This window comes from Plectropomus leopardus, chromosome 2 (assembly GCF_026936395.1).
Source record: "Plectropomus leopardus strain MGB_pleo_1.0 chromosome 2, ASM2693639v1, whole genome shotgun sequence".
In the NCBI taxonomy this organism is placed as follows: domain Eukaryota; kingdom Metazoa; phylum Chordata; class Actinopteri; order Perciformes; family Serranidae; genus Plectropomus; species Plectropomus leopardus.
In genome coordinates, this window is record NC_142177.1 from 1,468,107 (window position 1) to 1,612,285 (window position 144,179).

At 41.0% G+C, this 144,179-nt stretch overlaps 6 protein-coding genes and 1 long non-coding RNA gene across 11 annotated transcripts; 4 read left to right on the forward strand and 3 right to left on the reverse strand.

Annotated features, from left to right (window-relative positions):
- The first annotated feature begins 246 nt into the window (after positions 1 to 246).
- cfap57 (cilia and flagella associated protein 57) lies at positions 247 to 19,666 on the forward strand. 4 transcript variants are annotated; one of them, XM_042508255.2, is made up of 21 exons: positions 247 to 544; positions 2,071 to 2,384; positions 2,477 to 2,724; positions 4,156 to 4,345; positions 4,420 to 4,572; positions 5,456 to 5,595; positions 7,721 to 7,886; positions 8,009 to 8,122; positions 8,280 to 8,492; positions 9,080 to 9,253; positions 9,428 to 9,589; positions 10,094 to 10,249; positions 11,728 to 11,821; positions 12,621 to 12,811; positions 13,018 to 13,191; positions 13,290 to 13,448; positions 14,463 to 14,606; positions 15,840 to 15,956; positions 16,618 to 16,752; positions 18,109 to 18,252; positions 18,422 to 19,666. In XM_042508255.2, exons 1-21 carry the CDS (start codon positions 388 to 390, stop codon positions 18,584 to 18,586), a joined length of 3,510 nt encoding a protein of 1,169 aa, XP_042364189.1. In that variant the 5' UTR covers positions 247 to 387; the 3' UTR covers positions 18,587 to 19,666. The 4 variants fall into 4 exon arrangements, with proteins under 4 accessions (XP_042364189.1, XP_087938797.1, XP_087938795.1 ...); XM_088082671.1 differs by having other exon boundaries at positions 14,535 to 14,606; XM_088082669.1 differs by having other exon boundaries at positions 4,171 to 4,345.
- A 114-nt stretch (positions 19,667 to 19,780) lies between these two features.
- Positions 19,781 to 29,322, reverse strand: nuf2 (UF2 component of NDC80 kinetochore complex). Its single transcript, XM_042499434.2, has 13 exons — positions 29,093 to 29,322; positions 27,964 to 28,038; positions 27,186 to 27,262; positions 26,842 to 26,903; positions 26,188 to 26,285; positions 23,627 to 23,700; positions 22,389 to 22,482; positions 22,247 to 22,309; positions 22,002 to 22,139; positions 21,756 to 21,896; positions 20,366 to 20,541; positions 20,132 to 20,267; positions 19,781 to 20,044 (listed from the first exon to the last, which is right to left on the reverse strand). The coding sequence occupies exons 1-13, from the start codon at positions 29,213 to 29,215 to the stop codon at positions 19,937 to 19,939; spliced, it is 1,365 nt and encodes a 454-aa protein (XP_042355368.1). The 5' UTR covers positions 29,216 to 29,322; the 3' UTR covers positions 19,781 to 19,936.
- A 1,830-nt stretch (positions 29,323 to 31,152) lies between these two features.
- Positions 31,153 to 41,061, forward strand: ap5b1 (adaptor related protein complex 5 subunit beta 1). Its single transcript, XM_042511298.2, has 3 exons — positions 31,153 to 31,465; positions 33,614 to 34,408; positions 38,259 to 41,061. The coding sequence occupies exons 1-3, from the start codon at positions 31,328 to 31,330 to the stop codon at positions 40,182 to 40,184; spliced, it is 2,859 nt and encodes a 952-aa protein (XP_042367232.2). The 5' UTR covers positions 31,153 to 31,327; the 3' UTR covers positions 40,185 to 41,061.
- Positions 41,062 to 41,791: 730 nt separating this feature from the next.
- Positions 41,792 to 45,064, reverse strand: c2h1orf50 (chromosome 2 C1orf50 homolog). The gene is made up of 5 exons (XM_042498190.2): positions 44,904 to 45,064; positions 44,064 to 44,179; positions 43,865 to 43,951; positions 43,070 to 43,201; positions 41,792 to 42,342 (listed from the first exon to the last, which is right to left on the reverse strand). The coding sequence occupies exons 1-5, from the start codon at positions 44,950 to 44,952 to the stop codon at positions 42,157 to 42,159; spliced, it is 570 nt and encodes a 189-aa protein (XP_042354124.1). The 5' UTR covers positions 44,953 to 45,064; the 3' UTR covers positions 41,792 to 42,156.
- Positions 45,065 to 49,281: 4,217 nt separating this feature from the next.
- p3h1 (prolyl 3-hydroxylase 1) lies at positions 49,282 to 68,955 on the forward strand. Its single transcript, XM_042498179.2, has 15 exons — positions 49,282 to 49,874; positions 52,269 to 52,421; positions 52,839 to 53,028; positions 53,121 to 53,252; positions 57,067 to 57,206; positions 58,803 to 58,892; positions 58,995 to 59,047; positions 59,179 to 59,306; positions 59,511 to 59,638; positions 61,570 to 61,665; positions 62,959 to 63,109; positions 66,104 to 66,221; positions 66,322 to 66,397; positions 66,520 to 66,660; positions 68,118 to 68,955. Exons 1-15 carry the CDS (start codon positions 49,413 to 49,415, stop codon positions 68,607 to 68,609), a joined length of 2,550 nt encoding a protein of 849 aa, XP_042354113.2. The 5' UTR covers positions 49,282 to 49,412; the 3' UTR covers positions 68,610 to 68,955.
- Positions 68,956 to 69,115: 160 nt separating this feature from the next.
- On the reverse strand, positions 69,116 to 94,509 carry LOC148190116 (uncharacterized). Its single transcript, XR_015777578.1, has 4 exons — positions 94,352 to 94,509; positions 93,939 to 94,102; positions 75,234 to 75,398; positions 69,116 to 72,259 (listed from the first exon to the last, which is right to left on the reverse strand). It is a non-coding gene; the product is annotated as an uncharacterized LOC148190116 (long non-coding RNA).
- A 1,931-nt stretch (positions 94,510 to 96,440) lies between these two features.
- cldn19 (claudin 19) lies at positions 96,441 to 116,410 on the forward strand. Of its 2 annotated transcripts, none has more exons than XM_042498221.2 (5): positions 96,441 to 97,205; positions 105,079 to 105,243; positions 105,574 to 105,658; positions 109,917 to 110,063; positions 114,932 to 116,410. In XM_042498221.2, the coding sequence occupies exons 1-5, from the start codon at positions 96,983 to 96,985 to the stop codon at positions 114,966 to 114,968; spliced, it is 657 nt and encodes a 218-aa protein (XP_042354155.1). In that variant the 5' UTR covers positions 96,441 to 96,982; the 3' UTR covers positions 114,969 to 116,410. The 2 variants fall into 2 exon arrangements, with proteins under 2 accessions (XP_042354155.1, XP_042354146.1); XM_042498212.2 differs by having other exon boundaries at positions 96,445 to 97,205; positions 115,463 to 116,410.
- The last annotated feature ends 27,769 nt before the right edge of the window (positions 116,411 to 144,179 follow it).

Below are 144,179 nucleotides of genomic sequence, written 5' to 3' on the forward strand. Positions count from 1 at the left end.
AGACAACGCGTGTCATTAAGAACGAAGTGGATATCATAAAGCAGGCAAAGTAAACAAAAGTTAGCCGAGTCATTAGTAAACTAGTGTGGTTTAGATGAAGAGATGCAGAGAACAAGTATAGGTTTTATGATATGGTGGATGGAGAGAGTGGGAATGGAGGAAGCCGAGAGAGAACGAGTTCTCAGATTCTCGCGGGATATCCTGGGTTGCCTAGCGACGGGACTCTAATCACATTGGCTACCTGTCCCAGTGGTTTTACTCAGTCGTGTGAGCTCCTTACTACATTTGGGAACTAAATGAATGTGTGTTGGTGGAAGTGTGGAGAATTTTTGTAGATTTAAATGATCTCAGAGTCTGTTTGCGACTTGAAAAAAATTAAAGTTGAAAATGGCCACTGTTGTCGCACAGGCTCATTTCATCTTTGGGCTGCGGACCAGTGTGAGGAACAACTTGTGTTTCGTCGATGAGCAGACAGTGGTGTTCCCCAGCGGAAACAGCTGTGTGTGCTACAATACCGTCCAAAGATGTCAGAGGTTCATCCCAGGTAGGCTGCTCAGATTGTTTTAAAGTGGGGTTGCCTGAGGTAGCCTACGTTTCCATTGTTACTGTGTTACTATAGTAGCCTAAACCTAGCTGTGTGTCATTGTAGCACTGACACAAAAGCTAAGCAATGCACTGCTGTGGACAGGGTCAGCAAGAGAACATATTTTTGCAGCCTAAAAAAGTCCCACTTAAAACAATCATTATCAGTTTAAATGTACGCTATATTTAGAGTATTTTCACATTTTTACTTATCTGTCAGACAACAAGTTCTGATGGGGACCTGCCCTTATATCACTTTCTTCAAAGCCAGATTCCACTGAGAAAACTCTGATTTAAAGGAGTATTTCACTGATGTAAAAAAAGTTCTCACATAAAACCAGTCTGTTCCTGCAGCAGAAAGACGCAAATACTTTTGAAATTGGTGCTATATGACCAGAGAAAACTGAGAAAAAGGATGCTTTTGCTCAAGAGGTAGAAAACAACTACCGGAATGCTGTGCACGTGACGTAATGTTGAACGGTACGTGTGAAACAATGGCAACCGAATGTTTCTGAAAACACTTGAAGTGAGAAATATGCAACTCAGTAACAACATCTTGTCTCTTTTAACAGCTTAGTTTTACTGTTTGATCAGATTTTGGTCAGAGTTTGAGAGACAGAGAAAGGGGCCGGTCTATCTCTTGATCAGCAGTACTCTCTTCGATCATGTGGGGGCGGCAGCAGGGTTGGTGGTGGTTGGCAGGCAATATGAAAATGCAGAAGTACAGCCTGTAGTTCCAGCAACAGCCCCAAGAGCCAGTGAGGGAAAGGAGGGATATCTAGGCACTGGTTAGAGTGAAGAAAGTTTACCACAGTTACTCTACACATACTACCCACATTGCGTTGATACAAAGTGAGATGTAAATCAGTATCCCTTAACTCTCGAACTGTGGGCCTACCACTGCCTCCATCAGTTCTGTGTGTGTTTGTGTGTGTGTGTAATTGTGTGACTGGCATTTAAAAGAGTTAGGTCAGATTTGCCAAAGTAACACAATACACAAACAAATCAACTGACTGAAGCAGCGGTAGATCAGCAGCTGCCGTGTTCAGGGAGCTAAAATGAGTGTTTTTGTTAATGGAGCCTGGTGGCTTTGAAGAGAGCATAGATAAGGAACTGGGGCCATTAACAGCCTCCAAGGAACTGGCTGTCTGACGGACAGGTAAAGCGGTGAAAATGCTCTCAATATATTTTGCATTTAATTAGTTACAGAATTTTTTAAGTGGGACTTCTTACATTGGCTTAAATACAGTTTACTGCTCAACCTTCATGCATAGCAGTACACTGCTTGGCTTCCAAAACCCCACTTCTGCTGCTTCTCCAAACTGGCAGTGTACTGACAGATATCTATTGTAGGTAATACATAAAGGACAAGTTATCCTATATCAAATAATTCAGCTTTAGGTTATATCCTGTGGTGTAAGTCCAATGGAATTCCTTCAATATTTTTCATGCTGGCTGTTTGTCATGACATTTCTGATGCCTCCACAGGCTCGGAGAAGAGCCAAGGCATGTGTGCTCTGGCCATCAGTGCCAACCGGCGTTACCTGGCAGTGTCAGAGTGTGGTGAGAGGGCCACCATCACAGTGTTCGACCTGCAGCATGAGCAGGGAAGAAAGAGAAAAGTTCTGAACACAGGAGACATGCCTGTTCAAGAGTTTGTATGCATGGCTTTCTCAATGGATTCCAAGTACCTGATAGGCCAAACCGGTGGCCCAGAGTGGATGCTGATCCTGTGGCTTTGGGAAAAACAGAAAGTCTTGGCAACAGTGAAAACCAGTAATTCAAACAGTTCTGTCACCCAGGTGAGTCACGTATGTTGTATCAGTGAGACCAGCTCTTGTACATAAAGGCATGCATGCTGTCATGTTTCACCATTTTACTGATGTCCCATCAGGTCAGCTTCAACCCTTACAACAACATGCAGCTCTGCGTGAGTGGAACTGGTGTGTTCAAGCTGTTCCGCTACTCAGAGGGGCTGCTGAAACAGACCAGCTGTCCAAAGGTGGAGTCCATTAACTTCCTGTGTCATACCTGGATGATGACGGAGCGGGTGATCGCTGGAACGGACACAGGCAGGCTGCTGGTGTTTGAGTCCGGAGACCTGCGAAGAGAGATTAACATCTCTTCTAAGCAGTGTGACAGGTGAGGAGTTTGGCCACATTGATACTGTGCACAATAAAACATGCTGCTAATCATTTTATTGCTATTTACATCAGCAACAGAGTATGTAAGCACCTTGAGAAACCCAGTTCCCATGCACAAATCTTGTTTGCTGATTTTTCCTCAGCTTTCAGTAAGATGCAGCCTCATATTTTAATTGAGCGACTTGCTTCTCATTTTAAATGACCTGATCAGATTTTACTACTGCTTCTGAATTTCTAAACAAATCAAATTCAGCAGGTTTTTGTGAATGGTCACACATCCAACATCATCACCTCAGGCACATGTGTCCTTCAGGGCTGTGTCCTTTCCCCTCTGCTTTTTATTATGTACACAGAGAGCTGCAGGTCTGTCCAAGAGGGCAGCCATCTTGTAAAAATTTCTGATGACACTGCATTACTGTCACTTCTTCAGGGGACAGAATCTGGTCATGGCTGTGCCTTATCATCATTTTTGCAACGGTGCGATGACAATTACCTGGACCTTAATGTGACAAAAACAAAGGAGTTAATGATTGATTTTAGGAAGAATGTTTTTGATCCAAAAGCCAGCATCATTCATGGGGAAAATGTTGAAATTGTGGATACATACAAGAACTTAGGTACACTGTTTGACTCCAACCTAAAGTTCGATAAAAACAAAGAGTTAAATGCTAAGCGGGGTCAACAAAGAATCCATTTGATACGGAAGCTTAACTCTTTTAACGTGTCTGTGAATATTTTATGTAACTTTTATCATTCTCTTATAGAACGTCTTTTAACGTTTTCTTTTGTGTGCTGGTTTAATGGGCTGTCTGTGAGGGACAAGAACAGGTATCTCAGGTATCTCCTCTATGAGAAGACAATGGATCTTACTTAACTAACTTTTAAAACATCTGACAATGTCTTCATTGCAAACCCACAGATTATGATTAGGGGATCCTCTATCAGATGTCCTGTTTTAAAGGAGGGCCAGAACAAAAAAGTTTTAAAACCATAGCTTTAACTCATTTTATCCCTTTTTCTTGAGTACGTTTAACACCCCGTGGTGATTTATTTCATAATAAGGCAAAGTTAGCATCACTTCACAAAGTGTAATAAATTCCCAATAATATAATAAGGTATACATTATTGGAAAAAATGTTATTACAATATCAGTCAGGATTATGATTGCATTATTGGTCTAGTTATTACATTTTCACATTTTATGACATTTCTAGGTCTTTTTTTTTTTTTTAGGAATTTCTGACATTATGGGGTTTTACATGGTCTATCTGGCACATTCACTGTGACCTATGAGTTTATAAAAACAATCTGTGGATAAACAGTGGGTGTAATGGGATACAGTAGAAAGACTTTTTATCATACCAACGTATCAATATGGTTTAGGTGCCTCCTTTACTGATGTGTTTGTTTTTGCTGTTGTAACTTTCAGTAATTCACTGCACAGGCAGGTGGAGATGAAGAGGCTCAAAGACACAGATGTGGATGAAGGTCCTAGCTTGCCCCGCATCACAGCCATCCTGTCCTACTCCAAAGGCTTTGCATGCTCTTTAGGGTCCGGCACCGTTTGTCTTTTTGAAATGAACGAGGAGGATGGCTATAGAAAAAGCTGGGAGATGCGGGTAAATGTTCATGCAGGTTACTACAGACTGTGTGTGTGTTTCAGAGTGATCATATGTGTGTTCTTTTCTGTCAGATCCCACCAGACCCATACAGCAATGAGCTCACCCCGGCTGAATGCCAGGAGATTGACACCATGTGCATCAGTCCAGCCGAGGAGACTCTGGCCATCAGCACAGACAGAGGACAGCTGTACAGCTGCAGCCTGTCCTCTGTGGACGTCAACAAGGTACAGTCAACTCCACCAGCACTGCCACTGACAGTGTTTCAACCAACAGTAACATGAAGTAGCGCTTCATTCATTTCAATGAGACCGCTGACAGCAGTGAATCTCAATGCTATAAAGCATGCCTTGTGTGTCAGTATCAGGCGCTGAGGGGGCATGGCAAAGCTTCTGTATTGTATGACCTGGGAATGAGACCGGGCTGGAACATAGTATTTCTACTGTTAACCTGGCGGTTGTCAATAGGACAAAAGGTTTTTTCTAAACTGGTTTATAGTAAATTATGCCTATGTTGTGTATTTTAGTGGCAGACAAACTGTCAAACTTTTGGATGTATTACTCTAACCGGCCTTCCTGGGTGGTAATTCCTTTTCCATTTTCTGAGGCTTCATTTCAACACCAATGGAGATGCTGCATTTTTTTTAATGGAAGGCTGTTTTACCTCCTGGAATCCATCTGCTGTGACCTCCTCCTCCCAAAATACCAACCACCACTATACTAACCAATCAAAACATGTAATTAGATGTCATCATTTAGACTTTTTGACGCTTTCTGTACATTTCTTTCACTTTCTCTACATCTTCATTAAGTGATCTTGCTTTTTTATGTCTTTCTGATATCTCTGCAGCAGAACATTACACCTGCTTTACATCAGCAACTTAGCATTGTCATTACAAGCATGTTGTTAACACCAACAGCTCAAAGCACTGCTTTACTTAAGTGTAGCCTTTTATAATGGCTATACGTCTCCCTCTTCCATTCCATGGCACGCTCTTCCCCCGCTTTTCCTCTGCTGTTCTTCCCTCCCTCATGTTTTACACAATGAAGCAACTTCCCATGGACTCAAGATCCATAGGTTAACCCCCAGTTTTGTAACTCTATCCATCAGGAGGAAAAAATCCATTTTGAGTTCCTGTCGCAGGCCTTTCACTCTAAGTCCATCACTGGTTTGTCTGTCTGCATTCGAAAGCCGCTGGTGGCCACCAGCTCTCTGGACCACTCTGTCCGCATCTGGAACTACGAAACAAAGTAAGAGAAGAAATCTCCCCCTGGCCCTCTGCGATTTTATTTATGTCAGGTGATGTATTTGCTAGAGCTGTCAGATTATTATTATTTGTAATTGTGATTAATCATTGAAGTTTAATAGTTAATCACAATTTTTTTTTTAATCGCATGTTTACTCTTCTTATGCATTTCAAAATAGTTATGAAGCCCATACTGACAAGGTCAAAAAATTCTCACCAGATTGTCTTGATTGGGAATCAGATGATGGCATTGTCACTTTTTGGGAGTTCCATTTAGTGTTTTTCTCTGATTCATTCAGGTCCTATATGTGTGCAACTGTTGTTCCCTGCAACCTGTGTGCTCAGCTCTTAGGTCGTAGCAATTTCAAGACTGTGTAGGACCCCAAATTCAGAAGTATTTAATGTATCAGGTAATAGTAATACGTTTATAAACTGCATGATTTTTGCCTGAGACTGGATGGGACCAGCGCAAAGGCCCTGACTCATCAAGCTGATGGTCAACCAACAGTCAAAGTTGAGCCGCTGGTTCACGGCCCTCGTCACTGTGGTGTGTCCCGCACTGGCTCTGGTCAACCCTTGTTGGCTTTTTTTCCACCAGTTCACTATGTTGAATTGGTGTGAGCAACAGTGTAACACATCTGTGAATAAAATCACTCTGATTGGTCATTTATATTTATATTTTATATTTGTATCTTCTATTTTATCTGTTTTTTTTCTATATTTATGTTGCACCAACCCACCAGAACAAATTCCTCGTATTGTGTTAACTATACCTGGCAATAAATCTTTTTCTGATTCTGATCTTTTTCTGATTCTGATTCTGATTCTGATTCAGGTCAGCCCATAAGAAGAGAAACAGAAGAGAGGCATGCAAACAAATTGCTACAGTTAAAAGAGAGTGAGCTCAAAACAAACCAGAAATGTGAGGTCAGGTGGTTTTTCTTAAGCCACTGAGCTCATTATCAGAAACATTTCCTGATGTCTTGTGTTGTTGGTAAATATGTTTTGTTCTTTCAACATTAGATTGTGTTTTTAATGTGCCTAGCTAAGTGTGCCTAAGTGTCTAGCTAGTTTTATGGCGGTCTTCCTGTTTCCCTTTTTAAATGACGATTACAGATGACCGTCGTCTGCTGGTATGGAGGGGTATTTCCTCTCACGTAGGCACAGAATGTATGTGCTGGTTCTTCAAGTGCTACTTTTTGGCCTGGACATGGTAATGCAAGGTGACACACCAGTGTGGTTTCTTCACCACTAGATCTCAGATGGCAGCTTGGTGTGTCTGGGCCCTAAAGTAGACATGCCTGTAAAGCTTAGAATCATGGGGACCCATAGAGCCCATTTTTATTCAGATAAGTTTAGGTCAGAGGTCAAGGGAACCCTGGGAAATGGCCATGCCTTTTTTCTTGCCAAAATTTAGCGTGAATATGGACCATTATTTATCCTCCTAGCATGACATGGGTGGTATCACTATTCCTCAGGTCTTCTAGTTTTCTATGTTACCAGTATCAGCTTTAAAACTCAGCCCAGTCTAGCATCTTAAAGGTAGGCTGGGATCACCTGTTATCAACACGATTTTAAAAAACCCCACATTATGCGTGGACCTTAATGGCAACACAGTAGTATTTACTTTTTTGTCCACGCGTTTTTTTATGTCACACACATATAAATAAGGTGGGATATGTTGCATTACACCGCAAAGTAACTGTATACTGAGCAGGGAGGTTCTGCTTTTAGAGGTCCAGCAGTCAACCTCTGCTGCTATTAAAATATGATTTAGAAAAGTGATTAATCAAGCCCTGTGATCAGTATAATGTAGTCAAGTCAAGTCAAGTCAAGTCAGTTTTATTTATAGAGCCCATTTTCACAAAACATGGTTTGCCTCAGAGGGCTTTACAGCATACAACATCCCTCTTCCCTTAGACCCTCACATCACCTATGGAAAAACTCCTGAAAAAAGAACCCCTGTAATGGGGAAAAAAAAGGAAGAAACCTCAGGCAAAGGATGATGAGAGATCCCTCTTCCAGGACGGACAGACGTGCAATAGATGTCGTAAATACCATAGAATCCATATGTGAGAGTGACATGCTATCAACATGCCCTGTGTGTCCTCATTATGACTTGTCCTCAGAGTGTTGGAGCTGTATAAGGAGTTCCAGGAGGAGGCCTACAGCGTGGCACTGCACCCCACTGGCCTCTTCATCCTGGTGGGCTTTTCAGACAAACTCAGACTGATGAACCTGCTCATCGATGACATCTGCACCTTCAAGGAGTTCACTGTGCGCGGCTGCAGAGAGGTGGGTTACATGCGTGTGTGTGCTGATTGCACGTTCACACACTGTCTCAATTGCTGCTGTCACAACCACATGATGCACTTTGAGCTTTTCCCATGTTTTCACCTTCTCTGTCATCCCTGTAGTGTGCTTTTAGTCACGGGGGCCACATGTTTGCAGCTGTCAATGGGAATGTCATCCACATCTACTCTGTCACCTCTTTTGAGAACATCCTCAGTCTGAAGGGCCACAACGGAAAGGTGAGTCAGGAGGAGAGTGGATCACACAGCATGTGGAATGAGTATCCATGAGTCCCTGTGGAGGGCAGTGTCACAGAGTGGTCAGATCTGTCAAACAAACAGGCAGCTCACCACACTTCTCCTAAACACTACAGTACAGTACTAATGTTTTTTTCAGGTGCGAGGCATTGAATGGAGCCTGGACGACAGCCGGCTGGTCTCATGTGGGATGGATGGCGCAGTGTATGAGTGGAACACTCAGACTGGCAAGCGTGAGTCTGAGAGCGTCCTGAAGTCCTGCAGCTACACAAATGTTGCCTTCTCTTCAGACTGCAAGACCATCCTGGCTGTGGGAACAGACCTCACACTGAAGGAGATCCAGGACTGTCAGGTCAGTCACAACAATGCACCACTGGATCTACTTTGACTGGCTCAGGGAACCACATTATTGCAAAATAACGAAGGTTTGAGGGGGCTGCGACAAAATGATTGAAGGTGCATTTCTATGAAGAGAGACTTTTTTTAGAGTGAACAATAATCTATTCCATAGTGTACAATGAAGAAAAATAGTGAAAAGTTCTTTGGCAATTAGACCCCATGGTGACGTTATATATTTACTCTTTTATTGTAAATCTGTATCCTTTAATATGTTTTTATGATTTATCGCTCTGTAATGCACTTCGAAATGAAATGTGGTATACAAATGAAGCTGCCTATTCTATTCTATTCTATCCTATTCTATTCTATTCATTAACATCACATATTACATTAAAAATGACTGACCAAATGATCCAACTGTTTAAATGTGTTTATTCTATAAAGCAGGGAAAAACAATTTATGACATAACTCCCTCAGTTAAAGGCCATAACCTTCTTTTTGCACATTCCTCAGCATGAAATATTAAATCTGTGCCCAGTCAAGAAAAAGTAAATTCCTTATTGTTGCCCTCTCATTAGAGTGTTTGGTTGGTTCCACAGGTGCTGACGGAGGTTCCTGCTGACGAGGTAGCTCACACCGCCGTGGCAGTGTCTCACTCTGGCAGGGTAGTCTTCACCGGGACCTCCAGCGGAGCCATCAGAGCCATCAAATACCCGTTACCTATCCAGAAGGAATGGATCATGTACCAGGCTCACAGTGGCCCCGTCACCAAGGTTGGGCTTTATGTTGATGCACACTGTGCACACACTGAACTGACAGAAACACAAATCCATCACCTCTTAATATGTTTTAAAATACTGCAATATTTAGAGAGGGCAGAATGAGCTCTCCTGTCAACTGTTAAATAATCAGGAAAAAAGTCTGGCTGAGTGACTATGTGTCCTCAGATGGTGATCACGTACGACGATCAGTTCCTGCTGACGGTGTCTGAGGATGGCTGTCTGCTGATGTGGAAGGTCATCGATAAGGAGGGCAGAGGACTGAAGAGCAACAGGCAGATCATCCACACTGAGGAGATCCTGGTCACCAAGTCAGACCTGGAGGAGAAGGTCTGTGTTTGTGTGTGTGTGTGTGTGTGTGTGTGTGTGTGTGTGCGTGTGTGTGTGTGTGTATGTGTGTGTGTGTGTGCGTGTGCGTGTGTGTGTGTGTGTGTGTGCCATTTTACTTGTACTTTCATATGTCAATTCAATTCAGTTCAATTCAAAGTGTTTTACTGGCATGTAAGCTCCAACAACAAAGTTTCCAAAGCATCCAAACACAACTACAACAACAGACATATGAACAATAATCTTCAATCAGTTTTAAAATAAAAAGGGAAAAAGAGAAAAATCCTCTGATGACACAAGATGCCAGCTCATGCACACATGTGTAAAATGTTATCATTTAGTTTATGTGCCACTGTGTGTGTTTTGTGAAGATATATTCTGTACAGTACACATACATACAAATGGTTTTTCTACATCTGTGTGTGTGTGTGTGTGTGTGTGTGTGTGTGTGTGTGTGTGTGTGCGCGCGTGCACACGTGCGTGTGTGCGTGTGTGCGTGTGCTGAAGACCCAGAACATGCTGGAGCTAAAGATGCGTCTGGAGGAGCTGCAGATGGAGAACGAGTACCAGCTTCGACTGAAGGACATGAACTACAATGAGAAGATGAAGGAAGTGTCTGACAAGTTCACCCAGCAAATAGAATCTCTGAAAACAATGCAGCAGGTCTGCTGGTTGTCCACCACACAGCTCTATACTAAATATACTCAGTACTGTTTATTATCTCACAGTTTCAGGTCAGAATGTTTACCACAAACCAACCTTTGGAGAAGCAGGAGAATCTGTTAAAGAGGTCTGAAGGCTGTGAACAGAGCTTACAGCAAGACGTATTCTCCAGCCTCCTAAAAAATTAATATCAATACAAATGTATACTATATTTAGAGTATTTTCACGGCTTTACCCCGCTGTCAGACGGCCCATTCTGACAGGTAACTGATGTCTTTATATCTCCATTCTTAAAGCCACCACACTCCATTTCACACCATGGCGTACAGGAGTTGCTGGTCTTGTGTTGCCTCAATTGTTTAGTTTATTATTGTGTTACTTTTGGAAGTGAACTAACGTGACGCAACAGAACATGGCTTAATATGTAGCAGCGTCATCATTCATAAACCTCTGCCAGGTAACATGCGGAAATGGTTTTAGAAGGTTTTTGGGAAAACATCATTTTGATGCTAAAACATACATTTTTTGACCAAAATTGAATTTTAGGATTTGAATACATAAGGAACAATGCTGGAAATATAAAGAGGGATATGAAAGGACTTTCCCAAACAAGCCCCTACACCCTCTCCTTTCCCATTTCCACTTTGTTTCTGCATTCACGCAGTGTCCGCCAAATTGAAAGCTGTCCCAGACCAACCAGCAGGGAGTGGAAGTGGGTTATAAAACTCCCCTACAGCGAGCTGTGCCAGTGCCAACTTACTGACCACATTCAATGCTGTATTGTGTTCATCAAGAAGACACACAAATAAAGTTCCATGCAACTGCCTTTTGGAATGTAAACTGCTCAGACGAAGAAAGACTTTAACATTGTCATAGCGACATTAGCATCTTTATAGGTACACTGTATTTAGGATCAAATATATAATTCTACAGTCTTTAAAAACGATAGTTGTGTTTATTTTAAAGTGTTATGGAAACTTGTAAAAACTGAGCAGAGTGAAAAACAAGAAGATGTTTAAAGATGTTTTAAATGTCACCAATGAATCTCAAGCCTAAGTGTTATTCCTATTTATTTATTATTTAGTTATTTGTAGAATTATTTATTTACTTATTTATTGATACAAATACATATGAAGAACAATATATGGGAATAACTTAAGCATGTTACAAAATATTATGACAGCTCCTTTTTCTGCTGCAGAGAGGAAAATTTGTCCCAAAGCTTGTTGCCATAGTTATACTTTACTATACTTTACTGATGAAGACAGATTCATTCAGTTGTGAAGGTAAACAGATGAAGTGACAGATGAGATGGGTGGGTAGGGACCACTTTGAGAAAGAAACATAGAAACAAAGAAACACACAATAGCGCCACCCTTTAATTAGTATGACTTTTGCCATAACTTCATTACTTTTTATTGGTACGTTTGTCAGCTCATGAGTTTAATTTCTTTTCATTACATGTACTGTTCCTGTAGGCCATGAAGACAGACATGGAGAGGCAGGAACGTGAGCACCAGCAGAGTTCTGCAGAAGTCACTGTGAAACACTCCAAAGAGTTGAAGGATCTAGGTAAGAAGACAGAATCAGTGTAAATTGGTGGGTTTCCATTACAGATTTATGCAAATTTTAAGTGATATTTTTAATAAAATTGTCAATAAAACATAATTGTGAGATAACTGCATTTCCACTGAGTGATGTTCTGCGACTTCTCCTCTGGTGATAACCTTCCAAGAAGCATGGTGATGGATGTTAAAACATTAGCAGCTTTATTTCTATTGCAGCCACCGCACTAGCCGTCATTATTTCCAATCCAAGGCCACGTAGGCGTGTTATGGAGCAATAATGGAAAGGTGAGCCCCTTTTACGTGGGAGCGGCCAGTTACGAGGGATTTCTGGGAGCTGATGGTCCACAATTTCACAGAGGAATTGTGGATTCAAAACTTCCTCTCAACTTTATGTAGCGCAATAACACCTCTTGTAGCATCTGCTGCATGAAAGGCCAAAAAGGGCTTTCCATTGCAGTTATGCAAAACATGGCTTTTTTAAAATCGATATACCATCTTATGCGAGTTTAAAACTTTTTTTTTTTTGGTGATAAATGAAACTTTTTTCAAAATTGACGTGTTTCCATTAGTTGTATTTTATATTTGTAATTTCATTTGCGCAATTTGAAGGTTAATGGAAACCCACTTAGTGTAACATTGTTTCTACAAGGTTAAATCAATCTGTCTGTCTTTCCGTCTAACACACACACACACACACACACACACACACACACACACACACACACACACACACACACACACACACACACACACACACACACACACACACACACACACACACACACACACACACACACACACAGAGTTATCCTACAGCCAGAAGCTAATAGTGGAGCACGAGAGATACCAGGATCTTCAGCGGAAATATCAAAGAATGCAGGAGGACTACGAGAAGCAGCTGAAGACTGCAGAGGAGAGCAAAGTCCAGTTGCTGGAGGAGCTGACGCAACAGTATGAGGCCAAGCTGCAGGAGAAGACTCAGCTCCTAGTTCAGGTCAGTCGAGAGCAGCAGAGCTTTTCTCTTTCCTTTTTGTCATAATTGCAATTCAATTGTTATTTAATGTTATTAAAAATTAATAACATTGACCTGACTTGACTTGACTTGACCTTATTGTGTCGTATGGACCAGAAAGGACACCAGATGAAAGCAGTGAAGTTCTTGTGTCCACTTTGTGTTTGTCCTTCTCTTATTTTGTGCAGTGTCAGGAGGATGCACAGCAGCAGATTCGTGAGTTTAAAGAGATGGTCAGGCAAGTAGAGGAGGAAGAGGAGAGGACAATCCATGATATCCAATTCAAGTATGAGAGGAAACTGCACGCTGAGAAAGAGACCAACACCAATCTGAAAGGAGAAACTGGTCTGATGACACAAAAGGTGACCACAGCTCCTCTTACTGCATCTGCAGAGAACTTCTATTTCTGCTTTCTTTTTCTCCCTGTCTGTAACTTCCTGCTGGTTGTGTTTGGACAAAGGTCTACAGTCTACAGAGACAGGTGGATGACAGGTGCACAGATATAAACAGGCTGAAGCAGGAGCGGCAGAGCATGCTGGGGTTGATCCGCTCCCTGGAGAGCGACATCGAGGACCTGAAGCGGCAGATCTCTGGACACGAGAAGACCAGCCAGGACAAGGTGGCGTCAACATTTTACATTCATATAGATTTGATTATGACCCTTGACTTTTTCCACATTTCACATTTTATATTGGGATTTTCTGAAATGGTAGTGTAGACACATGAATAACTACTTTATTAATCTATGTAGTTCTATATAATTTGAAAATAGAATATATTCTAGCAGAAATTAATGAATGGACCACAGAGTAAGAAAAACTAGATATGAACAATAGCAGAAGAAGAAGAAGAAGAAGGAGAATTCTTTAATGTCACATGTTGTACAGCGAAATTGTTCTCTGCATTTAACCCATCCTCTGCGGAGCAGTGAGCAGCCGCATGCAGCACCTTGGTCAGTAGCACCGACAGGTGTATTGACCAAATGTTCTTCTTCTTCTTTTTCTTCTTCTTCTTCTTCCTCAAACACAAGCATTCCTCAAATATAAAACGTATTTTTCCTTGTGCTGGACAACAATTTGTGGACTTTGAAAACAAGATGTTTTTCTCTTATGAGTGCTCTCAACCACTCGTAAAATTTTCTCTCACCAAGGAGAGAAGCAAAAATAAGAAAACACTGGTGAATCCCGAAAGTCAGGGGGTACAAACAAAATAAGAATGAAACCTGGATATGAGCAAAAATTGGAGGAAATTAGTTCATATATCATTTGTTGCATGAGGCCTAATGTGTATACTGTAAATATGCATGATAACTGCACTCTAAAGGTCGAAACCCTCGGCTTGAGTGCTGTGAGAAAGTGCTTCAACATGCATGACACAGCAGCGCCTCCTCAACCTTTTAGAAACATGACTAGTTCTCAGTCTGGAGATTCCATGTCCTACTGTGAAGTCAAGATAACATTCAATATTGTTCATCATAAAAAAGTAAGTCAACACAGCCAAATAACCTGCTTTCTTCCTCCATGCCCTTCACACACACACACACACACACACACACACACACACACACACACACACACACACACACACACACACACACACACACACACACACACACACACACGCACGCACACAGGATAAGACCATCTCCAGCTTAAAGAAGAAGAACCAGGAACTGGAGAAGCTGAAGTTTGTTCTCGATTTCCAGTTGGATGCATTGAAGAAACAGACTGAGCCTCAACAAGATGACATCAATTTGAAGAAGAAGCAGCTCATTCAGGTCTCTCTCTCTGTGTGTGTGTGTGTGTGTGTATGTGTGTGTAAAAGGTTATTGGGCACTACAAATAAGTGTTGTGTGTTGCTATTTTGTTCTTTGAGCAGGTGGTATCCAAACTTTTGTATGTGGGTGGGACTAGATCGTGAAAATACCTGGGGGCCAGCTGCTTCTCGCATCATGTGGGTTATTTTAAAATTTAAAAAAACAAAAGAAAATCCTGTAAAAACACAACTGTTTGATCTTGCGGTGAAAACAGTTTGCTGTAGGGTTTATGTATCGGCAGTAAATGTGTTGCCACAACACAGATTACCATGAAATATATTAGGACTTATTAAAATCTAGTTTTAAGGAAAACTGTCATAAAGAGCTCTCCGCTATATGCATAACATTTCAGTTCAGTCCCTATCTGTGAACATGACATCTCAAAGCCAGAAGCCAGGGAAGGAAGTCTCAAACTTGTCATGTCATTAACTGTCAAGCCTAGAGCAGTTCCATAGTGAGCGAATGGAGTCTGATTTTGTAGACCCAGAGGAGGTTTGTTTTCCTTTTTATACACAAATGAGCTTTATGCTGTTGTAGTGTTCTCAGCTGTGAAGCAGAAAATGTTCCCATCTCCTCAGAACATTCCCCTGGCTGCTCTCAGTGTCATCTACAACGTTTTCACCATTCATTGTCTATGAAGCAGCTCCGCAATTTACACCCTGTCACATCACTAATTTCAGTTTTAGAGCTCTAGTTTTTAGATTTGGGAGAAAATTGTGCATTTTGACTAATATTTTCAGACTGTCTTTGACCATAGGAATATAATGTATGAATTTTAGCAATGGGAGAAGTTCCCCTTTAAAATTGCTTTACCTGACTGATGCTTATAAATAACATTCTTACTAATCCAGGTCACTCCACTTGGTCAGTAACTAATGCCTAACACCATATTAAGAATTACATGTGAGCAATATGTGTATTAATAGTAAATTGATGCCCAATAACTAAACACTTACTTTCTCCCATGTTGTCTCTACATTCATGACGTCAACTTGGGTTCCAAAGATTTCAACGACTTTCCAAGCTATTGTTTCCAGTTGGAACCCATTTTCCCAGTTATCCTGACAGTGCATGGATTCAGGCTTAGCATCACACTGCGCTCACTCTGGTGAAGTGTTTAGGAACAGTTTATCTGACAGGTCGAGATGAAGCGTTGTCAGTGAAGCCAGTGATATGTTGTTTTCCTGTTTACAGCTGGAGGAGGAGCTGGTGCAAATGGACAAGAGCAACACTCACCTGAAGCTCACCGTCTCTGAGCTGAGGCAGCGATTGAGGACCACTGACAGGGAGATGCATAAGGAGATGCAGAGAGTGAGTATTTGCCTAAACCTGCTCTGCTCTCTGTTCTGTGATGACATACGTGCTCAACACTACATGCCACTTCTATAGCCTTCATACTCTATCACTAACTACTACTGACAGATATTTGATATGATACTGTCAAATGTTGCCCGCACTCATGTTGATCTTTCTCCTCTCAGAGAGCTGAGAGCACATTAATCCTTTCAAACCTGGTTTAACATCAGGAGAATTATTAGAAAATTATCTAAATAAAACTAGGGAAAATGTCCAGAAAACTATATTTATATTTATATATATTTTTTTTTTTTTACTTTTTTGTTCTTTGCTTTTTTCAGGTAATTTTCTTGTTTACTAATTATTTTATTTATTTATTTTACAAATTTCTTATTAGTATGCTTTTGTAAGAAATCAAACCAATAAGCTTGGGTTTCAAAGGATTAAACTCTGATTGTTGTTTCATCTGAATTTGTACACTTAATTTAAATACCAACGTTGTCTTGCTAAAGCATGAGAACAGAGCCTTTTGACGATAGACATTTGCACGTCAAACCAGGAAAAGCACAGAATAAGACATCTCTTTATTTTCCATATGGAAGCAAGAACACTTACAGCAACCAGTTTCCCTGTTGACGTACGAATGAGCATAAGATGACATGTTTTGCATGTCCAGGTGAAAGATTTGGAGACACATCTTCAGCGGCTCAAGTCAGACCTCCACAAATGTGTTAGCTTCATCCAGGAGCCGAAGAAGCTGAAGGACAGCGTGCAGAGGATCTACGCCCACTATGTGCTGCACACTGATGGAGTGAGCACTTCACCCACATGGAATCAGTCCTCTCCCTGTCCTTTCACAGGAGTTTGAACTGCTCATAGCATTTCCACCAAAAATATATTGGCTCAGAACCCCAAAAGTTGGTTCCCAGCTGGAATAAAAAGTATCCGTTTTTCCTTGAGCTTAAGTGTGAACTGTGATGACAGTCAGCCAGTCATATTGTACAGGTTGGAAAGAGGAAATCATCAGCCAAAAAAAGAGCATACAGTGGTCTCTAGCTGGTTCAAACAAATATCTGAAATACCTGAATTTTTTTCTCAATTTTTCCTACAACTGTTTGCTTCTGCTGTGCATTGTGCAAAGCCCTCCAGTGATGACACATCCTTAACCCTTAGGGCCCGCTTTAATATTACACACACACTCGTATCTCTGCGCACAGAATGCGCTTTTCAAATGTCAAGCTTTAAAACTTATTATACATTAGTGTTATTTTTTACTTTCACCAAGTTAATTTTTTTAACCTCCTAATCATAAATATCAAATATGAATTAGTGTTCAGAATTTTAACCCTTTAAATGCCAGGTTTTGTCATGATGCCACTGTGTTTCTGTATATTCAATATAGTACATGCTAAGATTTTTTCTTTTGATGATCACAGTCTGGGATATGTCAATTATTAGCAGCAAAATTGATTGTGACAGGTCACCTAGTGGAAATAGCATGGAATTTCTCCATATGCCAAATATGGTAAAAATGACGTGATCAGGTGGAAAATAGTCAAAATGACAAACTCCAAGTCAAAAGCCCAGAATGACACCCAGAAATAATACGATGCATGTTTTCATGCTTTGATGGCTGTGGGATCAAAAATGTCAGTTTGAATGGGTTTCAGTGTAGCATTTTTGGACCTTAACAGTCTGAATGTAATAATTTAGTTTCCACAGTGTATTTTAGACTTATTGTAGGAGCTGAGCTAGAAATTCACAGACTAAACAAAAATACACCATCTTGCCAACATTTATGCCGTATGCATGAACACAGCCACAATAATCCCAAAATGCAAAATGAAAAGTGTGTAAATTGCTGGTGGTAACTGGTGGAAACGCCAGCTGGTTCACTAGAAAGCATCAAGGTTCTAAGAATCCTGAAGGGAACCAGTTCAAGAACCTGAGCTGATTTGGTGGAAAGTAGGTAACAGTGTCGTTACTACAGTATCAAGTTGACATTAAGGGATCTACTACACTGCAGTAGATCCTTTAGACCTGACTGAATACTATGAGTTCATTGCACCAATAATCTCACACTGGCAGAGTGCATGCTTTGATTCCATACATGTTTTATTCCAGAAATGTGAGCAACATTCAAACCTACATGTGTGCTTTTTCCCAGGTGGAAAGAAACAGTGTAGATGAAGATTTTCAGACGGCATTCTGCCGCCAGCGTGAGCACCTGGAGAAGACTGTTAGCGGTCTGAGGACGAGGCTGGCCAAGTCTGCTGAGGAACATGACAAAGCCTATGTCAAGATCATGAAGGTACATTTTCAAACAGAGAACACTGCATGGACAGTTGCTCTGAGCAGTCAACAGGGATACAAGTCTGATCTGTCTTATTGGAGTTATTGAAACAAGCCTCCAGTATTTCCTCTTCCAGTGATGTCAGCTTGAAGATATTTTAACCATAATTGCCTCTCTGACTCTGCAGGAGAACATGACTCTGATCACTGAAATCAACCAGCTGCGGAAGGAGCTACGGTTAGTGAGGACTCAAGTCAAAGATTTCAAAGCTCAGCTGGCCACGTTCAAGAAGCCCAGCAAGTCCCGTCCCAAGTCCGAGCCACAGGAGCCCAAACATGAAGACATCAACTGAGAACCCAAAGAATTCGAGAGAGCACCCCACCCTCTCACCAGGAGCCATGTTAGCCCTGCAGCCAGGAACTATCACACACATTCTCCATGAAGACATTATTAATATGGAATTAAATATATTTCTTTTCAAAACATCATTGTTTGGTTTTCTGCTGTCGTAATCTGAGACTCAGAAAGACCGCAAACTCACGTGCATTTTAACTCATTCATTAATATAGTGGATATAAAGCTCTCTGACAAAGACTGATTCAGTTAGAATGGACAAAGTCAACATAAGCATGTCAGACTAATAATATAGATAAATTTACATCATACACAGGTACAAGCTTCCCCGAGTGGAGTGACCACTATGGGATTGACCCTTTAAGCTACAGTTGGTAACTTTTATATTAAAATTAACTGTTATATTTGCTGCAGCTGTCCCTTCACATAGTACATGATACAGATAATCTGTGAAAAAAAAGCTTGTGTTGCTCCTTACACTCATACTACTTCTAACAGCATTTGCCAGAACCAATCACAGCTCACATAAAACAACCAATCAGAACCAAGGACACAGCTGTCAATCATGTCAATCACTACTCATCAGCTGCTGTCAAACATTAGCAGCTTTTCTATTGCAACCACCGCACTAGCCGTCATTATTACCAATCCAAAGTCACATAGGCGTGTTATGGAGCCATAATGGAAAGGTTAGCCTCTCATACGTGGGAGCGGCCACATATGAGGCATTTCTGGGAGGTGACACTCCACGATTTTACAGAGGAATTGTGGATTCAAAACTTCTGGATGATCCGCTCAACTTTTGAAGAGTTATGTGATGCAATAACAGCTCTTGTAGCTCCTGCTGCATCATGAGGGAGCCAGTTCCTACTGACAAGCATATAGCCATAGCATCATGTGACCAAGAAAAGAAAGTGTTTCCATTGCAGTTTTGTGAAACATAGCTTTTTTGAATCACCTGTAATACCACCTCATGAGAACATAAAAACTTTTTTGCGATTAATGGGGGTTGTTCCGTTTTTTTTAATCGATGTGTTTCCATTAGTTGTATTTTATATTGGCAATTTCAATTTGCACAATTAGAGGGTTAATGAAAACCCGCCTACTGTTTATATATGGCTTCTGTTTTTTTCAGTCTGGATGTAAAACCACATTTGCTCCTCCTGAAGCAGGAAACAGGAAGCATGAAAGCTTTTGAGCTGATCAGATTTATTAACTGATACACGTCTTTGCCTCTAACATTTTAAATAACAAAAGTTAAAAAGGCAACAAAAGGTTAAATGAGTAAAAACACAGAACAGAGAAGTAACACCACACAGTCATATGATGATAAACATGCAAAATGATCTCAAAAGTTGGCGGCCATCTTGGTGACATCTTGTTTCAGGTCCACCACGTGCATCTCAATCCTCCTGTGCAGCTCGTCCATTGAAGTTGACAGGGTGTCATACAGAGCCTGGACACAGGGAGGTCACAAATGTTGCTCTCAAACCTTCAATCAAACAATGAAAAGTGTGTGCAGAGGTGTGGAGGACACTCTTACCTGAGCTTTCTCTGTCTCTTTGCTGCAGACGTCTCTCAGGCTCTGGATCTTGACCTTCAGCTGCTGCGTCTCTCTGGAGATCTCCTGGATCTTGTCTGCCATCTCCTCACGCTTCTGATGGATTTGGTTACACTGCCTGGAGAACAGCTCAATGTTGATGTCTGAACTTTGACTTTACAGAGCAGGATTGTCACATTCTTTGCATGTATCACTGTATGTTATGGCCTGAAATACCCCAGCACGTCCTGAACATGCTGCTCCTTCATCTCTCTCTTCTTCTGCCTGCGGATGTTCTGTTTGGACTCTTTGTCCAGCTTCATGCCCAGAGCTCGCTTCAGCTGGCCCTCCTCGATGCACAGGTTCTTCAGCTCCTTCTGCTTCTTCTCATACTGAGCCATCAGCTCCTGGTGCTACGCACGCACGTACGCACGCACGCACGCACGCACGCACACGCACACACACACACACGCACACGCACACGCACACGCACACACACACACACACACACAAATATAAGCTGCAAAGAAAGGATTTCAGAGATTCCACAGATTTACCAGCAGGCACTGCTGAGATGAGAATTACCGTACCTTCACTCAGTGGGGCTGGGCGATATGGCTTTAAAATCATACAGTGATATTTTAAGGATGCATTGCATTGCACAATACATATCTTGATATTTTTAAATGTCCTTGATTCTAATAATAACTACAACAATAAAAAACATTATTGAATAAACTGCACTTACAATAAAGTCAAATAAAGTAGCTACTATCAAATAATAAAGTTGAATGTACTAATGTTATAACAGTTAATAAATAAGGTTATAAAGAATTTGAATTCAGTACTTCTATAATATTGTTATATTGTTATAATTAAATAAATCAAAGCAGGATCCATGGTGCTTTTATGTTGAAGGACCTGGCTCGTCTCAGGTAGGAAATGTTGATGTTTTTGCAGAGGACTCGAACCTTCCGGTCAACAGTTGGATGTTAGCAGACAGTTTAACAGATAACCATGAGGATTCATTCACTGTGAGCGGGCAACAAACTAACAGCTCTTCAGTTCTGCTCACACTACCACCACTACCAGTCATTACATTAGCCTGTTAGCGCAGCGCTGATACACATGATGATTTATTCTCTGTAAGCTGGAAACAAACTAACAGCTCTGCAGTTCAGATATTCATAAGATTTACAAATTGAAGTAGTGCTCTACGGTTGCAAAATGTGACTAAATAGTCACAGTCTGGAGCTCTGCAAAAGCCCTGCTCTGTGTGTGCGTGTGTGTGTGTGTGTCTGTGAGAGGCAGAGAACTGTAGAAGAGAGCGAGAAAACCAAACTGCCGTCACAACGTGACATTTTACACTTGATGTTCACAATAGTCATTTTATATGATGTACGTGAAAGAGGCTGCTTTTTTTTTTTAAACAATTCTGTAACTGTTTTTGATCAATGTTAAGAGACTCTATGTACTGATTGATAGTTTTGTAGGGAACCTCACTTGTCAAGCCCCTTGAGGATTTTCTGGGTTTCCTCTGCATGTCTCCTTTTATTAAAATGTATAACTGTCATTTTTAACATGTGCTAAATAAATCTAATCAAAAATGCAGAGCACTTGTTCCTACCTCCTCCTGTCTCTGGTTGGTGGTGTTCATGCTGCTCTCCAGGTCCTGCAGCAGGTTGTACATCTGCTGGATCTCAGCCTCAGTGTGAGTCATGCTCTGCACCATGTTCTGCAGCTCCACCACACGCTCATCTGCTTCTTCCTGAAATCACACCATCAGCAACTCATCATACAGCTGACTGACAAAAATGACTGCATATCAGTCTAATCTCCAAGCTGCCAGCGTTCCGTATTCCGTTGTACTCACGATGGAGTTCTTGATGTTCTTGACATTCTCCCTCATCTTCTCCATCTGACTCTTCAGCTCCTCTGGAGACTCCACAATCTGAGACTTGAGTCTTCCGATGTCTTCCTTTAGGTTGCTGACGTCCACCTTCACCTGGGCCTGACACACACACCCAAACTCTTACTATCTGACTGTCTTTGTGGTGGATTTTTCCCACACAGTACGGTTCACAAATAGAAGGTTCTATTCTCACTACAGTCACATACCAGTTTCTGAGTCTTCTCTGCTATTTTGGTTTTCCACTCTGCGATGGTTTCATTCATTGCATTCTGAAAGGAGATTTTATTTCACATGAGAGCACACACACAGCAGGCTCTATCATCTGGACTGTGTTTCAGCAGCACTCACCACTTCCTGGTACTCATGCATGGTGGTGGTGTGCAGCTCAGAGAGAGCAGCTGCCAGCTCGTCAGCCTCAGCCTGCTGCTCTGGTGGGATAGTCCTGAACAACAACAATTAAAAAGCCTGCAGTTGAATTTGAGTTCAATTTTTGTCTTTTATGTCTGTGGAGAGGATGTGTATCTAATTGTGTGTATCATATCTAATGTTCTGATTTCTTGTGACCATAAAATGCTTTATTATTTATGGAATAATTACACTGTGATCTTGGCATAACATTTGTTTTCACAGTTATAGAATGGATGATCATTCAATTATTTTGTTTAGAAAGAAAAAACACCTGTTAGTAAACCTGTCCACTATGTCAATTTAATGAAGCAATTAAGCTGTAGTCAATAAAGTGCCCAAGGAATGATGTTTTTCTGTTGGCCAACATGGAAGTTAGCATCGTCCGTCCTGTAAGATTTTTCCATTGGATTTTAGATTATTGCAGCAAAAAAGCTCTGTGGTAAACAAATGTTTATGATACTTACAAAATTGTTCAACAAGATAATGTAAAGAATGTAAAAAAACCAAAAGCTAACTAAGCTATAAATTAACAAATTAAGTTGTGTTCAGTTTGATGACAATTTGTAGTTTTGTTTAGCCACTTGTTAGCAACCGCCGACACATAAAAGCTTCGAGGTTCACAGTGGGGTATAAAAAACTGACGTATTTTATGTTGTAGAACACAACATGAAAGTCAGCTTGTGTTACCCACAGACCTTATTTCAGGCGTTGAACCAAAAACACATTTACTGGGGCACCCAGCGGCTAAGTTGGTAGAGCGGGCGCCCCATGTACAGAATTCATGTCCTTGGTGCAGCAGCTGTGGGTTCAATTGCAACCTCGGCCCTTTGCTGCATGTCATCTGCTCTCTCTCTCCCCCTTTCACACTTAAGCTTTCCTGTAAAATAAAGGCAAAAAGCTGTCCCCCCCCCCCAAAAAAAAAATCTTAAAAATCCATCAACTTTTAGATGAGGGACTGGAGCTGGAAAAATGCAAAGTAATTGCAGGTTTTAGGACTCATTCTTGGGGCACGCTATAAAATGTCCATTACATATTCCCAGGTTGGTGTCTTCAAATGGGTCCAAAACCCAGAAATATTACTTTTTAAAAGATACAACAAATTGCAAAAAGGGCATAAACACATCACATCAAAGAAGCTGAAAGCAACAAAAAGCACACTCATTTAACTAAAGACTTACGTCAGTATCTCAATCTTCTTCTCTGCTTCTACATTGCCTCTGGTGTACGCCTGCAGCCTGTCCATGTCTGCCCTCTGTAAACACACAATAACTGTTAGAATAACTGCACGCGCTCACACACACACACACATGCAAACACATGCAAACACGCATGCAAACATGCAAACACGCACACACATGGTAACAGTCATAGCAGTCAGAAAATCAGGCGACCTTGCCTGGTCCTAAAAGTACAAGGTACAAGGTACAAGGTAGATTTATTGTCATTTTTCTTAATCATGGTTTAAGAAGAAGTGAAACTAAAGTTGATCCTAAATCATACTACAACTTTTTGGTGTTGAAGGAGAATTGGGGAGTTGAGGAGTTTCAGAAGCTGCTCTATAGTCTGTGTGTCTTTGCCTCCTTCTTTCTAAATTCAACAATCAGCTCCTTGATTTTACAGACATTGAGCAGTAGGTTGTTCTCTGTTCACCACTCTGCAAGATTGTTGATTTTATGAACTGTCGTCATTGCTTGTAATACGGCCGATGATAGTGATGTCGTCCGCATACTTCACAATAGAGTTCTCCTGATGTCTGGGAGTGCAGTCATGGGTGGACAGTGTGAACAGGAGGGGGCTGAGCACACAGCCCTGAGGGGCTCCGGTGTTGAGCACTAATGTAGAGGAGGTTTGACTGCCAACTGGAACTCTCTGGGGTCTGCATGTAGGGAAGACCAGTATCAAGTTGCAGAGTGTTGTACTAATGCACAGAGTGTTCAATCCTCTGTATGTGCTGTAAATATGGCAGATTTGACAATAAAGCAGACTCTGACTTTGACTGAAGTTTTCCAATCAGCTTCATGGGAGAGACTGTGTTGAATGCTGAGCTGAAGTCAACAAACAGCATCCTGATGTAGTTGTTCTTATTCTCCAGGTGAGTGAAGAGCAGTAGAGATGGTATCCTCTGTGGATCTGTTGGTTCTGAGAGCGTTCTGATGAGGGTCCAAGCTGGCAGGGATGTTGTCTTTGATGTGCTGGAGAACCAGTTTCTCAAAGCACTTCATCAGGATGGGGGTAAGAGCCACAGGGCGGTAGTCATAAAGACTAGACACAGCAGACTATTTAGGTACAGGAACTATGATGGATGTCATACACTGTAAAGCCCTCTGAGGCAAACCATGTTTTGTGATAATGGGCTCTATAAATAAAATTGACTTGACTCTTGAGGCAGGAGGGAACTGTCTCTTGTGAGAGTGAGATGTTAAAATGTCAGTTTTTACATTAACAAGCTGATCAACACAAGTTTTTAGTACGCGTCCAGGAATGTTGTCGAGGCCAGCGGACTTGTTTATTTTCACTCTCAGCAGGATTTTTCTAACATCTGCCGTGGTTACTGAGGGTGGCCGGTCCTCTGGAGGCGGAGTAGTCTTCACAGCTGAGTCGTAGCGAGCGTAGAATGTGTTCAGCTCTTCCAGCAGTGTGGCCTCATATATGATGGGGGCGCTCCTGCTTTTATAGCCTGTGACATTTTGAATCGCCTGCTGTTGCTGTTGAGATCTCTCTCCAGTCTCTGCTGATGTCTCCTTTTAGCCTTCTTGATGCCAGCTCTCAGTCGTGCTCTGGCGATGATGTATGCCTCCTTGTCCCCTGACTGAAAGGCAATTTTTTTAGCTCTGAAAAGAGCTTTCAGCTCTCCATTCATCCAAGCTTCCTGGCTGGGGAATGATCTCACCATTTTTTGGATCACTATATCATCAACACATTTGCTGATATATGATGTCACAGAAGATGCACATTCTTCAAGATTGACCTTGTTATCTTGAGTGGCAGCATCTAAAAGTATGCAATACCTTTAGAAATTAAGGTTGATCACTGTCCCATTATAAGCCCGACCCCCACCCTCACTAAGCGGATTAATTAGCCAACATAGTGGCCAAATTTGATTTATCCGGACATCTATATGTCTTTAAGACTAGGCGATACAATATATTTTCAAAATCTTCTGAAAACATTCTATTACTCTATGAACAGTTTTCTAATTTCATAACTTTTCCAGAAATTTCATGACAGTTTGAACTCTGTACAACAGTAATCCCTATCAGTCTGGTATTGAGCTGTCTATTTATGTGCAGAAACTCTACTCACTGCCTGGATGTTCTGATTTTGTTTGTATTGTGGGCACAGCACACAGGTTGCAACTGTATGAAAAGTAGAGACCAGGTGCCACACTGTACGCAGCACTCAGAGGAAGCTATGAAAACAGCAGTTTGCAGAATATAGCAAGTATAGTGAGGCCAAATGGCAGGCGGACAAAGCTGAAGTTGGCTTTCACATTAACTCATGATTCTGTTTACCAACAGTAGTTGACAATTCCTGCATAATATACCTTTAAAAAATCACAATTGTAACACTATATCAAGTGCAAAATGTCCTAGCTCTATTGAAGATCTGCATTAAAACTGATCAAGATACTTCTAATTAAAGTAGCCCTATGTTAGATGTTAGACCTTTCTTTAATTGGGGTTAAAATGTCTTGTGCAACCTGCAGAATTCCTGAAGACCCCCCCACCCCTCCACATACAAATCTGGTCTGCTTGTCCAAGATCATGTCCATCCTCTGCTTCCTGAAGTGCAGAAAGTTCATTATCGCACTGAGAACAGTCAGAGTCTTCTGTTTTTCTGGAAAGGAAGAACAATGTTATCATCCAGGGTTATCCCACATCTAGTTATCACTGTTTCAGTCCCTCTAGAATTTTAAGGGCTGTTTTTGTAACTGTGGCAGTCTGGAATGCCTGATTTTGCAGCAGCTTTAAAAAAAAAGTGATGCATGTTGTTTTTTTTAAAGTTATATTTAGATAAGATGCACATCTTAATATGATACATTTTAGGGCTATTTTGACTCAGTAAATTAAGTCATTAATAACTGTTGGGTAACATAAGCCTTGCAATGCTGACAGTAATTCCTGTCACTGTGTAAGTGACAGGCGCAGCAGCAGTATCATAATAAACATAGACAGAAACTGAACGGATCAATACGCTGCGCGCAGCCGCACAATGAAATGAGTTAAATTTGCAGTGAAGCTGCAAGGCTGTGCAGAATCAACAGATATTTCCTGAATTTGTGTGAATTGTTGCGATTGCTACATTGTCCATCCTGGAGGGACTCCTGTATGTATGTGATATAGTAGTTTCAGAAAAAAACGTACAGACAGATAAAAATGAAAAACATACTTACTTGGAGCTAGAAGGTCATTCAGTGAAAAATCGTACACCAAGCACATCGGCAAAAACTGCCGCCTGAGAAAGATCACACAGTGCTGTTGTAAATATATAGAGTGTGGATACAAATCTCACTGTAACCACCTGTCAGAGCTGTGGCCATTGAAGTACTGAACCACGGATGGCAAAAACAGCCATGTGCTCTATTCTTTTCAGTCTGTTTGGTTTGCTTACATCTATTTAAATACAGTACATCCTAAACCCGTCATCAGCAATCAGCAATCATCCTCTCCTTCACTCTGTGGCAGTTGCAACAGAGAATATTGTGTTATATCCAGGAGAGAAAGCAAGGAAACATACATGCGCATGTAGACGCTCATGATAGCAGTCGACCCCTCATGATACACTGGATTCTGAATGTTCTCCAAAAGTGGAACCTGTGAGAAAACAAAAAAGGAAATTATGCTTTCAAATATAGAAAAGATAACAACTAGGTGTATGGTGATGGCTCCCTCTATGACGAATATCCCCACATCACTCCCTATTGAAACATGATGTTTGTAAAGTGACATTAACCCTTTGAAATCTGGGCTTGATTTCTTTCAAAAACATGGGAATTACACAATGACCAATTGAAGAAGTGAAACAGAAAGTAACATGAAATTAGTAAGAAGTACAAGAAAATGATTTCAAAATTGGTAAAAATCATTAAACAATCAAACAAAAAACAAATGGTAAAGTTTAAAAAACAAACAAACAAGGAAATAATAAGTCATAATAAGTAGTATAATAAGTTTAAATATATTAAAAAAAAATATTAGAAATTAGCTATCCAAAAATGTTCCCTTCTAGAAAATATTTTTCTATATCTACAAATTTCTTGCAATTTGCGGGACATATCTTGCCAGGTTGCTCATTGCCTTTTTTCATGATGTTTTCGAAAAAAAAAATAAAATCAATTTGCTTAGGGTTCAAAAGTTTAAATATTGAAAGGCATCTGAATGCAGCACAAGAAAAATTATGTCAATCAATAATTAATGATACTTAATATACTGAGAAAAAAAGGGAATGCAGCAGACAGCTCAGTGTGACATGGACTGTTGAGTGAAAGCATCATAAAGTAGTTAGCTGTTCTTACCATGGAGTGACACTCGGGGCGGAAACGATACAGGAGATGCAACACTCTCATGTACAATGTTTGGACGGCCTCTGGCTGGAGGAGAGAATACACGAGCGCTATGTTATTGATCTGGAATTAATGTGACCACAGAGGACTGCTAGCTGACACTCTAACAGCATCAGGCTGTTATATGCATATGTGTATGTGTGTGTGTATGTATGTGTGTGTGTGTGTGTGTGTGTCTGCACAAAGTGAACAAGTACAAAACATCAACCCTAAGTTTAACTATTTTTCTTATTTTGCAGTCAATTAATATTACGTACTTTATAAAGCATTGTTTTATGTCTCCATCTGCTGGTGAGCTATCACAATAAGAATACACATTTTATGGGTGGGGATAAAAAATAAAAAATATTGGATATCTGCAAAAAATCGAATACTGTGCATCCCTGGGTACAATATACAATATATATGACATATTAGCATGTGAGTATTGTATGGTGGTATTTTATCTTTGGCACAGTCTTCTCAACAGTTTCAATTTGAAAATCTCATACTGTAAATGGTTCAAGTGGCTTGCACAATACAAAATTCACTTACAAAGTGCAAAACCATAATCACAGACTGTCTTCAGAATAAAGACGCATAAAGATATTAAATAAATTTACCTTTACCAACGTCTTCACCATAAATGCAATACTTTACTGTCACTGTTACTGTTGATGAAGTGATTGAGGTTTACTGTGTTAAGATTTTCATCATCACAGTATAAATACTCTGTACCTTTTCATAACTGATTCGTATGTTAACTTAACTGTGTAACTGTCAGAACATCTTTGAGGAAAGGACTTTTGTATTCAGGAGAAGTGATTATTGTCTGACAGCATTCAACAAGTGATGACCTTTTTTTAAAAAAAAATGCATTATACATTTAATGATAAAAATATAGCAACAGTGTTGTAATTCTCTAATAAACTAACGTTAATTTGGATAACGTTAGACGGATAAAATCCTCCGTTCGGTCTCTCGCAGCACTGCCAATAATTTAGCTATCAATTCCGTTATATAACGTCACTTTGCTAATTTCTAAATGAAGCTGTCAGATATTTAATGTCCGACATAAGCTCCAGAGAGGAGTGGGCTTTACCTTGGGAGCAGGAGTCAGGTCGCTCTTGGCGAAATGTTTAGCCTCTTGACCGGTCAGAACTTCTGTCCGGTAAAAGTTAACTATCGCGTCCACAGCGTAGACAGGGAACGTATTTTCTGTCATTGTCGCGATTTTAACGGCAACTAAAAACAGACAACACAAAAACTGCTTCAGCGACGACACAAAATTGGCGCCTTAACACAACTTCCTTGTTGATTTCTAGACGAAGCATGTGATTGGTCATTTCATACTTCTTCTGTGATGAGACGCATGATACAGATACTCACTCGCGCCATCTATCGCACCAACTGTGTAGAACTCCTGAACTCCCCTCCTGGATGTTTGATGGGAGAAATATTGAACTAATTTTAACCCTTAACGCCCGCTTTAATATTACACACACTCGTATCGCTTTGTGCACAAAGATTTTCAAAATCAGGCAATACAAATTATTATTATTTATTTTATGATTTCGTACTTTCACTGAGTTTATTTTTTAATCAATATTAATCCCAATCATTGTTATCGAATACTCATTAATTTTCACTATTCTAACCCTTTAAATGCCAGGTTTTTTTTCGTGATGATAGTAGACACACACACACACACACACACACACACACACACACACACACACACACACACAAATGAATTATTTTCAATATACTACATGCAAAGTAGGTTATTATTTTTTTGGTGATCACAGCCTTTTTTCTTTTTTAGGTAAAGTAAATAAAACGTGTGAAAAATGTGCCTAACAGTCCCTATGGATTAACCTTGTGCTATTGTTTGGATTTCATTTATACCTAAATGTATATTTTATGGTGGTCATACCAAACAAAATGTATTTATGAGCGCAGAACCAAAGGGAAAAAAATAATAAAAAAAAAAAGCTTACAGCAACATAAAGTTCAGAACATAAAACAACTGAAATAAAATGTAGCCAGGGGCAGGTGACACTAGGCACAGATTAAATAAATACCCCAAATGACACACCTTTCTGCTGCTTTTTGTATTACATTGTAAGCATTAAGAGAAATATGATATTTCATTAATGGGACCATGGGAACTGCTTTTTTTCAGTAGTTAAATTTATGTATATCAAATTTGGACATGATAATAAAAAAAAATGTCAGCCACACTATCATCTCATCTGTAGCACAGACATCTGTAGTCAAAGAAACCAAGCAACACGTTCCCATTTAGATAATAAAAAAAAAAAGGATCTTCCTTCAGAGTCATTTGAACTCTTCCACACAATTAAAATCTATGGTCTTAAAACATTTTGTAAGATAGTGGCTAGATATAGCTTAAGGGATAGGTTCCAATTCCCGTTGGAAGAGTGCACAGATTGCTCTGGTTTGTGGGGTGTAGCATAGCATTTTTTTTTTCTATGAATTACAGCCCAGGCTATTATTTGCTTAAGCCACTGAACTCAACAGTTTTAAATTTGGGAAGGGCGTCTCTATAGAACACAGGGTTTTGGTTCTTTTCTCATTAAAATTTTGCTCAGCAAAGATGGAAATACAATCAATTTGTTTCATTAAACCTCTTTTTTGTGTGTCTCTCTTGTTTGCTCTGCCGGTATTACTGTCATCTTTGGTGGGTTTGGTTTCAGTCAAATCAACTGAATAGGTGAATTGGAGGAAATTACCAAGCTGTGTGCAACACATCCATATTGACAAAAGTTTAAACATTTATATTTCTATGTGAGATCTAAGCAGCTAACTAACATTATTTCCAGTAGGTAGCCAACATCCATGGTTTTATATATCCAAAGAACTTCTTTAAAAATGAACTGCATGGTAACGGGGCGTCTAATAGAGACGGGCCTTTATTTGTCATTATGTGTAGCCACACTGGGCTGGTAAAAGGGACTGGGTGTCTGATTTGGACAACATCTTTGTTTTCAAAAGCTTATGAAAACCAATCAAGTCTTTCTTGTGCCAATTGTTTTGAACGTTTTTTGCCCCCCCGTTTTTCTTGTATTACCTTTTTTTTTTTGTTTTGTTTTCTTCATATTCCCGGTCCACAGGGGGCGTTAATGCAAGACAGTGTTAGAGTGCACGTGACACAACACGGAAGTAACTGGTGTGTTGTCTGGATGTTTCATGTCGGTGACGGTGGAGATTGAGTGTTTCATTTCGTAGTCCGAGCTGACAGTGTGACATGACTTGATTCGGTGCCGGTGAGGCGGTAGTGTGCAGGTCGCCACAGTCCGGGTTTTGAGCGGTAATGGCGGTGAACTGGGCCGAGAGGATCTCTGCTTTCTTCCGCAGTCCGTCCCGCTTCCTCTCCGGGACCACAGCCGAGGCTTTCCTCGCGGAGCTGCTGCGCGAGCTCCGAGATGACAGAGCCACGTACAGTGTCAAGGTAAACGACAGTAATAAAGATAATAATAATAGTAATACAATGAAATATAATATATAACGTCAGTCTTCTGCCACGCTTCATAAACGTGTTGCTCCATTTGCCTACCTACGAAAATATTAGGCATTAGGTGTTTAATTAGCCAGCTCATAAACGTGAAATTGTCACATTCACCGAATGATAGCCTCCGATAACCGCCTTTACTTTTTTCAGACACCTTTTACAAGTATTTCGACCTTCGAACCCTCAGCGAACTGCTGCGGCTGCTTTCGAAAACATTAAAAAGTAAATTATCAACTTGGTAGTAAATAGCAAGAAATTTATGTCATAGTTATTATCATCGAGTGTTTTTTCCTAGGTAATTGTTTGTTTTAAGTTGTAATTTCTATTTCGTTTTTTAATGTTTGTTCATTTTGTCGTTTTGGGTTTTTTTTCTTCTTTTAAATAATAATTTTCAGTTAATTTTCTTGTATGTTTTAATAATATCTTTTGCGCATTTCTTCTTTTGTTGCTCATTGCCTTCTTCCCATGTTTTTTTTTAATTTTCATTTTTTGTAATTCTCTTATCAGTTTATGTGACATAATTACATGACCAAATGAACATGAAGACCTTTCAGTCATGTAAAAAGGAAAAAAAAGATATGCAAAAATATAGAATAAACAAATAAATTGGGGGGAAAGAATAAGAAGAATAAGGGGGTGTAATTAAAGAAATCAAAACAATAAAATAAAATAGATAGAAAAGTAGACAGTAGAGACTAACAAACTCTCTCTCTCTCTCTCTCTCTCTCTCTCTCTCTCTCTATATATATATATATATATATATATATATATATATATAACGTGTGTGTACTGTAGACAAGAGTATTGGGTCAAAACATACATGTAGATAAGTGGGTAGTGAGTATTAGTTACACTATAATATGTTTCTGATACATTCTTACACCTTCTCTTCTCTCAAATTAAACGTCCTTCCCATATTTTTTTACAGATATCAAGCTAAACTGGTCGGGTTTGAAAGGGTCATTTGCTCGATTTTTAAAGAGAGTTTGGCCTGTTTCAGTCTCAACATAATGTCCAACCATGTCAAACTACCCCAAAAACACAGGTTCCAGCTTCTGTAGTCAAATAAAATTGGATGGTTTTCTTGGTCATTTAAACATGGTGTCCAAGCTTTAGCCCTGATATAAACCAGGATTTATTGGCTACATACAGCCTGATTTTAGACTGTATTTTAAAATAATCATTTAATATATAAAAAAAATACATAGAAACACTGCATACCCCCATGTTTACATCATGAATGTTAATTTTTTTTCAAATACACAGATTCTGTTTACTCTTTCATCGAGGCTAAGACTAGACCAGATTACTAAACTTTCACTTTTCAGCCTTGAATAACCGAAATCTAAACATCCAACAAGAAATAGACATATAATTGACATTTATTAAACATCTTTTCATTGTTAAATTGCTGAGTGGTTTATTTTTGACTCCCGGTTGGACTAAAATAAACAATTTGAAGTTGTCATCTTGGGTGTGAATTACGGTATTTATAGCACTAACACACATGAACACATCTGCTTCTAAATTTTTCGAAAATAAGAATAATACTGGATACATCATTGAGACACCCTCATAATGGGTTGAATGGGGTGATTTCATTTACATGTTTCCTTTAAATTGTATTTATTTACTTTTCTATTTTTATTTACTTTTTCATCCAGTATACATAGTATGTTGGCTCCTCCTGCTGGGATGCACTGTTTATATTTTGAGGTGGTGATGTATAATTAACCCCGCCTGTAGGCTTCTTCTGTAACATTGCCAAATCTACACACTGAAGAGATGTGCCTGGCCTGAAATGTCCATGTGGCAATAAGAAAATTATAACTGGAGTACTGTCCTGAAATTTACAATATTGACAACTGAAGTTTTTCAACAAAGAAGCTAGTTTTTTTTATTGTTTTATCGATTGCTGTTTTGTGTGTGTGTGTGTGTGTGTGTGTGTGTGTGTGTGTGTGCGCGTGCGTGCGCGTGTGTACTTAAGTGCTTGGTATTATCTTGATGTTTTCCTTTTTACAATTGTATATTGAATCTAAGTCTCTGAACTCTAACAGGTCCATAATTCTTGTGTGTGTCCCTCTTCAGGTCCTCCTGTTGTCCCCTCTGTGTGAGTACCCGACCCTGCTGTGTCCCTCAGACTCGGTGGGTGAGGAGACAGCCCTGGAGCTCATGTCAGTGTTGGACCAGTGTCCTCCTAAGTCTGTTCAGTTCCGCTGTCACCTCCTCCTAGCCCTCACCTCTGTGCTGGTCTGCACCTCCTGCGTGAGCAGCCGTTCCCGTGCGTCTCAGGACTTCCTGGAGCTGCTCCTTCAGATAGCCCAGGACACCAGTGACCTTCACGGTGATGGTGCTCTTCGCTCTGTGCGGGCCACAGTTTGTAGCTGCCTGCAGGAGCTGGAGGCTAGCTCTCCTGGCCTCCTCTCACAGCGCCTCGAGCTCTTAGGTGGGCTCCGGCAGCGAGAGACATCCCGGCTGCACCAGGCCTACGCAGGACTCCACAGTCTGGTGTTAAGAAATGCTGTGTATCAGCTGACCCAGGATGCAGGAGCTGGAGCAGAGGATCTGAAGGCTCTACTGGGAGGAAACACAACATTTGCATGGGAGGCAGAGCTGGACTCCGGCCCGATGGATAACACAGACTCAGCCGTACTGTGCTCTGTCATCCTGGGCCCCATGAGCACCGTGCCCACCCTGCAGACCGGGCCTGACTGTAAGGAACTGCGATCAGTCCTGTCCTCCCTCCTGGAGGAGTCCTACCTCCTCACTCCTGTGTGTCAGGCTGCTCTGCTCCACAGACTGACAGAAGTGGTTGCCATGGTTCCCGGTGTCCCTCCAGCCCTATTCAGAGCTCAGCTGCTGCGACTGCTGGGCACCAGCGAGGTTTGTGTCTGATGGAGTTAATGAGTCCATGTTTCTCTCACTTGTTTGTCTCACTGGTTGTTGTTTATGAGCATTTTCCTTGATGCAGTATTAAAGTTGTAATCCTTAAAATTTTCCTCCAGGCTGACCTGGTAACTAATGGAGTGGGCGATATGGCCCTTAAAGAATATCATGATATTTCAAGGTAATTTCATGAAAACAATATTCTTGACGATATGACAAAATACTGAAAAATATATAGAAAATATGATTTAAAAAAACATAATTTAGTGTTATTGTTTTATATGTCAGCAATGTAACAACTTGTCTTAAAATATATAGTGAAAACTAAACAAAAACGAGTTTCAGATTCTGTACAAATAAAAATCGTACAGCAAAATAAAAATCAACTTTTTAACGAGCCGTTTGAAGCCTTCCCTCGCGATAGTTTGAATTGGCTTCATATCTTTAGCCAAACAAAATGTGATGGCTTCTGTGAGGAGTGCAACTTACGAAAGATGCTGGGCTGAGCCAGTGTATGCTGTCTGCTTGAGCTCGTTGCATTTGTTGTTGTTGTTGCCGTGCTCTCCTCGCAGGATTTTTGGCTCTCCTCATACTTCTTCGAGTGCTTCTGTTTGAAGTGGTGAAATAAGTTTGATGTGCTGCCCCCCTTTGTTGTGACAGTCTTGTTGCAATTCTTACATATTGCCATAGTCTGTACATCTGATCTTTTGTAACCAAACCATTCCACACTACTGAAGTCGATATGATATGGCACACTCCTACTGTTAACACCCCGACGCAGCCACATTAGAACGGTTTCCTTTAACCCTGAAATTAGGTAAATTGAAATTCTAAACGTAAAACATACCTAATGGAAACACATCAATTAAAAAAACCCTCCTGTTTATTGCAATAAAGTTTGTCACTCACATGAGGGGGTATTCAAGGAGATTCTAAAAAGCCATATTTGTACAAACTGCAATGGAAGTACTTTTTTGTCTTTTCTTGGTCACGTGATGCTATGGCTATATGCTTGTCAGTAGGAACTGGCTCCCTAATGATGCAGCAGGTGCTACAGGAGATGTTATTGCATCACATAACTCTTCCAAAGTTGAGTGGATCATCTACAGTTTTGAATCCACAATTCCTCTGTGAAAATGTGTACTTTCAGCTCCCAGAAATCCCTCATATGTAGCCGCTCCCATGTATAAGGGGCTCGCCTTTCCATTATGGCTCTATAACACACCTACGTGGCCTTGGATTGGAAATAATAACGGCTAGTGTGGTGGCTGCAATAGAAATAAAGCTGCTAATGTTTTAACATCCATCACCATGCTTCTTGGAATGTTATCGCTAGAATCTTGGTTTATGTGTGATCAGCGCTTTTCAAGTTAAGTCAAGTCAATTTTATTTATAAAGCATATAACAAATGAAATACAATCCTGGCTCAAAGGAAAGAGAAAGAGAGAGGGGAGAGAGGGAAAGAGAGGCACAGCAATAGTGGAAACAGACGCATGTCATATTACAATAACGATAGGTGTGAAATTATTAAATGCACTCTAATGATATTGTGGGTGTTGATGAGTCTCATGCGTGTTTAGTTTTTCCAATTGATTTCAGTTATTTCAGCCTCCATTTTCACTGTAGCAAACTCTTACCATTACTGTGAAACAGCATTAAAATATGTTTTTTGGAAAAAAATTAGGAGAGAAATAGGCAGTGCTGTAACATAATTTTGATATATATTCAATCAGCATTGCCTAGTTTTACCATTTGATTGGATTTCAGTCCAAAATTGAGAGACAGAGGGGTGGGTGTGTCTCTGGATCAGCCGTATACTCTTTGTGTCTGCTGTGGCAGCATGGGTGGTGTGCAATACAAAGTACAGCCTGTAGTTCGAGCAACAGCCTGAAAGCCAGAGAAACTCTGCCATATAGGAAGTTTACCACAATTCATCTGCACATCACACCCACATTGTTTTGATAAAAAAATGGTTGAAAATTGAAGCGTCCTTTAAGATGTTGGTCAATAATTAGCCTTTTCCCATCATGCCAAGACAGCCACCACCACCTGGAACACATTCAGTCTCAAAACGGTTTTCTTACACTTTCCGGGTTGAATGACATGTTTCCTGGAAACAGTGTGCCACGGGCTTTGAGTTGCATTTGCTCTCATTTGGTGGGTGTGTCAAAAGTGCATCCAATTAGCAATGATGTGTATTTAAACCACATTCTGATAGATGTTTACCATTTTTTATTTAACATTTGCTTTTTTGCCTTGTTTCCCATGCCAATGAATCCCATTTCACCTGAATAGAATCAAACCCTGCCTTCTTAAAAAGCAGTGTTCTTACATAATGCAGCAGGGTTGCCAACACACCACCATTTACCATTTTGCAATATGTCGTCGTGGCTGGACAGCCCTAATTTCATGTTGAGGGTGGCACATAGTGTTTTTACAAACGACAGCAGGGAGCGGTAAAGCTGTTTACCTTGCTGAGGGGTCAGAGGTGAGGAACCTGTCACCTTCGCCCAACAGCTCACTGTGGCTGCTCCTCCTGTCTTATTACTTTAGGCAAAATCTTAACATGATCTGATGTAAAGTGTGGGAATGACTGTGGGAATGTTTTTGTTGAAGCATTTTTAGCGATGAAAAGCAGGTGATGATAACTTTGGTGACATACATAGGGTTTCCTGCAGCTGCTTCATAGTAAAAAGACCTCATTTGGTTCATCAGTTAAACGCTTTTTATTTAAAGCACATTGCTTTAAGGATATATAAATACTGGGTTTACATTAAAGGGATACTTTGCTGATTTTTAACCAGCTTTATATTAAAACAATGTGGGTAGTCCTTCCATCTAGCCAGTGCCTACATTGAATTTTTCAAATTGTCACTCCCTCTTATCACGCTGCCAGCTTGGTGTGCCTTGCAGGTATCCCAGCATGCTCTATGCTGTGAAACAGTTGCTTATAATATACAATGAATGGGAGTGAATTTCTGGCAGCATACTGAGACGACTGACACCATTTACATATCTGTATGCTAAATATAAAGCTCCAGCCAGCAGATGACCTTTGGAAATGCTTTTAGGCAGATAGTGTTACCTTTAGTCACAGCCAGGCTTCCAGTTTCTTCTTTTTATGCCTCCAACGCCAGAGACGTTATGTTGTCCGTCCATCCCATTGTAACAAACCCAGTACCTCAAGAACATCTCTAAGGAATTTCTTCAAATTTGACCCAAACGCTCACTTGGACTCAGTGATGAACTGATTAGATTTTTGTGGTCACAGGCCACTATGACCTCATGAAACATGTTTTTGGCTATAACGCGAGAATTCATACACTCAAATTTCAAAGGCCAACTTTATTGTGACGACATATTATTCGATATAAGACAAGTTTCTGGCCTTTAGTCAACATCATAACTCAGGAACATAAGGGGAGATATTTGGTCAGATACTTGACTAAACTTGATAATTGACTGATCTGTAAACTGTTGATTGTAGAGCTCCTTTATGCTGTGGGGGGAAGATGTGAGTGAAGCATTCGTGTTTTCACAGACATGGATATAAACAGTAAGTGTAACTTGACTGGTGTGTGGAGGCATACAACCACGCAGCAGTAAATCAGAAAGCAGAAATCAAACAGCAGAAATACAGAACTTATAGCAGCAGGCAGCCCTGCAGAAGCGTCACAGCAACAACACTGCCAGTGTGAACACTGAGCTTGCAACACGCTGCAGTTCGGTGGGGTTGCCGTCACGCTCTGCTCACATATGCAGTGTGTTCAGGTGTAAAGGGTTAATATGTACAGATTTGACATACTGAGACTTCCTGACTGACAGTGACTCTGTCTCCTCCTTCCAGGTGTGCCTCCTCCACAGCACTTTGCTGATGAAGTGTGCGTTCACAGACAGTCTGTTCAGCGCAGAGGATGAAGCCTTCATCCTCCAGCGGCTGGTGATGCTCTCCCAGCACCCACTGCTCAGTACACCTGAGAAGCTTTTCTACATGGACTGCATCCTGCACTTTCCTGAGAACCGGCCAATCAGCTGTGGCGACGGAGACGAGACCCTCCCTGTGTTGCTGACCCCGCGGCTGGCCTCGGCTCTGGTGCCCACCGTGTTCAACGACAGCGCCACCATGCTGGCTCGCCTCAACCTGCTGGCTCTGGTCTACCTGGAGGAGGGCGAGGAGGGGGAAGAGGGGGGCAGAGGGCTGGCCTACCTCTCCGCACACCTCAGCTCGCTGCTGCACATTGTGGAAAATGGAGGCAGCCGAGAGATTGTCGTCACCTTCTTCAGAGCCGCCTTCCTCTTCCTGTTGTACTTCTGCCACGTGGAGTGCTACTTTCACAGCCTGACAGAGCAGCTGAGTCAGCTCTACCTCCGCCACACCCACCTGGCTCCACACCTCATCAACTTGGCAGACCAGACCCAGGACAGGCTCCCTGAGTCCGGCTGGGCTGTGGGGTTCCTGAAGGCCCTGCAGGGGGTCATCACAGAGGCCCCGCTCACCCAGCTCACCCTACAGGACCTGAGCCGGCACCTCAAGGTGCTGGCTCGGGTGGCGGAGGAGAGAGAAATCCCACAGCGCAGCACACTCTCCTTCTTGTCCAGCGTCATCACTCCGTCTTCTTCCTCTCTGTGCGTAAGCGGTGACTGGCGTCTGGGGAACAGCCTGCTGGGGGTCTGCCGCCGTCTCCTGGTCCACCCCAGCCTGGACTCGCTGCTTGTCCCTCTGGCTGACATCCTGCAGCATCTCAGCTGCCGCTATGGAGACACAGACATCCAAGACCACGCCCGCCTCTACTACACCCTCCTGACCACACTATCCAGGGAGAAGCTGGCCGGGGTTTTGGCGCAGGGCTCAACAGAGGGAGGACGGCAGGTCAAGAAGCACTCGCTGTCCAACATCATGGCAGAGAGCGAGGGGCTGACGGGCCTGCTGAACATTCACCACACAGAGAAGACAATCATCAGGCTGACGGAGGCGCATTCTGAGCTGCAACAACACACACTAACTGATGAAGAAAGTGACCTTAACCAGAACGGGACGGACGCCTGCCAAGGAGAGGTGGACGCAGCTCTGGAACAATACAGAGCTCAGTTTGATGTCCCTAACTTCACCTCAGAAATCACCTTAAACTACCAGCTGACTCACACTGACGCCGCTGATTCCCGCTTTGATCAGCTCTTCAGCATCCGCCTCCACTTCAGCCTCACAGACGACCATTATGAAGAACTGAGGGACATCAGTGTCCCGTGTCTGTTCAGAGAGAGGCCATCACCCAAGGTCCAGCTGAGACTGAAGCCCAGACAGCCCTACCCCACCACCCTCCGCGCCAGCGCCATTTTCACCACCCAGGACGGCCTGTCCTGGCTCACCGTCCTGCCACACATCCATGTGGCGTTCCAGCAGGCCTTCATGCCTCTGCCCGCCCCCTCAACATGGGGACGAGGCGCCAAGCTGAACCTGTTCCAGGCTTTATGGGACAGAATTAGCTCTGAAAGCGGGGAGGACTGTGCGACCAGCCTGTTCTGCTGCCAGATGGAGGAGGTAGCTCTGACTGCCCTGCTGCGGACACACTTCCTCCCTCACCTCCTGTCAGAGCCGTCTGATGAAGAAGAGTTCAAAGTGCTGTTATTCCTCCCACCACAGTCTCACATCCTGCTGAGGATCAGGGCGGAGGAAGATGCCGTGCACTTCAACATCGCCACAGATAACTGGCAGCTTCTGCCTCACATCAGTTCTTATCTTCTGACAGTCACATCCTCACAGAAAAAACACTGACTGATGCATCTATCTGGATAGTTTTTAACTTTTAAAAAGGCTGATTTTTAACTAAATCATCCAACTTTTGTCAGCCCTTTAAAACTCTAATTGTACTTCTAAATAAATTACTGAAGACATTTGATATAAAATAAAGTTATTTGACTTCAATTGTCTTGAGCTGAAATGAAACAAATGTGTCAAATATTTTGTCATCTAAAAGGTACAATCAAAACAACATTACTGGTACAGTCAATTAACAAAAGACAAAACCCATAATCTACCTGATGAGTTGCACAAGATCTGATTGTACTCCTTAATAAAAATCAGGCCATACAAAATCATGATCAGAACACACAAACAGAACCACCTGTAGGACATGAAAGGATCCCTATGAACTTTTGCCTGTGAATGAAAGGCCAAAAAGGCTGAACAAAAGTTCAGTGTTTCATGCAAAAACCATTGGCATGTAAACGGCCCCTCGGTTGGTTGCGGTCTGCAGCTTCACCACTGGTTGCCACTAAATTCTACACACTTGACCTTTAAAAAACCAAACTTCGCTCAGTCAGATCTTGTGTGTTTTGGGGGCCTGAAAACGCAAACTTTTTTAACTGGGTTCCAGAGTTTAATTTTTTTTGAAAAGAGCCAGAGTTTGGTTTGTCCGTTCTGGGATACGACAGAAGCAACATGGTGACTGTGGAAAAGGACCTGCTGTCTATGTACATATAAAGCACTCTTTAAGGTAACAAAAATGCAACAAGTCAAGTCAGTTTTATTTATAGAGCCCATTATCACAAAACATGTTTTGCCTCAGAGGGCTTTACAGTGTACGACATCCCTCTGCCCTTAGACCCTCACATCACCCAAGAAAAAACTCCCAAAAAGAACCCCTGTAACGGGGGAAAAAAAGAGGAAGAAACCTCAGGAAGAGCGGTAGAGGATAATGAGGGATCCCTCTTCCAGGACGGACAGACGAGCAATAGATGTCGTAAATAGCAAATGAAATACAATCATGGCAAAAAAGAAAGAGAAAGAGAGAGGGAGAGAGGGTGGGGTGGGGGGGCACAGCAATAATAGAAACAGATGCATGTCATATTACAATAATGGTAGGTGTGAAATTAGTAATTGCTCTCTATGATGATGTTGAGAGAGATGATAACAGTCTCATGCATATGTTGGTAGGGAGTTGTCCAAAGGCAAGATCACAGCATCAGCGCAACCTGGACCAGACCACAATCAGGGCGAGCGACAGTTGTTGGTTTCAGGTAATTGTGCAGTAATGAAAACATAGTATGAGTATTAGGTTATATTCTGTTTCTGCCACTAGATGTCACTAAATCCAGAACACTGGACCTTTAATCGTACACACCTTTCACATCCTGCTCCTCTCACATTATTCTGGTCTACAGTTGGTGGTAACATGCCAACAAAAGCAGTGAAGAAGAAAACTGCTAGATAGCAAACAGGGATGTAAAGAATAAACAATTTACTTTTTTAAAAGCTTTACACAAATGATTTTATCATCCTTAAGCCTCCACGTTTACAGGGCATTTTGGTAAGAAACCCTGAATAAGCTGTTACAGCTCATTCTGATGATGAGTGTCAGTGAAGCAGCTTTGACAAAGGCCGAGAAGTAAACATTTCAAAACTTTATTTATGAAGTGTCCATGCACAGGCTTGCCATTGAAGCCTGCTTTGATATTTTCAGTTTGAGAATCATTCATAATGTTTCACATTTATAAATTCAACAGCAGCAGCTGATGAGTATACAAATAAAAATGTGCAGTGATGCGTTGTGCACAAACGTCAATCAAAGTTACCAAAACAGTGTGAGGTGATTTGATAACAGCAATCCCAATCTATGTATGGATTTGCAAATTAGCCTGCTGTGGGGCTAATAATAAAGGGTTATTTATTTTGGCCTGTCCATTAAGACTATAGTGTCCAACGTGTCCTTTTAATAGTCCAGTCCTTTCTGCAGTTGAGCAGTCCTTCAGTCAGAGAGGCCCTTGAAGTTGGGCTCTGTGTAGGGTGGTAAGGCAGTCTGCTGGCTCAGCAGTTTGTCCATGATGGCGATCTCTGAGTCCCTCTTCTCCACCTCGTCCATGGGCGTCCAGGACATGTCGTGTTGAAGTTTGAATGCACCAACAAATGTGTGAGGGCAACTTGGACCCCATTCCTTCAGACAAAGGAAGCAAACTATGGTGAGATGTGCAGCACTTAATTTCAGTTTACAAAACTACAAGTCCCTTTTTAAAGTCCCTGTTAAAGAGCTTTGTGATTAGGAGAGTGTTGACAGAAACTTTTTGATGGACATTTCTAAATCATTTTTCAAGCAGATTTCAACTCGTTGTAGCTTCTGAAGTTTGATGATTTTTTTTGTGTCTTTGTCAAAATGAACGACAACTTTGGGTTTTGAACTGTTGGCCAGAGGAATAGGAATAGGAATATCAGAGTTTCTAACATTTTTAGGACTACTCAAAATAAGATCATCTGTAATAAATATGAGTCTGCGTGCTGGGTTTAGCTCTGGAGCTCCCTGACTTGATCTTGATCTATCTAAATTCCCTGCCATCTCATAAATCCCATGACCACTAGAGACCCTGTCATACCTGAAAAACACGCTTAGATAAAACTGCAGCCAGTCTAATCCGGCCTGAGCGGCCTGTGTTTTGGCTGCCTGCTCACCATCAGCTCCCTTCTGGCTTAAATGAACTTTGAACACCAAACACCTCTAACTGTCACCGTTACATACAAGCTCACAGGTGTTTGGTCACCATTCACGTGTGGAACTTGTCCTCAGGGCGTGTTAAGTAACAGCTTCTGTGCCTGCATGTTGTAACACTTTGTGTCCATGCAGAGGGACACAGCAATAGAAGCAGCTTATAAGTGTGTGTCATACAGACCTTAGGAGAGATGATGGAGAAGTATTTCTGTCCAGATGGCCGCTGGTAGAGGTAATACATGTTGCCTGGTTTCTTCACTATGTTACAGGCGGCATGGTGGAGGTCAGAATCTCTTTTAGCATCTTCTAAAACCTGAAAAAGAAAAAGATGCGTCTTGGACTCAAAGTGTGCCTCATTTTTTAGTTATCCAACATACTCAGACATGATATGTTTTCCTTTTTACTAGTGTCCTTTTTTCAAAGATTTGAGTTGCTGACAGTCAGACCAGAATTCTGTAGTTGTAAACTCCAGCTGAGGAGAAAACCATGGAGGAAGTGAAACCTGTGAACAGAACAGTCACTCTTATGACTCTGACTCACTCTGAGATCACCTCTACACTCACTCACAAGGGGAAAATAAACTATTTGCCATTGTTTGGGGGGGTCCAGTTGAGAATCACTGGTTTAACAGTCCACAAAAAATAGAAAAAATAAACATTTTGGAAATGTTCAGCAATTTAGAAGAATTAAGTAGATATAGACAATTATTTTTGAAAAGTTAGGGGAAATGTCTAGCGAAAAATTAAATGTATATGTTTTGTGATTTTATATTTAAAATTATGTTACAACATTATTGTTATTTTAGTTAGGCTCCTATGGTAAAAGCTGTGGCCAGGGTGTTGTAACTTGTCCAGTCAGCAGAAGGAGCTGCAGAGCTGCTGGTCCCAGCTGTAAAACCTAGAGTACACTCAGCATTTGTGTATCACTGCTACATCTATTACTGTCCATTCATTGTGTGTTGGTTTTTGCTTCTTACCTTTCTGGCCTGCTCCTGTAAGTATCTGATCTGGTCAGCAATGACTGTCAGCCTGTTGCAGGCGTTGGCTTTAATGAAGTCATCTCCCTAAAAACAAAGAAAACACCTTTCCAAGACTGTTCTGTCCATCCCCAACAAGAGATGTTGCCCTGTTTAACGTGACAGTTTGTTATTTGAAAACATGAATCTCAGTGTGAACCTTCTGTACTTGTGATGCCAGGGCCACCAAGTCCATGGGGTCTCCCACTCTGTTGGTCTGGTAGGAACTGACCAGTTCCAGACCGCTGGGGGAGCTGCTGCTCTCAACCAGAGTCACTGCAAGAACCACGCAGTTCAGGTTACATCACAGTTTTATAATGCAGGGAGTCACTAGGAGAATCCTTAATATCCTTGTGAAGGCACCCAAAACTGATGCTTTACTGGCAGGGCTCAAACTACTGCGACTACTCTAGCTGATATTAACGTTACACTAATACTGTCCCAGTATGAACATTACTTTACTATCACAGCAGCTGCTGCTACCATTGCTTCTAAAAACATCATTATTCATGTTAAGCATAGTAATGCAAAGCAGTGACTGCATTTTTTCATTTATTAACACGAAACCTTTGAGCAGTTTTCAGTCAACATCTCCACACCAACACTCTTGTCTCCTAATTTTTTATTTTTGTTACAGTATTTCAGCATCGACGCAGTCTACAACAAAACTGATGGTGAACCAACTTCTCTGAACATTTACTGTATAATAATTGGTGTCAGTTAAATGCAGATCACATTATCTACTATCGGATAACAGTGAACAGCAATACTAGACCACAGCTGTTACAACAGTCACGTTGTCCCACTGTTTAACCGGCCGGCTGCTGGCTAACTTAAGCTAACTGCACCTCATATGGACAAAAAAATATATATAAACAAATAGGTAATGTTGGCAGGGTGCTCTGACACGTTGAGACACCTTTAACTAGTTCTGCTCGGGACAGTGGACATGTTTGACATGGTATTCATTAAGTCTCTCAGTAAGTCTATGATAGCCTACCTGTGGTGGTTTTGTCGGGCTGGTTGGGAAGACTGACCGTCCTGTCCATGCTGTCTTCTCTCCGTTTTAATACAAATTTGTCCGTTGACAGGTTTTCACTCTTTCTGACTAGCTGGTGCTTTCATAACCAGCTAATGTTAGACTAAAAATACAAATACCATAAAGTACCGGAGGTATGACAGGGTCCTAAATCTCCTCCCCTTTTTTTCTATAATGGTCGTCCTGCTTTGTGCCTGTATAAAAGTCTTTAAAATAAAAAGCTTTATCGGAGCTATTTATAATTATGAAATAAATTTTTAATTTTTCAACATTCATTGAAATGAAAATAAAATCAAATTATATTACATATAATTTATTTTATTTTCAATATTACTTGGATTTCTTTTCAGGCGTGTTAACAAAAATCCCGGCCTCGCGACAGAACATCTAAAGAGGCGAAGATGTGTCACTGTTGAGAAACCAAAGAAAAAAGAAGTCCAGGAAACTATATCTTATTGTAGAATATTTTTCCCTGGCACTGGGCAGGATATGAACAGCTGCTGGGTTGTATCTGTCACATCATAGCCCGCAGAAACCCACAGAGGGATAGACCAGAGTACACCTAAAGTGGTATCCTGGATTTTGTGCTTCCTTGGGCTACGTGTTTCTCCCATGATCCATTGCGTGCACACTTACACAAGTTTTATTTCTAACAAACGTGGTGAAAGCTGTGTCCCATGTATTAATTATTGTAATGTGTTGGTAAGAAAACGCATCTGCTCAGGAACCTAGTATAAGAGCATACACAAAAACATTTATTTTCTTAATAACAAGATACTTCCAAAACTAATGCCAGGGGTCAGCACGCCTGGGTCCCTGCCCCAGCCTGCAGCCTGGCACACAATATACCCGATTTTGATGCTTGTCCCGGATGGTGGCAGCTCCACGTGGTCTCTTGGGGCTGAGCTCAGTAAGGCCCCATTTTCCACGGCTCGACCACCAAATGCTTGCCAGCGAGCTCCCCACCCAGGTCTGGCTCCAGAGGGAGCCCCGGTATCTCCATACCAGGCGAGGTAGTCAAGGTCTGAAGTTCTCAAATACCTCTGCTTTGAACGTGGTTTCAGTGTAAATAATACTGATGCCAAAAAGTACCTTCTGTGTCCGCATGATACGCCCCTGGGTGGCATTTGCTGAAAAGACAGCTGAACAGAACTGCTTGACTTGTTACTATATGGCGTTGGACAGCCAGACAGCTGGATGTGGCAGCATGTGCGTTTGTTGACGTACTGGCATTGGTTGCCGTGTGCTTGTCTTATCTAAACATAATGTGCATGTCATCACAACATGTGCGTTTGTTGACATCACAATAGCGCCTTCCCTGAACATCAACAGCAGACGCAGAAGGATACCCAGAGCGTCATATGTAGACACAGAAGTCCACTACAAAACGGCAACATATGATGAGTTGGGATGAGACCATGTTGTGCTGAGACAAAACAGTGTTACAACCATACCTGGGGGGTATTCCAGAAAGTAGGTTATGTGAAAACTCTGAGTGTGTTAACCCTGAGATGAGGGAAACTCTTTGTTGTCTCTGTGTGGGACTGCACCAAAATGAAAATCAAAATGTGTTTAATTGAATATTGAATATTGAATATTCCTTTATTGATCCCCCATTGGGGGAAATTCCAAATGTTACAGCAGCATGAAAAAAGAAAAGTGAAATGTAACAAAGAAAATAACAATAACAAATAACAATAAATAAGTAATAAAATAAGTATGTACATAGAGGAAATAAGGTATGTACACATAATAATAATTAAGTAATAGAATAGTATGTACACAAAAGATGGATTAGAGAATAGTACAAAAATTTGTTGTGCAAATTACTCTGGGATGAATTTTGGATGAAGCCAGTTTTGTTCCCATCAGCCAGTGATGCTGATGTTATAGAGTCTTATTGCAGATGGGATGAATGACCTGCGGTAGCACTCCTTCTTGCAGGGTGGATGTCTCAGTCTGTTGCTGAAGGAGCTGCTTAAAGCCCCCACAGTCTCATGCAGTGGGTGAGAGGGGTTGTCCATGATGGATGTGAGCTTTGCTAACATCCTCCTCTCACCCACCTCCTCAATGGAGTCCAGGGAGCAGTCCAGGACAGAACCGGCCCTCCTGACCAGTCTGTTCAGTCTCTTTCTGTCCCGATCTGTGCTCCCTGCTCCCCAGCAGACCACTGCATAGAAAAGAGCAGATGCTACCACAGTGTCATAGAATGTCCGGAGCAGAGTCTTGCACACTCCAAAGGACCTCAGTCTTCTCAGCAGGTGGAGACGACTTTGGCCCTTCTTGTACAGGACATCTGTGTTATTAGACCAGTCCAGTTTATTGTTAAGGTGAACACCCAGGTATCGATAGGTCTCCACCATCTCAATGTCCAGACCCTGGATGTTCACCTGTGTAGTCTGGGGTGTCTTCCTCCTGCGGAAGTCAATAACCATCTCCTTTGTCTTACTGGCGTTGAGCTGGAGATGGTTCTGCTCACACCAGTTGACAAAGTCCGTGATGACGGTCCTGTACTCCCGCTCGTCCCCCTCAGATATGCATCCAACGATGGCTGTATCATCGGAGAACTTCTGGAGGTGACAGCTCCCAGAGTTGTAGTGGTAGTCTGAAGTGTACAGGGTGAAGAGAAAGGGGGAGAGCACTGTCCCCTGAGGGGCCCCGGTGCTGCAGACTACCATATCCGACACACAGTCCTGAAGCCTCACGAACTGTGGTCTGTCGGTGAGGTAATCGATGGTCCATGCAGCCAGGTGACAGTCTACTCCCGCTCTTTCAAGCTTCCCCCTGAGCAGTGAAGGCTGGATTGTGTTGAATGCACTGGAGAAGTCAAAGAACATGACTCTCACAGTGCTGCCGGTGTCCTCCAGGTGAGTCAGGGATCTGTGCAGCAGGTAGAGGACTGCGTCATCCACTCCAATGCCCGGTTGGTATGCAAACTGCAGTGGATCCAGATGTGAGCTCACCAGGGGGCGGAGGTTTCTGAGAACAATCCTCTCCATGGTTTTCATCAGGTGAGAAGTGAGGGCCACAGGTCTGAAGTGGTTGGGCTCCCTGGGGTGCGCTGTCTTCGGGACAGGAACCACACAGGAGGTCTTCCACCGTTTTTTTTCACCTGTATGCTACAATTTTAATAAAGTGTGGTTAATGTTAAGTCAATGGACATGTACATTCAAACTTACACATTGGCACAAATGATGCAGGCAGCAATTTTCTCCCATGCCGCTTTTCTCTCCTTAGTTGCTGCAACTGTGGTACTTTTCTTTCTAAACATGGGCTCATAGTCAGCATGAGGACCTCTAGTTCCAATGGGGTAAAGTAGCCTTCTTTTTCTCAGCCGTTGCCATGGTGAATCAAGGTATCAGGGCTCCATTGATGATGCCTTTTTATTGAGGTCGTGCACGCTGAACTCAGGGTGAACATACTCAGAGTTGATTGAACTAATTCACATTAGCTGTTCTGGAACCAAATACTCAGAGTTTCCCCTCTTGGAGTAAATCAACTCAGAGTTCAGGGGTCTCCCCTCCACAAACAGCTGGCCCCATTAATTAATTCTAGCTTAGTCCACTGCAAAGCAGCAACATGTTACAACTTGTGATGAGAACATGTTGGAATTTGCTGTGTCATCATGGTCTTTTTGATGGACAGGCGGTTTTGACGTGGTGTCTGTAGTGATGCAGACACTGTGTTGGGAACCAGAACTTTGCACCCAATCATTGTGTATTGGAAGTGACTGATTTGCTGTGCAAAGCACGCTGGGATAACTACGGTGTTGAAAAAAAAACCCTATTTGTAACAACGTATAATTCATAAAAACAGTAGCCTTGAATTTTCCTGTAAGATGAATGTTATCATTATGACACATTTTTACACTGCTTACAAGAGAAAAAGATCCAGTCAGTAAAGTTTGGTATGAAAAGTATGAGACCACAAGTGAGGACTTGTGTCATACCTGAGTCACAAATTTAATGACTGTAGAACTGACTTTGACAAAATCAAAAAAGACTTGCAACTCAACTTGGACTTTAACACCACTTACTTCACTTTCTTTTGAAATGAATTATTATTACGTAATTTCCTAAATTGCTTAATGTGAATAGTTAATTTCTTTTGCCATAAAACATGAAGCATGCAACAACATGACCTACAATGTCCCCTTAAAGATAGAATGGCGTTGTAGAAGATGCTTTACAAAAACCCTAAGGGTTTAAGTGATTTTTATCTAAGCTGAGTTCAGTCTTAACTTCTGTTGCATTTTGCCTTCACACAGGGTCACATTGGACTGTGCTTTGTGGCATTATTGTAATGAGATCTACATATGGGGGCAGAGGGGGTGTTACCGGGGCTCCTGTGCTCAGATCCCACCTCCACACAAGTTAATGTGGGAGAGAGAAGTTCCAGCTCCTCCTCTGTCCCCGGCCCTCAGCTCTGCTCCCGGCCGCTGCTCGCCGCTCAGCCCGGACCCTCAGCACCATGAAGCTTCGGTATGTTTTCCTGTTTCTCTGCAGCATTTTCCCGCTGTGCTCCTCGGAAACAGACCAGGGCAGCCGCTTCGTCCTGGAGCCGTATGACTTCCTTTTCGACACGGCGGTGGAAGCCTACTATAAGGGGGACTGGCTCACTGTGATCCTCAACATGGAGAAGGCGCTCCGGAACAAAGCCACAGTCCGCAATGTGAAGGCTCAGTGTCGGCTCGGCTGCGCCAACCAGACCGCCTTCGGTGAGCGGCGGTCCGGCCTGGGGGCTTCTATCCCGGGGACCGGCTCTGTGGAGGACCTGGGCTTCTTCCAGAGAATCCTGAAACGGGCGGACTGTGTCAACTCCTGCGAGACGGAGAAGCTGGGCTCTCCGACTCTGCACCAAGTCAGTGAAGAAGTGGAGCTGGAATTCACAAAGAGGACTCCCTACAACTACCTGCAAGTGGCTTATTTCAAGGTAAACAGCGGAGTGCAGCAGCTGATGGAGGCTAACTGCATGTGTGGAGCCTCCGGCTGCAATCAGTGCTGCCCTCATGTCTCATGCAACATGTAGAACATAGACAGGCTTTCCAGTCCAACTTTATACTAACTAACGTACTCCGTACAGAGTAAAACTTTGTTACAAACACATTTTAGTTTTAGATCTTATTCAAGTCTGGACTCAGTGCTGATGTGGATCTGCATACTATAAATGCCCCAACCCCCCCAAATTCAAGACAGCCATGCCACGTCTTAAGGTGGAGTCAGCCTTACGTTAGGACGCAGAGTTTTGGGATCCAGCACTTTAAAGGCCACGGTGCTGCTTTCAAATGCTTACTGAGATAAAGTGTAAATAGGGCCGAATGCTGTGTTGGCATATTGGATTCTGCTGTAAAGTAAGATGGGCAAAGATAGTTAGGTTATATGATATATATATTGATTGTAGTAATATGTAGTTATATTCAAAATTGGCAAATTACTTTCAGACAGAACCAGGTAGCAGCAACACACTGAAAAAGCATGTGCTGAATTTTAATCTGCTACTAAAATCTGCAGAAGAAATGATCTCAAGTATTTGTGTATTTTTATAATAATTCATATTAGGGATTCACAATAATGTCAGCATATCATTGGTATCAACAGACATTGACTGTAAAATTAAATGATGGAATTGGCCAACATGCTATTTTTTGCCGATTTGACAGATTTTTTTTATTGACAAAATGAACATGAACAAAACATCGACCCAAAGCTGAAGTATTTTTTATTATTTTGCACAATGAATGAATATTGCATACATGTAGAAGCATTGCATCTGCTGGTAAACCAGAATAATGTGTATGCATAATATTATGTTAATTCCACGACAGAAGAATTGATGCTCATTTAAATCAGGTGGGGAAAAAAAGTAAATATATCGATATTGGTGTTGGTTACTGGCCAAATGAGTTGTTATATATTGGCGTATCGGATATCTGTATCCCTAGGTTCAACATTCCAACCAAGCTGGTTGCTCAGATTCTGACTTTCCAAACTATGATAATAACATGTAATAATAATATGGAATGAAGCCAAAACTCCTGCGACTGAATAGTCTTTTTCAGTTACAGGTCACTGATATCAGAGAGACATGTGGTGTTGCTGCTGTGGATTATATTGAAGGAAACAACACCACACAACGTGCTAATCTCAGCTCCATGCAATGATGCACCACCACCAAATACTGTCCATCTCCACCTAAGCAGCACCCAAACATGGATGGTTACAACTCCCACTGGTCGCTGTTAGAGGTGGAAATAACCTACAATTGACTTAATGCCTGTTAAACATTATCTCTGTGCATCCAGTCTCATTATTTTGAAGTATGAAACCGGTTCACTAAACTTATAGTTAAATTAATACTGTCTTTCATGTCAGGTTGACGAAGTTTGGTCAGTTTAAATAAGTACAAGTGAGAAATAAGATACACATTTTTTTATGAACAATTGGCCAAAAGACAGTGCAATGTGTTAAAGAAGCATTGTTAGTTCATTGTTTGGATTTTATCCTCGGCTTAACTATCTTAAACCTCATACTCAAAAACCTGTGAACACCAGGTAACATCTGGCTTTTTAATGCGATGGGAACGCGAACAATCAGAGTTCAAACCCAGGTCAAATGACTGCAATAGAAACAGGTTTTCATATCCTCCGGCTTCGATCGGCATAGATGGAAATACAACACCACACAACCTGCTAATCTTAGCTCCATGCAATGATGCATCACCACCAAATACTGTCCATCTCCATCGAAGCAACACCCAAACCAAATTAGTCTGCACCGAGTTTAAAAGAGAGACAGAATAAGTAGATATTTGAAGAGAAGAAACCACTGAAAAGTTTTCACAGGTGTCTGTCCATGTTGCTCTCTACTGTTTACCTGTTATAATCCTATCCTATCCATGACATCACATGGATACACCAAAACAACACACACATGCTTGCCGTGTACACAGCTCTGCTCTACTGGCAATGGGAAAACAGTCTATTGACTATTTTTAGCAGGTTTAACTGTTCTTAAACACTGCAATCACTCTTTAATTTGGGGGGGGGGGTCAGCAACAGTTTGCTAACATGTAAACCATAAAAATGATATTGTGATAATATATTAATTTTGTTTTTATAGTTCTAATATAATGTAGTTATATTATATGTTGCCCTACCACAGAGGGTTGGACAGACTGACCCTGCTTGGGAGGCACATGGTAGCAGAGCAGACTCTTGCAGGGCAGCAGTGATCAGTGCTGTTATTAAGCTCTGTAGGTATTTTGAGGTGTTTTACTGAAAAACACATCTTCAATAAGAGAGGCCGAGCTGAACCTGTGTGTTTTCAGATCAATAAGCTGGACAAGGCTGTGGCAGCTGCCAACACATTCTTCCTGGCCAACCCGGACCACATGGAGATGAGACAGAACCTGGACTACTACAGGATGATGGCAGGAGTACAGCCGGAGGACTTCAAAGATTTGGAGGCCAGGCCACATATGGTGAGTGTTAACTCCTTTTCTGATCACTGCTCTGGCCTTTTTGTCCTGTTAGCCTCAAGGCCAGTCTTCAGAGGGGGCTGAGTGTCTGTAATGTTTGTTTTGCTCACATTTCAGATTCTTTTTTTTTTTTTTTAATTTTTGCCTCATGGATCTTTTCTCCACAGTTAAACTGTCACAGATTTTTTTACATGTCTATGATAGCTGCAACTGCCCAACTTTAAAGTTCTCAAATTGTTATATAAATGTTTAAATGAAGAGATGTGTGAAATATGATGGGAAATAAAGGTAAAAGTAAACCCAGACAAGATGTTTTAATAACCTTGCATTCATTTTGTTATTATCTTGCTATTATTTAGAAAAATGAAACTTTTATGAGAGAGATTACACTGGTAATATCACACAACCTGCCCCCCTCAGGCTGACTTCCTGCTGGGGAAGAGTTACTACAGCGACGACTCCTTCGGGCTGGCGGCTGATCACTTTGAATTGGCCGTGGATGAGTACTTAACTGCTGATAAGGAGTGTCGAGCACTGTGTGAGGGAGCCTACAACTACGACGGCTACAACTACATGGAGTACAGTGCCGACCTGTTCCAGACCATGACAGGTGAAAGAGTGCATTGTTGGCTTTTTGTGCAGAAAAGATTGATATGAAAGTTGAAATCTGCTGACCATGTTCCTTTTGTGTGTGTGTGTCAGACCACTACATGCAGGTACTGAACTGTAAGCAGCACTGCGCAGTAGAGTTGGCCTCGACTGCTGGTAAAAACAAGCCCTTTGAGGACTTCCTCCCCTCACATTTCAACTACCTGCAGTTCTCCTACTACAATAGTGAGTCCAGCACCTTCATCAATGCCCAATGTCATGGAAGTGGAATTAAACTCTCTACAGAGATTAACACATGGTCAGATATATTGGTTCAAACTCATCAGACAGATCTTCTGGTTTTATTTAAAACAAGATGTGATGGCTCCCTGCAGAGCAGGGATACTTAACACGCTTTGCTTGGAGGCAACTTTTGCATAATGACAGGACGCAAGCGGTCAGTTTCCAGGATTTTAGGCCATTTATTCATTTTTTGCATGTTTCTAGGACTTCAGGACATTTCTAGGATTTTATGACATTTCTAGGACATTGGAGTATTTCTAGGATTTTAGGACAATTCCAGGATTTAGGGACATTTCTTGGATTTTTAAGACATTTCTGGGATATTAGAGCATTTCTAGGATTTTAGCACATTTCTAGGATTTCAGGACATTTCTAGAACTTAAGGATGTTTTCAGGACTTTTGGGACATTTCTAAAATTTAAGGACATTTCTAGGTCTTTAGGACATTTTTAGAGTTTTAGGGCATTTCTAGGATTTTAGAACATTTTCGGGATTTTAGAATATTTACAGGATTTTGGGATGTTTCTAGGATTTAATGACATTTTTAGGACTTTAGGACATTTCAAGATTTTTAGGACATCTGTAGGATTTAAGATGTTTCTAGGATTTTTGGACATTTGTAGGATTTTAGAACATTAGGATCTTAGATAGGACCTCTGTCAGTGCAGAGGATCCTCCATTGGCACTTTTTTTGATAAACAAGCTCTATTTTGATGCTGTTTTATCCACTCTAAGTACAATATTTCCAGTGCAATTCACGTTATTTTCATTGTGAATTATAAAATGGTTAGGGGGCCACCTGGCACTCTATCAGGAGGCCAGATTTAGCCCATGGGCCATAAGTTGAGTGTCACTGCTATAGAGTTTCCTGCGTATTGAGAAAACCTGGTGTGTTGTTTTTATTGTATAGACTAATAGTGATGGTTGATGGTCACGCTCAATGACGACAATTCACTTTACTCACAGTTGACCAACAGCCATCTGGCCTCCATTAGAGCCTCTTAAAAAGCAGACTGATGGGTGTTTCCATACCATTATTAAATTCTTCAAACCCACTAACAGAAGGAAGATCCCATCCACTGTTCAGCATCCTGCAGCTCATGGGACATTTTTAATACGTTACTATTTATTAAGGTGATTAATGTTGCACTTCCATAAAGTTAGAGGACTCCCAAGACGTGAATTTTAAAAAGAGTCACAACTAAAGCAGCAGAGGCTGAGATATATTGACTTTTAGTCCCAAATATGGGTCAAGTGTAGGGCATTTGAGAGCATTTTATCAAAACTTTATCAGATCAAATTTCCTTAAGTCACTAACATAACTCAACTCAAAGTTAAAAAATCACCTTTCGTTGATTGATGAGGCAGAAACAGCCATTTTTTAATTCACACTCACAATCTGTAACAACAACTGAAGAACTAGATAAGAGGAAGATGTGATACTACCATTAAATCTATCTGACACATCTCACACAAATAATAACTTACTGACTTTTAGCTAGATTTTCCACAAGATACATGAACCAGATATCAAGGTCTTTATATAAATCTATTGTGATGATAGTCCTACAATTTTGATATATTTGTGATAAAGTCACCACTCTGTTGGTCATTTTGAAATACAAATACAAACTATCAGCAGTCATATAGTAGTGTTAAAGAGTGGATATTCTTTGAATCAATCAATATTGTGCAAATAAAGTCACCAACATTACTGTAACCAGACAGCCACCAAAGGTTTCATTGTAGCCACAGCAAATTCTCTACAGCTGATCTGTCACCAGTCATGTTTGTCATTATAACTGGTGAAACTGACAGGTAGCATCAGCTAATAATAAGAAGCAACTACCTGCCCTCTCTGCATCTCTGGGTGTTTGTTGATCAGGAAAATGGAACCAGCCATGGGACCAAACACCAGTGAACCTCCACAAACACGTAATCCCACACATCCATAATGCAACTGTAACATATCTCTTCGGCTCCTTTCACAGAGGCAGTCTATGCCTGATATGTTCAGAAGATTTCCTGCATGGGGTCATGTTTGAAAGGGAGCAGGGACTGGTGTTGTTGGAGGTCTCTACCGCCAATAGAGAACCCCAGAAATGAGTCCTAAAACCCAAAAATCCATTAACATTTCAGCACCTCCGATTGCCTCATCTTGGAGTCAGTGTTTTTTTTTTAATATATATTTGGTTAGAAGCATGAAATAATGTCTGTGGTTAACACAAGTTGAGGAGACTTTCATATTTTGTTCTATGACATAAAATACATCAGTAAATACCCCACTGTGAACTTTGAAGCTTTGTGTGTCTTGTGGCTTGTTATATCTGGAGATTGCATTTAGGCCTCAAAACTCCTGAAAGTGGTGATAATTTGTGAAGATTATCTTGCTCAACAAAATATGTAAGTATAAATGTTTGTTTACCACAGAACTTATTTTCTGCTTTAATCCAAAATCCAAAGAAAAATCCCATAGGCTCTTTGATGAGGGAATGTGGGCAAAGCCAACTTCCATGTCAAACTACAGAAAAATCCCTGGGGCACTCCTTTTCCCACTTTACGACTTTACAACATCTCAGGGGAGTTGCTGGTATGGCTGGATGTAAGTGGAATGTAAGTGTTGAATGGAAGCAGTAACATTGAAAGAACAAGACTTTAAAGGTTATGTCGATCTGGAAAAAAAATGTTTTCATGTGGAGCAAGCGAACCAATCACGAGACTGCTGATGACAAATTTGAATCCACAACTTGTTTATTGTGTGGCCATTTATCGTAAGTCAAATTTTTTCTCCTAGGATGGCGGAGGAGTTACAGTCCCTACTCTGACTGACTAGTACTCATGGCCTTCATTGGTTGGCTTGGTCCAAGGAGGTTGAAAAGAGGAGAAATCATTGGGTTATATTGTATCATATCATTGATGCGTGCTCAGTATAATCTGTTCTGCACTTCTCACTATCATATAACATGGGGCTGATTGATTTGTTTCCCTGAGGCATCGGCAGTCGACCTTGGGTCTAAATATATTTAGAAAGATATGGGTGAGAATTACAATTCTGAAATAATTGAAAAGATCCTTAACAACAAACCAAAACCAAATTCTTTCAATATGAAAATGTTCTATTGTATATTGACCGGAAATCCATTCAAGCATACCCAAAAAAGTTCTGTCAGGCCAGCGCACCCAAAGAGAGCAAAAACAGTGCACTCTGGTGCCGCCTGCTGTCACCCTCCAACATCGTCGCTCCATTAATAATGTCCATGTGTCAGAGCGTTTCTAAGTTTTCTTCTTTTCTTGAGTTTTATGGCAATTGGTCTCCCTAAGTGTTGCATTACCATCATACCCTGGACTCTCCCCAACCCTTTATTTTTGGGAATTGCCATTGAAAGTGAAAAAAAGGTGCAAGACAGAAAATATGCTGCTGAATGTATTGCATGTGTGAATAGTGAAAACTGCTTGCAGTGCCTGAAAGATTATCTTTGTAATTTACTGGGAAGCATGTGTGAGTTAGAGCCCCAGTGCTTGGTAAACCTTCACGTCTTTCCCGCCCCACACATCCATATTTAAGCACAGGCTTATAGATCTGTAGTCTCCAAGAACGATCTGAGATAATAATCAGGGTTATCTTCTCTGACAAAGTTCATCAAAAACCCAACAGGGGCACATTTTTGCCTTTCTCCTAACAAAAACAACATGTCTGTTGACTCTGTCAGACCTTAAACCTGCCCTTCACCTTCCTCTTCCTGTTCTCTCTGTCCAGGTGAGAAGTATGAAAAGGCCATAGAGTGTGCTAAGACCTTCCTGTTGTTCCACCCTGAAGATGAGGTGATGAACCAGAACCTGGCTTATTATTCTGCCGTGCTTGGTGATGACAAGGCAGAGACTATATCAGCGAGACAGGTACAGTCAATAACTCACACTACTCTACATTTAGCCGAGGCTTTTGAGAGCACTTATTGGTAGCAGTGTGTGATGTGTTATCCATAATGATCAGCAGTAAATCAGCCCTCACACAGTGAGAAAGAAATAGCTTCCATTAGCACTCCAATGTACTCAAGGGCACAAACGGGACATTAAAAAGGCACTGATGATAATCTAAAGCACATAAACATTTGCTGCCTTTTAAAGAAGCAGTAAGTTAGGTCTTTACTGCTCCAGGCTCTAAATGTCCATATTCTGCTGTATTTATAGTGGCTTAATAGGCTTGTTGATCAATACTTATGATGATGAATGATGCCAAAATTTCTGGTGTTTATGTCTGAGCTTACTGTCCAGCCTGTGCTCAGTTTTAGAGTAAAAACACTTGCAGAGTGAAGGTGTGGCTGATTCTTCACCAAGAAACCTCTGAAACTATGTGACTGCTGTTTCCTGCATGTGCACACATTTATGTAATGGGTTATTGTGCTTTCCATAATAATGAAAGTCAACAAAATAATTGGAAATTAAACAAGTAAAATGATTTATTATTTTTTCACCAACCCCACTTTAAACACATTTAGTTTGATCCCTTAAACCTCACTTTTGATACCATTTATGGTTTACTGCTATTCAAGGCACATCACTTCACTTCACTTCACTTCACTTTAGTTTGGTTAAATTCAGTTTACTTCAGTTCAGTTCGAGTTACTTCAATTCAGTTCAGTTCAGTTCAAATCAATTCACTTTGTTTTAATTCAGTTAAATTCAAATCAGCTGAATTCAATGCACTTCAGTCCAGTCTAGTTTAATTTACTTCACCTTAATTCACTTTAGTTTGCTTAACTTCAGTTCAGTTAATTCAATTCACTTCAAAGCTCTGTGTGTAGAGACATGGCTTGGGAACCGGGGGGTTACAGGTTCAGGTCCTTGTACGTAGCAAACATGGAGCATGGACTGGTAGTTGGGGAAGTGCCAGTTCGCCTTGCTTCCCTTGAGCAAGGCACTGAACCCCCAGCTGCTCGGGGTGCCTGTCCATGGTCAGCAAGCTCACTATGTTTGCCTCAGAGGGTTATACAGCACAAGACAACCCAGCAACTGAGGAGGGATTCGTCTTCAAGAATGGACAGACGTCCAACAGATGTGGTGTTTACAGAACAGATCAATGTCTTTAGTTCCCTCCTCTACACAGTAGTTTTCACAGACATTTTCAGAGCAGACATGTCGCCACTTTCCAGCAGAACCAGCTGGTGGTGTAAAGAATACATTCAATAATAAGCAAGTTTCTTGAATAGGACAATAGTCATTGTTGATGTCATTAGTAATACATGCTTTCCCTATGACTAGTCAGAATGTCTGCTGTTTGAAACTTTTTTTCAAGGCCTCCTGGGCAGGGTTTAAAGGCCTGGACACATCAAATCAACATTAAAAAAACTAGCATCAGTGTAAGCTGACTGTTACATTGTCTTATTTTGCCAGTGTCCCAGCTAGAAAGTTGAACACACGGCAAAGATTACAGCTATTTTATAGACTGCTATTTTAAACAGATGCAATCAAGGTTCAATTGATTTTTGCCTCCAGGGGGTGAAACAGTACATCCAGCAGTCCTTACTGGAGAAAGAGCTGCTCTACTTTGGATATGAAGCCTTTGGAATCACCTTTGTAGACCCAGTGAGTGATGAAATCCCTTATCCTTCACATTTTGCTCATTGCTGCAGTGGTTTCATGCAGAATGGTGTTTGACTTATGTCTTCACTATGGTTTTATAATCAGGACACATGGACTCCTGAAGACATCATGCCCAAGAAACTGAAAGACAAACAGAAGTAAGACTGAAGACACTGATACACACATGTTGCAGCGCAAGAATGAATGTATTGTGAAAGTGATGTTGTGACTTGTTATGTCAACAACTTCTTTGTGTGTGTGTGTGTGTGTGTGTGTGTGTGTGTGTCAGAGCTGACAGAGAGACTGCAGCCAGGATCACAGAGGAAATAGGAAACCTAATGAAGGAGATAGAGACTCTGGTTGAGGAGAAGAAGAAGGACTCTTCAGATCTGGCCATGATGATAGCGCCGCAGGAAGGTGAATATTTCACCCAGATTTTAGTGAACCTGTTGATAGTAATATGATGGAGCATTTGTTCCACATAACCTCATGATGTATACTTTAATATTTCATATGTAAACAAACTACAGTAACAAATTGTAGCAGTACCTGAGAGTCAGAGGTTCAGTCTTTGACCGACAAATCTGTACACATCTCGATCATGTGACCTCATTTGTCCAGGTGGTGCTCTGTTGTATGATGACATCAAGGTGACCATGACGTCCAAGCAACTGAACGGCTCGCAGCGGGTGCTGCTGGACGGGGTGATCAGTGATGACGAGTGCAGGGAGCTGCACCGCCTCTCCAATGTGAGTTATCAAAAGAATCACAACTTATTCACTGAAGAAGAATTTCACCAATATAAAGATGACTCTCACATAAAGCTCAGTCTATGTAGTAGAAAGATGCAGATACTTTTGAAACTGGTGCTACACAAGCAGAGAAAACTGAAAAAAAGGACATTTTTGTTCGAGAGGTAGAAATCCTACAACTACCACAATGCTATGCACCTGACGTAATGTGTGAAATAATGGCGGCAGGCCAGATCTCGTATTCCAGTTTAACAGTAAGATAAAACATGTTGCTGAAAACATTTGAGGAAACAAATATGTAACTCAGTAACAGAATATTGGTTTATATCTGATGAGCGCTGCTTAGTTTTAAAAATAATAATAATAATACATTTTATTTATAGAGCGCTTTTCAGGGAACTCAAAGACACTTTACATAGTACTTAGTCTTACTGTTTGATCTCTGTTTTTTTGGCCTTGGTTTTCACTGTGCAGGAAGCAGTATGGCACCCACATCCTGTTCACAAACTCTAGGTATTACAGCTAAACAGGACGTTAAAAAACATTTCAGAAAACATTTTTGGTTTGAAATAGGTAGTGCAGTAATGTCATCTGGATTTATATTCAGTCAGTACTGCCTAGTTTTACAGTTTGATTGGATTCAGTGTTTGGTGATAGAGAGGGGCGGGTAAGTCTCTTGATCCAGCTCTACACTCTTTGTGTCTGTGGTGGTGGTTGAAAATGCAGAAGTACAGCCTGAAGTCCTGTGGTGCCATCTGCCAGGAGCAGGTAGCCCTGGCCACCAGTGTGTGAACGTGTGTGTGAATGGGTGAATGTGACATGTAGTGTGAGGATGGGGACCTCAGTGAGCCAACATAGATGGGACAACTATAGAGCAATGATTCCGGCCAGGGAATCAGGTTGGAGAGGATACTTTAATAGTGAAAGTCAGGTTTACAACGATTGGCCGTGTGTATGTGGTCCTCGTGACGCAGCACTTGATTGACAATTGACAAAGTAGAACTTGTACCAACAGAAAGTAAGCATTCTAACAGAACTTAAACTTGCTCTTCAGTTACAGAAGCATGAATAGTCTCTCACCTTAGTCACTCACGCACACACACATCAAGGGAAGACAGAAAAAAAGACGTCAGTTGCTGTGCAGAAGTCAACCGGGGATCTTGCTGCTTGAGGCGCGCTCTGACGATGCGTGTGTCCGTGCGCTCATTGACGGCAACGCCACCCAGCCGAGGGCGCGCTGAGGGCTTTCTTATACTATATTATAATGTGAATGCGCTTTGAGTGCAGAGCAAGTGCAGTCTGTTTTACCATGTGTTGAAGGTATGGAAAAAACATTGCTATGGTCTTTTAAGGAACATTAGAGTTAACTCTTTAAAACCTGGTTCACCTTTACTTTTCTTGTGCTGAATTCAGATGCCTTTCACAAGTTTTTAAATCTTTGGACCCTGGCAAATTTCTTTTAAAGTCAGGAGGAAAAAGGTAATGAGCAGAGAGTTCTGTATCAGAATTATTATTAATTATTAAAATTGAGTTCTATCATTTTTTCAAGGTATTTTCCTTGTTGTTTATTTTTTATTTTCCTATTTAGTTTTTTATTCTTTTTTAAGGGAATTTTAAAGCTATCACACCAGTTTTTTTTTGTTTGTTTATTTTTGGGAGGGGGGTTAGAGGATATTTAGATTCACAATTTACAAGAACTTCAATAAAACATGTCATTCACTGAAACTAAAGGTTGTTCTTTAATGTTAGCAGTGGGTGGCATCAATTTTGAAATAAAAAGGTATAGATATGCCTTCATTTATCCAATTTAAAAATGTTTGAAAGTCTTTTGATGTCACCTGATGCCTGTTGGTGTCCTGTGTCTCTGTATTTGCACTGTGTGTGTCAGTACATCATGTCACAGTAATGATGTTGTGTATGTTTCCCAGGCTGCGGCTCAGAAAGGTGACGGCTACAGAGGGCGCCCCTCCCCCCACTCCCCCAGTGAGACGTTCCAGGGAGTCACTGTCCTGAAGGCTATCAAGGTCTGTAGTCCCTAAAGCATGACACATGACATTATTTAGTCAAAGCTTTTCTTTACAGTAAAAGTCATCAAGACACATTTTTAAGGGGCGCTCATTTTCAGGCTCATATTGTATTTTGGATTTCTAGTAGAACATGTTTACATGCTTCAGTGGTCAAAAATCACTCCATTCTTCTCATTCTGTCTGTGCTGGAACACCTGTGTTCACCTTCTGAGAGGGCTGTGTTCTGGTGCCTGTCTCTTTAAGGCCCCTCCTGATAATACGCAGTCTGCTCTGATTGGTCTGCGTTTGCACGTCTTCCACATCTGTGCGTCTCTGCACTAGAGATTAAATCAGGCTTGCCCCTACTTGAATCCGCACAGTTTCTGTGCAAGCCTCATCTAAGCCTGACCCATGGCAGCAGTTTGGGGCCGGAGCCCAATTAAAAACCCAAATTTATACTGTAAAGTTAGGCCTATAGCATATTACATTTTATATGTTATAACATAACTCTCTCTTTTTCCCTCTTGATTCAATCCATTAATATGCTGCCAAAGTGCCTTTAAACATAAGCCAGTTAACAACAGTTTCGTAAAAACATAAAAAATGAATGTTAATTTGGTAAGAACCCTACCTGATACAAGCCTGGATAAACAGTGAGAAATAACAGAAGCAATACTTTCTACCGTGAAAAATCACCAATAAAAGTTTCCAGGTTCAAGCAGGAATTCCAGCAGGAATGTTATCTGAAATCAGGAAAGAATTTACAACTTATGCAACCAAGATTACATGTCTTCCTGATGTAAACATGGAGAGGGAAAAGCATAATAGGCAATATGTAGCATAACATCCCAAAGTCAGTTGATTTTCATGAAAGGAGTCATATTTAAACACTGACACTCGTTTCATCCTTGTAGCTGCTGTTAACCCTTCAAAACATGGATCTTCATTAGTTTTCTTGTGCACCATTCTGATGCCCCTTCACAAGCATTGAAACCCTTGACACGTGAGCAAATTTGTTCCAAAACATAGATGTGCATCTTAGCAAGAATTGACAAGAAAACAAGAAATAAGTAAAAGTTACAAGAAAAATGAGAGGAAAAAAAACTATAATAAAATGTAAAGACAACTGCACATATATTTACTATAATTATATCTTCAAAAATATGTTACAGAACTTTATGTATTATATCAGCACTTTTTTTTTGCATATTTTCTTGCTAATTTTTGCAGTAATTTCTTGCAAAGTTGCACATATCTATCATATTATATGCTTAGTCTTAAAGGGCTAAACTGTGTTTTGTCCTCCCCCAGCTCGGACAGGAGGGGACGGTTCCTCTGAAGAGCGCTCGTCTCTTCTTCAACCTCAGCGAGAAGGTGAAGAAGGTTCTGGAGTCGTACTTCCGCCTGGATTCTCCGCTCTACTTCTCCTACTCCCACCTAGTGTGTCGCTCCGCCATCGATGGTAAGTGTTGACAGTGTGATGGTGCTGTGTCTGTGGAAGAGACTAATCTACTGCTGCATACTCAGAATACAGTTCCCCCAGTTTTGTCCCCAGTGATAATGTCATGGATCACTCTTTTTTGGTTGGTTCGTTCATAAAATAATCCCTCACATCTATTCGATCTATCATCAGTTCAGTCTTAAGTTGTTTTGTAAGTAGTTCCTTTTTAAGCATCTAAAATTTTAAAAAATCACGAACTTAAGAAATACCCCAATTCCCTTCACACATGCAAAATATGTCTCTAAACAAAATTAATAGAAAGAAAAACAGGAGAAAGTTTGTTTGTTTGTTTTTTTGTAGACAAACAACCAGTTCGCAAGAGGGTACCAAAGTTTTCTGTAAGTAATTACTTCAATATTTCTTGCCACATCAACATAAAAGTCTCCTGGATAACTGACTTAAGTCTTTGTTTCAGACAAATAACATTTTACTGCATGTTTTCTGAAGAAAATAGTGACAAATAAAACTACAGCCCCCGTAAGCCTCAGTGACTTGTTATGGAGGATGGAACACACAGCACATTGTAAGGCGGGTTTCCATTAATCCTAAAACTGCGCAAATTGAAACTGAGAATATAAAAGATGCCTAATGGTAACATGTCAACTTTGAGAAATTGCAAAAAAGTTTTTACACTCGCATGAGGTGGTATTTCAGGCGATTTGAAAAAATTTGTCCAAACTGCAATAGATGCACTTTTTTGGCTTTTTTAGGTCACATGATGCTATCCCTATATGCTTGTCAGTAAGTGGCTCCCTCATGATGCAGCAGGAGCTAAAAGAGGTGTTACTGCATCCGCTCAACTCTTCAGAAGTTGAGTGGATCATCCAGACATGTTTAATCCACAATTCCTCTGTGAAACCGTGGACTGTCACCTCCCAGAAATCCCTCATACGTGACCACTCCCACATATAAGGGGCTCGCCATTCCATTATGGCTCCATAACATCCCTACGTGGCCTTGGAATGGAAATAATGAAGGCTAGTGTGGTGGCTGCAATACGTATAAATAAAGCTGCTTATGTTTTGAACATCCATCACCATGCTTCTTGGAGGTTACATGATTTGTACTCAGTTGCCAAAGAATGTGTTAAACATGTTGTTTTATTTTCTCGTAAAATATATCAACATTCCATGACTTTACAATAGATATATGTGTAACATTTATCAAAACTCCCCATGCACAGCCTGTGTGATTGTCAGGTGCTGGTTTGTAGCAGGAACATTTAAGAGACAAACAAAATCGACCACAGCACACTGAAGAACTTAACTGTGACTTTATTGAGAGCGAGTAACACATTTCATCTGTAGCCTTTTTACAGGTGTTATAAATACACATAAGTCACATGACTAATTATCAAGTGTTTTTCTTTTTTTTCAATTTCTTCAGTGTATGAATAACATTCAGTCATGAAATCTTTGCTTTTTTTGTGACATAAGGTTTAATGAATTTAATTTTTTTAACACAAAACCACATCACAAATAACACATACCACCAGACAGAAGAGAGAGAGAGAAAAAAGAGAAAAATCAATCAATCAATCAATCAAATCAAATCAAATGAATAAGAACTGAATAACACCAAAAGACAAAACAGAAACAAATAAACAAGAGATCCTTGCTGTTTTATGATGTTTTGTAAATATTGTCATGATTTATTTTTTCAATTATGCTCACTTTAGAAAATATGTTATTGATACAGTGAAAAAATTGAAAAAAAGAACATTTTGATATTTAGTCATGTGACTCGTGTATGTGTCACACCTGTGAATCCTCTTGTAATTTCACTGAGCGAACCTGAGGAAGCTACAGGTGAAACACGTCGCTCGCTCTGAATAAAGTCACAGTAAAGTTCTTCAGTGTGCCGTGGTTTTTCACCATAGATTTGTGTGTTTTGCAGAATATGTGTGTGCGTATTTTGACTGGAAGCAAAGACTGACCAGCTTTGGAGGCTAAAAGCTGTCATTGTACCTAATATACACACCTCCTCTTTATGATGACAAGTTTAAAAAAGTGGTTAAATTAAAAGCTTCACCTCTTCGAAAGATAAAGCTGCATTCATTTACTGATGGGCCACTAGAGGGAAGCAGAACACAAAAAATACACCTGTGGCTCAGAGGTAGAGCAGATCATCCTCTCATCAGAAGGTTGGTGATTCAATCCCCGGCTCCTCCAGTTAAAATGTTGAAGAATCCTTTGGCAAAATACTGAACCCCGACTTGCTCCTGATGCTGTGCTATTGGAGTATGAGTGTGTGTGATGAGTAGCAGGTGGCACCTTGTATAGTAGCCTTGGCCACCACTGTGTGAATGTGTGTGTGAATGGGTGAATGTGGCATGTAGTGTGAAAGTGCTTTGAGTGGTTGGAAGAATAGAAAAATCGCTATACAGGTGCAGTCCATTTACGTTTTAAAGAACGTAAATGAACGTAATACATAGCATTGTGATATACTAGCATTTGTTTGGAGTCATTTTTATTGGATAGATATCCAATAAAAAGTCCAATTTTTAACTTAAACCAACTGCTGAGAAAAATATTTGGCTCATTAGCTGCTGAGTGCTCCATGCTGTTTTTCAGCTGGTCACCGTGTGTGCTGTTTGCTGCAGCTCAGGTAGTGGACAGTGGCCTTGTTAGAATGTGTGTGCTGAACACAGTTGTGTGCTGCAGGTCAGCAGGTGGATGAGAGCAGGTTTGTTAGTTGGAAAACCAAAACAACGCGTTAAAAGTGGCTAAATGTGAGTGTAAGAACAGAAGGAAACTGAAACCGTTGGTAATTAATTATTCATCACAACCAGCAACTCTGTTTGATATTGCACTCAGCAGTGATTTGATCCATTGGTAAAGCTGATTAAAACATGGTCCATGCAGGCTCTAATGGATGTGGATGCAGTGCTGGTGGGGGGTGGTTTGATCACACTGTAAAATGTTCAAACTTCCCTTTGCACTGTTGTGTCTCCAGAGAAGCAGGAGGACCGTGAGGACCTGAGTCACCCTGTTCATGTGGACAACTGTCTGCTGGTCTCTGAGCTTAACGAGTGCATAAAGGACCCTCCTGCATACACACACAGAGACTACAGGTGAGCATACACACACACACATACACACACCACAGAGTCTATCAGTCACCCAGACACTCTGATGAAATAACACCCTCCCTACAATGTCGCTCCCCTGCAGTGCCATCCTTTATCTAAACGATGACTTTGAGGGAGGAGATTTCATTTTCACTGAGCTGGATGCTAAAACTGTCACGGTAAATACTCGGATTGTTTTTTTGTTTTTACTATAATCTTTTTTAACTGTAAATAATAATAAATGTCAAAGCTTCGCTGCTTTAATGTTGCGCGTTGCGTATATATTTTCGGATGTCTCCAGGCCGAGGTGCATCCACGGTGCGGCCGTGTGGTCGGGTTCGGAGCGGGGAAAGAAAACCCCCATGGTGTCAGAGCTGTCTCCAAGGGTCAGAGGTGTGCTGTGGCGCTTTGGTTCACCCTGGATCCTGCTCACGAGGAAAAGGTACAGCCAGTCTTTGTAGACTAACATGAGCAGAACGAGGAATCATTCTACAATTTTTACCAGCAGCATCTGTTAGTATGTAAAGTAAGAGTTTAAGAATTCAATTTAATGAAGTGAATGTTTGCAGTAGACTTTTATTCAGATCTGCAGTAGACTTATGGAGTGTGCTCCTTTGAGAGTGAAATTTTGACAACTGCAAAACTCTCCCCCTCACATCTCAAAGTAACTATATTAACTTTGTACCATTCTTGTTATGCCTTTTGTGCTAGCAATAACTGAAGCTGGAAGCATTCTGATTCCAGCTTTTCTGTCCATCACTTTCTTGTGAAGGCATATTTAAAAAAGGAAGTTGAGGAAGTTTTATTCAAATTTGGCACAAACATCCCCTTTGACTCAACAATCAATAGATACATTTTTGGTGGTCATAAGGTTAAAGGTCAAGGTCACTATGACCTTGTCTGTTTCATCGATGTTAACACGATATCTCACTAATCCTTTGAGGGAATTTCTTCAGATTTGGCAACAAAATTCATTCGGACTCAACCATTTTGTGGGTCAAAGGTCAAAGTCACTGTGATTTGTCTGTCTCATTCTTGTGAACATAGTATCTTAAGAACACTTTAAGGGATTTTGTTTCCAAAATCTGGCATAAATGTTCACTTGAACTCAGTGAGCTGATTATATTTTGGTGGTCAAAGGTCGCTGTGACCTTGCATCCATGTTATTCTTGTGACCACGATAGCTCAAGACCGCCTTGAGGGAATTTCTTTAAATTTGGCACAAATGTTCACTTGGACTCAACAATGAATTGATCAAATTTCGGTCATCCTAAGTTAAAGGTCAAGGTCACTGTGTCATCACAAAACATGCTTTTGGCTATAACTCAAGAATGATAACGCTAATTATTACAGCATTTCACACAAATGTCTAGCAGGGTAAAATTATGAAATTATTACATTATTACATTATTACATTTATACCCAAGAGGTCAAAGATCTACTTCACTGTGACATCATCATTTTCTGCACCAACACTTTTCTAGCAATTACTCAACATCTCAGAAACAGAGACATTTGGTCAGATGCTGAATTGGTGACACTAACGTAAACTGCTGATTGCAGAGATCTTCTGTATGTGAAGCGTCCATGTTTTCACAGACATGGATGTAAACTGTAAGTGCAACTTGACTGATGCACAGAGGCATACAACCGCAGTGCGGTATTTCTACTTATCATCTAGTATAACCAAAAGAGGCAAAGCATAAATTACTGTATATGGTGTATCCTTATAACTTAATGGAACATTGATTTTTCAGAGTAGCCAGTAACTAATTTTTATAGAAACATGAATCAAAACCTTCACAAATACAGTTTCTGTCTGCCTGGTCTTTAACTTTTGATTCTTCACTGTCTAATTTTGCATTCTGTTTTCCAAATGCTCCCTTTTCTGTCCCGTAGGAGAGAATCCAAGCTCAGGAAATGCTCAAGATGTTTTCTACCCCTGTGGATGCAGAGTTTATCAAAAAGGAGGTGAGTGACTCCTCCGAGCCTCCAGTGACAACAGCAGAAGCTCCTGCACAGGCTGATCCCCAAAAAACAGATGAGAAACCAGCTGATACACAGGCTGACAAACCAGCCGAGCCACCAAAGGACAAAGCAGAGGCAAAACCAGTCAGCAAAACAACGACAGGCACTAAAGCCAAAGCTTCTCCCAAATCAAAAGACAAAGCTGGAGACCAAGCAAAGACAAAGACAGCTGACAAAGTCAAAGCTGACGTTAAGAAAGATGGAAAACAGACGGGTAAAACACAAACCAAGCAGGGGGTCAAAAAGGACGCAAAACCAGCTGCAAAAAAGACAGTTAAAGTTGTTGCCAAGAAGGACTCCAAAGCAGCTCCAGCTGACTCCACGTTGGCCTCGGACTCTCAGAACGGCAAGGAAGAGCTGTGATCAGCCAGCTCCTGGGACTGTGTCTGCGTGCTGTCTATTTTTTATTTTCTACAAGGTCCTCTCTGTGTGTGGTTGAGTGAAAGGTTGAAATCACTGCTTGAGTTTGTGACAATCAAAGTGACAATCTGCTAGAATGCCCAAATCCAGCTTTGTTTGACATCTAAAGCTTTGTATCTGTGTAGGTGGTGCCTGTTTTCATCTCACTTTGAATTCTCTTTATCTTCTTTTATTTGTGATGTCATGTGGTGAAGCCAAGCACAGCGGGGTGAGCAAGTGCCCAAACTTCCTGTTGAAAAAACCTCAAATCAGCTGTGTGAATTATTGAAATAAAAGTGTCCTTTGTAAACTGTGGTGAGTTTTCATAAAGAAAGAAGTGGTGCAGTACTGTGAGCTGACACTGGGTGTCAGGGTGGAAGCATCATCCAGTCATCTGTCACACTGACTGCTCAGTTAACAAGCCAGAACAAATTCACTTTTAAGAGAAATCCTCAGGTAGGGATCTTCAAGATTTTTCGAAGTGCTGCTGTTCTCCTGCTGTGATTTGATTTCAGCCTGAATAATTCAAAGCCTAAGCATTCTCTGTTCTACCAATTTTCCTGAAGCTCAGCACATTTCAGCTCTGTCACATTGTAAATCTAACAGCCTGCTTGGGAAAACCAACATGTCCACGTTTGAAGTTTAGGCCTACGCTGACGTATCTGACCCCCACCCCCCCACCCAAACAGTCTTAGCTGATGGAAGGCACATTGTTAATGATCACCAAGTACAGCACATTTACTCAGGTACTGAACTTGTGTATTATTTCAGATACTAGTACTATTTGACTTTACTTACTGCATTTAAGTTAGTGCTACAATTAGTAGTCACTTCACTTTGCAAAACATATAAGTTTAAAACATATGATGCTTTATATTTTACTTATATTTACTTATATAGGTAGGCTAGTTAAAATGGTGCTTACATTTTAATGCATTAATATAATAAAATAATGATAATAATATTATTGAGTTTTGATACTTAAAAGCCATTTTATTAAAAGTACTTTGCATTCACGTTCACACTTGACCCCAAAATGTAACTCAATTATGAAGATTCAGGCAAGGCAGCTTCATTTGTTCAGCACATTTCATACAGAAGGGCAATTTAGGGTGCTTTACAGAGCAATACAATATAAAACATATGAAATGTTAAACACTAATAAAAGAGTAAAGAGAAAGAGAAAATATAAATAAATAACTAAATATAAATTAATTACTAAATTATTTGTGATTTTTAAAAATCATTAAAAATGGCAAAGGTACAGACAAGAGTTGCAAATATGAAAAGATAATTTCAAATGAATTAAAACCAAGTTTAAAAATAATTTTGCAGTCTTCAGTGGATGGAGTAGGCAGTGTAAAAAAAGGAATGTTTTTAGCTTTGACTTGAAAGTTGTCAAAGTCGGGGCTGTCATCTGGGAGGTTATTCCAGCTGTGTGCTGCATGAAAACATAACGCTGCTTCACCATGTTTAGTCCTAAACTCTTGGGACGGTCAGTAGGACCGCCCGTTATGTCACAAGCATGTCAGAGATATATTTAGATTCTGAGCCACGGAGTGATTTAACATGAGATCATTTAAGGTTTTTGTTAACACTACTGACATACTGGAAGACTGCAGGCTTGTAGGTTTCCCTGTAGAGCTAGAGAAGATGAAAGTCCATTTGGAGAGCACTTGTCTTGAGCAGGTGTCAGAAGGTGTCACAATGAATGACAAAAGCATCAGACACAGGACAGAGGCACATTAAAAGAGTAAAATGAAGACAACTAAATAAAGCATTTGAGCACAGTGTTTAACATTGGACCCACAGCAGTCAACAAGACAAACCACATGCAGAACTGCAGTCCACCGAAATACATCTAATAGAATCACTAGTAATAATATGTTTAATAATGGTTAATGTAGTGATTCGTTTGTTAAGTTCATTAATGATTATGATTTAATTTACTAATAAATATTATATCATATTGCATAGCAATTTGTTTTGGGGTTTGGGGGGGCTGTAATGAATAAAAGAAATCGTGAATGATCATCTCCATCTGCTTTTCATGTCAGTTTGCTTGGTCCCTTTCTGAGTCTCTGCTGTAACTTTCATAATGCCTGGAGTTGCTGTGTAGGCAGCTATGATGCTGGGATATGTGTAGTGATGTGTGTGTAGGTTTAGCATGTGGATGAAGTCATGCCACCACAGAGAAGCCATCTGGACAAACACACACACACACACACACACACACACACACACACACACACAAACACACACAAACACACACGATCCTGTCAAGGAATTTACAGGTAGCTTGGTTGGAGCAGTTTGAGTTTTATTGAGTTGGTAGTGTGATTAATGTGAAGGGCGGAAGGACTCAGCTGTCATGAATAAGGCAACTCCCAACCTCCTACAGCACAGAATACATGAGCAGGACCTCTCTGCTCTGCTGTTGTGTGTGTGTGTGTGTGTGTGTGTGTGTGTGTGTGTGTGTGTGTGTGTGTGTGTGTGTGTGTGTGGTATACTGTCAGTGCTTTCTTTGTATCTTCTTACTCTTGTTTGATTGAAAGAGGGAGAGAAACACACAGGCCACTTTGTTTTTCTGTGTATTTGTGGCCTATGGATTTGACCATTGTTTCTCCGAAAGAGAGTGGGAGAAATAGGGGGGGTTTGGGGTTGAGAGTACAGTAGACGACAGAGGTCTAGTCCGCGATTGGTACAGCTGTCTCTGACTGTTCTGCCTACAGCCACACCACATTTCAATACATTTTCATATGTATCAAAAGTTCTTTATTGTTCCTCTTTAACGCCACTAACTGTGTCAGTGCACTGCTATGGGCCCATGTGTGTGTGCCACATGGTTGGCCCTTGTTGCCATGGTGATGTGCTGGGCATGGAGACGGAGGTGGCAGGTTGGGGTCAGGCACAGTGGGGCGCGGAGCTAAGATTAACTGTGACTGTGACTCTGGAGAGAGGAGAATAAAACAGCAGGCTATCAAGGACTGACGTGACCTCCGTCTCCGCGCTCCTCCGGCTACCGGCGGCACATCCAAAGGAAACTTTTCATTGTCCAACATTTTGGCTGCAACTTCCAAGATCAGCCTTTCACTTATCTCTGTAAACCCTGGCTCTGCGCTCTGGGAGATGTGTGTGTGTGTGTGGGTGTGTGGATGTTTGTGTGTGGTATTGTCCTGTTACTGAGCAGTCATGTACAGACACAGCACAGCGCTGAGGGTGGGTTTTTTTTATAAACTGGCCGTTTTCGCTCTAGAATAAAGCCAATTGACTTGAGGAGATTGATATTAATCAAACAGGCTCCCTGTCCCTCTGGAGGACTATGAGGTGTTACAGTACAAGACAAGGTCAAACTGTAGCTGTCAGTTCCATGGCTGCTGCCTGTCCATCTCAGTGCTGTCCTGCCTCTTGTCTAAAACCAACCTTGTGTTAGAGGGACAGAGGAGGCCATTGTTATGGTGGTTGTTCTGATGGATGCCTGGCCGATGACTTCAGCTCCACCATGAACTGTCTCCTTATTCTCCTATAGAACTGGGATCACAGCCGTACCGGTCTGGGCCTGGGACCACAGCTGAGAGGGAAGCAGGGTTCCAGTAAGATGCTGACCAGTATAGCTGTGGAAGACACAAGACAGGTTACCATTTCAGATTTGTGCAAAACGTAAGTGATATTTTTAAAATGTTGTGAAAAACAATTGTGAGATGACTGTGTTTCCATTGATGTTCTGCAACTTCTCCTCTGGTGATAACATTCCAAGAAGCATGGTGAAGGATGTTCAAAACATGAGCAGCTTAATTTCTATTGCAGCCACCACACTAGCCTTCATTATTTCCAATCCAAGGCCACATAGACATGTTGTGGAGCCATAACGGAAAGGTGAGAACCTTATATATGGGAGCGGCCACATATGAGGAATTTCTGGGAGGTGATAATCTACGATTTCACAGAGGAATTCTGGATAAAACATTTCTGGATGATACGCTCAACTTTTGAAGAGTAATATGATGCAATAACACCTCTTTTAGCGTCTGCTGCATCATGAGGGAGCCAGTTCCTACTGACAAGTACATAGCCATAGCATCATGTGACCCTTGAAAGGCCAAGAGTATTTCGATTGCAGTTTTGCAAAATATGGCTTTTTTGAATCGCCTGAAATACCACCTCATGCAAGCGTAAAAACTTTTTTGCAATAAATGGGAGATTTTTCAAAACTGACATGTTTCCACTTGGTGTATTTTATATTCAATTATATTATTTTTATATTTCCAATTGCAGAATTTGAGGGTGAATGGAAACCCACCTATATCTACAGATAGAGACTCACTGAAATAAAAGCATTGTATCAGACTGAACTGCAACTAACATTTTATTGAAGGTTTTGATTGTTTAAATGCAATACTATACATTCCTTCTCCATTACTGGCAACCATCTTACAACTTAATTGAACTGATTATTATGTTTTTTTTGGTGTCCATCCCTCAAACACAAATTATTCTATTTCAAATTACAATAGTCCCTTATATACTGCCTGCTGAAAGCTGCAATGTTCCCCCTTTATACTGCCTTGCTGATCTGTATATGTAACCTGTAGTGACTAATATTGTGTTTCGATGAAGAGAGCCAGACCAGGATATCATTGGAGGTGATATCCATACATTCAATGAAACAGGAATATGTCAGCGCGACTAGGCCATTTGACTGGACTACTGTCCTTGTCCCAGTACACAAGCAGCAGGGAAGAATCCATTTATTGATGGAAGTATATCTGACTCCTCCAAAGCAGGTGGAGATATGCCCACTTTCAGGTAGTTGCTATAAACCTATATTATATATACAGTCTATGATGTAGACCGAATTACATCACAGCTGTTTCTTTACTATAACTTTGGGGCAGAAAATTGCTGCGTCATGTACATATACGAACACCTCTGAGTAAGCTCTGCCTTCATTGATTATTTTTATACCACTTAAAAAAAAAAGCAATACCAGTTTAGGTTTAGCCTATGCTATATTTAGAATATTTCAGCACTTTACCTTGCTGTCAGGCAGCCCTTACAGACACGGATTTGAAGCCCTTATATCAAAAATACCCAACTCATTTTACTCCACTGAACGGCAGAGCTGCTGCTTACTGCTGCCTCCATCAGCTGCTGTGAAGGTAAGGAGGAGACAAGATTCAAATATAGTCAAAACTAAACTGATATTGATTTTCTTCATTTAAGGTGGCTAAAATACGATTTACTGTAGCACTTTTCACAGCAGGACATCGCTTAGCTTCTGTGCTGGTGTTGTGGGACTGTACTTTATTTCTCAGAGTAGGGGGTATACTAACTTTTCAAGTTGTATGTTCCTCACCTAAGCCAAAATCACAAACAAAAAGTCACTCCTCAGTGCTTACATTTAAAGAAATATAGCCTTACCCATATGGCAGCACCCCTTCCCCACTCATAAAAGCTGAGCAGTCCCTTTCCCTGACCACTGAGGGAAGCAGGCACTGTGACTGGGAGAATGCAGAGAACAGTCTGACTGTCTGTCTGACTGAGGTGTTTACATGACAGAATACCTCAATTTATAACTGAATTATATAGCTATGTTAGTTCGACTTAGAGATAATTCATATAGTAAGATTTTAGTCGGACTAACATGTTTACATATATATTAAAATCCAGTTTTAATTGGACTAACACAATAATTCTATGTTCTCTAACATCATGTAAACCTACTTAATGAGATTATGGAGCTTCTTAGACTCTGAGCAGAGGACGAGATCAGCTGCCATGTAAGAGTGATGCTAAATGATTGTTATTGCTACATTATGTCATTGTTATTGTCTAGAAGGTACTGCAGACGTGTATGTTTTACGTCACGTACGAGGCTGACGCTGTTGTGTTTAATGTCACCCTTGATACCAGCATGCTGTCTATAATCACTCACTGGAGCAACATTAAGCCAGTGTCGTTTGGTTCTATGTAAAAATACAAAGGAAACATAAAAAAGAGATTTCATTGTGGCCCTCTGGAGTGATCTCTGTGTAAAAAGGGCTGATGCCTCAGAGAATGCTGTGTGCTTTGAATAAAGATCCTATTTTGTGTGTGTTTCAGTTGATCATTAAGAGTGTAAGCCTGTTTTACTGGTGCTCTTGAACATTACCGACATGCTTCAGTCTTGATTTGGAATGTGGCGATGGTACCGTTTATACTGGTTTACATTTGGATCAGGGATTGTGCCTTTATGAGAAACTGTTAGCCTTTTCAGCAGTGTGTGTGAGGATCTGGTTAAAGTAATGTTTCTGGAAAGGAATTAGCTGAATGTTTGTTTAGCGCTGTGTGGAGGAGCTAATGGGCCTGAATCAACTACAGCACTAACAGCCTAATGACATTTTTATTGGCCCTCATAAAACAGGATGTAGAAATACTAATCTAATGCACAGTTTCACTCAGAACACAGGTCCTGCTTTCAGTCACGAGTGCAGAGGGCTAGTCTTTGGGGAAGTTAACAGGGCTAGGGGATATTTTAGGGAGGTTAAACTCCATGTTGATATATAGCACGATTCCTTCCAGGCACCTCCACTCCCCATCCCCTCTTACCTGTACCTGCCTCTTAAAATCTCCAGCTCTCTGCCGCTAGGCAGCTGGCAAACACCCATAAGCCCCCGGGGGAACAGCTGTGATTCTAGGCCCTTTGTCCCATCAGATGAAGACGTCTCTTCTGGTTGTCACGGTGAAGGCAGACGCTTGGCTCACTGCCACCCACTTACAGAGAGACAGATGGGAGAATAAAGTTGGTGGGGTGGGTGATGAGGGGATGAAAGTCAGTTAGAGAAAGATGTTAGCTTGAGGACAGACAACAGAATGTACCATAAGAGGGAAAACTGTTTTTATACATGACAAAAGGTGCATAAGTTGATGGGAAAGAGCAGAAAAGAGGAAGTGAAGGAGACAGAGAGAGAGGGAGATCCTCCTTCATGAGACAGCAGGTACATGACACATTCTTGGAATAGCAGTCGATAAAAACGTGTCAAAGAGTGTGAGAAAGGTTTTGGAGACACTCATATCTAAACAGTGGGTGAAATGCTCGCAGCAAGTGACAAGGTGTTAACACTGGCTGCACTAGCGTGTGGATTTCTTACATTTATCTACAAGTTACTGTAACTTTACCATCAAGTGAGCCACTGGCATCTCAGGGGCTGTTTGCATGTGAACAATTCCTGCATTAAAAGTTAAACTTTTGTTGGGGTTTGGCCTTTGTTCAAATGACAACAATGTTTTGGGGGCCTGAAAACGCAAACTTTTGAAACCGGATTCCGGAATGTAATCTTTCGAAAATGCCACCCCTCCTGCAGCCGTGTAAACTGGCAATGCGCAGATCCTGTAAGAACGATGATGTGTTCGCCTATGGTGTGTCATTACAAAGTTACACAGCCACCTACTGGCCTCGCTTGCATACTACTGTGTTTTCGGTTGTTCTTTTGGATCCGTGTTCATGAAAATCATTCTCAGAGTGTCAACATATGAGCGTGGACTTTTTAAAAATCGCGAAGGAGAGACTTTTCTGTTTTTTGTAGGGCCATTCTTGTCTAAACATGGTTTAGGTATATTAACTTTATGAACCTTTCATAATGTTTATGTTGGTTTAATGTACTGTATTTGCACCGAGCTGCATTGTTGGGCAGTCAATGTGACAAAAAAACAATCAAATTTCATGGATTTGTTATGTTTGTCACCACTGGTGGAAGAAGTATTTAGATCCTTTACTAAAGGCAATTTTATTTTGGAGTCATTAAGCAAAAAATGCCTCAATAACCCTTGAGAATCTTGCTATTCAAGTGATTTGAGAGAAAAGTGAACTTCTGCACTGTGAGGGGAGACTTTGCCAATGACAGGTCATAAAGAGGGCATTCTGTCTTACAAGTGCACCTGTCTGTCCAATACGTTTTCATCTTAAGTTGTCACATATCGCCGCTTTGTCAGTGGACTTTCGCTGCTACATATCTAGGTATCCTCCTGCATATGCCTTTGACATTACAGGATATTGGCCAACGATGGGACAGCAAAAACACACAGTTAGGATTAGAAAAAAAACAAAACATGATTTGTCATGATTTCATATGGAAAGGCTTCTGGGTCAGAGTCCGGGGTTGTTGGACCCATCCACCACAGCTCTTCCACTTGCCCCACTGGGACCTTTCAGGTCCTTATTGTGCCATTACCGACAGCGTTTCAATCTGACACCAACTGGTGAGGGATCATAACACCATGGGAGGTTCTGTCTGGCCACATTACATACCGCTGTAAAAGGTGGCTCTCTCCATTGGTATCTTACGCCAAATTTCCCATTTTCTACCTCGGAATTATGACTTTGGAGTGCTGTTCATGTGCTCCTTACTCATGAATACAAAAAATATGATATTTCTGAGGAGCATGCGAAGGTAGCATAAGTCCTGCCCTGCTGTGCTGTAATTGGCTAATACTAATGCTGTTTGTCACATCCTTGTGATTAAATACTCCATCGATTTTTCTACTGAATTTTTGTGAGACTATAGTGAAAAAAACTAATAACATTTCAAAAGCTGAGAAAGTTTTACCTGGCTGCCATATTGGAAAACGTTGACATAAGAGCCAAACACCACCCACCTGCTGAAATGCTGAACAGTCACTAAAATATCTTTCTGAAAACATTTGAGAAGAGAAACAGGCATTGCAGTAACAGAATATTACTTCATATCTGATCAATGCCTAGTTTCACAGTTCATGAGCAGTGATTTACATGTTTGACAGCTGTGTTTAGGACTCCTCGGCGCTGATTGGTTGTTTGTGTTCACATGCAATTAGACCATTAGAAGCACTAAAAGTCAGTATAGTAGGCAGATGAGTTTTTTTTCTCCACATATTATCTGTCTCATTTAATTCTTTATGAATATGAACACAGTTGATAGTTGTTGACAATTTCTGAAACATAAATTACCAAATGCAGCTTTAATGTGTGTAATGCATTTACCAACAGTAGATGTTTAAGGTTGTGATCATTTGAACTCCTTTATACCCTGTTTGGTGTTTTATCTACAGCAATGCATTATATTCTATAAGATCATCATACTATGTTTGGCTGTCATGTGAGAACCATGTATCTCTAAAAAGTCAGAACAACAGCCCCGTTTTCACCTTTGTCACAAGGTATTTTCCAGCTGATCCAAGAGGGTAATTAAAGAGTTTATTATATGAAGGGACACTATATCCTTCATTTTATCACAATGACATTTTCTAGTTTTCAGTGGACAGGAAGGGTATGAAAAATTGTAATGTGAAAAATAACAACCAAAGCTGTCAGACAAATATAGTGGAGTAAAAAATACAATGTTTGCTTCTGACATTTAGTTTATTAGTACAATGAAGTTGTGACGTTGTGTAAAACATAAATAAAAACACAATACAATGATTTGCAAATCATTTTCGAACTTATATTCAATCGAATTCTTGACAAAGACAAGATATCTAATGTTCATACTGACAAACTTAATTGTTTTTTGCAAATATTCACTCATTTTGAATTTGATGCCTGCAACACGTTCCAGAGAAGCTGGGACAGGGGCAACAAAAGACTGGGAAAGATGAGGAATGCTCAGAAAACACCTGTTTGGAACATTCCACAGGTGAACAGGTTAACTGGAAAAAGGTGAGTGTCATGATTGGGTATAAAAGGAACAAGGTCATTCACAAGCAAGGATGGGTGAGGTTCACCACTTTGTGAAAAACTGCATGAGCAAATAGTGCAACAGTTAAGGAACAATGTTTCTCAATGTACAATTGCCGGGAATTTAGGGATTTCATCATCTACAGTCCATAATATCATCAAAAGATTAAGAGAATCTGGAGAAATCTCTGCACGCAAGCAGCAAGGCCATAAACCAGCATTGAATGCCCCTGACCTTCGATCCCTCAGGTGGCACTGCATTAAAAACCAACCTCATTCTGTAAAGGATATTACCACGTGGGCTCAGGAACACTTCGGAAAACCATTGTCAGTTAACACAGTTTTCCATATATCAACAACATGGGTAACTTGCACATCTGTGAAGGCACCATTAATGCTGAAACGTACATACACGTTTTAGAGCAACATATGCTGCCATCCAAGTAATGTCTTTTTCAGGGACGTCCCTGCTTATTTCAGCAAGACTATGCCAAGCCACATTCTGCACGTGTTACAACAGTGTGGCTTCATAGTAAAAGAGTGCGGGCACTAGACTGGCCTGCCTGCAGTCCAGACCTGTCTCCCATTGAAAATGTGTGGCACATTATGAAGCGCAAAATATGATAATGGAGACTCCGGACTGTTGAGCAACTGAAGTCGTACATCAAGCAAGAATGGGAAAGAATTCCACCTACAAGCTTCAACAATTAGTGTCCTCAGTTCCCAAATGCTTATTGAGTGTACTCAGTGGTTAACATGCCCCTATCCCAGCTTTTTCGGAACGTGTTGCAGGTGAATATTTGCAAAAAAACAATAAAGCTTATCAGTTTGAACATTAAATATCTTGTCTTTGTAGTGTATTCAATTGATCATTGAATTCTGTTTTTATTTACGTTTTACACAACATCCCAGATTCATTTGAATTGGGGTTTGTAGTATAAAGATGCATAAAAGAGAAAGTAATGAACAAGTAGCTGAGTAAATGTACTTAGTGACAATACACCACTGTTCTCCACCCACAGCACTCCTTATCACTGTCAGCCATCAGCTTACTTCTCTCATTGGTTTCCTTCATTTCCTTCAAATCTGAACATATCCTTTCCTCTCTGCACTATACGAACACTAACAAACCTGAGCAAGAGGCCTTAGGAAGTTACCCTTTGATACTGGGCTGTGTTTGTATTGGATCCAGACCACGGCCATCCCATCACAGTGTTAACCCTTGAGTGTTTACATCCAGCACAGAGTGCCTGAGCAGGGATTGGTGGATGTGAGGAAACGTGCTGGTTTCAGCCAGGTGACACATATTTGGATATGAGCTGTGAGGAATTTAACCTACTTTAACCTACTTTTCCTGTCGTGAAAAAAAGAAAGGGGAAGCACATTTACTTTGGTGCTATAGCTAATACAAATATTGATGTACTTTACTTAAGTACTTCCATTATATCTTACCCTTTAATTCTCCTACACTGCTGTATGTTTCAGAGGAAAATTATTGCACTCTTTACTTTCCTGCAGTTGTTCCTTACTCTAAGTAGCATCACTTTTCTTACATAAAAGGCCAATTCAACTGTTCGGCTGAGCATGGCTTCAGACAGTAAAATATAGTCAAAATAATTTCACCATAAATATAATGGGCAACAATAAATGTATCATATAACAAAAATGAATGATCAAAAGTTTCTTTCTTTTTTTATGAAATAGTCATATTTTATTACATTAGCTTAGCTTTACTGCCTTTAACATAAAAGGCCAAATCAGTTGTTTGATAAGTAGCAGATTATCACACCCTTATTCGATTTTTGATTTTTTGCATAAAGTTATATAAATCTGCTCAGTAAGACCTCTGAAACTATAACACGTTGATGAAAATCCCACCACACAGAGCTCTCATGTCGAGTACTGTCCAGCTGAAGATGGCAGACGCAGAAAACACGCCCACGGAAATATGCTCCCAGAAACACGCCCCTTGGAAACACGTCACAGAGGAGGCCACAACAAGGAAGACACAAACGCAGATGGTGCTGAGGTAAGAATGCCGAACTGAATATGACCACGTATTGATATATTTAGCTTTTTGAATGTTTTCAGGACTTTGCATGGTGCATTTGCATAGTTTGCATGGTGTAAATAGTGTTATTTTTTTTGTGCATTTGAATCCAGACCTGAGGCTTGTTTACTGGTAGGATGTTTCAAGCAACCACCTTGCCAGTCCCACATACAATGTGTTTATCTGACGTTAACATAACAATAAACATACAGATAATGATAAACTGAATACTGTACATTTAAAGGAATATAGAGAGTTTAAGTTGAAAGAGTTAAAATTTCTTTTGGGTTACCGACTTCAACATTGATATCTTCACCACTTTTTTTGAGGAATTATGAATTTTGAATATCAAATTGAATTAAAATGTAAATTCTATTTTATTCTCCTGATGAGAGGCAGCTATTTAAGTACTGTATGATGAATCTCCATGAAGAACAACAACCAAAGCTGGAGCAATAAGGACAAACACAGAAGAGCCTTGAAGTTAGAAGAGTTTTTAAACTCAAGTTCCACGCCCAAGGCTGGCTGAAAAAATCCACACTGTCCTGTTGTATTCTAGGAAAGCGGGATATTATGGTTTTGGTTGTGCCACCACAGATACTTGGAGTTAAAACAAATAAAGTAAAGTGCTGCTCAAACTGTTGACTTGCATTCCTTTTTTAATTTATTTATCTAGAAAAATTCCTCTGGCTTAAAACTTTTTTGCATGTCTGTCAACAAACATTATAGACATAAAATGATTTGGCTGTAAAGACTACCCTCCTTTTATATTTTTTAAAGACACTGATTTTATAACATACTTTACAATTACTGAAGATTTAAAACTAAACAACTGTAAATTGGAAAAAAAATACAGTTTTCAAACATTTCTGTTTTATTTCGTCTGTTAGCAGATGTCTCATGTCTGGTGTGAGTTTTCTGTTACTAAGTTCCTGTAGGAGGTGAACTGAACAGGCCAACTGTTTAGACACAGTGACATCTAGATGATTTTTATTTATTCATACCTAAACCGACTGACATTTTTAATTAACATGTAAGTGTAAGTATTAACATGTAAGTTTTACATACAAAATATGTGATGAGATTGTAAAACAATTTTTAAGCGTCAATAATAATGCAGCGATAATGACTTTGTGAAAGAGGACATTCTGTTTTCCCAGGTTTACTTTTACTTTCAATAACACAAGCAGAGTACATTTTGCTGCTATTTATAAACTGTTAATTGAGTAAAATTCAGAATTTACCGGTGCATGCCCACAATACATATACACATAATTATACATATAATTATTATATAATTAATTATACATATAATGCATATAATTCATTCTGTAAGAATGAATGGGAAAGCAACTGACTTCCTATCCTATGTGATGTGGTCCAAGCTGATGGCGCAAGGAGAGAGTGATCATTTCAAAAAATTCAAATGGTGCTCACATCAACACAGCCACTCAGGCTGCAGCTCCAGTGACTTTCTGGACAGCTCTGTATGAATCCAGGAAATACTAAAGTTTAACTTTCTCTGGTAAAGAAGAGGGCAGGGGATTGTGGATGGACACAAGTGACCAGTGAGGCAGGCTAAATGCAAATTAAGGGAAATTGGTCACGTATGGCGGACATGCACAAATAGCGGACATGTTGTATATGTTTTAAAGTCTTACAGACATAAACAAACATATACAACTACATTTTATCACATTGCCAAAATTCAATACTTAGGTCCTGTGATGAAAGTTAGAACTGTGGTCAAAAAAAAGAAGAAAAAAATTAAATGGTGGTTTCAGGCGGGATAGACTAGATAGAATAATTTAAGCATTTCTAACCTTTTTTTTATGTCAGTCAACACCCTCCCTCAGATTTATGCACCGACAGAACAATTAACCTTCTACACTTGGCTACTAAATGCACATCAGAAGTTACTTATTTACAGTCTAGACAAAAATCTCTCCAGATTTGAACCAATGACCTTTCATCCATAAATCTGCTCCATTTATTCATAATAGTAATGATCATGAAATGTATTTATATAGTAATGATTAAATCACTGTGCTTTCACTTGAATAGTTACAGATAAAAGAAATTCTGTGCTGATGACAGAGCGGTGAAGTGAGAGCTGAGGATGAGGTGGAAGACCGCAGAGGTTCGAGGGTGTAGATGGAGAGCGTGTGGAGGCAGAGGAGGGTCGTAGGGCGGAGTGCTGGAGTGGATCAGGGTCGAGGGGCTGTTCAGTGTTTGGTTAAGGCCAGATGGCAGGAGAATGGCGTCTGTAGCCCCTGGTCTGTATGCTGTCTAGAGAGGGCTGGGAGGAATGCTCGTCTTTTCATGGCTTTCTCTCAGTGAGTGGAGACTCAGAGGACTGCTGTATAACAGTGGATTAAGTCCCACATTCCCTTTTTAATCTCTCTATAGTCACCCTCAGCTGTTCACCCTCAGGCCTCTGCTCCTCCACCTCACACTGCCGGTCTGTTGATGTTGGACTCACACACAGTACACACACACACACACACACTCAAACACACTGACCAGAGACATGCACCAAAACTCCATCACTCAAATGGATTTCTCACAGATTGTGCTGAAGGTAATCTCAACCAAACATTTGCCACACTACTCCCATCCTCTCTGTGTGTGTGCTGCTGTTCCAAGACTTATGACATACTAAGGGACTTCTGACTTCTTATATTGGGTCTACAGATGAAATGTGTTGGTGTATTACCAAAAAGATCTGCTGCCTACTTCACTGACTTCCAGTATCTCTAGATGGGTTTCCATTAACCCTCAAATTGCAAACATTTTAAATGCAAATATGCAAAAATATGCCTGATGTTAACATATGCACATGGTGGGATGATGATGCACATGGTTATGTTTCGACAACACAAACACATGGCAATCATCGCAGGGACGTCAACAAAAGTACATGCTGACACGTATGATAAGGCAATAATAATAAGGCAATAAGGGCACGAATGGTTATTATTAGGGAAAGGAAGCACATTGTAAACTGTAGAAAAAAAATCACAATCAGACGAGAAGCACACTCTCATGGACTCTGAATTGAAAGTGCGGGATTTGGTAGATCCATCCATTGCCCCTTTCACCTGCCCCACAGGGACCATCATGCTGCTTATGTCATTATGTCATTACTGGCAGCATTTCAACCTGATGCTGTCCAGCGGCTTATCATGTGGATGCAACAGTTGCTGACTGTTGACATATCATGCTGCTTAAGCATGTAATGACACTCTGAACAGTTCTGTACAGCCATGTTTTCAGTGGTGTATCATGCAGACAAGTAACATGGCTTTTGCTGTAGAGATCACGAAAAGCACTGCAAAAGCAGCGATTTTTGACAACCTCAGATTGAGAACGGGCTGGATTCGGGGGCTTCTTCTCCTCTGAGTGGAGGACTAGATCAGCTGCCATATAACAGAGACAGTAAATGATTGTTATTGCCACGATATTTCATTGTTATTGTTTATAAAATATCACAGTGGAGGCCAACGTTGTTGTGTTTACATGTCATGCTGTAACATCTCTTTTGATTTAGCTGATCCATTTCAGTTTCTGTGTCGTGTTATTTCTTCAGAAGAAATACAAAAATACTAAAAATTTTAGCAGTTTCTAATTGTTTTCCTAGTTTGATTAAACTAAAATTGAAAGTAAAATCCTTGGATTGAAACTCAGCATATGCTCACTCCAGGATGAGAGAAAGCTGTTCTGCTCTAGAGGAACTCAGAGGCCCCACTCAGGACCAGAAAGGCTTTTTTTCTGGGAAAAGCAGTCATTTTTTCCAGAGCCCTGAGTTAACCTTACCTTACAATGAAGCTCTTTCCGGCTCAAGATAAATGCACAACATAAGAAGAGCGCTCCCCCATACCAGCGGCACTGCAGCACGACTAAAAGGGTTCCTGCTCTCCTCTCTGTTCCCCCTCTTTTTTCCTTCCCCTCTCCCCTCCCTGACTTTCTTCAAGGATCAGACCAGCACATTGCTTTCAGGAATTCAGGGAGCCGGATAGAGCCTGAACATGCAGGTGCAAGAGATTTGGTTCCAGCAAGTGTATGGTACAAGGGGAGGCAAGTAATAAGGTGCCAAGAGGTGGAGGGCAGGAAGGGAATGACGGACGAAGACAAAGACAAAGAATAGGCTGAATAATTTGTGGTGCTGATTTAAGAGAAGGAGACTGGGAGAAGATACAGGAGAATAAGAGAGAATGGGCAAAGTAACAAGAATTTATCATTAAGAGTCCAATTCAGGTTAGTCAGTAACCTTAACTTTGTTACAGTAAACAGTGTGCGAAAAATAATTTTCTCTAGACAGTTTTGATTCTCTCTGACAATTTTACTAACACACCACTAATCTACACAATGCAAAAAATATTTATGATCTACATTATCTGTCTTTAACATTGTGTTTAGTAGGCTGGCATGGTGGTGCAGTGGTGAGCGCTGTTGCATCACAGCAAGAGGGCTGTGGGAAACCACAGGCCAGCTGGGGCCCCTCTGTATGACAAAACGGGTTTTCTCCAACACATTCTCATCCCAAGTCATCACTTGTTGCCACTTTGCAGTGGATTTCCACGTCTACATATTAAACTCTGGGTATCCTTCTGTGTCTGCTCTTGACCTTGATGCTGCCCAAACTTTCTATACATACTTGCACACTATGTTGTTACTAAAACAACTTGTTTGACTTTTGGTATCACAGGGGACGCAAGCACTGGGCTGCCGGGCAAAAGTCCAGAGTGTGTTTGACCCATCCACCTCCCCTCCTGTCCAGCTGATGTAAACTTTATTGATTGGCATCAACAAATGTCGCCGCCAGCCTTGTCTGATACCACTGCTAAAGGTTGCCTCTATTATTGGTGACTACCGCCAACAGGCTACTGACCATGCGTTGGTATTGGTAGTGACAGCGGGTTGGTCAAGCAGCATCTTACAGCAGGGCTACATTATACAGTGTAAAGGCAATATGGAGGAAAACAGAAGAAAAAGGTCATGAAGGACAAAAGAAGAAATGGGAACAAAGGGAGGAGAAAGGGGGGAAAGCCTGCTAGGGCTAATTAGAGTGATAATAGGGGGCCAGAGCAAGAACAGACTGAAGAGACTGAAGGGCTCAATGTGACAGAGAGAATGGGAGATGGTGGGGTGAGGGGATGTTGGGGTGAGAGGGAGGAGAGTGGTGGGAATCAGACCTGGGGGATACTAGGTAATGGAGGGTGGCTCTGTCTGCAGACTTCAAACCACTAGAGTGAGCCGGCACAATGTCCCATGGACCCAAGCTCAGTCTCCACAAGAATAAAAACATTTTCCCAGGAACACAGACAGCCATCTGTGAAAGTATACCACACGGCTACTCATGCAGCCACGCAAGCAGAGTGTATAATCAGCCGAGTCCCTTCACGTCAATTCTAGTTACAGTAGCTCTATGGTGGTGGAAACCCTGGGAGGTCCTGTGTCGTTGGGAACTCTCGCCTCTTGTTAGCCACTACATGGCTATGGTCTTTGATCAGCTCAGCTGACTCTTAAGCTCAGCTTAGTGCGGCAGGGGTCTGGAAAATCTGGGGAGAGGGAGAGAGGTAAGAGGTGGGGAGAGACGATGGAGAGAGAGAGGAAATGATGGCACCAACTGGAGCATGTATCCTCTTAGGAGCTGGAAGGAAGGTAGAGGAGGAAGACATGATGGGAAGACAGAAAAGTGATGGGGAATAAGCAGGTTGGGTGGAGAGGATAGAAAGGAGGGGTCTCCTTCCATTCTGCCCCGACAGTCACACGCTTCACTACTACCATCACCAAAAGGCGCTGACCCAACAACTGAACTGAAGCCAGGCATGAAAGCAAGGTTTACCACAGTGAATTTAGGAAACAGTGGGATGAAAAGAATTCATAGAAGGCACTGCCTCTGTGTGTCATTCGATGTACGAGACTGTGGAACATTCATGGAAGGGGCTCTCACCAACTGCTCAGTAGTTTTAAGACTTAAGTGTCCTAATTGACATAATCAAAGCAATTAGGACGTCAGTCAACAACAATAACCTCAGCAAACATTCAGCTCCCCTCCACATTCTCTGTGTTGTTCAGTGTGTGTCACAGCACTTGATGCTGCTGTGTAATTTGGGGAAATGACATCCTGTTCAACTCCGTAATGAGCAGAACCAACAGTCTCTTCAGGGGCACTTGAGCCGACCAGAGGAGCTCTCCCAGAGGCACAGACATGCATTATTAATTTCTGTGCTGATTTAGTATTCATTCAGACGCCACCTTCTCATATTGACTCTCCGGGTGAAAAACATTAACAGGAAAGGCTTGTCGTCTTGTAATTAAAGTTTACTGGAGAGCATTACAAGAGCTCTGGGAATACTGCTCCCTCATGTACAAGTTCACATCCCAGTGATGTTGGCTGTAGTATTTCCCAGATGTATGACTGCATACAGATATCCTTCATGTGACATCAAAGTGAAGCTGCTTCACTGAATATTCCCCATCTGCTTTTTCAAATAGACTAATCCACAACCTGCCTTTTTTGTTACATAATTCTTCTCCAATACTGTTTATATGTCCACATATCTCATGGTAACCCTGACAACACTGGCTAATCTGATAGGCCCCTGATGTCTTAATTGTGTGTGTATGGGTATGGGTCTTTGCTAACAACATTTGATGGTTTCCTGTTTGGGGAAAGTCAAATCAAAGATAAGAGCTGAGAAAAGTGAAAGGCTGTTTTCACACTGGGTACAGTGTGCAGACTGACACCGCAGAGAGCTTGGGCTAAAGTCAGATGAAGTGATGGATTTTTCTGAACTTTAACGTTCATACCAATATCAATGTCATTTCACTTGTACTGAGTTATTTCAGAAAGATGCTTTACACTGTCTTTCACCCTAAAGAGCTTGCAGCTGTTTTAAACAATTGAAAGTTAAAGACACTTGGTGATGTAAGGCATTTGCTAATGAGAGTTAAGCTTAAGTTTCAACTAAAAAAGTAATTTACAGCATGAACCCACATTTTAAATAAACATGTCACAAGGCTGAAAGGATACTAACCATTGCAACGTTGTCGCAGCTAAACACATGCACCTAGATTGTATTTGGGTGAGGGAGATGCGTCAGAGCAGGACATACAGTGCATTTCCATGCACAGTTAAAAAGAACTACTGCTGTAGTTCAATTAGGTCATATAATTGGACTACTGTCCTTGTCCCAGTACACAAGCACTGGGGAAGGATCCATTTATTGATGAAAGCATATCCAACTCCTCCACCATAGGTGGAGATATGCCCCCTTTCAGGTAATTTCTGTTGAACCCTCTTCTGGTTGACCTATTATGTTGCATACCAAACAAGTTAGCAAGTGGCAAACGGATTGCATGTTGAACGTGGTCAACATAGAAAACTTTTCTAGTATTGAATATTTCATACGTACTCTACGCTTTAGTTGCTACGTTTGGCATGTTTTGTTTTCATCCCCTATTCTTTTTTTGTTTTTCCTGGCTTTCTTCGACAAATGCAGTTTGACTTCCAGGTCAAAGTGGGGACAATGGAGCATGCGCAGAATGCCTAGGCCAGTTCAGGTCCGACTGAGGCGTATACATGAAAGAGTAAATCCCCCCCCCCAAAACCGCATTCAAGGTATATTAGTCTGACCTCAAGAAATTTGACTCAGTATGATTTAATTTGGACAAACATGTTTACATGTATTATAAAAGTCCAGTTTTAGTCAGACTAACACAATTTGACTTTTTTGCAAAAGTTCATTGTATCTAAAACAACTAGGTAAAGAGGCCATAACCAGTTTACTTTAGCAATGCTTTCCTAAAATGCTCAGGAAAGTAGCATCAAAACTGATGCAACAGATGCAACACAGACACCATCTTGTCGGTCTTAAAGTCAGGTGTGGTCAGGCGCACTATTGGCAAAAAACAAATGTGCCATTGACCAAATAAAAGCTGGTCTGAAGTCAGCAGTGCAGTCTGTTTCCTGCTATTTAAAGGGCAGATTATTCAGATAGCAAGATGTGCCTGCATGTGGTTCATATGTTTGGATAAGTCAGGTGGAACATCACAATACAGTCCTCAAAGTCAGAGCATTCTTTGTGGCATGTTTATGTTTTGCACAAAATTGATATGCGTCATGGATGTCTCTTTGACATAAATGAGGGCACATTACAGGACGTAAGAAGACGTGAGGCTAAACTGTGGATGCCAATGTCAGTTAACCCAAATATGCCAGCAGCAACACGTGCACTGAGAGATCAGCTGGCTCCTCCCATTTCTGCTTGATTTTTAGGCTGAGCACTATGCTTTGTTTACCCTTCTCCTCCTCACATCACTGTACACTTTTCTGCCCACTTTTCTGTTCCACACCGGAGGTTCCAAAAAATGGTGGAACCTGCACCTCCACGTCCTCTCATGCCTGCTTTACCTCTGCTGCTTTTGGTGGTCATCTGCTGCTTCCGCAAATTATCTGCTCACGCACCTTCAACTCGCGCACAAGCAGATCAGTTTCTTTAGCAGAAAATCGCTTACATCTGTAATTCGCCAAATCCGTCATTTAGATTGCAATCTGCCAATTCTGGTGCACCTGGCTTTTGGAGGGAATGGGAGCTGATGCACAGATTGGTTAATTCATGTTCCACCCAAAACACATCCATGACTAATTCAGAGTCTAAATACAACACCTCTGCACCATGCGTCTCACCTGGCACCCAGATTATCTGCCGTTTAACTGGCAATGTGGACTTTGGCACGTCCTAAACACATTAGCACCATGCGCTATAGATCGTCTAAATAGGGCCCTCTGTGTGCTAGTTGCGGCTAATGTAGCCTTGAACCACTGGCCTCAAGCAGAGATGAGTTGTTCGCAACCAACAAGTAAGCTGACATAGTTGGGGGAAGCCACTCGCTGATGCTGACCCCAACTGCTGTCCTCTCTGAACAATCTTTAAGAACCATCTTCCAAAGAGGCACATTTGTTGTCTGTTGATATGCTAAAAAGAGACATGTATATGTTTGAATTTACCTGATAAGGCAAGCAACATCGTGTGGTCGGGGTAAAAATCTACTGATGTGTTTGATAGGCAGAAGTAGCATGATATTGAAACAGCACAAAGTGTGTGTCCTGTACATGCAAGAGACTGCAGTTTGCATCACATTAAAATATGCTAATTTGTTTTAACCACGATAACAATCTTTCCTTAACAAAGCAGTACAGGAGCCCTGAAATACCAAGGCAACGGTTAGCTGTCGTTCAACGTCAGGCCATTGGTGAGTGACCATTACCTTAGTTTTTGCAGTGCGTCTCATACCATTGGCAGCACTCAGCCCTCGTTGACATTTATTCAACAATCTAAATCGGTGTCAACATTGGCAGAGCCTGTCAGTGAATGAAATCACTCCAGCAGTTCAACCCGGCACATGAGATGAGAAACGGAAGTAATGAAAGCAATCAAACAACAAAAGTCAAGAGGGCAATTGATCAAATCTAACTTGTTACATGAGGTAAGATTACTTTATAGCTATTGAGCTTTATAATTTGTTCTTTCAGCAACAGGTTGCATTGTTTATGTGCTACTTGACTAACTAGCACCATGACAGTCTTCTAGTTTCTCTTTGTGAATGGCTAATACAGACTTCTGCTGCTTGCTCATATGAAGTTATTTCCTGCCACACAGGTGCAGAACATACTTGCTAGTTGTTTGTTTGCAGTAGTCTTTGTGACGTGTTCAAGTGCAACCTTATGGCCAAGACTCAGGTGGCCTTTGTCGCCACTAGTTCTTTGATGCTGGTTTGGTGTGCCTGGGCCGTAGTTGCCTAAACTGAACACAACTGTATCCATTGAGCTGGCACTTACCAAAATATAAATCATTTTACTAATAATCATATGCATTTTGTGACAACAGTGGTAATCAAAACCACACATATGGATAATTTTGCAAGGCAATGGCTAACACTGTCTCATTTAAGGTTGAGGACTTGCTCTGTGTTTATTCCTGTAGGCAGAGACTTGTTTGATACTCAGAACATTGCTGAGTGAAGTTTATCATTTGGACTTTGTTATGGAAAATTCAGCTCGTTCTCACTCAGAACTGAGATACATCCGCTCTGTCAGTGCTTTTGGTGTTCAAGCGTGACGCCAAAAAGCCACCTTCTATGTCCAACCAGAAAGTGGCTGGACTACGTCAGATGAGAACGTCACTGGACAGAACCGGTGGCAGTTTTGTTATACACCGGTGGACAGAGGTATGACAATGGACACGTCCACATGCAACACGCATTGTGCAGCGTCACTTGAGAATGCAGCCGGATAGAACCGGTTGCGTGTGCATGAAATTCTGAAGGACAGCATCAGATAATAACTCTGCTAGTAACCGTGTAGTGTAAGGACCATGAGTGCACTTGTACAATGGGTGGGAAGGGTGTTGGATGGGTCCCACAAACAACTGACTTTCATGCAGGAGTTTGAGTTCGCTTCCCATGTGAATGTGTGCTTTTTTTCTTCCACACCTTACCATGTGCCTCTTTTGCCTAAACCTAACTGTCAGAGACTTTATTGCCTAATCCAAACCATTATGATGGTCCGCGTTGGTCACCATGTGCTGACGTGTAAACATAAGGACCGTGCTGCTTCATCCCACCATGTTTATTTGTTGACATCACAGTAATGGCATCTCAGAGCTGACGAAAAAATGTATCATATGAACTAAGCTTTTGAACCTTGATGTCTAGATATGCACTTCACACACCCACACTCGTGACACAAGAGCAAGTCTGACAGCCTATCAAACCAACATGTATGATCTGCAATTAGGAACTTGGAAATGTCAAAGTGGAGGGGTCATAATTAGAAATTCTACAATTCTACAATTTCATTTATCCAAAGCGACGTACAACACAAGCAAGAATTTAGACTTAAGGGAAAAACCCTTAGTAAGTGCAAAAAGTGCTTCAGGTGTGATTGGTCACAGGTATTGCTGTCTAGTAGCAGAAAAAGTGCCGCACAGCCCCCCCCTTTTTTTTTTGAAACCAAGTAATAACCAGTAGCGATCTCAGCATCTGAGATTCAACAATCTCAATCTCAGTATCACTACTTACGATGACAGTCAACATACAACATCACACAACTTTGTCAGTGCTAGATAATCATTAGGTGCTGGGTTTTGGACCTTCTGACTTAATTTACCCCAAAGGGCAAAGCGGAGAAGACTCAGGTTAAGTGCCGAGGTGTTCTCGGAACAAATTAGTTTTCAATTGTCTCTTAAAAGTAGTCAGAAATAAGTTAAACAGGACACACCCTCTCTTTCACATTCCCGAACCCTTTTTTTAACTATCCACAACCACATCTCACAAAAAAACTGTATAAAAACTGTGTGCCTGTGTTCTTTCTTTGCCTCTCTTGATCAGAACTCTGGTTGTGTAGATAGCTGTTTAAATAACTCACAAGGACATTCTGTGTTTTTTCTCACTTTATTGCTCTCTCATTGATAAACAGATTTCCACTACATCTTGTTTCACCAGACCCCCACCAATGGCAATGTGCTGTTTTTGATTCAAAATCAGAAAGCCCCCACCTGCTCTGCCCTCTACACAGAACCTGAGCACTTGTTTTGCTTCCTCTTTCATCTCTTCTCGCCTCTCGGCTCAGCTGACCTCTGTGCTCTGACCACAACTCACCCGTTATGTCAAGCTCCTCATTAGACAACACAAACCTGAGCACACAACGCCTACAGTCACACACACACACACACACACACACACACACACACACACACACACACAGAGACAACCTGAATATGCAAGAACAGTGTGGATGAGAAAGGCTTGGAGGATACTAAACCAGGGCTGCTTCGAACATGTGTAAACTTTTCCATATGGCTCTTTCTATCAATATATGTGTGAGTTTGTGAGTGTGTGAGTGAGTGAGTGTGTGTGTGTGTGTGTGTGTGTGTGTGTGTGTGTGTGTGTCGTGGAAGACTTTCAAAGACATGCTTGATAAGTGAGGTCACATGCGTGTTCACATGTTCTGGTGTTTTTTTTATGTTATGGTCAGTGATGTCGAAGGTTGAATTGGTAGGAGACTTAAGAAGAGAAACAAAAAGGCAAGCAGAAAATAACAAGGAATTAAGAGAGAAGAAAACAAAGTGGAGAGAAATCGATGTTCATTAAAGCAGAACAATCTGTGTATCATTTTTTCTTTTGATAATACATTTTAAATCCAAAATCAGAAAATTTAAGAAAACAACAATTCATTATTTTGTCATTATTTTATGAACTGGATATCAATAAACAAATAATATCTTTTTTAATCTTTGAATTGTTATTAGATCAAAAACAGGAGATGAAAAACAAAAAACAGACTATATCCAAAATATTAAAAATTAACTGTTACTTGTTTTTGGTACCTGATTCATTAACCAATAACAAAATAATGAATTGCTTTTTTTAATTTTCTGATTTTGGATTTTAAAATTGAATCTCAACACAACAAATAATACAGTAGGTGGGTTTCCATGGCGGATTTGCACTAAACTTAAGCAATATTTTCAAAATGTCGATAAAACAAAATCTCGAGATGACTGTGTTTCCTATGAGTGATGTTCTGCGACTTCTCCTCTGGTGATAACATTCCAAGAAGCATGGTGATGGATGTTCAAAACATTAGCAGCTTTATTTCTATTGCAGCCACTGGACTAGCCGTCAACATTGCCAATGGAAGGCCATGTAGGCGTGTTATGGAGCCATAATGGAAAGGCGAGCCCCTTATACGTGGGAGTGGTCACATATGAGGGATTTCTGGGAGGTGACAGTCCATGATTTCACAGAGGAATTGTGGATTCAAAACTTCCATATGATCCACTCAACTTTTGAAGAGTTATGTGTGTAGCACCCGTCCCATGTAGCTATAAGATTAACTTATCAGTTAAAGGGGGTTGTAGTACTATGGGCGGGGCCCTGGGCACATTTATTTATGGCTGACGGTGTTACCCTGAGTAAACAGGAGAGAAAATAATTGCTTTAAACCTTTTTAACTTATTTATGAATTTTAATTAAATGGTGGTGCCTCCACTTAGCAGGAAAATATGAATTACTGATTTTTAATCCCTACTAAGAATTTTGTTTATATCTAAATATTCCCTTTTTAAACCTTAAACACACTGCAATAAAATGTATATACTTTAAAAGAATGTAAATATGACACAGAGACAGTACTTTAAATTCAAATGATGAATATAGTTAAATTAATAAATGATTTTTAACACAAAAAAAACATAAAAAAAACTCACAAAACATGTACCAAGACACTTAAAAGTGTTTCCTTTGTCAATATGAACAACTTTCAGAAGCTTCAGAAAAAAGTAAATTTTCACCACTAGGTACCCTTTAAGTTCCAATTTCAGTAATGACCTTTTTTCTTTAATATCAGTTTCAAACCAAAATAAAAAACGTTGCAGGCCTGAGTCGTAGCTCGGGGGCGTTGTGACCAAAAACAAATGGCCAGTTCACTTGCTGATGCAAGCACAGAAAATAAAAGCACGTGCACTGGTTAGTTTTTACTCACAAATCCCTCAGTTCTCATCTGCAGTATGGCAAAGGGGAAAAGCAGGGCGATGGTTGACAGGGTGAACAGTCACTGAGGTTACAGGCTGGCGGCAACTGTCCAGGCGAGGGGTGAATGGGAGACTTCTACTGGTCCAGCGGGTCCAAAGCGTGCTTCCTGGTCCACTGTGTACATTAACAGTCTCTCAGTCTCTCTTTAATTAATCTACAAGCTCATTTCTGTCTCATACCGAATCTGTGTGAGCTTACACATTAGCACATACTAACAATACACAGTAACATTACCTGCTACTACATTGATAATGAATGCTATTCCCGCTAGCATGCTAATGTGCTAATTACACTTAGCATCTCCGTTTTTTACACACTACATCATGTCGAAGCAGTACAAATCATACACACAAAAGCTTTTACCTTCCGCATGCTTCTATAAGTCCGTTACTTGTCGGTAAACTCTGTATTCACCAAGTATTAGACTCAATTCTCAAGCTTCACGCTTCTGCTCGTCTGTGTCGTTCTCGTCTCATTTTGGCCATGGCGTCATCCCACAGGTTCACCATTAAATCCCGCCCCTCTACCTCTGTGATAGGGCTAACAAGATCGTAACAACCAATGCAATTAAGGAAAACAAAAGATAGACAACTTAACGCTCTCTAAGGTTAGGTTGTGAGACCTCCTTATAATACATCCATGGCATGACCCATGGCATGACCACGCTACTCCTTTGTTCACTGTAAACAAACTATTTGAATTTCAATGAACTTTATTAACACCTTAAGACTTATTAGTCTGCGTATGGCTCAGTTTTTAATCCATAATGAACTGTTTTTAACACTTAAATGAACGGATTCAAATGTAGCATTTTATCTCCTTTTATGAACATATTTATATTAGTTATTTATTAACATTTATCTGTCAGAATTGACACTTTAACATATTGCCTTGTCTGATATGATGTATTTTAGACTGGGCTACATGTGATTTAATGACACCTCTTGTAGCTCCTGCTGCATCATGAGGGACCCAGTTCCTACTGACAAGCACACAGCCATAGCATCATGTGACCTAGAAAAGACATAAAATGTTTTCCATTGCAGTTTTGCCATATATGGCTTTATCCAGTCACCTGAAATACCACCTCATCTGAGCAAAAAACTTTTTGCAAAAGATGGGAGTTTTTTCCAAATTGCCTTGTTTCCATAAGGCATATTTTATATGTGTAATTTCAATTTGTGCAGTTTGAGAGTTAAGATAAAATAAAATAATCCTTTTTTAGCCCCAAAGTGGGAAAATTTGCATTGTTACAGCAACTATGAGGTACAGGACAGCAGCAAAAGAACAATACAATTTACAGTAGTAAAAATAGATTACAAATATAAAAAATGTTAAATAATAAAAAACAAGGTGCCAAGTAGGCTATAATAAAAAAAAAAACAAGGTGCAAAGATAGTAACATAAAATTACAAGGTGCCATAAAATTACAAGGTTAACGAAACAGCCTACAGATTCATAACCATTTGGATGCCAACAACATCCCACTTTTTGATTTGTCTTGCTTAATATATCTATTTTTATATTTTGGTGATTAACATTTTTTTTACTGCTAAAGTCTGTTGAACCAACTCTGAGTACAAGCAAGAACATGGATGTTGTGTGTGTGTGTGTGTGTGTGCAGGGTGGGGGTGCGACATGTCTCTTACAGATGTGAGAAAACGGACGTGTCTCTGGGACAGAGTGTGTGGACAGTGTAATTGGCAGAATAGAATGATTGAGTTAGTCTGAAGTGAAGTGAAGGTAATGCAGTGAGCGGAGCTGAAGCAGCGGTGATCGGCGTGCGACTGTGGGAAAACAGCTTTCTGCACTCTGAGAGACAAAAGACTGGAGTGCGTCTGCGTTTGCAGCTCGTAAGGATGTACAGTCGGGTGAACTCTCGCTCCCTCTCTCTCTTTCTCTCTCTTCATTTGTCGTGGTTGCCATGGTGATGAGGGAGGCTTTCCACGGCGGCCCATAATTTCCAGAGATCCTGTCTGGATGTGACACGTCTTTTCAGCCTGGCATTGTTTAGATGCTGATTTACGTGTGTTTGTCGCACTTTACCACCACCTCCTCCACACCTCCAGCAGCGGCGGTAAACCTTTAAAGGATCAATGCACCCAAACCATGCTGAGACAACATGCTGAGGGTTTGTCACAGGGTTTGGTTGAATGATTAAGATACTGATTCAACTGGATCGAAAACATTTTTGCTAGAAATGCGTAATTATTAATTTTCATAAACAACCTGTCATTATGACTATACCTCTGCTTTTTCCCTCCTGAGCTACTATACTTCTTTTTCTTGTTCTTTTCCTATGTTTGAAACAGTGCTTTTCCCCCAGCCAGCCCGTCCCTCTTCCGTCCGAGTAGGCGTTCCCACAGCACAGAGGAGTCCAATCACATGCTCGCCCTTCACCCCATCCCTCTGTGGTCAGCCCGGTAAGGACTTTTTGCATTCACGTTCTGTTTTTTCCCCTTTTACTTTTTTTCTGCTACCCCTCATTGAACCACTTGAGCCTGGAACAGATGGAAAGATTGTAGAGGGGGAAAATAAGCAAGCAGCAGAGAGAGAGAGAAGTAGGAGAAGCCATGCAGAGAGTGAGGCAGCCCAGCGACGATGCTTGATGAAGTGAAACACTGACCAGCAAAAAGGCTTTCTTCCACTGTGACTGAGCCCCAGAGAATCCAAGGAATCAGACAGGACAGTTCTCAGGGGAGACATCAACTCATCGTCCCAGCTGACTGGAAAAAAAAAACAGTACAGGACTTGGAGAGCTCAAAAGAGGAACATTAGAGACGAGGAGAAAAAGAGTTCTTCAGATGAGAGTTAAAGCAGAGAGGCAGAGGGAGATGCTCAGAGGGACCAGATAGAGAAGAGAAAAGTGAAATAAGTGACAGGATTGCTACAGGTGTGTCCACAAGGACTCCCCCGAACAAAAAGCTGCTGCAAGTGAAACAGAGAGTGACAGAGTGAGATCAGACACAGGTACAGTGACAGAGCTAGAGCAGGATGGCCAACTCAGGTCTCCAGTTGTTGGGTTACTTCCTAGCGTTGGGTGGCTGGATCGGCATCATCTCCACCACTGCCTTGCCCCAGTGGAAGCAGTCATCGTATGCTGGCGATGCCATCATCACGGCCGTGGGTCTGTACGAGGGGCTGTGGATGAGCTGCGCCTCGCAGAGTACAGGACAGGTGCAGTGCAAGATCTTTGACTCCATGCTCTCGCTGGACAGTGAGTACCATGTTTGAACTTGGCTCGACAAAAACTGACTGAATTGTAGTGGCCTGTGCCTTCACTGGCTGTTACTGTAATCCCCGTACTTCTTGACTGTTGGGTCAAACTTCTTCCTAAATTATTGCTATGCTCATATAAGCATACTGTGAGTCTGTGATTATTAGAAAATAGGAAACATGATATGACAAATGTGCAAAAATCAAAGTTGGTTGATGAGGCACCATGAAGCTGATTAAGTGAGATTCACTGGATCATTTGTCTGATGAAAAGCAGTTTAGGCTTAAGTAAGAAAATAATCTGCTGGTAAAGCATCACCATGAAAAGTTTCCTTAGTTCTTTTAACCCTTTGAAACCTGGAGTGACCTCAATTTTCTTGCGCTTCTTTCTAATGCCTTCCACAAAGTATTTGAACTTGTGAGCCCTGAACACATTGATGTAATTTCTTTCGAATACACAGGAAAAAGGCAATGAGCAATTTGAAAGAAAATGTTTCACAAATTGCAAGGAATTAGTAGATTTAGATTTTTTTTAAAACAAGTTTTCAGATAATTTTCTTGTAGTCTTTTACTAGTTTCATTTTCTACAAAAGGGAAACTTGTTTCTCAGACTGACAGGCTGGAGAGGTTCAAAGGTTCTTTACTTCAGACCATCTTTATAGTGACTTATTACACTGTGATGACAGCACTGATGAATCATTATGTTAAAGGAATACTTCTCCCACAAAATGACCATTTAGATATCAATTAATCATGCCTTGTTGCCTTGAATTTATGGAGAAAACTTTGTCTATCTTAAAAAACAACAAAGGGATTTTAAAGGGTTAATAACACCTCACACTATATTCTTATATTCCTTTCTTTATTTCTTGGCTGCTCTCATTAAATATTGTTTAAAAATCAACTTGATAAGTCACTTCTGTGTGACTTTTCATCAGCCAGGCTGTCAAAAGAAGGATTTGCTGAAAACCTTCAATTTCACTTATACTGAACAAATATCCATGCTGTTGTGATACAAATTACAACAGTTATTGTAGCTGGCTCCTTAATATTGCCACACGTAATAATCAGCAGCAAAAACAGCAGGAAAACAAGTCCCCAAGCCCTTGCTATCTGGGACACATTCAATTCAGAAGCTGTAAATCTCACTTAAAATGCTGCTGTTCCAATCTGTAATGACGTTTAATTAAAACTCCAAAACATCATGAAACATAATGTGTGAGGAGTGGGAGGGGGTCTGGAATGTGGGTTTCAGACATAAATTAGCTGCGAATATGAGCCTGCTGCCATCTCCAATCTGTAAGTAGGAGCCAGTGACTCATAATTAATGGCAGACAGATTATAGGAATCCATTCATCTACTGTCTGCTTCAGTCATCCTATTAGAGATTCTAATGACAGACTACAGGGGGTGGGCTCGGTCACAAGTCATTTTTTTGTGAAACAATTGAGCACTTTGAGCGTGTCTGTTTTTCTTTGTGGTTGGAGACTGATGTGCTTATGGTTCCTGCTGTGGCACACTTGCCTTGAAACAACAAATGAGGCCCTTTGCAAACATTTTGGTGTCTTAGTGAGTCATTATATCAAAACACTCTGTGTGGCGTTGTGTCTGCCGGGTGCCCGAGCTGATCTCCCATCTCCTTTGGTTCATTGCAGCAGTAAGAACAGCGTATTGTCCTTGTGGATGAATAGGGGCTGTTAGGAGAAGAAAAGGCCAGTGTTGAGCCAAACACCAGAGATATTCCCAGAATGCGCACTGTCTTCCCCACACGCGCACATTGTTCCGTTTGTCCATTTACAAACCCAGTGAGTGCATGCTTAAGACAAAACTGAGGAAACTCCTCTGAAGGGTAAATATATGCACCTCTGAATGAACACAGTGGTGAAAAGTCGTGACCAGCATTCTTGATCAATCACAGGTTTATTCAGGTGTTTTCTCAGACACATTATGAAACACAGCAGATCAGCCTCCAATCATGTGTGCGGGGTCATAGAAGGCACCGCGGCCTTCTGGTGTTAGTTCGATCCAACGGTAACACGGAGCTTAAGGTGAAGGAGCTCTCCTTCCCGGCTGCATTCGCAGCAGGAGCAGCATGTGATGGAGGCTATAATTGTTCACCAGACTGTGCTGCGCTCCACTGATGTGGCCAAGCAGCCGGACTGGAAACTGTTGGATCTGCTGCAGGTTGTTTGCTTGGAGATGATGATCAGATGAGAGGGCTGCTTGTTGTTGTGAGAATGTGAAGAATGTGGCTGGTGGTGCTGAAAGGACAGCTCTGCAAAGCCACCAACACCTGAGTGTGATATTAACGACACCGTGATCCGCCTCTGCCAACATGTCCTGTCACTCACAAAATTACCTTGCATTCACTTTGGTGTTAAACTTGACAGATATGTGTCCCTTATTTGTCAACTTTGTCTCTGATTCTGCAATGTATATTCATGTAAAGTGTAATTTTGCTTGCTGAGTGCAGCTTGGGATTTAGTTTGATAAAGACACTGCACAGTGGTTTGTACTGAAGACTGAAAATTTCTAAAAATCATTAAAATATACTTTGAAGAAAGACTCATCAATTTTCTAAAACAGCTGGTAAAGAAGGTTACGATATTGTAACCCTAGTAACACTCTTTGGGTAGTACTTCTCTAATTATAAGCTTGCACTCCAGCCCGTTCTCATTCCAAACCCACAAAATAGTGCCACTTTGACAGTGTTTTTGGTGTAAGTTTGCAAAGCCAAAAGTTGTGCATTAAATGCCGCTGGATGATGTAATGTATGATGATAATGTAAGAACGCTGCCAGACACAACTGGTCACGGTGTGTATACACTGGCAGATGGCCAGACGGCCAGACGACACCTGCTGTGTCCACATGAAATGGTGTCAGGTCGAAATGCTGCCGTAATATAAGGAGCGTGAGAGCAAGCAGGAGGGGTGGTGGCTAGGTAAAACAAATTCCGGACCTTGATGCAGGAGTCCAGTGTTTGCTACCTGTCTGAGTGTGACGGGGTTTTTCTACACCTAACCATGTGCCTCCCTCCCCTTATCCCAACCATCCCTGGAATGACAGAACATACACAATAGACGCAGGAGAATACCTGAAACACAATATGTAGACCAGAAAGTTCACTGCAAAATGGTAACATGTGACAACTTGGGATGAGAGTGTGTTGCACATTCACACACGGAGAAAAGCATTAACATAGCTAGCCGCCTAATTCTTCTTCCATGAAGCAGCTAGCCCAGGTGGTAAGAAGCTAAGCCAGGTGGAGCTTTGGCCTAACCTTGCAGGGGTCGAAAGACAAGCAGTCTGCTACTTGACATTGCTGAAGGGAACAAGGATGTCTGGTGGCATTAATCTGCCTCCCTATATATTGTGGGGTTTGCACGCACTCAGGCAGGCACGTCCCGATTGGCTGGCTATGTTTGTGTTTTTCTCAGTGTGTGAAAGTGTGCTGTTATTAGAGGAGACCAGTAGAGGGTGGAGCCTGTGTGAGACAGAACTGCAGTTCATAAAAATTGTTACTTAAACAGTAGGAAATAGTGCATTTGTTGGAGACTATTTCCAGCATTGTATGAGTCCACATTTGTGTCCACCAGTGCTCTGGTGAGTATTTGTGGCAGCAGGAGGGTGTGTGGGACTGAGTCAGAATAAACTACAGTGTGTGTGTTCATGGGTATGCAGGAACATGTCACCCAGTGCAACATTGTGGCTCACTGGTGTGTTTTTAATCGTTGTTGGAGCTCTATGACATAGAGAAATAAGATGTATTAGGCTTTGATACACACACTCTACCTGTTCATAGATACATTTACTTTGGGTTTGGATTCATGAAATCTATTGACAGCAGAATATCACCAAACTTATCCTGGAAATGTATGTGCTATGGGTTAGTGTTCAGGTTTAATCATGACGGTCAATAATAGCTTCACAGTAGCAAACATACTGTGTGAAATTGGTGTGATCCTGTCCAGAGGAATGTGTGTGCCCACACAATGAACACTAACAGCAGCTCTTTTCTATCTGTCTCGCTGCTGGCTTTAAGAGTTTAGTCTTGACTGGTTGGGAATGGTAAATGGTAAATGGACTGTACTTGTATTGTGCTTTTCTAGTCTTTCTGACCATTCAAAGTGCTTTCACACTACACGTCACATTCACACACACATTCACACACTGGTGGCCGAGGCTACTGTACAAGGTGCCACCTGCTAATCAGTAATCATTTTTATGCACTCACACTCCGATGACGCAGCATCGGGAGCAATTTGGAGTTCAGTATCTTGCCCAAAGACACTTAGACATGTTGCCGGGAGGAGCTGGGGAATGAACCACTGACCGTCCGATTAGAGGACGACTGGCTCTACTCTGAGCCACAGCCACCCAAACAGGGAACCTCCCTGTTTACTTTCACTTCAGTACACTCTTAATAAAGGTTCCAAAAGGGTTCATCCTGAAGGACTGAGGTTCTACCCAGAACCATTTGCTTCCAAAGAACCCTTTTTTTTTTTTTTTTAAAAAAAAAAGGGTTCTTTGTAAGTCTACAGGTCTTATTAAGAACTGAAACCGTAATTCATGGGAGAGATACCTATGGGTAATCAAATCAATTACTATTTTTACTAGGGTTCTAGATAAAACCCATTGAAATAAAAACGTTCTTGGTAGAATCCCAGGGTGGGTTCTAGAAGAAGCCCATGGAATATAAATAGGTTCTTGGTAGAACCTCCTGGGTGGGTTTTTGCTAGCAGCTGTAGAAGGTGGAAAGGTTCTGTATAAAACCCCCAGTGAGGGCCCTGGTTGAAACCAGTATACCACAGAAGGGTTCTCTGTAGAACCACCCAGAACCTCTTATGGGAGGTTCTGGGTGGAAACTTTCACAGATGGTTTTAGGTATACCCTTTATGTTAGGTTCTTGATAGATCCCTCTGAAAAGGTTCCAGTTGGTTCTTTGAGAAACCAAAAGGGTTCTCCTAGCTGAAGAACCTTATATGGTTCTAATTAATACCTTTATTTCCAAGCGTTAAAGCAGGGTGGTTTTACAATTATCCTAAGAGAACTGGTAGTAGAAGTAGATGTTTACCAAATAGCGCATGGTAATACAGTTAGGAACATCAAATTAGTGAGCATGAGCTCGGATTTTGAAGTGAAGGGCCGGAGTTGTCCAGCATGACTTTAGTCTGATGGCTGTGCAGTGAGTGGGTGAACAGCTATTACGTATGACAGAGTCACAAGTGACCTCACAATGGGACCTTACAGTGCCCACTCTCACACACGGCGGTAAGCACACATACTCATTGAAAGCTAGTGGCTGGCACTGCCAACCCTGGCACTGGACAGAGAGGGCGGGGGGGAGCCAGCCTCCCCTCCCTCCCTCCCTCCCTCCCTCCTGTTAGCCTTTCCTTTACCCCAAAGGCCCCCAAATGCCCCTCTGGTTTGTCACCAATTGAAAGTGGTCTGAGCGTCGACTTGAACCTCTGCAAGCCCTCACAAAGACACAGAAACAGGAATTCTCAGAGAGGATGAAAGAAAAGCAAATCAAACCTCTCTCTGTTGAAGACTATTCAGAGAATCCATCAAAAGAAGGTCTGGAGCCATAAATCAGACTTCAAAGATTTTCACCCATCACGAGTCCCTTCAGATCAGCTTCTGAGCTGCTGCTTCACTGTTGCACCATGAATGATGGGGTGTGTATTTCTGTCACAGTGACAAATGATGACTCGGGTCCCTGTTCAAGCTGTGGCTCCACAGCTCCTTTTCAAGTCTTTTTCTTTATTCTCACGCATAAAGTCACTTTCTCTAATATTCTAGTTTAGCATGACATTTGGTTCTTGACAGTCATTCGACAACAATCAACAACAATCATTTGACATAAGTGCTATTGGTCTGACTGCGAGCCCCACACCACCACAGCCTTAAAGACCATGCATGTGAGTGAAAGCTCTGAAAAAAGCAAAACGATTTTAGTTTAGCAAATTCTCTTTATTCTACTCTAGTCTATTCTAATTATATAACTGAACTTGGAAACAATACTTTGTTAAGACAAAACTCTTCCTTCTGTGAGATGCTATTGACAATTCTAAAAAAACAAAAACAATAAAGCACAAAAATGGACCTTGAGTTAAGTTTATTTTGCTACACTATTCTAGTTGAGAGTGAAAGTTAAAGCTTGACCTTGAAACACTTGTCTGAAATAAAAATCTTAAGTCAAGGTCCTCTAGACACTTTGAAAGCTTCACAAAAAAGAATACATTTTAAGCTTAATTTATGTTTTTTTGTTAAAGTATTCTATTCTGTTCAATTTTACACAAGTTATTTCTTGACCTCGAAAAAGACGTTTTGACGTTGATCCTTTCTGGTCTATTCTGTTCCATGTTATTGATCTTGAAAGGCGCTTCTTAACTTTGGAAACAGTAGTTTTACAAAAAAAAAAAAAAGAAAAAGAAATAAAATCCCTGGAAAAAGATCTAGTCAGGGGACCTTGAGTAAACGATTCTTTTTGATGGTTTTTCCTGCTGCAGTCTGTTCAGTGATGGGGTGTTTGTCGCTTTGGTCTCATTTGATTCTTGCCTCTCTCCTGATGTATAAACACTGGCTTACACTTGAAGTTGTTGTTATTTGAGGCTAATTCCTGTGCCCCCGGCTGATAAACCCGTATGAAAGGCTCTGTTATGTTTACTTTAAATACCATATTTGTCAGCTTCATCCTGGTATCAGAATCAGGATATGGGACTTTGCTTGTTTTCCGTTGCTGCTGGGATTTCAACAATCTCCTCACTGTTGTAAACAAGACACTCTCCATCAGAACTTTGACAGTATCATTAAGCGCTCAGCATTTCTTCCACGTTAACACATTTGTGAGCGGCTGTGTTTGAGGCAGCAGTGTCTGATCGCTGTGGCGACAGCGCCGTGAAAACAATCTTGCTTTGTGACAAAGCCACACTAATCCCACTGTGTGAAACATGTAAAGCGGGCCCTCCTACAGCTGCTCTGTGTGAGAGGGACACTTGTGTGTTTCATCTGTGTCTGTTCCACCTACAGTCATTGTGTGTGTGCAGATATTGTGTATTTCTACATATATGTGTTTGTTTTTGTGTGTGTAAATATGTTCCTCCCACTAAGTTATGTGTGCGCTGAGGCCTGTGTAGGCAGCACATTAGATTTTTGAGAAGGCAAAGTTGCACTGGAGAAGATTTACAGGATCATTTAAGGTCCCAGAGCTTGGCCGACAAAGTCACCTCTGGAAAAGAAAAAAGATGGAATTACCCTGCTGGAAAATAGGACAGTGGTGGACTCTCCCTAATGAGCTTTCTGTCAGAAATGCATGTGGTCTCCCCTCAGCCCTGCACGGCGTGTGCAGCTTCATTCCTTTATAATCATCATTTTAACCCTTTGATGCCTGAGAAACTTGGCTTGATTTTTGTTTATAAAAACATGGAAAGAGGGTGATCAGTGACATGGCCAAAAAAATAGCAAGAAATTGTTAAAAAGTTACCAGAAAATTACTAGAAAAGAAGCAAAAAAGTAGTTTGTTTAGTTTTTTTTCCATGAGAAAGTGTTAAAAAATGATCATCATGTATTTTTCCCCTTTGTTTTTGAAAGAAATCAAACCGATTTTCTCAGGTGTCAGAGTTTTAAATAATGAAAGGCTTCTGAATGCAGCACAAGAAAACTGATGTCAGTCCAGGTGTTAAAGTGTTCATGTCCAGAAATTTGCTCTTTATTCCAAGTGATGGACTAAAAGAATCTGTTTTCTTATCTCCTCATCATTTCCTTCCCTCTCCTCTTCTATATTTTTCTCCTCCCTGTCTTCCATATCTTCTGTTGTATCACTACTCTTTGCTCTGCAACCTTGCCTCCTCCTGTCCTCTTCTTTATCTAGTCCACATCCAGACATGTCGGGCCCTTATGGTCGTGTCAGTCCTGCTGGGCTTTATCGGCATCATCGTCAGCGTGGTGGGCATGAAGTGCACTAAGGTGGGAGATAACAACCCAGCCACCAAAACCCGCATCGCTGTGACCGGAGGAACTCTCTTCCTGCTCGCAGGTGGGCTTTCAGCTCTGTGTTCTCTTCATGCAGCCAATAATAATCTGCAGTATCTCCCACAACCACTGCATTAAGCAAGAACATTTTTCTAGCCAAAATCTCTCACTGGGGGCCTTTTCTGTAATTAGAGTCCCTGCTGTAAACAGGAAGTGGTCATTTTAGAGGCATTAGTCTCTGAACTCAGACATAAACCACAAGCCCAGGGGAGAAAATTAACTAAATACGGATTCTCCAATTCATTGGTGTATTGTTGGAACTGCAGTGAAAGCTCACAGGCTTAACTGAAACACAGAATTTATGCACTCGTATTAATCTGTTGTCCCTCCACAGGTCTGTGTACGCTGGTGTCTGTGTCCTGGTACGCCACTCAGGTGTCCTATCAGTTCTTCAATCCAAACACACCGCCCAACGCCAGGTGTGTAAAATGACTGCTGACAAACTCTGTGCAAACTCAACTCAGACAGGAGATTTTATATATATATATATATATATATATATATATATATATATATATATACCATAAAACTTCATATACTGCCTAAAGCCTAGTCTAGATCTGGGCAATATGCCCTAAAAATAGAATCTCCCAATTCTTTCACACCTAACCCGATTAATGATTTTAATCGTTTTTTTCCTTCTTTAAAACAAACTACAAATTACAAAGAAATTACTGAAAACAAGCTTTGCTTTTGATTTTAGCAATAGAAATTAAAGGCAAAGTGAATTTCCTTCTGTTAATATAGTAAACTGAATTTCCCCTTAGGAGTTAAAGTGCAAGCTGCAAACTTGTCTTAAACACTGAAGGCTGCAGTAATTTCACAAAACATATTTACATGAACTAATTTGTATCCTATCTTTAGCTATATGCAGCGACTGCATCAGTAACAGCTTTTAGTGATTCTACATCACCTGCGCTCGTCTATATTAGTTACATTGAGGGTTTAGAGAACAGCATAACTTCTTCCTCAGCTGCCAACAGCCAATTTAGAGAATGGGTGAAATCAATGCAAGGCAGTATCGATCAGCTGTGTGATCAGTCAGGTGTGATCAGCCAGGTGTGATGTTTGTTTTTATTAGGCACATTTTTTGTCAGTCTTTGAAAATAGTAAAATTAATCTCTTGGTCTCAGTTACTTTGGCTCGGAACGGAATGTGTGGCAGAAGCTGCACATCTGGCTCACAGTCTGTATTCAGGCACATTTCATAAAAACAAATCAATAGCAATACATTTTGTGCATTTTCAGTATATACTCTCTAACCAGGTGCTGTTGGATATTGCGTCAAATTCCCCTCTTTCGTATATTGGGCCAGACGTAAATCCCGGTCCTCCTTGGAGATTATGTGCGTTTTCGGGGGGGCTAAATCGGTAGAATTACGGGAGAGATGGGACGGCTGGAGGACACCGGGAGAGGGCCGGGAAAAACGGGGATGTCCCGGGAAAATCGGGAGGGTTGGCAAGTTGGCTTCCTACCTCCTAAGGAGAAAGATAAAGTGAACTTTGCCATCCTACCAACGCTAACGTTTAGGCCTGGCGGGGGGTCTATAGTCTCCTTCACATTGTAGCGGGTCGCTGTCCTGTCATACGGGATACAGCGGGAAAATGCTTCCACTAATGTTGGCTGCTTTTTACCAGCTGTTTGTAGGCTGACACGGTCTCGTGCATCTCAGAGTGAGACACATTGTCCCCCTGGGGTACTGTCTCTGTTTGACATGATGAAACAAAGTAGTTGTGCTGCTGCCTTTAGTTGTAACAGCCTTTAAATAATCTTTGCAGCAGGCTGGTTTGTTCAAGATCTGAAACCGCAACCAAAACCAGTATCAAATGAATGACCAGACTGTCTTTTTTGGGAAGGTGTGGCAGAGGCGAAAATCAAGATTTTCATTTTTAAAAATCGCCCTGAACCACAAATTCGAATTAATCGATAAAATCGAATTATTGCCCAGCCCTAGCCTAGTCCCAAGTAAACACAGTCCCTTTTACAAACTGGCTGTGGCTTCAAATTTTGACAAATAAATGCGTGTTTGTGTCCATTAGAAGCTGGGTCTGGTTAGCATGCAGTTAATTTTTAAAGAAGACCTTTGGATGTATAAAATTGGTTTGCTGGAGATAAAGTTAATTAGCTGCGCATATAAATATGTGATTTTCAGTTAATTTTCTTTTGCTTTTCACAGATTCAGGCTATTTCTATTCTATATTTAGGTTTATTTGTTGCTTATTACTTTTGTCCCATGTTTTGGAATAAAGTAAAACCAATGTGCTGAGGTCTCAAAAGTTTAAATAAATAATTTGACTGTATTTCCGTCTTTGCTGAGCAACAGTTATTTATGAAAGGAATTAAAAGCTTGTCCTATATAGATGCCTATCTCAAATATAAGCCTATTGAGTTCAGTGATTTAAGCAAATACTATCCTGGGCTATCAATTGGTTCCTATCCTTTGCTTTAGATCACAGTTTTTTGGCCCCTCAAATGCTCTCAGAAAGAAAGGAAAGGGAATTTTCTATGTCAAGCATAGATATGAGCCTTGTTAATAATTGATGGTAAATGTGACACATTTTATTTAGCATCCACATTTACCATTTAATTCTTACTGTCATTATTATTTATATTGGCTGAAAAATAGGCATTTTTCTGCATACATTCCACTTTGTATGAAACTGGCATTGGGCAAATATTGCCAGTTTGTTTACGTAATCGAACAACTACCAAATTATCCGCGGGAGGTTTAGCCACAGGATTAACACGCAACAATCTACTGGGTTAACCTCTATTTAACTGTCTGGAATTGTGTTGAACATGGAACATTGCATACTGTCATGTAAACACAGTACCGTGTTTGCCTTATGAAAAAATAATTCCAGAACAAGAGGAAAACAGTAGGCTAAATAAAGTTAACATAAAGTAGGCGATTTAATCCCCAGTTCTTCAGTCAACATGCTATAGTATCTTTGGGCAAGACACTAGGCAGGTTTCTATTATCCTCAAACTGTATAAATTGCACATGCGAATTTAAAATGTGTTTAACGGAAACATGTCAGTTTCAAAAAACATTTATTGCAAGAAAGTTTTTACACTCATATGAGGTGATATTTTAGGTGATTTGAAAAAGCTATATTTGGCAAAACTGCAATGGAAACCCTTTTTTTGGCTTTTATAGATACATGATGCTATGGCTATGTGCTTGTCAGTAGGAACTGGCTCCCTCATGATGCAGCAGGAGCTACAAGAGGTGTTATTGCAGCCACTCACCTCTTTAAAAGTTTAGTGGATCATCCAGAAATGTTTAATCCACAATTCATCTGTGAAATCATGGACTATCGCCTCCAAGAAATCCCTCATACATTGTCGATCCCACGTATAAGGGGCTCGCCTTTCCATTATTGCTCACATAACACACTTATGTGGCTGGAACTTGGATTGGAAATAATGATGGCTAGTGTGGTGGCTGCAATAGAAATCGAGTTGCCACTGTTCTGAACATACATCACCATGCTTCTTGGCATGTTATCGTCTGAGAAGTTGCAGAAGATCACTGACGAAACACAGTCATCTATCAACTGTGATTTAACAAAATTTTAAAAAATATCCCTTAAGTTTTGTGCAAATCTGTAATGGAAACCTGCCCACTGAACCCCGAATTGCTTCCGATGCTGCACCATTGGAGTGTGAGTGCCTATGAATACTGAGAAGCAAAACTGAGTAGCAGGTGGCACCAAGTACAGTAGCCCTGGCCATCAGTGTGGGGATGTGTGTGTAAATGGGTGAATGAATGGTCAGAAGACTAGAGAAGTGCAATACAAGTGCAGTCCATTTACCATTTAAAAACCTCCAGTCTAAATCATTGCTGTAAGGTTAGAATCACAGCAGTTCAGGGCTTGCATTATCAATAGGTCATTCAGTGCTGCAGAATACATTCTGAGAGTTGAAAAGTATTACATGAGGACCAGGATCCTTTTAGAGGCTGGAGAGCTACAGATTAAGAGCCAAAATTGTAAAGGTTTCCTTTCCTTCCTTTCCTTTTTGATTTGCAGTGAGTGGGAGCCAATCATGATAACATTTTGAAGGCAGTGAAAACAGTAAAAGCTCTGACACCCACAGCCATAGGCTACTCTATAGAGTGCTCCAGGATTGATGTTTCTTTGTAGGCCAATGTTGACCTTTGCGTCACCCTGTTTCCCTCATCAAAAAGCCTGTGGGATTTTTTTTTATTGGATTTTGGAATTTGCAGAAAACAAGCTCACAAATTTTATCATACTTTGTTCAGCAGGATAATATTACCAAGTAAACATGACAAAATGTACTAAACTAACGTTAGGCCATAAACAAACTACTCTACAGTCACAACAACAATGCTACAAGGCCGTAAAATCTTCTCGGCTTGGTGTGGCATGATGACATTAGCCACTTTTTAACAACTGCCTTTTTTAAGACACATAAAACCTTGAAAGTTCACAGGGGGTATTTACTGATGTGTTTTATAAAGAAGTCTCTTCAGCTTGTGTTAAGAGCTTACTTCAGGCCTCTAATCAAAAACACATTCACAAAACACATTGACTTTGAGACGAGGGAACCAAACGTGCTAAGTGCTAACTCATCTTTGGTTTCTAGGACTCATTCCTGGGGTACTCTTTGGCTGTCCTCTTTAAAACTTTTTTCATCTCTCGTTCTCTCTCAGGTATGAGTTCGGCTCTGCCCTGTTTGTGGGCTGGGCGGCAGCCAGTCTGACTGTCCTGGGTGGCTCCTTGCTGTGCTGCTCCTGCTCTAAAGACGATATGCGAGGGCAGCAATATTATCGCCAATCACAGCCTTCCACAGCCAGGGAGTACGTGTAAACCCCACCCCCTTCCAGCAGCCACCCAAACAGAGAGCATCGGACACGCTTGGCACCACCCCCTTTTTCCTCAAATTAAACCTGCTAAAACAACACAAGACTATCAAGTGTACACACATGCAATCATTGCAGGCATGTACATGTGCATACATGTGCAGACACAGGCACTCATACAGTACACACACATGTATTTTGGTCGCTAAAAGGACAAACTTTTAAAAATTATCTGTGAGCACACATCTTATATATTTCATGTCATCATCAAGCTTATTTTTACAATGACATAAGGCTTGCAATTATTAATGGAAACCTTCCATGTGCCTTCAGACCTTTACACACCGGGGGTATGATGAATTAACAACATGAAAATGTAAAATGATCGCCTGCAAATATTCTGCTTCAAAACTATCATAACAGCAAGATAATGATGCAAATTTACGATAAATAATGGGATTCTATTGCCCCTGAGCAGCATCTGGCAATCTGTCTGAGGTCAGTTGCTTGCATAGCCTAAATTCTCTTTGTGAGTTCCGGTTCTGGTAAACAGTTGAGCAGTGTATATATCTAGGGCTTCTATTGTGAAAGGCACACAATAAAAATCTTAGTTCCAACCACAGACTGTATAAGACTGTGAAAAGATTTATTTTGTGGGGCTTGTCATGCTAAAAAAAAAAAGAAAAAAAAAGTATCTACTAATTTATAGATGTCTCTTTCCGCTTTCTCCTATCTCGATCCCCTGTAAGTCATTGTGAAAAAGTCTTTTTGGGCCCAATGGCATTATAATGGACCCCAGATGTTGCAGTACCGTTGTTTGGCTGCTACAGAAATTGGCATCAAGGCCTGGCAAACTTCCTTGGGGCCTGGTCTCTACCTACCCCCACTGTACAGAAGTGAAGCTTAAATATACGGGATATAGCCGCTGCCATCTTGCCATCATTCAGAACCAGAGTCTGCACAGTAGCGATCTTTGCGGCATCAAGTTTCCCACCCATACACCCATCCAACCAAGTGCGAGCAGCACCACTGAATGCAAGTTCACATTTATGAACTTGGCTTCACTATTGGGGAGCTGTCATGTTATATATAGTCTATGGTTCCAACTATGAAGTGTTCATGTTGTTGTCTTGTCATCCTAATAAGTATAGGTGCAATTAGATTGGTTATTGCCCTCATTCGTGGCATTAAAGCTCCCACCACGTTATATGTATGCTTTTGTTACAGTAATCATGAAAAAAGCAACAGTTTGATGAAATATTTTGGTAGAGAATTAATATGCATGGAAAAAATATGCCGTCGGTGTGTAAAAACCTTAAATGTCATTATTTCATTATCTTAAATTGAGTGCAGCTGTTAAATCTGACACCAAAAATTGTGACTCACTCTGAGTCATCCACTCTAGAGAAGAAAAAGAAAGAGAAACAAATGAAAACACTGAAGGGCAAATGTAAGGTGTATCGCAGCAGATACCCACAGAAAATGGACATGGAGCTAAAACCACTGAGACTGCAAAACTTGCTCAACTTTTATTAGCATGTCCTATGCTTCCTGGTTGGAGCTGCATCTGTGTTTTACCTTCATATTGCTTTGTGTGTTCACACTCCACTGCTGCAGTCATGTTGTGTAAAGGCTGAGCCCCAGATCACTGTTCAAAAATTTGGAAGACATGAGCTGTGGGACAAACTGAGGTTTGCTTGTACACCCAGGACCACAGGTCAGACAGGCCCTGATCACAGAGGACACTTATTTCTCCTGCTCAAACTTACTTACAAACCAAACAGCAAGGAGGACAGGCATGAGGCACATGTAGTTTCATGTAGTTCACATGTAGTGAAAAGTTGTGGATGGTACCGTTAGGACCTTTGTAACGGTTCCTTTTTTCGTCACCCCTCTATTGGAAGACCTACTAAAAGGTGGAGCTAGAAACACTGCAGTCTGTTGACTGGTCAGTAAATGATCAACACTGTGCTCAGGGCTGAGCTGTGGCTGCTTTCATCACTGTTCATGACAAGTTTTTCATATATTAGTGAATTCAAACTGTAAAATGAGAGGATCTTTGCAGCCTCTAGCAGCACTGAGAAAAAAATTTTTATTCATTGGGCCATAAACTGGAACATTTACTTGTAATGTTACTCAATGCATGACATGACGACATGAAACCATTAGTTTAAATTTTAATATGACATCTATGACCATTCCAACTGCTTCAATCGTTGCTCTTGGATGACAGACACTTTTAGAAATGAGTGGATCTTCAAGCATTTAAAAAAAAAAATATTTGTTGCGACCAGATTATGTGAACTGCATATATCCTAATCCTTACTTGAAGAAAAAACTTGGCTGAGCATTGTTCCTGTGTGCTTCAACAGCACTAAACCCCTTCTTTTGTCTGACAAGGTGTCAATGCACAAACCCGCTATATTAAAATCCCATAGAGAGAGACTCACTGCAGTCAGCTCTTTTTTGCTCTGAAAATCTCGGCCTGCAGCCCCATTCTGTGGATGATAAACGAGTTGCAGGCTTCAGAACAAGGAAATGCAGCGAGAACTGCTGGATGGAGCATGAACATGTAAGAGGACTGTCTGTGGTGGAAACACTACACAGATCTAGGGTCTAGGAACATGTTTGTAAGTGTTACTTTTGGTTCCAAAGGTACTTTACCAAAAGCTTTTGATGAAAACACAGCTATGGAGACCAGGCAGCCAGACACAGAGTCCACCAAAAACCCTGGAATCAGGTGATAGTTTTTGTTTTTCAGAGAGAATACAGTGGACATGATCTCCGTAGCTATGGCCTGATAAAGACAGCTGTTGTGTGATTAAACAAAAACAAATGATAACACAGTAGCAGGTATGTTCATTGGCCTGCATAATTAAGGCCTCAGACAGAAGCTAGAGGAAGCTAGTTCTGATTTTCACAAAAATCAGCTGACGAAGGCTTCGCATCAAGACACAGTGTGACTGCAGGACTGGAGGTGAACTGTTGCTAAATGGTATCTGCTTAGTTTGAGTATGAATGCTGTTAATGATCATTTCACCATTTACTGTACACTGAATGAAAGTGGAGGCTCTCATCGACATGTCACACGTCATACTCCATTCACTAACACCATCATTACACATTCATTCACTCCTTCATTTCATGTCTTGTATAACCAAACCAGTGTCTAAGATCTAAGCTAGTTGATGTACTTCTCACACAGGTATAATCTCACGAAGGATCATAAGCTAATAAACACTAGCACAATGTCACTACTTTACAATAAAGTATAAGCTAGCATGATGCCTAATACAGAGTTGTAAATAATAAACCATGTGATATTTAACTATATTTGAATTATCATTCTGCAGCATTTTAAAAAAGCGCTCCACATAAAGCATGGGAAACTCTACACTGGGTTTAAATTGGCTCTTGAGCTCCTGCTTGATGCTCTCACATCACTTTGGCATTTCTAAAGGAGCTGCTCCATCACTGTTCCACATAATAAAGCCATTAACTTTTCTTAGAATTGCCCCCAAACACCCGTTCCCCGGTCAAACGGCCTCTCTTCTTGGTAGACACTTGTTTGTGGAGTGCTCTGTTATTGTCAGATTCGGGGGGGTGTAGGTCTTCAGGAAATTCTTTGCACCCTTCAAATAAAGGGGGATGTAATGGTCACTGGCTGTCATTAGCAGCTGTGCTTTGAATAGGGATTGCTCAACAAGTGTGATCAACACTCCCTGTAAAACTATGTCCAAAGAACAGACAACAAACTTCCAAAGTCATAATTTGACATTTTTAAAAGTATGCTTAATGGCTTTTGTTGCCAGAAGTGAGATGAGAGATTGAAGGTTTGCTATTTTCAACCAGCTTTGTATCACAACATTGTTGGTAGTATGTGTAGATAAACTGAGGTAAACTTCCCTCCATGTGACCAGTGCCTAGATATCCCCTCTTACCGCCCAGCGAAACACAACCAAATGAAGTCAATTACATTATCAGGCATTGTCTTGGTGCCTGCACTTTGACTATTGCTCCAAATACAGACTGTACTTCCACATTTTCATTATGCCTGCCAATCAATGAGTATAGAGTTGGCTCAAAAGACAGACCCACTCCTCTCTCTGTCTCTCAAACTGGGACTGAAATCCAATCAGATGGTAAAACTGGGCAGTGCTGATCGCATATAAATCAAGATGATGTTACCATACTGTCTGTTTTCTCCTATTATGTTTTCAGAAGTATATTTTAATGCTGTGTTTAGTTTTAATAGAGAAGGTTTGTGAACAGGTGGACGCCATACTGCTTCCTGCACAGTGAAAACTTTCAAACTAAGCAGCGATGATTGAATATAAACTAAGATTCTGTTACTTTATGCACATTTCTCCCCTCAAATGTTTTCATAAACATGTTTTAGTTTACTGTTTGACTGGAAAATGAAATCCGGCTGCCATTGTTTCACATGGACCATTCCACATTACGTCAGCCATCAACGGGAGTGTTTTTTAGTCTGGTACGGTGCATAGCATTCTTGTAGTTGGTTTTCTACCTCTTGAGCAAAAGCATGCTTTATCTCTGTTTTCTCTGCTTATATGGCACCAATTTCAAAAGTATCTGCATCTTTCTGCTTCAAAGACAGACTAGTTTAATGGGAGGACCCACTGTATATCAGTAAAGTACTTAAATACGAAGCTGCATCACCTTCATGTTTCTCTCATTGACTTTTCATCCGTTTTAACTATCATCTTTATAATCATCAAGCATTCCCTCTAACGCTTCACATCTATTGTGAGAATCTGAGAGCTCTTGATGTGTCTCTTATTTCCCCTCCTGTCCTCTAATCCTGTTCTTCTCTGAATGTCTTCTTCTCTCCTCTAATTCAGGGCAGAGTTGTTGAGTGAAACTAGTTTCCCTGACTGATCAGCCCCCGCCTTTTTATCGAGGACTACCCGACTGTCCAACCACTGCCCCCTCCCCCCCTTTTTTTCCTGTTATCTCTTAGACCCTAAATTTGGACCTCTTGTTGCAGAATATTTCCCTGTCCTCAGCAATACAGCTGCACCTTATCTTTTCTAATGGGAACCACTGTCTTCTCCCATTTTCCCTTCTGAGCCTTTTCTGTAAATATGGACTCTTAAAGGAGATGTGATCAGACCTTCTATTTAAAAAATGAGATGGCCTCCTCCATTTCAGCCCAGCAGCCCTCTACTACACCTCCCACACCCTCCTCTGCCCCGTCATTGGCTGAAAGTTAACAATGAGTTGAAACCCATTGTGGTTCTATTGCGCTGATTTATGATTTCACTTATATCCTATGACCTCTGGGTGTTTTGTAAATGTGTCTTTTGGGTTATTTTGTGCACTGTGACTGGACTTTGACTGAAACGTGTCTTTCTTTCCCTTTTGAATTGCAGACCAAATGTTAAAAGTACCCCACCAGAGAAAAGGGAGCAGTACTTGTAGTTTGGGAGAGTCTTCTGGCCTTACCATGGTTTAGATTGTGTCAACAGACAAAACCCTCTCTCTGAGGAATTCAAAACAGACAAGCAGACACCTTTAAAGAAAGAACTTATGAACAGCAACCTTTCAAGCATATTGCAGCAACATAAATTAGAGTCTTTGTTAAAGTGAAAGAAATGTTTTGTAGGTTTTCTGACATAGGAGGATTGAGAAAGGCGATATCATTGTCTTGTCTGCTTTGTTGACTTGGGGGAGACAGTCATTCAGGGTATGTTTTCAATAACATGTTAAAATGCCCGGGTGTATATACCACCTACTATTCTTTTTTTCTTTTTTTTTTCTACATATATAATGTTTTACTACAGTGCCTTGTAACACGTTTGTGCACACATTTGTTTTTGAGTTTCTAGTCTCCCATCTGAGGGATGTGTGCCCATAGTTCCTCTGCCAGCAGTTCTGTGTGCCTTTTTCTATTGTTGGATTTCTGAAAATGAATGTGAAGCTTCTCTTCAGTACCACTTATGAAACAACAAAGACAAACACACGATAGATCTTCAGCACGGTGCCTTACGCCACTCTTTGGAATAAGCTGTGTGCCTGTTTCCAAGTAGCCTGGATTGAGGATATACCAAGTACATTCATTTTGTTTTAAGTGCCAATATGAATTTGTGTGAGTGATGGAGTCGTTGTATTATTGCCTCTGAAGGATGTACTGTACTGTGTGTTGTCTTCTTTACTAAGGAACACCAGTTCGTGGAGTGTTCAAATGCCCTTCTGATGCCTGCATTTATTTACCATTCCATTCCTTTCTCTAATATTTACCTCCTCAGTGTTGTGTATCATCTCATTTACAGTATACCCCTGTCTGTTTCTTTTAGAATAAAGTAAACAGAGACATAAAATGAATGTGGTCATGAGTCAGTGCTTTATTAGTTGTTTCCTAACTTTACACCCTTGCACGACTTTTCTCCCACTCCCCCACACTCCTTCCTCCATTCCAGCTCAAATACTTCTTTTGCACCCTGTTGTTCAGTAATTGCAGACGTGGAATTCCACTTCTGCTCCACTGGACTGTGGCACATTCTCAAAGGTGGACTCACAAAGTTAACTTGCTCACACTGCTACAACTGATAACAAGGCTCTGAATGCCTTTCATGTGTCCAGTTTCAGCTAGAAAACATTTGTTAAATTATGAGCATGGAACCAGCATCTATCTGGGTGGATACAGTTAACCCCGTGAAACCTGGAACAACAGCAGTTTTGGTTGGATTTCTTTTGAAAACATGCCTAAGGCAATGAGCAACCTGAAAGGAGATATCCCACAAATTGTATAAAAATTAGTACCTAAGAAGATAATTATGGAGCAAATTAAAAATATTCTATCATCATAAGAATAATTAATAAATGAGGGAAATTTTATATTATTTATATTATATTATTTTATCTATATTCATATTTATAATTATCATAATACTACTAATAATAGAATAATTTATTCCCCCCCTTCTTTTGGTCCCTAAATTTCAATCAGTTTTCTTGCAACTCATAACTTTTAAATTCTTTCCATGTTTCTGACAGAAATCAAGCCAATTTGCTTAAAGGGTAAACTCAAAGAGGTTTTAAAGGGTAAAGGGTTGAAGTGGAGAGGATTAATTCTGACTTTTCTGTCAATTGTAATAGAAAAGACATGCCTGTACACACATTACACTTGATGGTCCCTGCAGTCATTCCTTCTGTCAGTACTGGCCATGAAGAAATCGTCCCCTAATACTGTTCCACTGGAAGATATGGTGGACAAAATCCACAATCCTCATTCTTGGAAAAATTCCAAAGTTCAGCCAAAGCCAATATGAGGCTTTAGCAATCTGAGTCAGCCAAATCAAACAGGTATCTTTCTTCATTACAGTTTTTAGACTTATTCGTACGGGATTACCTGGGGACCTCTACTAATTTGTCATCATGCAGAGGTCGTCTGTAATCATAATCCTGTGTTAATCTTGCCAAGTCCGTAGTTAGTCAAGTAAAAATTCCAAATAACCCACCAGCTTTCACCAAACATAGAGGTTGTGTCATAATATTAGTCCCATGACAATCAGCATCTTGGTGATTGGGGTTGTATTTAGGTGTCTCTTTCCTGCCTCTTTCTTGGTTAAGAGTTACGGAGGATGCATTGACAATTATTAATAAAACTTTTGACAGCATTTTGGATGCAGGTGACTTATCTCACTACACAGCATGGACACCTGTTTGCAGCAAAAGCAGGCTTAAAATCCATCAGAAAAGCAAAATCTCTTGAGATGATGAGGAGAGACAGTGGGTGGCAGAGTCTGTTCTGTTTGTTTAACTCACAATTAAAAGAAAAAAAGGAGATGAAAACTGTTAATTGATACTGCTGGTGCTGTGTAATGTTTGTTGTGCAGGGTGAAGCTGCAAACGAGCATGCACATCATATCTGGCTAACAATGTCAGTACATTTGAGTAAAACAGATCTATCTTATCTCGTACAAATGCACCGCATGAAACACAGACATGGGTGCCGATGAGATCCTATGAGGTCCAGTGAGGACCCCTGGTAATACTAGTCCCATGTGAGTAGAGCTTTGTCAGCCCAGTCACCTGAAAAGGATGTCAGATAGTGGACGACTGCAGAACTCCAGAATACTATCAACAACATCTTTTATGTCCTTCTCCAATGTTTAAAAAATCTTGATTTTTATAGTATCTGCACATTGCAGTCATAGTATATTAAGTTTTATGTGTTTTATCTTTTTAACTTCATGTAACTTTCAACTTTATTTAAATGCACTGGAGACGATTAACCCAGTGTATAAAAGAGAATAGCTGAACACAAATATGCCATCCCTGCAGGAAATGAAGACTGCCTAATGGCCAAGAATTATAAAAGCACCATGGCTGTAACCCAGACTCACTTAAAGCGGTGGGTATAGAGGCTGTGCAGACACAGTTGAGGGGGGACATAAACTTAAGAAACTGTTACAAAGACAATTAAGGGCCACTATGAGCCCAGGCCGGAATGAGGAACTGGACTATGTTACATATCTGTAAAAAATATGTTGTGATGTCATAGTGCCCCTGTCCTTATTGCCTCACACTCCTTGGTAATCTTTCTTCTCTTTACAGGTGATCAGCCTCGGTGAAACATCAGAACCTGTATTGAGGATTCATACACCCTGTACAAATTTAGTATATTTACAAACTCATGGACATATAATGCCAGTTAAATCTTTGAACTCTGAGCGAATTGGTTTGATTGTTTTCAAAAACACAGGAAAAAGGCAATGAGCAACTTGGCAAGAAGTGTCCCACAAATTGCAAGACATTAGTGCATTTAGAAGTATTTTGCAAAGAAAATTAGGGAAAATTTTCTGAAAGAACTGTATTTTTTAATTATCATCGTTATAAATTTAAAATGAGCTTTCTTGCTTATTTCTGCCTCATTGCCCTCTTCCAGTGTTTTGAGAGAAATCAAGCCAATTTGCTTGGGTTTAGGTTTTGATTAGGCTATATTTAGAGTGTTTTCAGTTTGTTACCTTGCCATCAGACGGCCCTTTCCTCTGGCGCTACATCGCAACCGTATATCTGCTATACTCTTACACATAAGTGCCACTGTATAAGTCAACTGTTTGTGTTAGAATTCAGCTATTGATGAAGAGCCAACAAATCCAAGAAAAAAAAAATCAAAGAAACAGAGTGATTATAATAGCAACCACAAAATGTCATTCACTGTGAAGACAGAGGAGTATAGAGAAGAACTTTATACATACTCACAGACCCAGAGCAGCTGCCCAACTTTCCCTATAAGTTCATCCACATTTCAACTCTATCTTAATGCAACCCATGCCTATATTGAAAATTAATGGTTGCAGTATTGTGCTTGATTAAGAAGTTTAAGGCAACTTTTTGCATAAGATTATTATCTTGATTAAGCAAGACTGGTCTTTGTATGATCTACTTAATTTTTTGTAAGTAAAAAATACATTTAGATTTTACAAGTAAAATCAGCTTAATTTTGCCAGTAAAATAACTTAATTTTTTTTTAAGTAAAGTTAACTTAAATCAACTAATAACTTTAAGTTGACTTTACTTGTAAATTGTATTTCTTACACTTAAAAAAATAAGTAGGTCATACAAAGACCAGTCTTGCATGATCTACATAATAAAAAATGTTGCCTTAGTTTTTTAAATAGATATCAAGGTCCCTTCCCAACAGAACTCCAAGATAAACACCTGTTCACACATGGATTAAAACACTCAGATCCCAAATTTACATGCTATTATTTGGCATTCATGAAAAAGTTTGTCGAAGGAGTGCTGCTTCACATGTCTAGGTCTCAAAAACAGGAAGTGAAAAAGCATTTTTAAAAAAGTGCGCTTGATACTTACTCATTTCAACATACAGTCTTCATAAGGGTTGTAAAAACAAGTGGCAGCTCACAGATATACTGAGGCTGTTGGCAGTCAGTCAGAGCAGCACTAGTGGCTGTGCACAGACAGGTCAACTCCAACAAAGCACCAGTGTGCTCATGACAGGCAATTAAAGCCACACAACCAGCAACATCAGAAACAGCTCACATAGCTTCATACAAAACATCAGTAAATAATGTGGAGTTAAAATAATGCAGTTTGAGAAAAAAAGCCCAGAGAAGACAGCAGTGGTGGGAACAGAGTACAGACGTGAAATCTCACATATAGCTGACATGTTCGGATACTCCAACATGACCTGTGACTACAGCCTGCTCAGCAACACTGACGTGTACCATTCACGCCATTTAAGACAATCATGTAAAAAAACAAATGTTCCACATGGACATTTGCTCCAACTGCATGTGCACCATACAGAAGCATTTCACAACAACTGTGATTTATAGCACGTTCATAAAACTCACATCCAAACTAAACACATCTATCAGCATCTGTCTCCAGCTATGCTCAGGCTGCGTGAGAGATATTTTCATTGTGACTGATAGAATCAGCTGCTCATAAACTGATTAATTTCTTTTGACCAAGAGGGAACATTTTTGGAACAATGAACCCAATGAACTAAAGCCTGCAGCAGAAACCAAATCATAATAGTAAACACAAGAATGTGTTTTCCCACTTAAGTGCTCTGAATGATGGATGATGTGTTACACATGTGTTTGATTGGGCCCTGCACATTGTGGTCATTTAGGAATGTGAGACTCCTTAATTGCTAAACTGTAAACATCATTACAACAAAGTAACTTGTTTTCAGTTCATATTGAGGAGGATCATGAGGGCTTACATCAACACTTCAGCTTCATTGAGTTTGGAATTTAAGTCTTGTAGTTGAAGGTAGACTGTGGTGACATGACAATGCTGGTTCAGGGTGTTTTCACAAACTGGATGTTTTCCTATGAAAAGTAATCAGTCAGTCATTTTCTGTAACCGCTTGTCCTTGTAAGGGTTGCGGGGGGGCTGGAGCCAATCCCAGCTGTCATCAGGCGGAAGGCGGGGTACACCCTGGATAGGTTGCCAGACTATTGCAGGGCCGACACATATAGACAGACAACCATACACGCTCACAATCACACCCAAGGGCAATTTAGAGCCACCAATCAACCTGAGCTGCATGTCTTTGGACTGTGGGAGGAAGCCGGAGACCCCGGAGAGAACCCATGCAGACACGGGGAGAACATGCAAACTCCGCACTGAAGGGCCCCTGCCTCCGCCCATGGACTGAACCGGTTTTCGAACCAGGGACCCTCTTGCTGTGAGGCAACAGTGCTTACCATGACGCCACCGTGCCACCCACCACGCCACCGTGCCGCCCACCACGCCACCATGCCGCCCCCTGTGAAAAGTATGAAAACATATTGGATATGTACGAATTTAGGTGTACTCCTATGAAAAGCAGTACACCCAAATTTGTACATATCCAATATGTTTTCATCCCAAGTCGTCACATTTTGTCGCTTTGCAGTGGACTTCCATGTCCACATATTACAGTAACAAACACACTTGCTGGCACAGATGCTTAGGATAGGTCAACAAGGCTTCATGGTAAGGTATGAAAAAAAAGTGAACCCCCATATGAAAGTCTGGGGTTTGTTGAGCCGATCCACCGCCCCTCCCATCCACCCTCATGCTCCTTATATTACATTGTTATCAGCAATATTTCTACCTAATGTCATCCTGCCACATTTCATGTGGATGTGGCAGGTTCCATCTGGCCGAGCTCTCAAGTGACACTGCCTGTGTGCGTACCATGCAGACACAGCAGGTGCCGTCTGGCCATCCGCCGGTGTATAATAACACCATGACTGGTTCTGTCCAGCTGCGTTCCCAACCAATGCCATCTAGTGGAGGTCATGTGGATGCGAAAGGTGCCTTTTGGCATCATGATCCTGGGCCAAAGCACTTTCAAAGCAATGGTATTTTATGAGTTCATAATAAGAATTGGCTGACATATGCCACATATTTTGAAAGGCTGTCCAGTACGCTGAATAGAGTAAAGAAGAAAACCGTCCTGAGCAATCTTGTAAGGCGGCAGGTAGGGATACATAAACTGCATGTACAGATGGAGGACCCCCCCCCCCCCTCCCAATTACCCCTGCTATGCTTAAGTGAAGCTAAAATATCGTGCATATGGTCGCTGCCATCTTGTGCCTGGTGATGTCATTCTGAGCACACGTCGGAGCAGTAGAAATATCCACGGTGGGGGAGTTTTGTCTGACCAAACTTGAGCAGCCCCATTGAATGTGAGCACACGGATAGGCTTTCACAGCTGTCAATCATGGTGGAACATCCCCTTTTTGTGCAATCAAACAACTCATTAAACTAGACATATCATAAAAAGTAAAATTTTACTTATAATAAAAGGGTGAGGAGAACTACCTTCAGTGACAGTAACCATCTTTGTGAAAAATGTATTTGGCGTGTACTTTGAGTTTTTAATTTGACCTATATCCATTCACTAACATGGAGGGGTGGGATTTATGACCTATACTACAGACACCAGGGGGCAATCCAGATTGAAGAGTTACACTTTGGGGGAACTTTCACATTGTACATCTTTGGTTGGGATAGTGAATGGGTCACAAAAATTTAGACTTTCCCTCAGGACTTTCCCCTGGCGATGCATGCTTGGAACTGTGTGAACTTTTAATCATTTTAAGGTACAGCCTCACCATGTCTCTTTTTCCTAAACCTATCCACAGTAACTTTAACTGCCTAAACCTCATCTTTGCAACGGTACCTTAACGTGTAACTATATTTTAAGGATGTGATGTTGTTCTTGGGGTGCTAATTTGTATGATAAATGAACTGTTGTGCGTGCATTTTCAAAGGATATATGACCCTATCAGAATGCGTTGGCTAGTTTGGGCTGGCTGACTGGGAGCTGGTCTGTGTCTGGGTCTGCATCACTGATACAGACACACCCTCACTGTCAACACAGCTGAGGTAAGAGAGAAGAGGACACTCCCACCATCAACTAATAGGGGGGGCCAAACTAAAGGTTATCCCAGAGTCACCTGTTCAAGAGAAAGATGCAGAAATAATGAAGTAAGCACACTATTTCTTCCTCTGAATATACCTTATAGGCATGAAAACTCTCCACCTGTGAGTTTTCCTCCCTTTCTCTCTTATTAGCAATTCAGTTAGTGTAAGGAAAAACATATTCTGCAATTCCAAAAGAATGTCTACCTTGATTTCTAGGTTTTGTAAAAACTTCTTTGTGAGCACCATTAAACCTGTGCTGCAGGCGTGTATCATCTCCCTCTCTTAGACCTTTCCTGTGAATTCTGCTGCCTGCGAGCTCCATTAGTTAGCAAAGAGTCGAACTGGACTGCAGCTATTTCAACTTATTTTAGTTTGACTTGGCAGGTTTGTCTCTGAGCCGGTTATCGAGCTTCAGTTTCTGGCTGCCAGCAGAACACACTTCAGATTCAGCAGCACAGGGATGAATTACATCATTAACTTAAAATGAAAGGGTTTTAAAATGTTGCCAGATAATTAATATGCCCACAACAAGCTCTTGGTAACAAGCACCTTGTAAGAAAATAAATGGGATTTAATGGATTTGCAGTGCTGATGCAATTACAATGGTCAGAGCAGTGAAAATAATGAAATTATGAGTAAATCAAGATCTTTATCAAAAGAATGTGAAACATGGCTACAGAGTGGTGAGCTTATTAAACAGCAAATGAAAATGTTGGATCATAGTCTGTGTTTTTGTTGAGAGTATAATAGAAAAACAATTCTGAACTGGAGATAATTCACATTAGTTCTTTTTGTAAATGAAACACATAAATGTGGTGGTTGTGGGTTTATAAGGGATATAAAAAGAAAAATCTCATGTTATCTTAGTGTCATGTTGCATGACGAGACCTAGGACCTTTCCTATACCAGCCCCTGTTCACTCTCACTCCATCTCAGAGCAGGCCTGCTGTTAGGGGGCTTTAAGGGTACAGATGATTTCAGCCTAAGGCCAAGTGGGGCCCATGAAAGACAGTTAACTTTAAGTGGTTGTATTTTATATTCAAAACTCACAATTTGGTTTTAAAAGCATGTTTTCTTTCTAATTTTTCAAAATCACCTGCAGAAACCAAGAGGAAGTGGGTATGGAGAGGGTGTAAGAAGTGGTTTGGCAGAGGCCCTACACTTTGTCTGTATCTGATGTGTGTCCACCCCACACCACAGCAGTCCAGCAGCACCAAAGCTTTGTGTGTGAGCATGTTTGTTTTGTTTTGTTGGTGTGTCTGTGTGATGTCACAGACAGGCAGGAGAACTTTTCAGCGGTTTCTTCTCTTTATTCATTTCTTAATAAATCAGTCTCTCTTTCAAACTCAGTGCAGATGTGTTTGGATCGCTGTTCTAACTGCTTAGTAGGAGACGGAGGGTTATTAGTGATGGTGCATCACTGCATCTCATCAATTAAGGAGCTGAAATTAGCGTGTTCACCCAGGTGTTGTATTCCCATCAATGCTGATTGGAGCCGGAGGCGATAAAAACTAGTGTGTACTGCAGAGTCATTTGACTTGGGTGTGAATACCAATCATATACATTCTCATTGCGTTAAAAAGCCAGATATTAGTGGGTGTTAGCAGGTATTTTGGGCAGTAGGAATGAAGCTTGAGAGACATATACTGTAATGAGACTCTCTGTGGTTAGGATCATTTAGTCAGAGATATGGGGTATCTTCTCAACTTGTTGGATATTCTGAAGGTTTTATGTGAACTTACTTATGTGAACTTATAATTGTGCAAATGCATATGCACTAGTCTTGATACACTGTTGTGTAGAAGTGTGGTTTGAGGCTGCTGTCTTAATAACTAATCTAAACCTCCCAAATGGGATTAACAACTTTCTATGGTTACAAGAAATAAACAGAGATAAACAGGTACTGAAGACAATTAACTACAATGAGAATGTTATTATGCAGCAGTGATACTTGACTAGGGGCCAATAGGTTGTCATGTGGCCCTCTCACTGTTTGTAATTCATATTAAAAAAAAAGTTTGATTATTGTAATTTTTTTGAAGCCTCAATGTAAATAAGGTACCACGAACATCCTCAAATCCTAGTTCAGTCAGACAGCTCCTTTTTGAAATGTTTATTTCAACAGCAGATCATAGTTAGGGGACTCATCATTCCCTGCAGATATGTCAACACGAGATATTGGGGAGTGATGATTAAATATCTTCCCCTGTAGCCGGAGCCTGCAGGTGGATGCTGAGTTGGAGGTGGGGCTTAAGAGCAGGTAGGTTCTTAATGGAGATTTTTGCAGCAAACAGACTGCCAAGAACAGCTGTGGCTTAGGGGTACAGCAGGCTTTTTTTCTAATCAGTAAATAGGCGGTTTGATCCCCAACTCCTCCAGTAAGCATGTCGAAGTATCCTTGGGCAAGATATTGAACCATAAATTGCTCCTGGTTCCTGTTCCACTACCCCTCAAATTGCACAAACCTAGAATACGCCTAATGGAAACACATCAATTTTGAAAAAAACTCCCACTTTTTGCAAAAAGGTTTTTACGCTCACATGAGGTGGTATTTCAGATGATTTGTAAAAGCCATATTTGGTAAAACTGCAATGGAAACACTTTTTTAAACTTTTCTAGGGCAAGTGGATGCTATGGGTATGTGCCTATTCGTGGGAACTGGCTCCCTCCAGCATGATGCAGCAATGGTGGTTCTGGGGAGGGGCCAACAGGGGCCAGTGCCCCTGTAACACTGAACCTGGACCCCCCTGTGGCCCCTCCCACTCCAAACAAAAATGATACAATAATAAAAATTGCGATATCACCCCAACGCGAAAGACGGAACAAATGCGTGTGGCATTTGTTTTCAGTCGGATCCCTTAGAGCGCACTGCCACTGGCTGGCTGAAACGTGGATGATTTGAAAAATAGGCTACTACACTGACTACTACCACTTGACAAGAGGCAGAAGCAAGAATAAACAATCGATTGGTTTGCCAGAAATCACCAGAACTGCAGAATACAGTTGCTGTAATGTTAAATCCTATTAAGTAAAATAAACTGGGGTGCAGAGACCCTCCAGACTAGCCTTATAAAGACTTTAGCTGATGCTCTTATTGTTTTATTTTGTTTTTATTTTCTATATTGTTACTGAAACAAGTACTATTAATGGTATCTTTGTTGTTATTGTACTTTATACTGAATGAAAAATGTTGAATGCTTGAACACTGCTTTGTAGCTGAAGCCAACAAGAATGATTTATTTGTTTTTTTTTATTTTTATTTTTTTTTGCAATATTGTAGAAAATTGTAACTAACGTATTCAAAAAAAGCTAAACCGTAACTGGAATACTGTTACTGTGCGCCAGTACTTTATATTACTTTATTATTATTTAAAGTAAAGATTTTGAATGCGTGAACGCTTGTCTTTGTCTCTTTTGCCTGGGTTGAATGTGTGCGTAATTGGTCTAGAGCCGCCACTGTGCAGAAGGCGCTACAAGAGGTGTTATTGCATCACATAATCCCTTAAAAGCTAAGCAGATCATCTGGATGCATTGAATCCACAATCCCTCTGTGAAATTGTGGACTATCACCTCCCAGATATCCCTCATATGTGGCACGTCTCCCACGTATAAGGGGCTCGCCTTTCCATTATTGCTCCATAACACGCCTATGTTGCCTTGGATTGGAAATAATGACGGCTAGTACTGTGGCTCCAATAGAAATAAAGCTGCTAATGTTTTGAACATCCATCACCATACTTGGAATGTTATCACCAGAGGAGAAGTTGCAGAACATCACTCAGTGGAAACGCAGTCATCTTGCAACTGTGTTTTATCTACATTTTAAAAATTTAAGTTTTGTGCAAATCTGTAATGGAAACCCACCTAGTGTGTGAGAGTGTGTTATTGGTTACTGAGTGGCATGTGACCCCTTGTATGGTAGCCTTGGCCTCTAGTGTGTGAATGTGACATGAAATGTAAAAGCGCTTTGAGTGGTGGCAAGATTAGTAAAGCGCTATACAAGTGGAGTCCGTTCACCATATTAGGAATGGTGTGTTTTGTAGATGACATGGAAAGTGAGGTTTGACGTGTTTATGAATCAGTGCAGCTCAGGATGATTGCCAAGACTAGCTTTCAGGCATCTCTCCATAAATTACCCTGTACACCTGAGTGGCAAATGCATTTGTCCTGTTTATTTAAGTATCAGTTAAATATAATCCATGTTTGATAATTAAATTCCCCTGGCCTCCTGTCACTTAGCAAAAGGTACAAAGCAAGTTGTGTATCTCTGCTCTACAGGCTACGCAGCATGGATAAAAGGTTGCCACTCAATACAAAATGCCCGGAAACTACTACATAAACAGCTAGTTAACATAGACATCACTGCATAAACTGCCAACAGTAAAAATTGTCCTTACGGTACAAATATAACACTTTGTGGTCATGCAAACACCAACTGAAACTAAACTTTGGGAAATGAAAATTAACACAGCTCTACAGACAAGGTCACCTGTAACACATAAAGGGGTGTGGTCAAGTAACAGGCAACCCATGTACTGTACAAATAATGGACCTAACTACTGTGACGTCACACATTGGTTTGTGGACTCTAAATTTGGATGGGAGGTTGGAGCTGTGGAGGAGCGAGGGGTTGATCTGACTCATGCCGCCTTAATAAGATGTAAACAGGTAAGTTTTATAAAAATCCACCTCCCTGTACATCTGTCATGAATGTTGAAATTAGCTAAAGAGACCAAAACTTTCTTTTTTGGTACCAGGCTATAAAGATGTTTATTTCTGTTGTAAAGTTGGGCACTTTCACATGGAGGTCAATAGGGATTGACTCTGTTTGGAGCCAGCCTCAGGTGGATAGTAGAGGAATTGCAGTTTTTGGCACTTCTGTATTGGCTTCATTTTTCAGCCCTGGAGATTGCCACTTGGTTTAAACTCACTGTCCATAGTTCCTCATGTTACTTGAGCCGCTTGTACACACGCATTTTGAACTATACAATCAGATGGTCAACATTACAACTGCTGCTGCATGAAGTGTAAGTCCCTTAATTGTGGGGAAATGTTTTTCAAACCAGAGAATGATCTGAATCTGAAGTAGTCTCCAACTGTGTGCGCAAAACCACAAAGCAAACAAACTGCTTCTGGCTGGATTTGATTAAAGCTGTTTCTGAGTGAGGACTGCAGCCTCAGCACAGACCTCCACACAGACAGAGGGCACCAGAGACAAGGCAGCAGCTGCCCCTGAGCCAGCAGGCTGTGGGTCAAACAGCGTTCTTCAGGCCGGGTGTCACGATCAGGATGAAGACCACAGCTAGAACACACATCCTCACCAATGCTACTCTCATAGCCAACACATCAGCTGTCTGAAGGAGAGACAAGAAAAATGCACCAGACTGAAAGTTTGGTCTCCAGTGGCAGAACTCAAAATGGGTCATTTTAAAATAGAGTCAAAACTTTTCCTCAGAGGGATCAGTGATGTAGTCAGGAGTGATCAGTCAGTTTATATAGTATTTTCATTGTGACATTGATCCTGCTTTCTGTCTCTGTTCTCCTTTAAGCTAAAAGCTGCATTTGTGTAAGGGCTAATCTAGGGACACATGTTGCAAAGTAGAGTATGCAAAATGTGCTATACTATGTAAGTCCATGTACTTGTGTTAAAATAAATATTAATAAATAAGACTACAGTTTAATCAGATCTGATAAATTGAATTAATTAAAATTAAAAATGAAATAAACTTAAAATTAAATAATAATAATACATAAATTAAACTTTTGTTGCTGCTATTTCTCTGATGTTATTATGGTGTGTTCAGGCCTTTAGCAGGTTGTAGTCCTGTATTTTAAATTTTAGTGGGGCTGTATTTTGAATAACAGATTGTACCTTTAGAAGTCCAATGTGTGGATTTAGGGGGATGTATTGGCAGAAATGGAATAAATTATTCATAACTACATTTTCATTCATGTCTTATCACCTAAAAATAAGAATAGTTGTGTTTTCATTAAGTTAGACTGAACTGTTCATTGGCAGCAGTTCCTCTGCCACAGCGTCCGCCATGTTGCACCGTCACCAGAACAGGCAAACCAAACACCAGCTCTGGAGAGAGCCAATCATGTTTTTACATTTCCTGTATGTTCTCTGACATGCCGACATACGTGGAGGGGTATTCGCATTCGGCAAGCTCACCACTAGATATCACTAAATTCTTCACACTGCACCTTTAAATGAAGTGACAGTGCATCAGAAGCACCACAGCTGTGCAGTGATATTTGAGGGAGGGGAGGATAACATGATTACAGTGGATGTGTTCTTGCTCCAGTGACATCTCATGCCCTCAGGCCCACCAGGCTAAACACACAATCCCTGACAAGCCTCAGCAACAGATTTCAGACCAACTGAGGTCAGCTGATTTTTAGCTCCTTGCTGGACCAGGAGGGATAGTAAAATGTGTGAAAGGCCTGATCACTAAAATACGAAATTGGAGAGGACCATCTTTGTAATCTAAACTGTAAATGTTAATATAAGGCAATAAATGTTTCTCTAAAATACACCCTTAGTCTGCCTGGTAGTAAACACACACTGACACAAAGAGTTGGCCCAGCAGTGGACATCCGCAGTCACATAGACTACACGGTAGTGCAGCCTAGTGGTTACTTTACACATGCAAGGATCAGCGGTGATTGCAGATGAGAAGGTGTGTGTGTGTGTGTGTGTGTGTGTGTGTGTGTGTGTGTGTGTGTGAGTGCAGGCATGTTCCTATCCTGCATCAGTCCTTTCCAGCGATTAGCAGCAGCAGGCTTGTCAGCACTAACGACAGCCTCAGGACCTCAGTGTGTCCTCTGCTCATGATGTCCTCCAGTCAGCTGCTGGAACAATCAACAACCTCCATCATGGAAATATCTGAAGTTACTTTGCAAATGCTAAATGAGTGCCAGACAGGACTGTGTTTCAGTGAGGAAGAAAAGCAGCCGTATTCTCAGAAGGACTTGCCAAGCATTTCTGAAATAACAACTTTTAAATGGACTTAATGACCCATTCACCTAGTCAGCACAAGTCAGTACAGAAAATACCAATACAGCAACGCGAAAATACTCCATCAAGTGAAAGTCCAGTCAAAATCATATATATATATATATATGTGAAAGGAGGCGAGAGAGAAAGAGGATGACATGCAGTAAAGGGCCATGGTCAGAATCAAACCCACAGCCACTGTGGCAAGGATGTAGCCTCTGTACATGGGGCACCTGCTCTACCAACTGAGCTACTGGGGGCCCCACATGAGGTGATTTTTAACTGGTAAAAACATTGCATAAAGTAGTTTGTTGTTGAAAAAAATCAGTGTTTTTCTGATGCTCTTGTTGCAGAAGGGTTGTGAACTATGATGGCTGATGCAAAAATGCAAATGGGCCTAGAGACCCTGTTTGGATTGTCCATTCTGGGCTAGGGATAAAGTGTCACATCAGTTGAATGTTAATAAAAAAGGTCCTAAATAATCTTGTTGTCACTATGAGTGGAGAGTGTGTGATTGTCTATTTTTGCATCAAACAACTAAAATACATTTTCAGTGAACATTTTGCTGATACATTAATTAGCAACATTTCCTCATTATGTTCATAGAAAATGTAATGTGCTTGGCATGTGCTTACGCTTCCCTGAAAAATGCACTTGTTTTCTTAAATTAGTTGTATCAAAACATAATATCAAGGAGAGTATTGAGGGCTGCTTCATGGGATCATATTTAACAGGAATTATTCTTTGTATGATTTACTTTAACAGAACAAAGATAGATAAGCTAAGAAAAGCTATGATTGTGAGAAAGTTTTTCATTAGCTTGAGGTACTAAGTCATTATTTTGGAATTAGAAAATAATCATTTTGAGAATGTGGCTTGATATTTGAAATATTAAGTAATTGTTTTGAAATAGTAAGTCATTATTTTGAGAAGGTTTTGCATGATTTTGAAATATTAAGTCATGTTTTTTTTTATAAACGTCATTATTTTTAGAGTTTCTAATTACAAAGACTTAACAGGATCCTTTTTTTTGATCACACAGGTGCACTTCCATTGCAATAACTGTAGGTGTCAAATAAATGTAGTACAACAAAGGAACATAACATGGAACATGGAAATATATATAACATGGAAATACTCAAATAGCTTGAATTTGAACCGGAGTACAGTAGTAGATTTGTGGACAACAGAGGACACTGTGGACAAAGACAAGCAAAAAAAGGACATTTATACATCAAGAGGAAGTGAAAAAAACAGCCTGATAAAACACAACTTCCAGAACTTTAAGATGGTTACTGTAATTCTGGAAAATGTACTTGCTTTAATGCAGTGTTTAGAAGTTACATTATTTTTTAATGAGGAAAATTTCTTCAACAGTTTAAATTATCTCCTTGTGCGGTGGAACAGGCTTTCTTTAAATATCTAAAAAAAAAAATCATAGCAGTAATCTTGCAGTTGTCACGAGGGTAATGAACATTACTGTGGAACTGAAAACCTCTTAGAAAATGTTTTATTTCAACGACTGGCTCTCAAAGTGGCTCTGTTCACTCCCCCCCAAAAAAGAAGGTGGGAGAAATTTGGTGCAGAAACCCAGTTTCAGAGTGTGTGTCTTTTCTTTTGATCTTTCCCAGATGAAGTGGGGGGTCTGCCTGTGTTACAGAGGCTTTGGCAAAGGGTTGAAATTAAGAATCTAAACATTTAGAGCACATGTGACCTTTCTAACATGACGATGGTGTTCCGTTTTTCTCTCCTCTTTGTTTATCCTTTGAGAAGTTTCACCCCCTTCTAAACATTTTTCTGCCTTCAAATTGAAGTAAATTTGCCTCATCTGAAGACATTTTGTGCCATTTTGTGACATTTGACTGCTCTGATGTGGCAAGGAGATATTTGTGATGAGATAAGATTTAAAGAGAAACATTGTCATGTGTTACAGAGAGAGAGGAGGGAGTGTGAGAGAGACAAAGACTAAGACAAAGGAGGGACAGACACACACAGAGAGTCAAGCCATATTGAGATGTTCACACGGACTACTGCAGAGTGAAAATGCCAGCAGGCTCAGTGCCGGCTGTGGGCTGCAGAGGGCAGTGTTTGTCTTCCTACTGCACCACACCTCACTGGCAAGATCTGAGTAGTTAGGCCAAAATAAAAAGAAGCTCATATCCATAATTACTTTCAGTGATGTATACTGAATCCAGAAAGCTCTCTGCATATTAATATTGAGCGCTAATAAGTTTCACAATAATTAAAGTGAAAAAAATAATGATTTGGAATTTTTTAAGATTAGTTCAGGTCTTATAAATAATTGTGCTTTAATAAAAATAGAGGGATTTGGTTGCAAGAGTTTCTGCTGGGCCAGTCATTAGTAATGGAGTGAAAGACAAAGAGTGACTGTGACAAGTTGGCCAAAGGCTACTGTGTGTGTGTGTGTGTGTGTGTGTGTGTGTTTGTGTGTGTGTGGTGTGCAAGATCAAATTTAAGTAGTCATTTGTGTGTGCGCTGGTGAATGTTGAATGGTTTCGTCCTTGTATATACATAAATATTAGTTGCATTGTGTGTTTAGTGAACATTAGCAGGTGTTTGTGTGGTATGCTCAGCTGTGTGTTGCTGCTTCTTGCTGCCTGCATGACTATTTGTGCTAAAATGCTACATGTTGTTGCTGTGATACTGTTTTGTACTGTTCTGCTGTTTCTTGTTGTTTTGCATGGCTTGTGTTCTGTCTTGGGAGTTCCTGTTAGTTGCAGCTGTTGCTGTCTTTATGGTGTCCTGCTGACATTGTTATGTGGATTTCATCATTTGACAGGTTTCTAAACATCTTGCCAAAGGACTACAGTTGAAAATTAACCAGGTGGCTAACACTGGCACATTTACAGAAATGATGATAAATGTATGCTGTCCTTATAAATAAAATAAATAGAATGAAATTCTGCATATACATTGCATTTAGTGGATCTGTCTGTGTAAGTAGACAATTCTGTGTGAGTTGTTTCTATGCTCGCTCCATCCCAATTTCCTCTCTGTCTCTCTCCACTCCATCTCCGAACAATATGGCTTAAAGCCTCATAATCACCTATTGATTCCTCATCATCATTACCACAGTTAGCTCTGTGCATGCCCTGTCTGAACGGTAGGCTGAGGCGAAGCTGCACGGGACCATCGCACCCTGCCTTTGATTCCATGAAGGTCAGAGGAATCGATCCCCCTGAGACCCGCTAAGAGAAAGACTTTCCACGTGCGCTGCCAGCAGAGCACATGCTGGAGCTTCTCCTCAGTCCAAACATCTGCGTCCTGTGGATGTCTGCCACTAAAAGATCACACATCAAAAATCAGGTTGTCCTTGCTTTTTTGTGTTTTAGTGTGCGCTTTGTATTTTACCTGTAGCAACCTGCCCAGTAGTTAGAGCCTTTCTGTGTGTCTTGTGATCAGCAGCTAATGGTGGCTAATGTTAGTAAACATACAGCACAGGACTCTGTATCACCACTAGCCTCACAGAGGGAGGTTGTGTCATGGTGGTGATACAGTAGTGGCCTGCAGGACTTTTCTTTTATTGTAGCTTTTGTGGATAAAATGGCAAAGTTTTTGGCTACACAATGCAAGACAACAAGTGAAACACCTTTTTGCGATGTTCTTGGTGTGGCACTCCTGTCCTCTTGTTTGATTGGTATCCGCATGCTGAATCTGGGACCATGTAGGCCCACAAAGGCATATATATATATATATATATATATATATGTGTGTGTGTGTGTGTGTGTGAAATAGTAAAGAGTATGGTGTCATACTTATTGTTAAACACATATTCTAATCCCTTACATATACTATCATTTATTAATTAGGGCTGTCAGTGTTAAAGGGTTAATCGTGATATGATTAAAGTCCATAATTAACATGTACATTTTTTTATGGCGTACTCACCTGCCAAATTCCCGTCTTTAAGATGATGTACTGGAATGAATTTTAACCTTAACCTTAGGTTGTCTGATGAAACTATAAGACCTGAGGAATCCAGTGTCACCAACCATGTCATGCTAGCTCCCGAGGAAGGGGGCGGAATAATGCTCAAGTTAGGACAGATTTTAGTGATGTAAAAACTGCACGGCTATTTCTGAATGAAAATGGGTTCTATGGGTACCCATGAGTCTCCTCTTAACAGACAAGACCACTCTATGCTAGTCCCATGTAGTTTTTGCTGTCATCTTATTCCTAATCAAGCCAAGTAAGAATTGCTTATCTTTGTTAATATGGACTTCAAAACTGTTTTGAAATGAAAAATAATGGAATTGAAAACACAGTTACAAAATGCAATTAATATGATTAACTACAGAAATTCTGTGATTAATTGCAATCAAAATAATTAATCATTTGACAGCCCTAATATAAATATATTTTTATATTATATTAATATATAAATATAATATATATATATATATATATATATATATATATACATATATATATATATATATATATATATATATACATATATATATATATATATATAGTACTTGTTTTTTTAAACTGCTTTAATTAATGTTCATATTTCTCTTATTTATTGTTTTAGTTTTTATTGTTATCAATGTTGTTGCTGTGCATCTCTCTTTCTCTCTCTCTCTCTATTTGATTATTTTATCATGAGGATCACTGTACTGTAGTTTTATTATGATCACCTGTTCTGTAAACACAACATCTATTGCATATGTGGAAAATGGATCTCTCCTCAGTCATGCCTCTTGAGGTTTCTACCTTTTTTTCCCCATTTAAGGGTTTTTTGGGGGAGTTTTTCTTTCTCTGCTGTGAGGGTCTAAGGACAGAGGTATGTAGTATGCTGTAAAGGCCTCTGAGGAAAATTGTGATTTGTGATAATGGGCTTTATAAATAAAACTGAATCAAATTTAGAAAACTTAAATTTAGAAAGAAAAAAATTTCATTAAATTCACTTGTCAATTTTAAGTTGACTTCAAGAAAAAAAAATAATGCAACAAAATTTAAAAGTAAACTTAACAAATAGATATAAAGTAAACATAATGTACCAGTTGTTATATTTATTTACCTTTTCAAGGCAATCTGTTTTCCAGATTTTTTTAAGTAAGATCAGCTTGTCAAATTTGACTGTGCAGCAGGAAACAAACAATTACAGGATTCAGGGGAGTGTAAAAATAATGAAGTCCTTCAAACTTCTCCAACACTCAATTCAAACAGGGATGTGACAGTGCAGCTCACGGCGCTGTTGCCTTGGGCAGCATCACAGATAAAGCCATCTTTGCATCTGCTCTGTTGTCTTGCTGATCTTTGAAGTCTTTCCATTGAGAGACGCCGGTACTGAAAACCATGTCTGTTTCTTTTTTCTTATCATTCTCCTGTTTTTGCTTTGAGACTTTCTTGAGATCTAATTTTCTCTCATCTTGTTTTTTTTTCTAGATGGCTGAAGGCAGAGCTGTGCCTACCATGCTACGCTGCACCTATACAATCAAAAATAGCCTGAGGATTTGGGAATAATTATCTAAATTTGCCTCCACTTGTCATGCTGGACCACATGTCATGTCTATTCCACCTAAAACTCAGGTTGAAAATCGGGCCGTGTTTTCCCATGCAACTGTTACCTGCTTACAAACGTGATGCCTCGGTGAGGTTGGCTGAAGTCAGGACTGCGTTTCAATTCTTCCTTCAGGTTTGTCGGAGCGTCAGTGCCAACTCAGAGGACTCCATCATTACATGAACTGCACACAAGTGATTACATCCAGCCGCAATCACCAGAATCAAACATTGGCACGCATTCATGCACAGATGCACACACACACACACACACGCACACAGAGAGAGAGAGAGAAATACAAACACAGTTGAACCCACAATAAGTCAGAGATCCAGTTAAAAGTGTGTTTGGGGGATCTCCACAGCTGCGTGCCCAGCAGCTGACAGCTGGAGTATTGTGTGATAGAGAGTGTTTGTCCGTGTGTGTGTGTGTGTGTGTGTGTGTGTGTGTGTGTGTGATGTGTGTGATGTGTGCCCGTGTGTGCATGATAAGCTGTGAGTGATTATCATTGTTGTTGTATCAGTTTATCACACCACAGGAGAACAGTTACACTCACCTGGCCATGTTTTCCCTGGAAGCAGCATCATTCTGATATGCAAACACACACACACACGCGCACACGCACACGCACACACACACACACCCACACACACACACACACACACATGCACACACACACACACACCCACACACGGGCACAAAACTTAATCTAATGTGTGTGTTTTCCCTCTGCTGCAATAATACAGCGGCCTAATTGGCTCTGACAACTTGGCCAACTCAATTCCAGCCAGTCTCGTCCAGAATGCCTCTCTATGTCTCTAATTAGGTCCAATCAGCCAGAGTGATATTTATCGATTCACCTCATCCCTCTTTCTTTCTCTCTCTCTGACACACACACACACACACACACACACACACACACACTATCTCTCTCTCCTTCACACTAGCCTCTCTTTATTCCTCCTGCGTTGCTTTCTGAAGGAGATTGTGTTCCTTCTCTCTTTGGCTAATTTTAGTATGAGTAAAATAATTATGATTGATGCAGGTGCCTCTCTCTTCCTTCAAAGCTTTTTAAATAGATAACCCCCCCACCACCAAAAAAAAAAAAGGAAGCTAATTAGCGTGTGAGGATGAACGAGGAGAGGGGCCTTATCGAGCCGTTATCAGTTCGCCTGCCCCATAGCTTTAAACATCATATTAGATATCTTAATCGTTCATTCTGACAGGGGCGTCAGGGACAAACTTTCTCATTTTCCTAGCCAATTGATGTGCTATATTTTCCCCCTCTGGTTCCTACCTTATTTTTTTCTCCTTTTCGTTTTTTTGGGAGAGACACACAGCCGTCAGCTACGTGTCGAGAATTCTTGGTGCTTTAATTCATCTAAACAACCTTTCAGCCTCGCTGCGAATGAAATGCTACGTTTGAGAGTCTGGGCAAAGTTGGTGCGTGTGTCATTTTGTGAGTATTGATGCGTCAGCCTTGCTGCTGAAGACGCATCTGCAGTGACATTGGAGCTGATGGTTGTGATGGGACAGTGGCCAGACACAGACCAGAGGAAGGGGTTGGAGAGATGAAATGCACTTACAGCTGTTTTTCTCAACTTGCTTAGCTTGGGGGCCACTTTTTCAAAATAACAGGAGACCAGGGGCCTTCAGACCAGGGGTTTTCAAAGACATGTCTAGGATTTTAGGACATTTTTATAATTTTACAACATTTCCAGGACTTTAGGATAGGATTTTTTTGGATATGTTTTCTAAAATCCTATAATATGACTTTTTTTTTGTCTCACTCGTTTTTTTTTTATTTGCCAGAGGGAATCGAGTAATTTAATGAGCAGATGATACACAGACCTCTGTGCTGCGGAGAGTTTTTTAAGTCAGTGAAATACGTCTTTAATCAGAATGATGGCAACTGGACGAGGAAGTTCAAATTAAATAGCCATGCTTCAACAATTAAACATCTCAGCACTGATCTATGAAATCCTGACAGGCTGGACAGGTCCCCTGTAACTCTCAGTCTAACTCTGATGGCCAACAACAATGTGTCGCAGTGTTCTTGATAAAGCAGCAGGTCGCTGTCATCACTGTCTCCTTGCTGAGAGAATCCAGCCTTTAGTCTACTTTCCCTTTCACTTGCTCTTTCATACTCAGGTGAGTGAGGAGTAGTGCTCGCTGAGGCTTCCTGACCTCCACATAACCCTGATTTAAGACAGAATGATGCTCTCTGATCTCTGCAGCTCTCCCCCAGCCTCTGTCTTCCACTCAGCATCAGTGTCTCTCTGCCCCTCTCTCTCCTCTCTGTTCTCTGCTGTGTGTGTGTGTGTACAGGTTGGCTGTTTGTGTACCTGCAAACTGACAGACTCTGCTTTGATCAGGTCCGAGCCCCGGGGCCAACACACCGCTGGCCCTCCTCTCTAGTTGTCTGTTCGTAGACACACACACACACACACGCTCCACATTCACATTCACATACACTCATTCATGTGCACATCACAGAGGCAGAGTGAGCTGATGTGAGCTAGATAGGGAGAGAAAGAGGCAGAGAGCAAAGTCTTTGATGTGCTCAACATTTTCTGTGTTCATGTTTCAAACAGCAGCCGTCAGAACACACAGAAATGGAAGAGGAGCGGCTCAGAAAAGATCGCATGACGGCTGATTGACCCTTCAAACCTGGCCGATCTTAACAGGGGCTGATGGGGGAAAAAAAACCCCACAGGGGCGGGCTCATCGTCTCATTTCCTCTCGACTCTGAGACCTGGCCTCCGCTCGTCCCTCCGATTGACAGACATCCTCTGCCTGGCTCTCAAAGTGCGCACCCTGCTACAGTGATTAGCAATTTTCAGTTACCCTGTTTGTGTGTGTGTGTGTGTGTGTATGTGAGTGTGATGTGACTGAGAAAGAGCGCCGGTACTTGGAGAGATTTTAAAGTGCCGAAATTGGCTGCTCAGATGCCCCGGCTCTGACCCCTCTCCAACGAGCCAACAAGCAGATGGCATTCAAGTAGTGCGACCGCGGGTGGATGGAGCGGAGGTTGAAGGCGTGGTTGGTACAATGAAGTATTGGGTTACCTCACTTCTCCTTTCCAATCCTTTTAGGACAGGCATAGAGGGCCGCGTTAAGTGATTTTTACTTGGGCGATTAAACTGTCTATTCAGTGAGCCAGCTGAATTCCGCCCCCCCGCTGTGCCACAGAAACGATTATGGAGGTTACGGATGTCACTTTTCTCTGCGCAGATCATCTCCCACCATCATCTTGAATATCCACTCATCATCCCTTCATCATACTCTATCTGTTGCACCAGCTCCGAGTCACAGACGTGTCATTTATTCCCCACCCCGACGCCTTGCTGATGTAAAAATGATTTTGTGTCCAGGTAAACGTTTCATGTTCGAGACACGGATCTCGACGGGGAAATTAAGTCTCCCCGGACATTTTTCCTGGCTGGTGAAACACTTGAAAGGTCCAATCAAAAATAATGATCCCCAGCGCCCTATGGAGCACACATGATGATGATTTGACATTATCTATCTGGCGTGAAGCAAATCTTCCTCCCAGGTTGCAGGTTATTAACTGACAACACAGGGTGATGAGAAATGAAATATAGCTGCTAAACTGGATCTAGGTCAGGCAGAGCTAGACCAGGTTCTGGATGGGCTGTGGTGCTATAGGGTGGGAGGACAGGCCCAGAGAACGTGGGATTTAAGAAAAAAAAAACCCCCAACATTTTTCCTGCTCAGTAAAGCTCTGGCAGCCTGAAGCCAGATGGGATAGAGCCAGTGTATTCTGCAGAGAGAAAGCAGGTGTCTAGTCTGACTCTACGCTGCTAAAATAACACACTCCCATCCCTCTCGCTCACAATTACACCCTATTTTTGTGAGCTGCTGACAATTAGGAAGGAAGGGAGGAGGGGTGTATTGTGACTGCCAAGCTCTACCAGATGTAAACCCACCATTGATAGCATGACATTCTCTCCGCTGACCTTCTGGACACTGGTCAAATCAGCTATTGTTCTATTGAGGCCTGTATTCAGTCCCCACAGTGTCAGACTGTTAAAGGGATACTTCACCCATTTTCAACCAAGTTTCCATCAAAACAATATGGGTAGTATATGTAGATGAAGTGCAGAAACTTAGATGAAGTGCAGAAACAGAAACACTAACCAGTGTAGATATTCCTCCATAATGTATGTCATTTGGTATTGTGTTGCCGGCTCTTCGAGCTGTTGCTCAGGCTGTACTTCTGTATTTTCGCATTGCCCAACAACCCTGCTGCCTCTCCCACACACTCAAAGAGAATACAGTGCTCTGAGTGAATACAAGTGCATGAAAAGACACACCTGCCCCACTCCGTGTCTCTCAACATCGGACCGAAGTCCGATCAAACAGTAAAACTAGGCAGTGCTGATTGATTATACATCAAGATGATGTTACTGTACTACCTTTTTGTCTCCTAAAATGTTTTCAGAAATATATTTTAATGCCCTGTTTTGCCCTAATGGTGAGAATTTGTAAACAGGAAGTCGGCATCAGTCTGCTGCCTGCACAGTGAGAACAGAAACATGTTTTAGCTTACTGCTTAACTGGAAGACGAGATCGGCTGGCCGCCATTGTTTTACACGTATCATTCCAAATTATGTCACCCACCAGTGGGAGCGTTTATTGGTGCAATGTTCACCATAGTCACCACCATGGACTATATTTAAAGATGGACAACACGTCTTCACCTCCTCCCACTATATAAAAATATAAGTGTTGTGTGGTGGTCACATACTGTCCCTTTGTCAGTGACTCAGATACCAATGGCAAAAGTCACCTTCGTAACTTCCATACCGCCAGGTGGTGTCAGTTTGTTACTGCATGGGACCTTTCAGGGTGGTATGATACTTCACTGGTCAGCTGGTATCGGCGGCATCAGTTCATTACAAGGATGGATGGTACCTATGCCTGCAGTATAACAAGACACTGGACAGTGTCAGTTTGAAACTCTGTGGGCAATGAGGTAATATAAGGAGCAGGAAGGTGGGCAGACAGGTTCCTATTGGTGGATTTATCCAACAAACCCCGCCCGGACTTTCGCCCGTACTTAGAACCAAACCACGATGTTGTTTTCTAAACCTGGTGATACATGATGATTAGGATTGAGAATGTGTTGAAATATCCTAGATATTGCTGCCATCTTGAACTGGTGACATCACTTGTAGCAAGAGTTTGTGCAGAAGGAATTTAAAGGGGTAGTTTAGCCAAAAATCGGACTTTTAAACTGACCTCCTGTAATTTGATTGTAATTAAACAATGCATTTACGTTCCTCCAGGAGATCAAAATCCCCAGAATTTCTATTACTTTCTATTACTATGGACATTTGCTCATTAGCCACAGCCTTGCTAGACACTGTAGTATACTGTACGTCTTTTACAACAGTCAACATGGCTTTTTTTTACTATAAATGTCAAACAAGAAATGTATAATTGGATTTTCTACACTAATCAGGGTGTGTAGAAAAACTGCCTCCTCCATGATTATCCCACAGTCCTCAAATCTGGATGATTCAGGCCTCAGAAACAAAACTTTTGAAAGTGAAGAACAACAACCTACTTATAGTTGCGGAGAATGCTTTTGTGATTGTTACGTAGCCTGTACAAACATAAATGTTTTGGGTCATTTATTTTTTCTTTAGGTAGAAGGACAGACAACAGGGAGGCATAGACTAGTTATGATACCTGGGTTGCATCCATCTGCCACACTCAGGCCAGGTTCATCATGTGATGAGAGAGTTAGAGAGACAGAGTCAGAGAGACTATATGTCCTCTATCATAGAGTGAAACATCAGGGGGAAAGACTCTCCTGTTGACACAATATATTCTAATGATGGTATTCTGAATTTGATTTATTTTGTCATGCACATGTTTGCATATCAATGGCTCTTTTCTCTGGATCAGGTCACAGTGCGTCGTCCTGCTTCAACTGGATGCTTAAACAAATTCATTTGTTTCAAATTGCAAAATATTTCTTATTTGGCACTTTTCCCCCCTTTCCATTCTTGACTATTTGATCATTTTGGTTGTGTTCATGCATATGGCATACATTTTGGCAAGATTGTGTATTTTTGTTTAATCTTGGAATTTCCAGCTCAGCTCCTACAATAAGTCTAAAATACATAATTTTTTATTATATTTGGCATATGGAGAAAATACATGCTATTTCTATTAGGTGCACTGTCACAATTAAATGTTGCTGCTAATCGTTGACCTTGCACGTATTTTGAAAAATTTCTTTTCATCTAAAAACATAGTGGCATCATAACAAAAACCCGGCATTTAAAGGGTTTACATTTTAAAAATTAATGAACATTTGATATTTCTGATTAGAACTGATGTTGGTTAAAAAATTAACTCAGTGAAAGTAGAAAATAATTCATTTAATTAAATTAAATTATGGTATTTTTAAAGCTTGATTTCAAAAAGCGCATTTTGTGCATGGAGCAATACTAGTGTGTGTAATATTGAAGCAGGCCCTAAGGGTTAAAAAAGGCTTAAATGTCTCTTGAAATGCATAATAAGCATAAGTGGACTATTGATGCCCCAGACCTTCTCGAAGTATAACATAACATAAACTAATGTTCTTCGTACCAAAAAATAGACAAAAGTTTATCAGCTCCACCTCCATCCTGCACTCAGACTCCTCGTTGTCACTGATGAGACCCACCACTGTGGTGTAATCAGCAAATTTAATGAGTGGTTGGAGCTGAGTCTGGCAGTGCAGTTGTGAGTGAGCAGGCTGAACAGCAGGGGTCTCAGGACATAGCCTTCCTGTGTTAGGAAATTGAGGACCCAGTTGCAGGTACCAGTGTCCACCTCCAACAGCCTCAACTTTTTCACCAGTTGTTGTGGGATGATTGTATTAAATGCTGAACTGAAGATAGCCGTAGGTGTTCCTCCTCTCTAGGTGTGACAGTGATGTGGAGTGCGGTGGAGATAGCATCCTCCGTGGATCACTTGGTTCTGTTAGCGAACTGTAGGGAGTCCAGCTTTTCATTAATACTGGCGTGAGGGCCACAGGGCGGAAGTCATTTAGGCAGGCTGGGTTTGGCTTCTTTGGGACAGGAATGATGATAGCACTTTTGATGCAGGTGGGCACGACTGTCTGGCTGAGCAAGGTGTTCAAAATGTCTGCAAAGACATCTTTCAGCTGCTCTGCACAGTCCTTTAAAACAAGGCCAGGAATGTTGTCCAGCCTGGCAGCTTTGTGTGGGTTGACGCTAGCGAAGGCCTTTTTCATTCCAGCTGTGGACAGTTGGAGTACCTAGTCACTGGATAATGGTGGGAGCATATGTGCCTGAGTGGTGTTGTTAGCCTCAAAATGTGCATAAAAGTTATTAAGGTCATTGGGTAAAGATGGGTCCTCGCAGCATATAAGCAGTGGGGAGGGCTTGTAGTATGTGATGGACTGCCACAAACGACATGAGTCCTTGTCATTTGTGAAATGGCTGTTTAGTTTATGGGCATACAGCTGCTTTGCCTCCCTAATCCCTTGGGACAGATTTGTCCTCGCCAGTCCGTCTGCTGCAGTATCTCCAGTTCTAAATGCAGCATTACGGGCTCTTAGCCCATAATATACATTTTTGTATGTGGTACCACTATGAAATACTCACATACCTTTAATTAGGAATACACTGCAAGTTAGGGTGCTGCCCCTGATGCATGATGCAAATTCACGCGACCAGAAATCCGCTCCCATTCATTGTGTATTGGGAAACGAATGATTTCCCGTACAAAGCATGCTGGGATACCTGTGACACAAACCGAGCTGGTGGTGCAACCAGAGGGAGTGACAATTTCAAAACTTCAAACATATCTCACATCAAAACAGCCACTCAAGCTGCAGCTCCAGTGACTTTCTGAACAGCTTTGCATTAATTCAGGAAATAACATTAGTTAAACTTTCTGTGGTAGAGAATGGGTGGAGGATTGTGGATGGATACAAGCGGCCAGTCGGACAGGGCAGTTGTGAATTGAGGCGAATTGGTTGTGTATGGTGGAGCAGCACCGATTTATAACCAGGGTTCACCTCTCACACCCACAATACATACAGTGTGTTGAACAATGAATCACCCAACATGTATAGGTGCATAACACATTACAAGAGGATTTCTGTGAAACTCAACTCAACTCTTCAGGTATTACTCTATGCACATCAGATAATTAGTGACATTTTAACAGTGAAATAGGAAACCATAGTATATCAGTATGGGATTTCTTAACTCTCTGTATCTTCATAGTTTTAAACTAGCCTCCATAGAATTCCTAAAATTCAGTTATGGGTTTTTGCTTTGGAGTGCCCCCCAAGATTTTAACTTGCCCCTTCTGGCACTATGAAACATCCCTGGGACACCACTGAATACATGTGCTATCTTTGTTCTGTCCTCTGTCTCCTTTCTGTGCAACTTTTTTTTTCTGTGCCTTATGTTGTTTTTGACTGTGAGACACTTTGGAAACCTCTCATTAAAGAATAACAGTATTCCAATGAAGTCATCGATGTGTTATTTTTAATCCACTGTCGTAGTTCCCTAAAGATAACACAATAACTTGTGCAAATTGCTGTACTTTGTTCAGTGTGTGATCCCATGGCAGCAGAGATGCAGCTTCCCTGCATAATTAGGACAAT

Coding starts and splice junctions, on each gene's coding strand:
- cfap57 (XM_042508255.2), top strand. CDS start 388: ATGGCCACTGTTGTCGCACAGGCTCATTTCATCTTTGGGCTGCGGACC. Junction 8,123..8,279: donor TGAAGGGCCACAACGGAAAG/GTGAGTCAGGAG, acceptor TGTTTTTTTCAG/GTGCGAGGCATTGAATGGAG. Junction 13,192..13,289: donor CTGGTCTGATGACACAAAAG/GTGACCACAGCT, acceptor GTTTGGACAAAG/GTCTACAGTCTACAGAGACA.
- nuf2 (XM_042499434.2), bottom strand. CDS start 29,215: ATGACAGAAAATACGTTCCCTGTCTACGCTGTGGACGCGATAGTTAAC. Junction 23,701..26,187: donor TGGACAAGCAGACCAGATTT/GTATGTGGAGGG, acceptor GTGTGTTTACAG/AGGGCAGACATGGACAGGCT. Junction 20,045..20,131: donor AAGAGACAGAGAAAGCTCAG/GTAAGAGTGTCC, acceptor CCCTGTGTCCAG/GCTCTGTATGACACCCTGTC.
- ap5b1 (XM_042511298.2), top strand. CDS start 31,328: ATGGCGGTGAACTGGGCCGAGAGGATCTCTGCTTTCTTCCGCAGTCCG. Junction 31,466..33,613: donor GAGCCACGTACAGTGTCAAG/GTAAACGACAGT, acceptor GTCCCTCTTCAG/GTCCTCCTGTTGTCCCCTCT. Junction 34,409..38,258: donor GACTGCTGGGCACCAGCGAG/GTTTGTGTCTGA, acceptor TCCTCCTTCCAG/GTGTGCCTCCTCCACAGCAC.
- c2h1orf50 (XM_042498190.2), bottom strand. CDS start 44,952: ATGGACAGGACGGTCAGTCTTCCCAACCAGCCCGACAAAACCACCACA. Junction 44,180..44,903: donor GCCCGACAAAACCACCACAG/GTAGGCTATCAT, acceptor TGGTTCTTGCAG/TGACTCTGGTTGAGAGCAGC. Junction 43,952..44,063: donor TGGCATCACAAGTACAGAAG/GTTCACACTGAG, acceptor CTTTGTTTTTAG/GGAGATGACTTCATTAAAGC.
- p3h1 (XM_042498179.2), top strand. CDS start 49,413: ATGAAGCTTCGGTATGTTTTCCTGTTTCTCTGCAGCATTTTCCCGCTG. Junction 59,639..61,569: donor AGCTGCACCGCCTCTCCAAT/GTGAGTTATCAA, acceptor TATGTTTCCCAG/GCTGCGGCTCAGAAAGGTGA. Junction 63,110..66,103: donor GTGTCGCTCCGCCATCGATG/GTAAGTGTTGAC, acceptor TTGTGTCTCCAG/AGAAGCAGGAGGACCGTGAG.
- cldn19 (XM_042498212.2), top strand. CDS start 96,983: ATGGCCAACTCAGGTCTCCAGTTGTTGGGTTACTTCCTAGCGTTGGGT. Junction 105,659..109,916: donor AACACACCGCCCAACGCCAG/GTGTGTAAAATG, acceptor GTTCTCTCTCAG/GTATGAGTTCGGCTCTGCCC. Junction 110,064..115,462: donor CAGCCTTCCACAGCCAGGGA/GTACGTGTAAAC, acceptor TTTGAATTGCAG/ACCAAATGTTAAAAGTACCC.